This window comes from Grammomys surdaster, unplaced genomic scaffold (genome assembly GCF_004785775.1).
Source record: "Grammomys surdaster isolate TR1022 unplaced genomic scaffold, NIH_TR_1.0 126219, whole genome shotgun sequence".
NCBI lineage: Eukaryota > Metazoa > Chordata > Mammalia > Rodentia > Muridae > Grammomys > Grammomys surdaster.
Genome location: NW_021621022.1, coordinates 4,202,834 through 4,347,012, shown reverse-complemented (window position 1 = coordinate 4,347,012; position 144,179 = coordinate 4,202,834). Strand labels below are relative to the sequence as shown.

General features: G+C 41.7%; 2 protein-coding genes and 1 pseudogene across 2 annotated transcripts in view; 1 reads left to right on the top strand and 2 right to left on the bottom strand.

Moving 5' to 3' along the window:
* The window catches only part of Fbxo16 (F-box protein 16), a 47,830-nt gene extending 9,108 nt beyond the window's left edge, over positions 1-38,722 (bottom strand). The window contains exons 1-7 of the mRNA XM_028758895.1: positions 38,599-38,722; positions 34,521-34,656; positions 24,876-24,911; positions 17,771-17,977; positions 16,369-16,533; positions 12,776-13,005; positions 7,732-7,834 (exon numbers count right to left, since the gene is read on the bottom strand). Of these exons, the coding sequence (XP_028614728.1) occupies positions 7,732-7,834; positions 12,776-13,005; positions 16,369-16,533; positions 17,771-17,977; positions 24,876-24,911; positions 34,521-34,619 (840 nt within the window). The 5' untranslated portion in view covers positions 34,620-34,656; positions 38,599-38,722. The remainder of the gene's footprint in view (positions 1-7,731; positions 7,835-12,775; positions 13,006-16,368; positions 16,534-17,770; positions 17,978-24,875; positions 24,912-34,520; positions 34,657-38,598) is intronic.
* Positions 38,723-42,469: 3,747 nt separating this feature from the next.
* Fzd3 (frizzled class receptor 3) lies at positions 42,470-99,386 on the top strand. The gene is made up of 8 exons (XM_028758823.1): positions 42,470-42,532; positions 51,214-51,736; positions 63,732-63,928; positions 66,177-67,194; positions 89,875-90,023; positions 92,358-92,591; positions 98,260-98,477; positions 99,365-99,386. Exons 2-7 carry the CDS (start codon positions 51,548-51,550, stop codon positions 98,471-98,473), a joined length of 2,001 nt encoding a protein of 666 aa, XP_028614656.1. The 5' UTR covers positions 42,470-42,532; positions 51,214-51,547; the 3' UTR covers positions 98,474-98,477; positions 99,365-99,386.
* LOC114613410 lies at positions 74,312-75,117 on the bottom strand (annotated as a pseudogene).
* Positions 99,387-144,179: the final 44,793 nt, after the last annotated feature.

The following is a 144,179-nucleotide window of genomic DNA, read 5'->3' as shown; positions in this document are numbered from 1 at the left end:
CTTCTGTCTGGTGGGCTGGTCTCTCCGCCAGTTCCTCCTTTGTCTGCTTCTCAGCAGCTGTCCTTCACACCTGCTGTGTGGTCCAGGTATAATTTTTTTTTTTTAACCACTGTGGCTAGTTACAGCAGTTATTATCTGAAATGCTGGGAGGCACAGGTATTTGATTTGGAAACATTTGCATATGGGTGATGAGACACCTTAGTAATGGGCCCTGAGTCTACAGAGGAAATTCATTGATGTTTTGTGTACATCACATACATGTATCCTGAAGGTGAGTGTCTGGGATATTTTCCATGCACTTTACGTTTTCCTGCGAACTGTGTTAGGAGGTCAGGGGTGGAATTTTCCCTGGTGTCACTCGGAAAATGTGATGTTGAGTTTTAGTTGTCAATTTGACACAATCTGAAATCACCTGGAAAAAGAGTCCCAGTGGGAGACTGCCTGCAGACGTGTCTATGTGAGTCTGTCTTTATCGCCTTAATTAATGTGGGAAGACCCAGCCTAAAAAAAACCAGTGGCCAGCACTGGTTTGGGGTTCTGGCCTATATAAATGTAGAGACATGCTGAGCACCAACAAGCACGCATATGTCCATTTTCTCTCTGCTCTTCAGATATAACTATATGCTTCTAGTTTCTGCCCTGACTTTACTGTAATGATGGATTGTAACTCAGGATTTTGAGCCAAATAAACCACTCCTCCCTTAAGGTGCTTAATATCGGGGTATCGTATACAGCCAACAGAAGCAACATGAAAACACAGAGCATTTCAGATTTGGGCTTTTCAGATTAGGGATGTGCCATGCATACTACCATGACTGGCAACTACTGGAGTATGCCCACTTTGAGCTAAGAACTAACTGCCTCACCTCCTCCCAACCCTGTGTCAGTCCTACTAACTCTCCATTTTTCCCAGATGAGGAAATAGCCCCCAGAAAGCTTAAACGCCCTGGGTTAAATTTCCAAGCTACTAAAGTAGTGATACTGGGTATTGAGCCTAGGTTATCTGAGTCCTACTCTGTATTCTTAGACAGCAAAGTAAATAAGAAAGATGGTGTGTAACAGAGGAGAACACAAACACATAATAGGTGCTTGTGATGGCTAGTGCTGGTATCAACTTGATAAGATCTAGAATCAGTTGGGAGTTGGGTCTCTGAGTCTGTCTGTGAGGGATTGTCTTAAGTCAATGTATGTGGAAAGACCCTTCTTGTCTATGGGTGAGATCACTGCAAGCAGGGAATGCAGGACGGTATAGAACGGAGAGGATAAACTGAGTTCTAGTGTGAGCTCATTTGTTCATTGCTCTTTGGGCTTGACTATGAATGTAATGTAATAGGCTGTTTCAAGTCCCTGCTGCCTTGGTTTCCCCACAATGATAAACTATAACGCCAAACTGCTAGCTAAATGAGCTGTTTCCCCATAGGTTGCTTTTGTTAGAGTATTTTATCACAGCATCTGAAAAAGAAACCGAGACGGATATAGGTATCAAGGTGTGTTGTTGCTGCTGTCATAAACTCCTAGGCCTTCGGAACTATTCTGTGGGAGGAATATGGAAGACTTTGAAACTTTGTGCTATAACAACCATTGAGTGCTGTGGTGGTTTGAATAGGTATGGCCCCTAGAGACTCATGTGTTGCTTGGCCCATGGGGAATAGCACTATTAGGAGGTGTGGCCTTGGAGTAGGAGTGGCCTTGTTGGAGGAAGTGTGTCACTGTGGGGGTGGGCTTTGAAGTCTCCTAGTACTCAAACACCAGTGTGGGGTATGAGTCTCCCACTGGCTGCCTTCGGATCAAGATGTAGAACTCTCAGCTACTTCTCCAGGACCATGTCTGCCTGTGTGCCGCTATGCTTCCTGTCATAATGATAGTGGACTGAACCTCTGAAACTGTAAGCCAGCCCTAATTAAATGTTGTCCTTTATGAGAGTTGCCTTGGTCATGGTGTCCCTTCACAGCCCTAACTAAGACAAATGCTGTGAGTCCAGCCAAGATGGACTGTTACCTGGACCTGCAAGCCAAACAAATTCTTTCTTCCTTAAATTGCCTTTATGAGGGTATTTAATCACAACAACAGTGAAAGAAACTTAATTATATCTCACATTTATGTTCTAACACCAGCCCTGCAAGATAAACACCATGATTCCCATTTTTCAGATGGAAAAAATGAGGCTCAGAGAGACTATCTCATGCACAGTCATGCCATTTAGCAAAAGATCTCAATTTTATCTCTATGCATAGCCACGTTCTTTCTGCCTCTTTCCAAAAGACATCTTCAGATGTTTCTTTCATGGAATTAAATTATTTAAAATCTCCCCTGTGGAAATGTGTAGCTTCACATATCCAAACCAAATAAATTTTATAAACAAACGGGGAAAGTTTGCTGGAATTTGAAAGCAGTCATTGACGACTATCAGTGAGGAAACCAGTTTAAATTCTCTTGTGTAACTTCTTTCATCTTAGGGAATCCTGTTTTCCAAAGTTCAAAGAAAAAGACGAGAGAGTAAACAAGAATTACTGGCTTAGAATCTGGATTCTCAAACGGAATGGCTTACCTTTGGTATTCCATCTCATGACAGTTCAGTCACAACCATGGAGCCATGGCCTCCAGGAAAGGAGAACACATGCGTGCACACACTCATTAGGTACCCAGGGGACCCCGTAGAGTCAGGATCCAGCCTGCAATGTGTGTATGCATGTGTATGCATTTGTAGGTGAAAGCCAGATAACTCCTGGTGTGGTTCCTCAGATATAACCTACCTTGTGTTTTGAGTGGGGGTCTCCTACTGGCTGAGGACTTAGCAATTAGGCCAGCCTGGCTAGCTAGTGAGCCTTAGGCATTCTCTCCTCCTTGCCTGTCCAGCACAAGAGCTGCAAACACATGCCACCACTCCTGGTTCTCCCCACGCTCTCTCAGCCCTGTGGGTTCAAGGGATTGAACTGAGGGATGGCCACATTATTGAAAGGCAAGCAGTTTACCAATGAATTATCTTGTAACAATGCCCACCCCTGCCAATGACAACATTGTTAGAGTATATTCACATTTTCATTGTATACACAGGAAGACAGAAGCCTAAAAGATTGACTGTTAGAGTTGAAACTGAACCCTGGCTTCCTCCACTCTTTCTACCACACCGTCCTGGAATCATTTTAGCATACATTTTCTCTCCTCCTATTTGATTTAGCATGGCACAATGAGAATGCTTAAAGAAACATTAAAAAAAAAAAGTCAGGACACTAAGAGTAAAGTGATCCTGGAAAGAGGTGAAGAAGGTAATTGCCTTCTGGAGGCTGGAATTAGCATCGGGTCTTATCTAAGGCAATTAGAGAGAATCAGTGGGTAATTAAAGGCTCAACAGCTTTCTGAAATCCCCAATCCAGACACAACCTGGAAAGCAAGGACTAACTTCCAGGGAAAAGTCCAATGGAGGCAGAGGTGTGTGCGTTCTATACTCCACCTGGTGGGAAGGAAAGGTCAAAATAAGAGGTCAGCTGAGGGTTGGGGGTGCAGCACAGCTGGAGAGCCGGCTTAGTGGTTAAGAGCACTGGCTGCTCTTCAGAGGACCAAGGTTGGAGTCCCAGCCCCACACAGCAGTTAATAATCACCTGCCACTCCAGTTCCAGAGGATCTGACACCCTCTTCTGGCTTCTGTGGCCACTGCATAATGTGGGGCACCAACATACATGCAGGCAAAACACACGGACATCTTAAAATAAATATCCACCCCCATCTTTGTATATATAATGTCATCTGTGAGCCTATGAGTCTAATTTCAGGAAGTCTAACACTCACAAACTGGATTTTTGTATCATCTCAAGAGACTTTTGTTTTCTTGAGCTTTGAGACTTGTAAGCCCTTATTTGTATATATAAAGTGAGTAGAATTTACCACAGATATTTCTCTGGTCTCAAGCACTGTAGATTTAAGCTTCCCCTCCTCTGCATCCTGGTGTCTGCTAACACCAAGCTCTTCCTGCCTCATTCCTTTCTTCAAAGTCACCAAAGCCTCCCTGCAGGGAGACAGACGTCCTTCTCTAAATGGCATTAGAGGTCAGATGTCAAGATGTGGGGGAAAAAAGTGGGGTGTGTGTGTGTGTGTGTGTACGCATGTGTTATTTGATACCAGACTGGAAAAAACCTTTGAAGTTTGAAAACGAGGTCATTGTGATGTTTGCACTTTTCACTTGCTCTATTTGGAATGGGATCCTGTCATAACTAATCGTGGTGGAGATTTCTTCATCTGAATGAAAATGTCCCAGAAAATCTTGGAGAATTCAAAGCATCCCCACCCAGATCTAAGCTTAATTCCCAACTTCTAACAGAAGTTATCAGTCAGCTATATCCCAGGCAGCGCCTGGGGATCTCATGTAGACGAGAGAACACAAGAGAAAGCCAGCTTCCAATGTCTTCATAGCTGTTAAGCAGGAAGCTCACAGTTCCACGTGTAAATTAGAAGTGGGTGCCCTGGGGATGCTTCTCTTTAGACTGAGCCTCATCTCAACTTGCTCTGAGGAGACAGGCAGAAGAGAAGCTGGTCCCCCAGCTGTAGCTGGGACCCTAGAGCAGGAGTATATGTTGTGCTCTCTCCTAGTGGTCTCTGCTTCTTTCTTCCCCAGACGTTTCCATTTAACAACACTTTACCTTCTCCAGCTCTCACGCATCCCCTCCCACAGGACGGGCACAAGTCCCAGATTACTGTAGTCTCAGGCAGTCCTCTGGTTGGGTGATGGAGACGTACTACTTCTATCTGTGTAGATAGCCCTGGCTCCTCCCCAAACCCGTTGCTCTTCCCCTACAAACATGTTGAAAGGATCCTAGAATTTCCCATCAAAGCCCTCCTTGGAATCACTTGGGATGCATTCACATGTCACAATGTTCCCCCTCCTTAGGAGGGATAATGTCTTCAGTGCCTGCTCCCTCCCCTCTCCATGCTTCCCAGCATCTCCTCACTATCACAGGGTCGGGGTGAGGAGGTGGGGCAGGCACAGGGTCTCAGTTAGCTTAGCCTGGCTTTGAACTTGCTATGTATCTTAGGATAAGCTTGAAGTTCTGATCCTCCTACCTCACCTCCCTAGTACTGGGTTTACAGGTATGAGCCACCATGACCAGGTTGTGTAGTGCCGGGGATTGAACCCAGGACTTCATGCATGCTAAGTAATGGCTTTTCCTTTCCCAGGCCTGTAGCCTATAGTGAGAGCAAGCTGTCACTCTGTAGGAAAGGGGTCCTGAACTATGACATTGCAGCCTCAACAGCCAAGCTTGTCGCAGGCCAGCATATCACAAGCATGAGTCAAAGACCACAATATAGTCTGCAGGGTCAGTTAATTATATTCCATGTTCTTTATCAAAACTACCAAATGTATGTAGCAATTATAATTAATGTACTTATAAGACCAAACAAGTAGATACAATAATCATGTGTTTAGTAATTGTTAATTGTCCTCTGTCATTAATTCATCTAGTCTTTCCTCTTAGCCCTAATTAGCACAATCTCTTCATGGTTTTGTATTTATCTACTCATTCATTCATTCTCTATTCATGCATGCATGCATGCATCCATTCATCCATCCATCCATCCATCCATTCATTCATTCATTCATTCATTCATTGACCTATGCTTTTGAGGCAATGTCTTGCAGTTAGTTCTTGCTGGCCTGGAACATGTGCCGATTCTTCTCATGCCTCAGCCTCCCCAATGTTGGGATTACAGGGTGCACGGGCACACCTAGCCACTTTTTTCCTTTGGTATTTTTAGAAAGGGTTTCTTTGTGTAGCCCTGGCTGTTCTGGAACTTGCTCTGTAGACCAGGCTAGTCTTGTATTCACAGAGATCCACCTGCCTCTGCCTCCTGGTGCTGGGATTAGAGGCATGTGCCACCACTGTCCAGCACCTAATCACTTTTTAATGTCTTCATTGGTGGTGGGGGCACAGGATCCCACTAGCCCGGGCTGGCCTTGAACCTGCTATGTAGCCAAGGATAACCTTGAAATTCTGATCCTTCTGCCTCACCTCCTCAGTAGTACTGGGTTTACAGGTATGAGCCACCATGACCAGGTTGTGCAGTGCCGGGGATTGAACCCGGGACTTCATGAATGGTAGGTAAGTACTCCACCCGCTGAGTTATATCTCCAGGCCTCTACTTTTAAATCTTTTAAAAAACTAATTTATTTAGTTTTATTTTATGTACATTGGTGTGAGGATGTCAGATCCCCTGGAACTGGAGTTACAGACAGTTGTGAACCTCTATGTGGGTGCTGTGAATTGAACTCAAGACCTCTGGAGGAGTAGCCAGTGCTCTTAACTGCTAACCCATCTTTCTAGCCCCCCACTTTTGAATTCTAAAGAATACTTTAAGAAAGCTCTGCCAGTGTTTGATGGATGGTTAATGTCAAAAGCCATGGATTGTGTGCTTTTCAAGCTGGAGAAACATTCAATTACATTGATTCTTTCTAAGCACACGTTGCCACCAACCCTTATTATCTTCAGATTCATTCTCTTTCCCTTCCTCTCTCTTCCCTCTCCCTTGCCTCTATCTCTGTCTGTCTGCCTCTCCTTCCCTCTTTTCCCTCGTCGCTTTCTGTCTCCTCTCTCTCTTCTCTCTCTGCCTCCTCCTTTCCCTTCTTCCCTCCCTCCCTCCCTTCCTCCCTCCCTTTCTTCTTCCCCTCCCTTCCCTCTGTTTCTGTCTCTCTGGTAACTGCCACTGCATCTGGCTCAAATTCTAGTGGCAACCAGGTAGAAGGTCTTGCAGTGGCCTGTGTGATAAGATTCATACTGTCTGCTGTTGATGTTGCTTTTCAATTTTGGTTTGCAATCAGCAGGTTCATGGCCAACTTTACTGCTTTGGCCCAAGCTTCACAGACTGTACACACCTACAAGGAGCCTCCCCCGGTGCAGTAGAACTGGTCTTCAACACACAGGGAGGTCTATTTTAGCAAACTCATCTCTCTCTCTCTCTCTCTCTCTCTCTCTCTCTCTCTCTCTCTCTCTCTTTCTCTTCCCCCCCCCCCCCCAATATAACATTTAAAAATACATTTCAGCAGAAAGTAACAGGTTCTCAAGTAGAACTGTGGCAGAGGTTTATTCCCAAGTGGGTACAGATTATCCCCCCAATTGATACCCATTCTCTACTAATTTTCCTGGAGTGTGTCCTCAGTTTTTCTCTCCATTCTTATTACATTATATGTACTTTTAATTCCACCCATATCCTTTTTATTTTGCTCTAAAACCTCTCATAACGTGATAAAAGGGAACCCCTATGGTCCAAATCACATCTGGGAAACTTGGCTACAAATTAACTGTGCTCCCTAGACACAGTTACTGACGTTATTTTGTTGCTGATTACCTGCTTTTTAATTGGAGACAGAAAAAAAAAATTAACCCAGTGTTTTGGAGTCAGTGTATCCATTTATTTGTTCATTCCTTTTTGAGCCTAGGTTGGCTTTGAGCTTGCTATGTAGCCAAAGATGACCTGGAACTTCTAATCCTTCTGCCTCTCTCTCACAAGGGCTGAGATTACAGGCAGCTGCCACCGAGAGTTTTTTTCTGTGCTGAGGATGGAAGCCAGGACTGTATGCTGGCAGTCACTCCAGCAACGAAGCAGCACCTCCAGCCCCAGAGACCAAGGTTTAAACAGCCACTTGATGATTCTGATTTAGCCAACAAATTCAATTTCACAAATAGGATTAGGGATCAGGGTAATTTCCTGATTATGGGAGGAGTGTTTTGTAAGCAGACTTACCAATGACTGTGCTTTCCTGAGCCTGGCTCTGTCTTGAAGCTTATTTTTCTTATCTCGCAACTGCCGCTTGAAGTCTGGGGTCACTTCATTTTTCTTTCTTCTTCTGCAAAATTGTAAAGTGATGGGAACATTATAACAGATCATTTTAAGTCTTTAGCAATCCACCTAGTTATTTTTTTCATTTTGTTGACTCTTGTTGAAGTAGTGATTTAAAGACTGCCTGCATGTCACTGGAAATGAATCAAATGTCCGTCTATAGAGAGCTTGTTCAACTAACCCTGGCATAGTGACACAACAACGGATAGCTATGAGCTGTAAAAGGGAAGGCAGAATGTTTTTATAGACAATGCAGAGTGAGCCTCAGGATACAATGACACATGAAAAAGAAGATCAGGTAAAGAAAGGCAAACATATTATTTGCTGCCATTCATCTCAGGAGACATCTAAAACCATGTCTGTTATTTGCCAATACTTTTTTAAACGTTTTTATTTTATGTGTATGAGTGTTTTGCCTACATGTTTGTATATGCAGTGCCTGTAGGAGCCAGAAGAGGGCGTCAGATCCCCTGGAACTAGAGTTACAGGCTGTTTTGAGCTGCCATGGAGGCGGCTGGAAACTGAACTCAGGTCCTCTGTAGGATAAGTAGTCCCTGTACTTTCTATTTGTTAAATGCTATTATTACTATGGTTTGTACTTTTTAGTTATTACTTGTTTGTTTCTGAGGCACAGTCTTACTATATAACCCTTGCTGGCTGTTCCTGAAATTTGCCATGTAGACCAGGCTAGCCTGAAACTCCTACTGCTCACCCTGTCTCTGCCTCGTACACTTTGGGATCACAGGTATGTACCTCCATGTCCAGCTCTTTGAACTTTTAAAAATGGAAGAACGATACAAAAATTTGAAAAATCATTATCAGCAGGTTGGATTCTCATGTGAATCCATCAGAAACGATCTGGAGTCTTAGGGGCAAAAGAGAGACTCCCCAAAGCATAATCTTCTTATGTATACTTGACTTTAGAACCTTCTAAAATGTTCTCCAGAGTATGAGCTAAGATGAAAGAGAGGGAATAGTAAAAAGCAAATTTAAACAAGTTTCTTCTTGACCATAAAGCTGGTGGCACTACCATACACAAAGCAGACTTTTCTTTTGCTTTTTAACACTATTATTTATCTGAATATTCTTTCTTTGTTTTTTGTTGTTTGTTTATTTGTTTGGGGTCTATTTTCTATAGTTCTGGCTGGCCTGGAACTCACTCTGTAAACAAGGCTGACTTCAAACTCACAGAGATACACTTGGCTCTGACTCTGCCTTTGCCTCTGAGTACTGGGATTAAAGGTGTGCACCACCATGCCCACACTATCTGAATATCTTAGTAGGGCAGCTCCCAAAGATAACAGTACAGACCAGGAAATCTGAAACTATTTCAATAATCCTGTGTGTTAGTATTAACACTTGTTTACTGTCATACATGACTATCATACATGCTAAGAGAAGGCAGAGGCTATCAATCCTCGGTCCAGCCTGCTGCCGAATTCTGTTCATAAAGTCATATCAGAAAACAGTGATTTGTGTGTGTTGTTGAGGCCATCTTTCAGACTATATTCTCAGAGCTGAGTGGTTGTACCACAGAGCATATGTCCTGCAAAGTCTAAAATATCTTCCGTCTGGCCCCTTATAGAATAAGTTTGCCTGAAATAGTGGATCTAGGTAATGCGCTTCCATGGTTACCAACAATACAGAAAGAACCAGGAGTGGAAGTGCAAGTCTCTGTTCATATAACTAGATCCTCTAGTTCTGATGATCAGTGTGGCCAGGGACAGAGGACAGGGGACATGAGAGGATGTACAGTGGCTGGGCACTCCTGTGAGATCATGGCAAATGGCCCGATTCCTACAACAAATTTCGAGAAGGGGGCAGGGGACAAGAAGGAGGAAGAGCAGGTTGTGGTGGGTGGGGGTGGGGGAGTTGTAGGGTGGGGAGGTAACTGAGTGAGGGTTGGGAAGGGGCGGTGAGACACTACAGAAGAGGTGGAGGCTAACTTACAACTCAGAACAAGAATGGACATGTGTGGCGGGCTGCAGTTGGGATGTAAAGTGAATTTTAAAAACGAATTAAGGAAAAGAAAAAAAAAAGAACGGACGGGTGAGTCAAACATAACATTTATTTGACACCTTATCTGGAACCTGATTAAACAAAGCATTCACAAAGAGGTTAAGCATCTGTGTGACCGTCAAGGAACCTTGAACACGGATGAGCCTTAGTTGTATTAAGGAGTTAGTCGTTGCATTAGATGAAGATGGTATCTGTTTATGATTTTTTATAAAGGGTCCTTACCTTTTAAGAATACAGATTAAAGTATATGACATGAAGTAAGTCATATATGAAATAATATGACATTATTTATTTAAAAAATCATTTAGAAGTCTGTCAGTGGTGGCATACACTTTAATCCTAGCGCTCAGGAGGCAGAGGGAGGTGGATCTCTGTGAGTTCCAGGACAGCCTGGGCTACACAGAGAAACCCTGTGTTGAAAATAAACAAACAAAAAAATTAACAACAACAATGATAATTTAGAGGATCCAGACATAGTGATGAATGCTTGTGGTCTCAGCATGGGAAGACTGAGACAGGAGGATTGAGAATCTGAAGCTAGCTTGGACTAACTTCAAATTCTTCTCAATCCTGTCTTAATCATCATCATCAGCAGATATGGGAGGGCCAGAATAGGTAAGGAATACATGACTCTAGATTAGTTGTGGATTAAGAACTATTAACAGTTGATGATAGCCAAAAGGGTTAATTTTGCTATTTTATTCTATCTATCTACCTATCTATCTCATCTATTTGAATATCAGTCATAAAAGCTTTTTATTTAAAAATATTACTAGCCCAAATATTACTTTACTAGCCACTTCACTTTCCAGATGTCTCTCAATTTTAATTGAGGCGTTTCAAGTATAAGAGCTAGAGGAGGGTGGGGATCCCAGCCTTAAGTGGATAGTAATAGCACTTGGCTCTTCTTGGCTTCACTGTATCCTGCACATATATGCGGTTGGGTTCCGTGGTGGAGGTAGTTGTTTGCTTAATTGCAGAAATGACACACTGCTCCTTAACACATCAACACTCGCCTGCTGAGATGAAGACTCTTGTCTGCCCAGTCACACTAGCACCATTATGTCTTAGGAAATAAATATTATTTAATATCTCTTAGTAGACAATCCACATCCAATTCCTGCAGTTGTTCTAAGAATGCCTTTTGTTGTTTCTTTCTCCCTTCCCTCTCTCCCTCCTCCCCCTCTCTTTCTCCAACCTTCTCTCTCTTCCTCTTTCCCCTTCTCTTTTCTCCCTTTCTCTTCTATCCATTCCACTGAGAACTTCTCTAGATTCAAGCTACATTTGGTTATACATCCTAGAACTTTCTCTTACCTCTTCCTTTCCTCAGTATACAGAGTTTTTTTTTTTTTAAAGCCAGCTTTTAAAACATCCCAGAGACCTTAGCACAGGGTAGCTTCTGTTCATAGTTTCCTTACAGTGTCTCTTATTTGTTTCTTTGCTGCTTATACCTTCCACCAGACACATGATTAGTTTCCAGTCAGACTTTGGACAAGATGCTTGTATTTAAAAGTTTTCTATTCTATCAGAATAGTTGGTGATCAGGGTTTTCTGGCTATTAGTGATGGTAACATTAATCACTTAACTAAGGTGGTGACTGTTGGCTTTCTCAACTGTGTTGATACATTTTTTTTTTTAGCCTTTCCAATTACTGTGTAAATCTTACAAATGTTATTTTGTCACCCTGAGAACTTCTAAGTTCCAAATTTTCAGCAGGGCCTGGTACCTTATACCTATAATTCCAGCACTTTGAAGGCTGAAACAAAAGAATGTGTTGTTTGAGGCCAGCCTCCCCTGCATGGTGAGTTTTAGAATAGCCTACTTAGGCTACTGGGTGAGACTGTTTCAAAAAAATGAAACAAGGAAACAAGCAAAAAACAACAAACAAAAGCAAGTTCTTGCTAATTTTTAACTTCTGCCTTCCTCTCTGTTGTATCTCCCAGCCTGTCCTTCTGTTTCTGGCCTGCATGTGATACGTTGTGTGCCCCAGAAAGGCTACCTACACACTATGGACCCGGAGTGCCCATCCTTATCTGCATTCGCTCTATTTCAAATGTAGGACAGGAAGGTATCTTCCAGACCATGTTTAATATGCCTTAAATTGGCTTGTCTCTCTGACTTTGTCACACCATCCAGCTTGGCCACACGTAGGAAACATGAACAGCCACTGAATTATAATTTGATGGAGAGTGTCAATATAGTGAAATTTCAAATGTACAGGAAAGCCAGGCATGGAGGCACATATTTATAATTCCAGCACTCAGGGTTCTGAGGCAGGAGGATCACAGATTCAAGACAAGCCTGGGCTACAAAAGGAGACTCTATCTCCACAAAGCAAGCAGCCTCCAAAAGGCAGGAAAGTTGAGAGAGATTAACAGCACAGAGAGGAACTATACTGTCTCCATTTCATTTTGACAACTGATAGTAATTTACTACATATATCTTAACTTTCTACTTCATTATACTATACTTTTATAAAGTATAGTATACTTTTAAGTATAAGTGTACTTTATAAAAGTATAGTATACTATACACACACAATGATGGGCTGGCCAGATGGCTCAATGGGTAATAGCCCTTGCTAACACGCCTGATGATCTGAATTGGATTCCCTGAGCCCAGGGTGGAAGCAGAGAATTGACTCCTAAATGTTGCCCTCTGACATCCACACACATGTGCCGTGGCATGTGCGCACAGTAGCCACAGTATTTAAAATACTAAGGAGCATATGCTGCTGAGTCATTACAGCTGTAAGAACCAGACAGATGAGGACAAAAAGGACAAACTTGTTAAGAACGGTCAGTCCACATCCACCTATGGAAAAGCTTCTGTAGTTCACAGTGAGTTCTAGGATTACTCCCCCATCTACTCAAGGGTCAGTAAATTATTCTGAAGAACAAATAGGCTGAGGGGGTGTGGAGCTTCTCACCCCAGTCTGAGGAGCTCAGGGTCACAGTTGTCTAGATAATTATAGCGGATGATGTCAGTGGGATGCTTATCTGATGATCTCCAAGGTGGAAGCTCTTTCTCCCCAGGGTTATTCTTCTTTCTTAAAGAGGAGGAGGACCGAAAAGCTAAGGAAGGGGACTGCTTCTCCTCTGGAGAATTGTCAGGAATTGGCTGAACACTGGCAGCTATGAATCCATCCTTTGGAGGTGTCTAGAGGAAGAAAATGAATTACTTTTACTCTCAGAGTACCAGAATAGCAACCCCCATAGACAAAGAGCACAAGAACCTTCACCACCTCCCCAATCCTCCTCATCCTCTCTAGGACAATGCTGATAATGGTGATGAGGACTACAGCCCCTGTCCCAGGAGCACTTGGATGTACATATAAGTTTCTTTGTGTTTTCTTATTTCATCTTCATAGTAATTTGCTTATCATCTACTTATACTGAGTCACATGTAGCCCAGGCTCACCTCAAACTCCCTGTATAGCCTCAAACTCCTAATGTTCCTGCCTCCACCTCCTGAATGCTGGGATTAGAGCCCTAAAACACCATGCCTGGTTTATCTAGTGCTATGGATTAAGTTTAGGACTTTGTGACTGACAGGCAAACGATCTACTGGTTGAGCTGCATCATCAACCTTACTTTGGTTTTGAAAGACAGTTCTCAGGGTTTGACCCAGGCTGGCCTAGAACCAGGTAACCAGGCTGGGTTTGCACTCACCGCAGTCCTTCCCCAGCCTCAGAAGTGCTGGGATTACAAGTGTGAGTGCCACTCCCACCTTCACAGTAAAGACAGCTCATCACTGCTCTATTTTACAGAGGCAGAAACTGAAGCCAGAAGAAACGACTTAAACTGACCCATGACTCAAATCCTAGGTCTTACCCTTAATAGCCTAATACATTCAAGATACACAGAGGTGGACTGTAGCTGTGGCAATTATCCAAAGCCAAGCAACTCCCTGAGAATAATTCTATTTCATTTCCAAAATTAGAAGTCTTTTGTATGCTCAGTTCATAAGGTGTTTTCAGTGTGGGTTTAGCCTAAGGGAAGTGGTACTGGTATGTTGGGAAGCCATTAAGAGCTCAATTTTTGTTCATTAAGAGATTAGGGGAGCTTTGCTTGGTAAATTGGCTTGCTTCAAATGTGAGTTAAAAAAAAATCAAGAATTTTCCCAGTTGGGACTGGAGTATAGCTCTGAGGTAGACTCTTTGCTAGGGTCTTATATTCCAAGCCCAGCACGACCAACAAAAATAAAGAAGAAAGGAAAGAAGGAAGAAAAGAAGGGAAGAAGAAAAGGAAGGAGGGAGGAAGGGAGGGATGGAGGGAGGGAGGGAGGGAGGGATGGAAGAGAACGAAGCAACCCTCCTAGTTCCCCAAGCGTAACAAGGTAGTTATGCATTGTTTGAGACACTCCTTGTTTGTTGAATTCACTTCTACTCCAAGATTATCTCTTAGTAGTGTTTCAAATATAGCATTTATTTGGGTATGTCATGGCTACTAGACTGAATTCTTTGGAACTCTTGGTTAGTATCTTTGTACTCTTAACACCAAGCACATAACAGTGTTTGATAAATATTTACTCAATGAATGGCTATGGCTGTGTCAAGTTTGCTGTCTGCTGCTCTGATAAACTCCATGACCAAAAGCAACTAGGGGAGGGAAGAGTTTATTTCGTCTTACAGGTTACAGTCTATCATCAAGGAAATTCAGGGAAAGAACTTGAAGCAGAAACCATGGAGTAATGCTGCTTGCTAGCTTGCTTCCAGGATCGTGTTCAATTACCTCTCTTATATAGCTCAGGACCACCCTGCCTAGGGTTAGTATTGCCAACAGTGGACTGGCCCTCCTATATCGATTCATAATCAAGACAGATAGATCAACAGGCCAATCACAGGTATGTCAAGTTGACAATCAAGATTACCCATCACTGCAGCCCAATAGCCAACTAAGAAAACATTTAATGTTTGTAAAATTCTGTATGTTATACGGACATTCATTTCTCTTAGCTTATTTAGAAAGAAAACCTTGTCCTTTTGCTGGAGGAGTTCTACTTTAATCCTTGTAATGGTTAAAATTGTCAATTTGACAGGGCCTAGAATCATTTAAGAAACAAACCTCTGGGCACTTCTGTGAGGGAGTTTCCATACTGAGAAGACCCACCCTAATTGGGGCAGCAGCATTCTGTGCACCGAGGTTCCAGAAAGAATTAAAAAGAGACAGTGAACTGAGCACCGACTTTCAATCTTAGCTTCCTGGCTGAGGATGCAATGTGACCAGCCGCCTCACAACCCTTCAGCCATGACTTCCCACCATAATGGACTGTATGTGCCAAAATAAACTGGGAGCCAAAATAAACCTTTCCTACAAGGGAAGTATTTAAGTATAAGTGATCATAACATATAGAAAAATCGGTGATTCTGAAAGGCACAAAATGCTTGGCCTACTAACAAACTGGCAATAATGCAATCCACAACAATGAAGTAGGCAAGTTTTGCTCTTACCATTTGAAATCTTTTGTGCTAGCACTGGAGTTAAACCCTGGGCCGGATGCATGCTAGGAAAGTGCTTACGCTACCTACTGCTAAGCTGTATTTCCAGCCTGAGAGAGGTCTTTCAGGAATTCTGTCATCATGAATGGATGCTGAATTTTGTTAGATGACTTGATTGCATATCTGTATTAAAATGATCTTATATTTCTTCTTTGATTCTGTGAACATTCATATCAAATGATTGTGTGTGTATATTTGTGCATGTGCATACATACAGGTGCACATGTGTTTATGCACACATGTGTGAATATTATTGTGGAGGACAGAGTTAAACTTTGGGGTCAGGGTCTCTCATTGGGACCTCCCATTTGTCTCAGCTAGCTGTTCAGTGAGCCCAAGGGTTCCTCCTCTCTCCACCTCCACAGTACTGGGATTACAATTATGTTACACTGCTTCTGACTTTCTTATATAGCTGCTGAAAATGGAGACTCAGGCCATGATGCTTCCATTAGGCCCTAGTGTGGAACATCCATAACAACTGATAAATAAATTAACAGCCAAGCATAGTTGCACATATCCATAGTAACAGCATCCTTAAATGCTGAGGCAGGAGGCTCTTGGGGTCAAAACCAGTCTAGGCTACACAAGGAGACATTGTCTCAACCAATGAACTAATTAAAATCCACTGACTGACCAACCAATACACTTCAGCTCATCTTATAGAATCATAGCAAATATGAATGTGTCAATTCTAATGGCCCATAAGTGAACATAATGCAGAATTCCCATGTCAGAGCAATAATGGTGTCTGAGGGAGAGGTAAATAAATCAGGGGTGGAGATACAGAGAGAAGCACCCTAAGTCCTCACTTCTAAAGGTATTTGTGATTGGAGGGCATCAGGTGAAAGCTGTTGGTAACATGGCTATCCTGAAGAGATCTGTGAAGCCTTAGAAGAGAAGCTTGAAATCACGGGGTATGTCTTCAGCCCTTCCTCCATTTCAAACTGGATCATGTACTCACAGTTCTAGCATGTGCTACAGACGCCAGTTTCTAAGTGTGCTGTTCTCTGTCTCAAACTTGCCTTGGGTTTGGTGACATGCAGTTCTCTCACCATCTGAATATAGTGCTTTTTCCAGACGCCCTGTTCAAAGGGCGTTGGGGAGAAGCTGATGTACCAGTTAAAGCGCAGGCACTTGAGCATCCAGAGCTGGTCCAGCTCGGCCAAGCTCTTCCAGTACCAGCTCACCTGGGAAAACAAAGCAGCCTACTCAGTTCCCAAACTCATTTCCTCTACTGCTTGAGCTGCTTTGTGGGACCCCAGATAATGTCTGTCATCTATTGTTTTCCTTGAAGGCTCAGCTCAGTAACTTAACACTTCTGACCCTCCTGTGGTGTGCTGGAATTACAGGTACGCCCCACCAAACCTGCTGAACAGGTTTATATCTTAATTTAACTTCAGTATGATTTTTATTATTTTTGAAACATTTATTTATTTTTACTCTTACGTGTATGTATGTGTATTTGCCTGTGTGCATGTATAGGCATACAATCCAGAATATGGAGTCAGATTCCCTGGGGCTAGAATTACAGACAGTTGTGAGATAACACATGGGTGCTGAGAACTGAACCTGGATCCTATGCAAGAGCAACAAGTCCTCTTAACTGCTGAACCATCTCTCCAGCCCCTTACCTTCAGTTTAATACAGTACAAAACTTACTTGTGAGAAATATTAGCCTCTTTTTCCCCCCAACTCCCTGAGAGTCCCTGGCACACTCAGATCTACCTATATTTCTTTCTGTTTTGTTTTTGTTTTTGAGACAAAATTTCACTCTATAGCCCAGGGTATCCCTGAACTAACAATGGTTAGCCTTAGCTATCCAAGTGCTGAGTTCATAGTATGCAGCTCAGTGTAGACACCTTTCATTATCATTCTCTTTGGACATATCTCATAAACACCCTCTTTCGAGCTTTCTATTTACAGGTGCCCTGCACTGAACAGTCTAGGGCAGTGGTTTGCAACGTGTGGGTCATGACCCCTTTGGGAAGTCAAATGACCACTTTCACAGTGGTCACTTAAGATCATCGGAACACACAGGTACTTATATTATGATTCATAACAGTAGTAAACTGAAGTAGCGATGAAAATAATTTTATGGTTGGGGGTCACTACAACATGAGAAATTGTGTTAAAGGGTTGCAGCATTGGGAAGGTTGGGAACCACTGACTGCTGTAGGGTGTTATTGTAGCTGTGTGGGAGGTGGCAATGAGGTCTTGCTGAGGAACCACTTATATGTATGTATATAACTGATAGTAGTTTTTCTTTGATCCTGCAGAGTTAGAAAAAAAAAAGTCAAGAGTCATTCAAACTTTGCAGAATAAATTCTATTACTTGGCTTTATGCACAGGAACGTGGATCTCATCTTTAGGTTATTCCCTTTCCAGAGGCTGTCCTAAGGCTGTCCCAACCAATCTGCAAGTTACCTGTGCACAACGGCAAAGGCTCCGGGGATCCAGGAAGGAAAAGATATAGACAGATAACACCCTTGGAAGCTTGGTAGTAAAATCGAGGGCCTCTGCTGGAATTTTTTCCTGCAGCTTTCGACAACAGAACTTCTGCTGAGACAGGGAGCAGCGCTCTAGCAGGCTTGTAAGAATTCTTCTCCTTTGAGAGTCTGTCCATTTGTCAAACTGAGAAAACAGAACAAGAAAGTCTTATAGGTATTATGATTAATTATAGGGAAGAGAATGGCACAGAAAGAGAGTTTAGCAAACTACTGCTAATGCATAGCATGCATTTGTTTCTGTCTCAGCTCAGTGAATTCCACAGTTCACCACCTATGTCTCCTTTCTCACACTTCTGTGCACATGACCAGACTGCTACTGCAGAAATGCATCTGACCTAGACCTTCAGTGTTTCTGCAATGGTTAGTCAACTCAAGTGTCAACCTGACACAATCTGGACCCTAAGCAGAGTGTCTCCTTGAGGGACTGTCTAGATCAAGTTGGCCTTTGGGAGGACTGTCTTGATTATGTTAATTGATGTGGGATAATCCCGCCTACTATGGGAGGTGCCATTCCCTAGGCAGGAAATCCTGCACTCCCCAAATGCAAAGACAAAGCTGAGCATGAATGTATATTATGCACTTATTTCTCTCTGCTCTCGACTACAGAAATGACTGGCTATTTTAGGTTACTGCTTTGACATCCCTACTTTGGTGGACTATAATTGGAACTGTGGACTGAGGTAAGCCCTTTCTTCCATTAATTGTTTTTTGTTGAGGTATTTTATCACAGTAACAGACATGACACTAGGGAAGTATAATAAATAAATAAATAAATAAATAAATAAATAAATATGTGTAGAACAGAGAGATAGAACTCTATCTTAGATTGCTCTCAGGTACCTTTCTCCTGTCTGACATGGTTCAGAAGCTTGTGTTCAGGAAACAGTACTACCTACAGGACCATCCCCCACAGCCATGCTCACAGGCCAACCTAGTCTCGACAGTTTCTCAATTAAGACCCTCTTCTCAAATGAGTGTAGGTTGTAGCAAGTTGACACGTAAAACTTGCCTTCACAGTAAGTGTGTAAATTTACTTTTGTTGGTACACAGATATGAGAAATACCACTTTAGACTTTGCCCTATCTGGCCCTCATACTCCTTTTCAACTTCAAAAAGAACTTTTCTCTAAATAAATTACATTAAATTACATAGTAATGATTTTAGAACTTGTCTGTAAAAGTCCCACTTTTTTTACTTCCTCCCAAACACTGATTCAGAGATATTAGAACCAGTGTCTCTCAGATTACAGTTTCCCAGACCTCACATAAAATTTGCTTCATGTGCTGAGTTTGGATTGTTTGACAGTAGTAAATACTCAGGGTCTTGCTCTCAATTTTCTACTGTTCGTAATATTCAAAATGTCCTCATTTATACATTAGGGGTCATTATATCTGTACTGTAGGGCTATTGTGTGGGATTACATATATGTGTGTATGTATGTGTATGTATGTATGTGTGTGTAAAAATATAAAGGACAACTATTATTCTAAAATGCCACAGTGATCTTAAAAATAATATGTACATAGTTAAATCAATGTAAAAAAGATACACAAAAAAGCTTTAAAAGCACCAAGCTGTCATGCTTGTGCCTAGGGAAGGATGAGACCAGGTAGACCCACCACATTTCCTTAATGTCACAGAAGAGAATGAGCTCAAATTATAGGGTGACTTAAAATGAATATAAAAGCACATTAGAATCATAAAAACCTATAAAAGAAAACACTAAAACACTCTCTCTGGAGATTAAAAAGATAATTACATGGGCTCTTCATTTGTTTCCCTGATCAAGAAGGTCCAGGATAATTTACACTTGGCTCAGATAGGTGTTTTTGCCTCCGGGATATTCCTTTCTAATTGTGTTTGTTTAAGCTAATAAAAAATGAATTTGCATTCCTTGAACCCCTAACAATTCAAGGTGGGGGGATGACTCAGAATACTGAGCAGCAAGGCAAATGGTCCCTTGGAGTTTAGAAAGTGTTAGGACAAACCAGAGAGCAGATAATCCATGCAGAGTTGACTGTACAGGAATCTAATAATCTCACTTATTTCTTGCATCCATTCTCCAGTAAAACCCTGCAGCACAAAAGTGAGGGACCAGCATGTGAGGCTGGGGAACCATTAGAGTTCTTACAGCCTCCTGTCACATGGTATCGGGGCTTACTCCGGAAGGTCCCTGTTCTGTGGGGTATACTTGGTAACTGAATGCTATTTTTCTGAGTCACCGTAGCTAGGGTAACTGAATGCTATTTTTCAGTGTCACCGATCTCAAGATGAACGGCAAGCACATGGAATGATTAGGGAAGTTTTCCCCGACACATGTGATCCGTGTGTCCAAGGTCGATGCTGGGAATCATCGTGTAGTACATCAAGGCAGGGTCTTGCCAGATGCAGAGGTCACAGCCAGATGTCGTCTTTCTAGCCAGCTTGCTCTGGGGATCCCTGGCTCTTCCTTCAGAGGCTAGATGTACAGACAGGTACCTAACCTACCTGGAATTTATCTGGGCTCTGAGGATCCAAATTCCCATCCCCACACTTATGATGTGAGTACTTAAGCCACTGAGAGAGCCCCTTAGCCCTACAGAGGATTATTTTTTTTAAAGAGAGGGTCTCATTGTATATCTCAGACCACCCTTGAACTCACAATCCTCCTGCCTCAGCTTCTGGAGTGCTATAATTACAAGTGTGTAATAACACACAGTGCACTTCCACACACAACTTCAGTTTCTCATTACTATTTTTGTTTGTTGCTATTCTAAATATTAAACAGAACCACGTGTACATGCATGAACACAAATGAAATTATTTATGGGGCTGGTGTGTTAAGAGCATACTGTTCTTGCAACAGTACTCAGGGGTACTGAGTTTGATTCTTAGTCAGACAGTTCACAACTACCTGTAACTCCAGCTCCAGGGATCTGACACCGTCTTCTGGACTCCCTGGGTACTGGCACTCAAGTGCACATACCCTGCCCCCTCACATATACACATAACTAAAAATACATAGGGCAGAGAGAGAGAGAGAGAGAGAGAGAGAGAGAGAGAGAGAACTCAGTTGGTAAGGTGCTTGCCTTGCAAACAAAAGGATCTGAACTTGGATCCCCAGCAGCATGTAAAACCTGGATGTGCTAACACCACCTGTAATCCTGGGGTTGGAGATGCTGAGACAAGGGAATCCTTGGGCTCACTGGCCAGCCAGCCTAGCTGAATTCAAGAGTTCCAGGTTCAGTAAGAGACTCTGCCTTAAAAGTAAGGTGGAGGGCTAGTAAGATAGCCCAGCAGTTAAAGGAACATGAGGTACCTAAAAATCTGGTGACCTGAGTTTGATCTCCGGAATCTATGCAAAGGTGGAAGGAGAGAACAGTCCACAGAGTTGTCCTCTGACCTCCACAAGAGCATTGTGGCACATGTGCCCTTATACAGGCATCTCACACACACGCAACATGCACACATGCACCTACACACAAAGGGAAAAAAAGTGTACAATGGAATGTGTTTTAGTATACTCAAGAGAGCACAAGCCATCACTACTGTCTAATCTCAGCACATTTTCATCCCCAACCCCCAAAAAAAACCCAACAGAAATGGTACCCTGTTCTCTGAGGGTCCCATAAACCCATTTGCTTCATCCATCATCTGCTAGCTTTCAGAGACTCAGTAACCAAACGTCACAGTCTGTGAGCCAGGAAGCCATCTTACTGCCCATGTGTTTGGGATCCAACCTCACCCTCTCCTCGGATTGTAGGTAAGGCACTCACAGCAGCATCCACTGCAAGTGAACATGTTTTACATTTTTAAATTACCATAAAAATTCCCGTTATTAAAATAGTTGCCATTAAAAATTACCATTAAAATAGCCATTATTAAAGATAAAATGATTTGAGAAAAGGAATACATAAGCATCTCATCCTACCTTAAACTTCTTTGCGGGGGTGGGGGGGGTGGGGGGAGGTGGAAGACTGGGGAGGATTGGTTTAAGAAAACAAGAATCTCAGGAGCTCAGGCTAGCCTGGATCTTGGTATGCAGCCTGAAGCTGGTTTTGATTCTCTTATCTTTGCTTTCCAAGTGGTGGGGTTACAGGCTTTTCGTACCATATCTGGTCTTATACTTTGGCAAAATAAATATTAAAATCACAATGTTAGCCATTTATGTGTAGAGTGGCATTTAAATAAGCTCACATTATAGTACAACCATCACTTAAAGTGTGTCCAGAACTTTCTCAAACCCATCAAACAGTAGCTACCCAACCCCTGGTTCCCTCTATTTCCTATCTTTATGTATTTGCCCATTCTAAGTACCTCATTCATTTATTTATTTTTATTTTATGTATATGAGTACACTGTTGCTGTCTTCAGACACAGCAGGAAAAGGGCATCAGATTCCATTACAGATGGTTGTGAGCCACCATGTGGTTTCTTGGAATTGAACTCAGGACCTCTGGAAGAGCAGTCAGTGTTCTTAGCCACTAAGCCATCTCTCCAGCCCCCATCCTAAGTACCTCATATATAGTGGAGGCTTTGTACCTGGCTTATTTCAATTAGCACATGATACCTTCAAAGTTTGTCCATGTTATAGCACATACCAGAAATACTTTCAGGTTGTTGATGAATAATAACTCCATCCTATAAGCATAGCACATTTTTTTATTCATTTACCTGTGGATGGATATTTGGATTATTTGTGCTTTTGACTATTTTGATTACTGTTGCTATAAACACCAATGTGCAAGTTTTTTGTACAACCATATGTTTTCAGTTCTCTTGAGTGGTGGAAAATAGTTAGTTGAGACTGTAAAGTAATTCAACAAGTAATTCGTTGCCCAGAAACATATAATTTGACATTATCCAGTGATGGATAACGACCTTTGGGACTCTGTCTCCTCGTTAGAGAAATAAATGAGAGAGTTGCCCATTGATGATGAAGGGTAGCTGTATCTTGTTAGGCAAAAGCATGAAGCCATTAGCATTCTCATGTAGAAGTTCAAGAGCATACAGAAGAGCATACCGCTGCCTGGATGCTGAGAGCCCAATGGATGAGCTGCACTGATTACTAAGATACCACCTCTCAGATCCAAACCCATATCTCTATACTCTGTGAGTGCAGGAGGCTGGAACTCTGTAGCCATATTTCTTCTTTGACAGCCAGCTCTCTGCTAAATGCTACCTGTGAAGAGGGAGGCACCAAGGGGAAACTGAGGAAGAAGAGACATTCCTTTCTGTATTTTCCTGCTGTTCATGTCAGAACTACCTTCACCCTGATCCCTGGCTTCAGCTTTTCCCTAAACAACCTAGCATCACCATGCTTCCTTGGATATATCAGACCCAACTGGCTGTGAGATGCTGACTTTACTCTTCAGGGGTGTGGATACTGGCTCGGTTGGAGCTCTTCCTTCCAAAACACAAGGAATGCTGGCATCAGCCCAGTTCTGTCTCCACAGACCCCCACCAATCCCTCCCTGAGTCTTTGTTTTTAATATTTGTTCACCAATCCTTTTGATTAAATTATGGCCATTAAAATAATGGATGAGTTCTGTTTTCCAGGTAGGATCTAAATGGAAATGATCAGTCATGCTTCCCAGGAAAGCACCAACATTGCCTTAGGTACACATTCCATAGGCACCAAGATAATGCTACAGACTGAAAGTTTGTGTTCTGAAGCGTTCACATGCTGAAATCTTTTTTTTTATTCATTCATTAATTAATTCACTCTGTATTCCAAAGCCAGCCCCCCTCTCCTTTCAGTTTCTCCCAACAGTCCCTCCCCACCCCTCTCTCCTGCAAGAAGGGGGAGGCCCCCCTTGGGCAGCCTCCTACCCCACACCCCCCTCACTCTTATCCCTCACTCCTCACCCCAACCCCTAAAACATCAGTCACTGAGGACCAGGCACACCCTCCTGCCACTGAGGCCAGACAAGGTGGCCTAGTCAAGGGAACAGGATCCAAAGGCAGACAACAGGTTCAGGGACAGCCCCTGCTCCAGTTGTTTGGGGACCCACATGAGACCAAGCTGCACATCTGCTACATGTGTGTGGGGAACCCAGGTCTAGCACATGCTCACTCTTCAATTGGTGGTTCAGTTTCTGGGAGACCCCAAGGGTCAGGTTAGTCAACTCTGTTGGTCTCCCTGAGGAGCCCCCATCTTCCTCAGGTCTCTCAATTCTTCCACAAGGCTCCCCTTAACTTCAGCTGGGGGGAACATCTACCCCATAATCCCAGATTTATAAAGCTGAGATAGGAAAATCCCTGAAGGTATATAAGTTTGAAGCCAGACTCGTCTGGCCTACCTAGTGAGTTCCAGGCTAGCCAGGGGCTACAGAGTGAGACCCTTACTCAAATAACAACAATAAGGGCTACAGAAACAATTCAGTGGACCCAGATTTTGTCCCAGCACCTACATGGTGGTTTACAACCATTTATAGCTCCAGTTTCAGAGGATAAAACGCCCTTTTCTGGCTTCCATGGGTATCAAGGCCAGAATGCCCACATGGGGCATATATACACATGCAGACAAAATAAATTTAAACAAAAAGTTAAAAACAACTCAAAATCCTAACCTGCAGAGTGAGGGCAGGGTGGGGAGGTCCAGTGGCAGTGGGGTTGTAGGTACGACCTTGAGAGGTGGAGCCCTCAACAGGATCAGATCAGATCCCAGAGAATCCTTTCCCCTTTCTGCCATTTTAGGAGGCAGCAAGACGGCTGCTCTCTCTCACTAGACACTTAGCACCAGCACCTTGATCTTGAGACTTTCAAACTCCAGAACTAGAAAAAAAAATGAATGAATAGCCACTTGGTCTGATTTTCATGATAATACCTTGGATAGACTAAAACAGATAATATTACCACATTTCAGAAACAGGCATATTTTCTTTTTATTATCTATCTGTCTGTCTGTCTGTCTGTCTGACTATCTATCTATCTATTTATATATCTGGTGATACTGAGCATTGAACCCAAGGCCTTGTGCACTTTAGCCAAGTGCTCTAAGACCCAGATATCCCAAGCCTTATATATTTTAAATGTTTTACCCATTTTCCAAGCAGAGCTCTTCGTTCTTCAAACACCTACAGCAAATAAAAGAAAACAGGGTCATTTGTGCATCGTGGTTCAAGACATCTATTATAAACGTCACTAAAGGGTCAGTGAGTAAGTATTCACTATCTCAACAAGTAGGAAGAGACGTGTTGCATTCCTGAGGGGATTTTATTTATTAAATGACCTTGGGCTCTCTATGTAAGCCAAGGATGACCTTGAACTTCCAATCTTCCTGTCTCTACTCCCAGAGGGCTTGGATGACATGCCTGGTTTATGCTGTGCTGAGGATCAAACCCAGGGCTCTGTGTATCCTGGGCAAGCATTCTACTGCTGAACTACACTACCAGCCCACTTTACTTACCTTTAACCTAGATGAGGTCTCTTTCTCTTTTTAGTTTCTGTATATGTAATAATTCATATAAAAGAAGTAATCTACCCTCTTTTCTTTCTTTCCATCCTCCCTCCTTTTGTTCTTTTTCCTTTTTACTTCTATACAGGGTCTCATACTCCATAGTCCAGGTTGGCCTGGAATTCACTTATGTAGTGAATGTAGCCCAGGCTAGCCCAACAGGCTTGATTTTCCTAACTCTGTCTCCTAAGTGCTGGGGTTACAAGTTTGTACCACCATGATGACTCACTGAGAAATTGCTCTTTAAGAGAAATGAAATATGAGAGAGAAGGAATTGTGAAGAGTAGTCAAGTCTCGATTCGAAAGGTCATAAACTCACACAGGGAAGCAAGAAAATGGAGATCCTGGAAATTTTCAATATTAATCACATAAGAATTTATAAAATACATGAATGAGTGGTTCTCCCCCCACCCCCCCCCGCCCCCCCACCTCCCCAGCCCCCCCCCCCCCTCCACCCCTGTGTGTGTGTGTGTGTGTGTGTGTGTGTGTGTGTGTGTGTACAAGCATGTGTGTGTAGAGGCCAAAGATCAACAATATCAGGTATCCCTAATCTCTCCCCAACTTATTTTTTGAGACAGGGCCTCTCACTGAACCTAGAGCTCACCAATTTGGCTAGACTGGCTGGCCTGGCTGGCCAGAAAGCCCTAGGTATCCCCTTGTCTCCACCTCCCAGACATTGAGATACAGATGCATGCCACAATGTCCAGCTTTTTTGCAGGTTCTGGGCATCGAACTCAGGTCCTCATGCTTGCCAAGCAAGCATTTTACTGAGCGAGTGTCTCTCCATCCCTGCTTTTGCCCTTCAGTGTATACCGATATACATAGTCATCCGTAGACTTACTAATTATAAAATTAGTAATTCCTCTATGTGTACCTCTAGGCTTGCAACTTTGTGTCTGCACAGGTTTGTTTTTATATACTGTTTTGGACAGAAACCATGTCCGCCTCATTTGACACATCCAAGCAGAGTGCCAGTATAGCATATCACAAGTCCCCGAGATAGTGGAATCCGATGGATGTGACTGTGAGAATTGATAGCCTTCTGGGTGTTGCAATACAGTGTGAGGGAATGTATATGTTGGTGTTTCTCTGAGCCCCAGAGCATATGTGGATTTGAGCAAGTGAAGAGAAGACCAGCGTGGGTATATTTGGCAGAGGAAGGGTTATGAAGGGAAGAGGAGAGAATAATGAACATATGTGACTGTCTCTGCAGCGCCAACACAGACACCCTCTGCCGGCTTTCAAATGGGGATCAATGTTTCAGCAGCTCTGCGGGAACAAGAGGCAGCTGGGCGAGGCAGTGCAGACCTTGCACCCTCCTGACTGTGGAGGTTGAGAAGCTGGCTTTGCTCTGCTCATCTTTTCCTTTCTTTCCCAGTTGCTTACACTCTGGTTGCCAAAGGCATATTGAAATGGGGGCTGAAATACTGCCTTCAACAAGTGCCATGAGAAGTCCTCACTCTCCTGTGCGAGGAATCCCATATACCTCGTGCAGGTGCTTTTTGCATATTAAAGAAGAAAACGACTCTTGCATCCTCCCGCCCCACTCTGAGATGTTATGGCCCTATAATAATGGCAACAGATAAACTCAGGACTATACATGCAAATAGAAGAGAAAGTAGAGCACACACCAGAGACAAAACTAAATCTGGATTCAAATGTTTCTGGAGCTCTTTCTCCTCCAATACCTCCTCCCAAGCCAAGCCACCAGTGCCAATGCAATCTGATACCTTAGGGCTCCTCCCCTCCTCCCAAGCCACCAGTGCCAATGCAATCAGGTGCCCAGCACCCCTCCCCTTCTGCTCTACTCAAGCTCCCTGGAGGCTGAAGAGTTCTGAATTTGTTTGTTTTTTACTGTTGTTGTTGTTACTTTTTGAGACAGGATCTCTTTATGTAGCCTTGGCTAACCTGGAACTCCACTCTATAGACCAAGCTGGCCTCAAACTCACAGGGATCTTCTTGCCTCTGACTCCCATGTTCTGGAGTTAGAAACATGTAATGCTATGCTCCATTTAGAGTGTCTGATTTTGCCTCTAATAGTTCTTGTTCATTTTACCTCCCCATATACCCAAGAACCCGTTTCTCTTACATGCTCCTCAGAACCAGCAAGAACCAGTGTCACAGATTCTCTATGACACTGCTAGTCAAGCAATAACAATGAAAAGGTTTCTGAAGTCATAGGAGCTCAGAGATGAAAGAACTCCAAAAGAGGAGCTGGAGAGATGGCCTGGGGTTAAGAGCACTTGGAAACTTACATCAACCTGTAACTCCAACTTCAGACGATCTGATACCCTCTGCTGGACTCTGTAGGTACTGCACTTATGTGAACATACTTATACACACATATACACATAAATAAAAATATTAAAATAAATAAATAAATAAATAAATAAATGATTTTAAAACCCTAAAGAGATTTTTGTTCAACTTCCTTACTTTAGATAGAACATGTGAACTTTCATGAAAGTTACTTTGTCCAGATTTTTAAAAACATAAACAAATCACTGGGTCTAGCTGGACATGGTGGTTGTCTAGGTTAGGGTTTTGCTGCTGTGAACAGACACCTCTTATAAGATGACCAAGACAACTCTTATAAGGGACCACATTTAATTGGATCTGGCTTACAGTTCAGAGGTTTAGTCCATTATCATCATGGCAGGAAGCATGGCAGCATGCAGGCAGATATGGTGCTGGAGAAGGAGCTGAGAGTTCTACATCTTGATCTGAAAGCAGCAAGGAACTTGCTTCTGAAGGGAACCAATAGAGGGACTCTTCCGCACTGGGTGGAGTCTGAGCATAGGATCTCAAAGCCCACCTACACAGTGACACACTATCTCCATCAAGGGCACAGCTCCTAATAGTGTCACTTCCTCTGGGCCAAGGATTCAAACACCTGAGCCTATGGGGGCCAAACCTATTCAAATCACTACCATAGTGCAGGACTGAAGTCCCCATACTTAGGAGGCAGAAGCAGGAAAACATTAAGTTTGAGGCATAAGTGGGCTAACAAAAAGACCAAAGGCCAAGCATGGTGACATACACCTGTACTCCCAACACTTAGAAAGCAGAGGCAGGAGGATCTAAGCAAATGTATCCCCTACTACATAGTAAGTTTAAGGCTAGCCTGGCTTACAGGAGACCCTGTATCAAAAACAAGAACAAACAAAAAAGGAAGAAAGGAAGGGAAGAAGAAAAGAAGAAAAGGAGGAAAAGAGGGACCCTGGTACCAAACTACCTATTCTGCTTAACTCTACCCTGGTCTTTCATTATAATCTTGGTCTTCTCCATCCTGACTGCCTGGAACTTATTGTGTAGCCCAGATGGCCTGGAACTGACACTTCTCCTGCCTCAGCTTCCTGAGTGCTGAGATTATAGGTGAATACCACCAAGCCTGGAGCTCTAAATTCTTAAGGAACTTTTGCCAGTGTCCCCATACTGGCAGTGGGAAGAAGACTGGGTCTTGATGTCATAACTAAGTTTTCAAAAGTAGGTTGAGCTCCATGGGTGTGGCTCATGGTAACAAAGGGCACGGGTGGGAGAGGAGACAGTCCAAAAGAAAAGAAAAAGCCGGGCAGTGGTGGCGCACACCTTTAATCCCAGCACTTGGGAGGCAGAGGCAGGCGGATTTCTGAGTTCGAGGCTAGCCTGGTCTACAGAGTGAGTTCCAGGACAGCCAGGGCTATACAGAGAAACCCTGTCTCGAAAAGCCAAAAAAAAAAAAAAAAAAAAAAAAAAAAAAGGGGGAGAGAGAGAGAAGGGGGGGGAGACAGTCCACAGAAAGGTATCATATCAGGAAAGGAACGAGGTGGGAAGTGGGTTCTTGTCACGCAGCAGGCTAGAGCAAACACAATGTCTGACTAAGTCAGACCTGGTGGTGCAGGCTTGCCATCCCAGCTACTCAGGAGACTGAGGCAGGAGGATCACAAGTTCAAAACCTGTCTATTTATATTTAAATAAATAATTTGGGCCAATCATTTTGCTGTCAGTCCTCAGTCGGATTTGTACTTTTACGGTCCCTGAGTTATGGTGAATTTTCATTCCAAAGACGTGTAATCAGGGTCTTCCTTTTTAAGAAGCTGGAAAGCAGACTAGCTCTTTGAAATGGCGATATTAAAACGGCTCTTCTCTCACAGACGGCTGCAGTCTGTTTATATCACAGTTTACTCACAACCTGCTGCTAAGTCAAAATTCCTTGGTTGTTATTTTAGTCTGTTGACATGGAAATTACATATTTCCTCATGTGACATCATTACAGTGGAGGAGGGAGCTGTCTTGGAAATCCTGAATTATGATCGATGGATGGCAACAGAGGTGCAGTCTCCCAGAACACCCTTTTCTCAGGCATGACGTGGTGCATGATTCCATGCCCCGAAGAAGTGAGGATGTGCACTTTTCATGTTTTAAAATTATATATATTTAAGGTGTGCAACATGATGTTTTGGGATGCATATACAAGAGAGAAATAATCGTTAGAGTCGAGGCAATTATCCTGCCCATCCCTGGCCACAGCTAACTTTGCGTGTAGGGGAACGTGATCCTTCTAATTACAACACTGGCTGGCAACACAGGTATTATTATAACACCCTCCCCTAGGAATCCTCAGTGCCCCAATTACTCTGTAATCTGCTGCATTTGCCTACCTTGATGATGCTTTATTTTTTTTTAAGTTATCTAAATTTGAATTCAGTCTCTCTGCTGAAAACCTGCTGTGAAGTTAAAACCCTGAGTCTCTTATTTTAGGCTGGGTTGGTTATTATGTACTTCACATTTTACTACAGAACAGAGGGAAGACAAAAATTAAAAACAAAATGAAGGACTGGAGACACAGCTCAGCTGGTGGGCTCATTACTTAGCACGTATGATGCCCGGGTTCAACCCCCAGATCCTCATAAATGGGCCTCGAGCCAGGGTCATGCCCGTAGCTCTTGGACTAGGAAGGTAATTTCGGTTATTTGTGGCTACATAATGAGTTCAAGGCCGATTAGGCCTACATGATACCCTGTCCCAAAAGAAGGAATGGGTGCTACGGAGGTGCACAGTAGTTAAGATCATGTGTTGCTCTCAAAGGGAACCCAGGGTTCAGTTCCCAGCATTTAAGTAGGGCAGGGCACAACTGTCTGTCACTCCAGCTCTAGGGAATCTGATAGTCTGATGACATCTTCTGGCTTTCATGAACACTTACTTTACCTATCCCCTGTCTCACACACACATATTAAAAATAAAATAAATATTTTTACAAAGGACTTCACGATGGCAAATATACTTTTTAAAAAAATTCATGTGAATCAAGAAGCCAACTAAATGATATTTTTGCATCTGAGTATTTTCTCTAAAAATTATGATTAGATGTGACAGAAACCATTAAAGAACAAAGATAAGACCATGCCTCATCTGCTATGTTGTATTGATCTTTCTCGAACTGGGGGATGTGTTTAGTACCCATTGAGAGGCAGCTGGTTGACAGCCAGGAGCTCAGTGGAGCTGCCTTGGGCCAAGGTCATGACCCTGGAGGGGAGAGCAGCTGGTCACTGAAGGGTAGTGTCAACTATGGAGGCCAGGCGTCCTTGCTGAGTTGTAAGATGACTCTGAGGAAACCTAACAGCTGGTGCCCTGTGGGGCCAGTGGCGATGTCATGGAGACTGCACTGCAGTCATCCTTGGCCACAAAGCTATATCCTTCCCTTCTGTACTAGAGGAACAAAGCTTACATAGATATACAGTATTTATTAGAATAGCTTATAGGCTGTGGTCTAGCTAGTCCAATCATGGCTATCTAGAAAAGAATCCAGGAGTTGTTCAGTCTGAGAGGCTGGATGTCTGTCTCAGTTGGACTTTAGTACATGTCAGGATCCTGAAGACTCGATATTGCCATGAAGGAACAGACTTGCCATATAGAGCAAGCTTCCTTCTGCTCTGTCCTTTATGTTTATTCTGGCTGCCACCAGAAGGTGTGGCCCAGATTAAAGGTAGATCTTCCCACTTCAAATGATTGAATTAAGAAACAATCCCTCACAGGTGTTCCCAGCCACTTGGGTTTTAGTTAATTCTAGATGTCGTTAAGCTGACAACCAAGGACAGCCATCACACCTTCTCTCCCCTTCTTTAGGGCTAATTCCTACATGCTCATCTTAAAATCTGCCTCTCAAGGCTGGGGATGTACATCAGTGGGAGAACCCTTTGTGCATGCATGCAAAGCCCCATGGTCCATCTCTAGCACTGCCAAATAACACCACCAATAATTAATAAAGGACCATTCTTTATCACCCCACCTACAACAAGCACCCAGGTACCTTGGGGACTATTAAGATAGTTTTTAAAAGATTTTTTTTATTTGAATTATGTTTGTGTGTGGGTATGTGCACATGACTGCTAGCATCCCAAGAAGCCAAAGGTATCAGATCTCCCTGGAACTGCAGGTACAGGAAGTTGTGAGCCACCCCATGTTGGTGCTAGGAATTGAACTATAGTCTCCTGCAATCTCTAATGTGCTCTTAACTGTGGAGTCATCTCCCCAGCCACCAGTTAAAAAAAAAAAAAAATGGGAACAGAGCAGCCTTGGCTGGCCTGGAACTCATTTTGTAGACCAGGCTGACCTTGACATCCTCCTGCCTCTGAGATTTGGGATTAAAGGCATGTGCCACCACGTCTAGCTTAAGATAAATTTTTTTTTCACAATGGCCAAATTGATCAAGACTTTTCTTGGAAATTTTCTGAAAATCGAAACACTCAACAACTTCGTATTTCAACTCAAGTCACTTTCTCACACATGTGCAAAACCTTCACAATTCACTGAGAAACAGATTTCCAAATCTGACACTGAAGTCGGAGGAATAAGCTGTTATATAAACTGTTGGAGAGCTAGAGCGTCACGACAGGTGCTCAATAAATAGTTGTTGTGCTGAAAGAAAAAGATTTCCATACGTTCATTCGGAGGTGAGGCCAGGCTCCATCTGCCTCTGCCTGTCCTTTTGTTCCTGAGGGCTCCTTTCTTCCATCCCTCTCCCCATGTCACTGCTGCATCTTTTTCCTTTATAGCTTCTCCTTACTTTATATTTCAGGATTCAAATATCTTATACACACGCACGCACGCACGCACGCACTCGCCATTTACTCCTATATTACATCAGAGTAGGAGAAAGTTTCTAGTTCTGAGATGAGTCAGGTTTGACTATGAGCTTTGCCACAGGGGAACAATACTTAAAGATTACAGCAATAACAGACCAACTCCAGCCAAGGAAGGAGCTGGAAGGGCCTGTGATGATTTCTATATGCTTGGCCCAGGGAGTGACACTATTAGAGGGTGTGGGTTTGTTAGAGTAGGTGTGGCCTTGTTGGAGTAGGTGTGTCACTGTGGGTGTGGACTTTAAAACCTTCATCCTAGCCGCCTGAAAGCCAGTCTTCCACTAGCAGCCTTCCGATGAAGACGTAGTATTCTTAGCTCCTTCTGTACCACGACTGCCTGGACTCTACCATGCTCCCACCTTGATGGTAATGGACTGAACCTCTGAACCTGTAAGCCAGCCCCAATTAAATGTTGTCCTTTATAAGACTTGCCTTGGTTATGGTGTCTGTACACAGCAGTAAAACCCTAACTAAAACAGGGCCCAAAGATAAAAGTCAACGAATGTCTAAGAAATGGCCCAGTAGGTAACATATTTTTTTGCAAGGACCTCAGTTGCATCCCCCAGAACTCACACTGAAACACCAAGAGTTATGGTGTGTTTAAAATCCCAGTGCTGGAGAATCAGGGACAAGCAGATCCCTCGGGATCACTGGGTAGCCTGCAGCACCTGCTTGGAGAGATGCAAGCTTGTGAGAGACCCTGTCTCAGAAAAACTAAGTAGATCACACCTGAGGAATAAGAGCTGAAGTTGTCCCTGGGCCTCCACACCCATGCATGCACATGTACACTAGCAGTTGCATATATGCAAGTACACACACACACAGAGTCACACACAAAGAACAGTGGGATGACTCGACTTGCGTTCTGGAAGCCACACCCAGACTTGTGTATCCTAAGAGAGTGGGAGGGGAGGAGCATGTCAGTCTTCATGGGCTAAAGCTGAATGGGAAAGCCAGAGACAACAGTGAGAGAGAAAAGGAGACAGGAAGTAGTGGTGCTGCCGAGGGGACAACGAAGTGATTCACAGGTGATGGGCAGGAGCTGTGATGGTGTGGATGTCACCTGACTAGCCTCAACTGCCAGGGAGTAGCAGCTAGGATGAGATCTGGGAGGTTAGCCAGGGGTCAGGGCCTGAAGGGACCTTAAGGATGTATATGTGTGTTGGGGTTGGAATGTGCCCTTTGGAGTCATCCCATTTTCAGCCTCACCTAATAGGATTGGTATTTCAGAAAGATCTTTCTGAAGCCTTAATAGAGCGGGTTAGAGGCAGTGACAAGAACCAGGATGTTACCATACTGTGCCTGGCAAGGGGCGGTGGTGAACCAAGAACATGAAACTGGGCCAGCTAGATCTAAAGAGAAGAGTCACAGACCCAGAGAACACATGGGAGGGACATGGAGGTAAGAGTGTACAGACAGATGTTCCTAACATGGGCCTACATGACAAAGCATCTCATGATGGTACAAAGTGGGGCTTTCCATCTGGAGGAAGATAGTGAGGTCGGTTTTACACAACGAGACTGGTTGTTTCATTGCCAAGTAGGTGTGGTCCTGATGTTGAAGGACTGATCAGAGTTCTGTAGCGCCCAGAAGCAGGAATACAATACCCTAGAGGGCTGCCGTCCACATCCCCCAGCCAGGTGCTTCAATCCTTTATCAGGGTATTTTACATGTGTCTCCCCAGAAGTCAGCTGGGAAGTAGACTGCTTAGGGGAACATCAGTCTCATAAGTACTTGGCTGAAATGTATTCACTAAGTGGCATCAACTTCATTCAGAAACTCAGGGATTTGGGCAGGGTGAGGAAATCCCTCCTGGACATCTTTCCTCCCCTCCCCAAATTTTGGTGGCTCCAAGGAGATCCAGTAAGGATCCAGTGCAGGGAAAAATGACAACTTTTCCCTTGGGCAGGACTCTGACCTATTTTTAGTCTTGTCCACATAGCAAAGATACAAATAAAGTTGTTGTTGTTTTTAAATAAACCTTTTGTTTTGTCTTTTGCTCATCAATTGGGACATCTTAAACAATTCCTGCTCATATTCTGACAATCAGAATTTTATTTTTTTTCCCCCTCATGGACTCAAATGAGAAAGTACCTTTGGCCACTTACCTGGTCATTCAGAAGCTGATGGTTTAGAGGTGTCCAGGTACTCATCTTTGTCTGCATTTTTGGGCCATCGATGCTTTTTGGAGGTGCAAATGCCATCATGCAATGAACTGGTATTTTTCCATAAGAAAGACTACACCTATCAGGAGAAATGAATCAATGAATCTTCTGAGAACTAAATGAAGTTGATGGGTTTTGTTGTTTGTTGTTTGTTTTTGCATGTTGAGAGAAGGTACGGGTGAGCAGACTATTTACTGAGAGCCTTGTTTATGTCAAAGACTTTGTAAGTGTAATCAGTACAATGAGCTGATGATAAGGCTGTGGTTCAGTTCCTTAGATCACTGGAAAAAGCGATGCTCACTGAGGTTACACACCCTGTCCAAGATTATAGTGAGTGAAAGAGGGATCGAACCACGGGATCACAGGGGAAGCTCAGAGGCATCCTTACCTCAGAACATAGTTAACTGGCCAAAAAAAGAAGTGCTTCAAACTGAGGGTCCCAGTGCAACATAACACCCTTTACCCCAACATTTGGGAGGCAGAGGTAGGTGAGTCTCTTTGAATTTAAGGCCATATTGATCTTTGTAGAGATTTCGAGGCCAGCCCTACATAGTAAGATCCTGTCTCAAAACCAACATCTGCTTTTTGTCCTTGCATCATTAACTCACCTCCTCTGGTCTCAGTGTAACAGAGCGGCAGCCTGAGACATACACATGTAGTGGTCAAGGCCATGGCTTTGGAGATGGACAGACAGTTTATTGGGAAGAATTCTGCGGGTTTTGATGATCTGGTACCCAGACTGCCTACTTTTAATCAAGGTAGCTTAATTTCCATAAGAAAATAGTGTGGGTTGGTTGGCTGATTTTCGAGGTGTCCTGTTGCTGCTTTCTGACTTCCTTTAGGGGTCATCAGTAGCCCCCTCATGAGAACAGATGGTGGGTGATTGGATCACATTACAGATGGATCCTTTTCTGCACTAGTCACCTGAGCAGACTGCAATGCTGCCCCTGCTTGTCTGACCCCCAGGAGCCACATGCCCTTTCCTCTTCTGCATCTGTTAGCTAGATATTGTGTCTAGTTTTGCAACTTTTTTTTAACCTTGTGTAGTTTTTTTTAATACTAGTTCTTCTGTTTCTTTTTTGTTAAAAAATTCTTATATTTATTTTGTGTGTGTGTGCGCTTGTTTTGCCTGCATGTATGTATGTGCACCACATGCATGTTTGGTGCCTGATGAGTTCAGAACAGGGCATCAGATCCTCTGGAACTGGAGCTGTAGATGGTTGTGAACCATCATGTGGATGCTAGGAATTGAACCTGGGTCCTCTACAAGAACAACAAGCAACCCGACTTCTGAGCCATCTTTCCATCCCCACTTTGTGGAGTTATTTTAAAAATCCTATGTATGGGTATCTCCAAAATGATGCTTGGAAGATAAAAAGAGGAAAAGTCTTGCCAAAGTGGCTGAAGGGTGGGCGGCCTGAGTAACTAGTAACCTCCTTCAGTCTTTCTTTCTGAGAACTTGTCAGATATAGAATGTCCAAGACCTGTACTTTGGGGGACCATGATGGAATATTTTACAATGGACAGTAGTGTCAGTGCCTGCCCTCAGTGTTTCTACCCTCCCTCCTCTCTGAAGATGGGTTTGCACAGACAAGTAGAACTGTGGCTGAGACGACTCTATACACGAACAATGTTGAGAAATGTTCAATACCTTCCCAAAGCCCTTGTATGAAGGGGCTCAGATTAGCCATTGGGCCTTTCTCAGTCCCTAATGTCTATCTAAGTCACTACATTCACTACATTTTTAGCTAGGTTACGAAAGGCACAGGAAATGGTTGCATTGTAGCATCATTAACCAGCAGCCAGAAATACACACATGTGAGCAGCCAAACTACGGATATAAAGTAATGCCACCAAGTTCATATCTGTCTGGGCAAAATTGTATAATGCTTGGTTTTTTTTTATTTTTTTATTTTTATTTTGAAACAGGGACTTACTGTAGTCCAGGCTGCCCTCAAACTCCAAGATTCTACCACCTCAATCTTCCCAGTGCTGTGATGACTGAAGTTTGTCACCATGCCCAGCCCCCTTCTTCTTTTAAGGCAATAGCTAGTTTAAAAATCATAAAGCCTCTGGGATAAAATCTATGCATCTCTTCCTAGAAAAATACACAGGAAGCTAAAATTCTGCTTCCCCCAGGTTAAAATCTCTGTGTTAAGCCGAGAAGCTCCCTTGCTTCCCAGTGTGTGAGGAAAGCCATTTGATGTGTTCTAGGTGCCATTTCTGAACGAAGCTAAAGCAGCTTTTCTCAAAGACACCCTGAGGGTCTGCACAGGCTGTTTTCTTCCTCCTGGCTCCTTGGGCCTGAAAACCACTTGAGATTAGGTTTTCTTCAAAGCAGCTGCGGTTTCCAGGAGGTGGGCTTAGCCAGGAGGCACCGTTCTTGGTGACACTCATAAAAAAGCATGCCAGTGGGGATGTCTTACCTGTCTTTTATAATTATCCTTTTTTGATTTTCCCCTCCTCCCTCAATCCCAGACGATGAACAGGATACATAGTTTGTATGCATACACAAGTTCACAAATAGACCACTGTCTACTTTTCAAAACACAGAAGTTTTTGCACAACACACACAAGAAATAATTTTACCTTATCTACCAAGACAAGGAAGACTGTCTTATCCTAGTCCACAGATACAAGTTGCAGGTACTTATGACTACCTTTCCTTGTAATGGCTGCCTGTCATTATGTTTCATGTTCCTTGGGCTAAAACTGTAGAAAGAAAACCCAGGGTCCTCACCTCCTACATATGGCTCCAGGTTCACGTTCAATAGCCAAGCAGGGGTCCTAGTCTCACATGTCTGGCCTTCTAAATCTTCTGAGCCGTTTTTCACACCATCCCCACTACACAATAATTTTACTAAGGATCTATCCCAGACAGGCCTCAAACCTGCTTATGTAGTCACGGAAGGCCTTAAACTCCTGATCTTCTCGCCTGCATCTCACAAGTTCTAGACTGCAGGTGTTTGTCACACACCTGATTTATACAGTGTTGGGTTCGGGCTTCATGCATGCTGGACAAGCATTCTACCAAGTATTGATATTCGAAGCCCTAAGGTTCGTTTTGTTCTATCTTGATTTTGTTTTTGTTTTGAGACAGAGTCTGCCTCATATCCCCGGTTGGCCTGGAACTTGCTATGTAGACCAGGCTGGCTTTAAACTAACAAAGATCCACCTGCCTCTCCCAGTGTCAACCTGACACTCCCAAATGTTTTTTGTTGTTGTTGTTGTTGTTTATTTGTTTTTAAATGACCAGTCAGTGAAGTCACTTTTCAACTCAAAAACCTTCTCATCTCACTAATGACTGGAATTCCAATTCCTCAATTCGAAGTATGGGTCAACTCAATGTAACTATTTCAGTCTGCCCCCTGCCCCTTTTCCTGTACTCTGTCCAGATCCACTGACAGCCTGACCACTGTAAGGATGCTGGCACAAGACCCTGCTGCTTTGGGGCTCGTGTATTGTCACTGCTCATCTAAATTCAAATCACAGTTGTACATAATAGATACTCAATAAATGTTATTCAATGGAAGGAAAAAAATGTTTTGGTGGAGCACGGGGAGGGGGAATTCGAGGATTAAATCTTGTGTGATTGCATGCATAAACTCAGAACATGATGATCCTGGCACAGAGGAAATACTCAAGCGTTGTCGGAGTTTTATTTGGAGGTTACAACGAAGACTAGGATTGAGTTTCTTTGCTAACACACAATTCACCCGCAGTACACTGTAATATCACCAGACAAAGAGAATCTCACACAATATCAGAAATAGAGGGTGGATAGGTTTAAATACGAATTCACCCTATATTCAAACAGCTAAAACCTAAATAAGCACTGTAATTCATGGTTTTCAAAGCTACTGCTTGACCTTTGCGTAATTGTTGGTTGTTAATTTCAGAGGTGTGAAGCAGCCATTGAAACTGCAGCACACTTTAATCCCCAGGGGCCCCCAGCAAGCTTTTGGGAAGCTGGGAGCTCTCTCAGAATCTCCATGTTTTTCCTGCTCTACCGACTGCTCACCTCAGCAGCTGGCCTCCTTCTTCATGCCTCTGGTTCTGGGGTTGCTATCGTTGCACTAGGACAGCTTTCTTTGACTCCTTTCAACCCCCACCTCACCGCTTCCAGCAGTCCAATCGCCATCCATAAATCCTGTCGCTGGCATCCGGGGTCTCTTAGGTAACAATGTGTGGTCTTTTGATTGGTCAGGGCATCCGAGGAAGGCTGGCTCCAAAAATTGGGCACAGAGATAAAAGGAGAAAGTGTGGCGGTCGAGTGAGTGGGAGGCGCTGTAGCATCTTGGTAGAATGCTCGGAGGAAGCTGTATTCAATCCTGAGACCAGCAGCCTTGAAAAATCTTCCTTCAAGACTCGCTGCGTTTGTGTTCCATAACAGCTCTTCGCGACCGAGCATGCCCAGTTATGTTGCTCTGGTCACTCGGGAGCTCCAAAATGCAAACTCCGTTGTGCCAGGTTTTAAGACTGCCCAGACCGGTGGAAGAGGGTTGGAGGACATAAAAATTGGCTACCAGTTGGATGGGGAAAAAAAAGCACCTGCAGAGGGAGAGGGAGGTCGTGGGGGAACTGCCCCAAGCCGAGTGACAGATACGCCAGGGAACCAGCAGATGGCACGCCCTTGTAAGAATAACTGAATTTACATTTTAAGATCCAGTCACATTTAATTAGCTAAATATATTGAGCACTCACCTTGTAGTGAGAACCAGAGAGTGCAAGGATTAAAAAAGAAAGAAAAAAGAAATCTGGAGGCGGGCATGGCGGCTCAGACCTGCAGTCCTAGCACTCTAAGAGGGTCAGGGTTCCTAGGAAAGCTTTGGCTAAAAAGGGAGTTGGAGACTAGCTTGAACTCCAAAACCCTGTCTAAAACATAAGAGGAATCTAACGAGAGAAACTGAACATTGTAATGTGCAAATAACCAATGTAAAGCCCAGGGTTCTAGTAGCTGTGATAGCAAGTTCTGGAAAATTCCAAGAAGTTCAAAATCCCATGCCTGCATCCACAGTGCAAAGCAATTTTGATAAGAAGCAGCAAACCAAAACTTAACCCCAGAACCTAAAACAAAAACAACTTTCCTAACTATCTTTACTTAATAAAATAACAGACACCTCCGACTTAAGCAGTCCCTCAGATCCTACATGTTTCATCATTTTTAATTTTTTAATAGTGTAGTTTTAAATTTAGGTTTATTTACATGTGTGTACCTATGTCTGAGTGTTGGCCTGTGTGTACCATGTGTAGAGGAGGTCAGAAAACAACTTTCAGGAACTGATTTTCTGGATCATGTAGGTCCAGGGCTCCAACTCAGGTGATAAGGCTTTCGACCAAATTCCTTTACCTATGAAACATCTTGCCAGCCTTATGTTTCATAGTTTTTAAATAGGCAGTATTTGCATATCTCCCATTTGAATGAAAAGGGGACAGTGGATTTCATGGAGGTTGGCGATTTTCCTAAGTTAACAATGGATCAGTGAGTGGCCAAGCTGAAATGAGAACCTAGGTTGTCTGGATTCCAACTTAGTGTTTTTTTCCAAATGACCGGCTTGTATGTAAATGAATAAACAAAACCTTTGGAGATGTGAGGGGGTGGCCTGGGGGAGGCAGGTAAAGATGTCATACTAAATTACCATGCATTACCAGTTAACATTTATGGTTTCAAAAAACGGGTTCATCCAGAAAGGGACCAGTTTTAACAATGCCTAGGTAGCTGAGTCTCCCTGTGAAGTGCCCGCTTGTTAAAAGCTTTCTATTAGTGGTTACAACATGGAAGGAAAGGGAGATGGGACATAGAAAGCATCTGGAGTTATCCCTGTGGGATTTGGATGTTTCCATTCCTATAGAAGATCTCTTTCTCGTCTCTTAACAGTACCTTCTGGGACTCCTCATGTCCTCTAGTTCCTCCAACTGACTGCTCCCCCAAAGGGGAATGAGTCACCCCATTCCCACTGTGTTCCTTGTGAGTCACCCTATTCCCACTGTATTCCTAGGGAACATGCACACATAGCCCAGTGTCTTGTGATATTTTGACATTACTTCTGTGTGGAACATATCACACATAAAGAAAAGCTTACAGACTTTTATAACTTATATCTCCACAGATGTTCCACCACCATATGTGCGCGCTCTCTCTCTCTCTCTCTCTCTTTTCCCCCCTGTATGTGTTTACCAGACATGTAGTAGCCCTTTCTGCACACAGATCCCATTGTCTTCTATGTCTAGAAAACCATTTGTGCTCAGCCTTCTTGTTCCTTTGTTTCGTTAGATATATGTTCACTCTTACAAGTGATTTATTCTTGCTAGTTTTTAAAGATGTGCCATGACTGACATATAGTGGTTTCCTTTTATTTGTAATTGTGTCTGTGTCACTCCCATCTGCTGATGTGAGCAGGGGCGCGGCCTGTGTCTGTTTTTATAGCATGAGGTGCACACTGAATAAGCAGGCTCCTGGCAAGCACGTTTCCAGTGCTTTAGTTATGGGGATCAAGCAGTACATAAAGCTATCACGAAGTTTCTCCTCTGCCTCATACACCACCTGCCTCTTTATCTACTTCCGTCAAGAGACACCACTGGGTCCCTGGGACATGTTTGACTTGCCTGGAATGGCCCTAAGAATCAATATTATTGTCCTAAAAATGTTGCTGCACAAGTGTCAATAAAGAAAATGGAAATTGTTGTTTCAGATTTTATTTATTGTTCTGGTCTATCAATTCGATATGAGGCTGATCCGAGCTCTCTCTCTCTCTCTCTCTCTCTCTCTCTCTCTCTCTCTCTCTCTCTCTCTCTCTCTCTGCACTTACAGGCCAGAGGTCAACCACAGGTGTGTTAGTCATTCTCACTGGCCTGGGGATCCATCGAATGGACTAGACCGAGTGACTAGCTAGCCCCAGGAATCTCCCTAGCTCCGTCTCACCAGCACTGGGATCATAAGTGCCTGCTATTAGGACTAATTTTTTTTGTGGGATCTGGGGCTGTAACTCAGGTTCTTCTGCTTGTATAAAAAGGACTTTACCAACAGAACTGTATCTCCAGCCCATGTATTATATCTTAGCCATTTATAAAAATAAGGGTCAGTAGTGTTAAGTACACTCACTTGCAACAGGGCCAATGTTGCTGTAAGTCCTACCAAGAGAACCAAATGATGCTATGGACTCTAAAGTGGAGGATGGACAAAAAGAAAGATAGGTAAAACGCTGTAGCAAAGAGAAATGCAATCACGATCAATTGAATCCAGACTCTTCCATTAAAATGCTGTGTGACTTTTAAGTAAGACATCCAACCTTTCTGAGCGTTCTTCTCCCCTGTTGGGGGAAAAATTTGTGTTTAGATGACCTCTTTCAGCTCCTCAAGTCGTGCATATAGCAAAGGGGCTAGGGGATCTTCTAAGAAGATGAGGCATGCAGCCAGTGAGCATAAGCTCCGTCTGTTTATTGTAAGGTCTCGGTGGAGAGGACGCAAAGCGTGCACCTGCTTCGCCGGTCAGAGTGCACCGTTGCAACCTGTGCGCGGCACTACCCTCCACCGTGGGTCCCCGAGGTCCGAGGTTGGCACACTGGCTCTCAGAGCAGGTGTTGGTGGATCCACACTGAGAGCTTGGCTCGGAGGGCTTTGCAAGGAGGACCCGGTATATGTCAGATGAATGCCTCCAGCGCTGGGAAACACTTAGCCGACGCGCGCGGCTGCTCAAGGCGTCACTATCACCTAGGATGCCAGGCTGAGAACAACGAAGCGGGTCAGCGCTGCACAACCAGGATCAGGCTAGGCGGCTGGGCGCAGCGCGCATGCGTGGCACGTGCGCGCGCACCTTCCTCCTCGGGCCGCGCGCCCCGACGCTCGCGAAGGCTCGGCGCGCCGGCTGTCCTCGGCCGCTCTGGGGACCTGAGGGACGCGCGGCCGCCTGCGGGGCCAGCGGTGCTGCTCGGGAGAGCCCGGAGGCCGGCGGTGAGGTGAGTCCTGCGGCCGACGTTTCCTCTGGGGCCGGGAGGGCGGGAGAGCAGAGCGTGTGGAGAGTGCCGAGGCGCCTGCCCCAGCCCGGCCGCCCCTCGTCAGGCGGCGCTCGTTGCTCGCGTCGCGGCCGAACAAAAGCCCGAGGCCGGCGCTGCCGAGGCGGGCGCGGAGCTGCGGCTGGCTAGCGGCCGGGCCTGAGTGGGGTCGGAGTGGGCGGCGCGGAGTTCGGGGCCGCGGCCGCGCTGAGCGAGGATGCCCCGGGAAAGCGGCGGGGCCAGTACGTCCCGCCCGCGCCGGGCAACCTGTGCGAGTGTGGACGCGGCGGGTCCCCGCGCCGGTCGCCTGCGGGGAGCGAGGCCGGCCCCAGCCGGTTTCTGCGTTCGGCGCCGCGGGGGCGTGGGCGGGAGGACGATGCGCCCGGCTCGGGCGCCGCTGCTTCCCTGCAGCCCCCGGCCGACCCCTGCCACCCAACGCCCAAAAGTTGTCCCTTGCTGTCCATCAGTTTGCAAAGTCGAAGGCTCCCAGCGCTGCGAGCTCCCCAGTTACCCCCGCAGTGGGGACTCGGGGTCGGCGATTTGCCCTGGAATGCGACGGTGAATTTATAGCCTCTGGAATAAAGGCACCGAGATGCAAGTAACGTTAAGGTTGTAAACATCCCCTAGGCTTTTCACATCTTGGGACTCTTGGAGGTAGGGACTTCCTCAAGGGAAGAGAAGAGGTTTTTCATTTTGCTTTTCTCCTCCCTTTCCTATTCTTTCCCTTTTGTGGGTAGAAAAAGAACAAAAGCGCATGCCATTAATTAAGCAGAAGAGACTTAAAGTTGAAAAACACCACGACTCGAGAGGTCTGGGTTTCGCCCAATGTAATGGAAAAAAAAAACAATTTTAACCTCCCTTCTGAATTTCTCAGGGTGCTGAACAGACGCACCAGTTCTAAATCTCACGGTAGAAAAGTCCTTCAGTACATCCGGAATGTTTGTTGATAGGAATTGGGTTACTTTGCAAAGCCAGTACATGAGAGCAAGGAAACAAAGACCAGCCGGGCTTAAGGATGCTACCTCCCTCCTCAGCCTGCTCTGGTCCTAGGTGGTCGGCTAGTGGCATAAGGGTCTAGAAGAGGACTGGATAAATCCTGAGTTGTGTATTAAGAAGCGAGTACTCAAGTCGTGCATGATGATGCCTCATGCCTGTAATTTGAATAATCGGGAGCTAAAGCAGGAGAATCACAGGAAGTTATAGTCCAGAATAGTCTGTGTAGTGGACCCCTTTATCAAAAAGAAAGACGGGGAGATCCTCGAGATGATAAGGCTTTACATTCTATCTTTACCTTAAACAAATTAGTGTTCCCCACCCTCTGAGAAACAATACATTTACTTGAACCACAGCATAAAGAAAAGATTCAGGGTTAAGGAGCCAGCGAAAGAAGTGTAAATATTTGGAAGCATAAAACCAAGATAAACTATAACCCAGTTGCAGCTCTTACCATGCTGCCCTATACTTAGTAAAGCACTGTGTAGTATTGATCTATCTGTCCCCCACATACTTTGAAGCTGTTAGGAAAATAGGCATACTTTTTAAAATAAGGTCTAGAATTCTATTTCGTCTTTTCTATTTTTTTCCTGTCATTTAGTAATAATGTGTATTTCATCGCCCAAAAAGCTAATAAAGTTCCATTAATGAAAAAAAAAAGTAACCATGGCCTCCTCATCCCTTTTATTCTTTTCTCACATTTCTTTGAACTTTATTTTCTGTTTTTTTTTTAATTCCATGCTTGAGATATTTGAAGTAGAAAGGGTTGAGAGGAATTTAATAGTGAAGTGTATAATAAGTCTTTGTATAATACAGCATGAAACGCCTAGGAAGAAGAGAGAAGGGAGTTTTGCTTACAAGAGATTGTTTCCCTGCTTGACCTCTGGGGGTTGGGAATCTACCCAACTTATGTTTCCTATTAGTTTGTTAGTAAAACTCTACAATGTTTTTTATGTAAAACTTCTGAGTGTGAAATAAGTTGTGGTGGCACACGCCTTTTATCCCAGCACTTGAAGGAGGATCTCTGTGAGCTCTAGGCTGGCCTGGTTTATATAGCAAGTTCCAGGACTGCCAGGACTACATAGAGAAACTTTTTCTCAAAAAAACAAAACAAAACAAACAAACAAACAAACAAAAAAACAACCAAAGAAAGCCTTCTGAGCGTATTAGTATATTGATTGTTCTTAGGAGGCAGGTGGTAGGCAACAGTTTTTAGCACATCATTATCTTCTTTCAGTTAAGATCAGGGCAGAGAGATAAAGTAAGGTTCCTAGGAAAGAAAATGAGAGTGTTCAGTGGTGGTACTTGTAAGGCTGGGAATAGCAGCTCTTCATTGGCTCACAGAGACTTTTAGCTGTTTTTTCAGAAATGGCCTCCCTCTCTGATTTCTGGTTTATCATTCTGGGAACCACCAGCTTCAGTGCATCCAGGGAATGCACTGTAAATGAAGCTTTTGAAGACTAACTGAGGGAGTGAGCTTCACACATTCCAGTCTCCCTCATTATGTCTCACCAAAACAGTACTTTAGTCAAAGCACACAGCGCATATGGTCTTGTTAAGGGAAAACATGAGGGCTTGCTATTTCCTCATAAAAGTTCAGTTTTCTGACCATCTTGATTTATTTTATTTACTCTTTTGCCGGCCTCTATTTAGGACTGGGGATACAGCCCAGCTGGTAGAGTGCTTACCTGGCACCCACAAGACTGAGTCTAGTCCCATGTACAGCAAACAAAACCAACCAGAATCTATCTTTGAATTTTCAGTCTTATGTACAGGTTAATTTTGAAAGATTGCTTGCTTTTCTTAGTTTCAGAGCTTAGTAGTTTGTCAGTCTGATTGAAATTTGGTTCCTATCATTCCTTTTAAATTCTGAATCTACTACTATTTGGTTTATTTCTTTAAACAATACCACTCAGCACAATGAAAGATTAGATGATTGTAATTAGTAAATGTCAAAGTTAAATTTAAAAATTAGAAAGGTGATGGGCACTAAGGCATATACCTGTAATTTCATTTTGAGAGAGGCAGGAGGCTCTGGAGTCAGATGATAACCTTAGCTACAAGAGATGCTGTCTTACTCCTTGCCTCAGGCAAAAATTAGATTGTTATAGTAAAATAGACCAGAAAAGAATTACTCTGATATTAATACAAATATAGATTCTATGAATTAAATATGATGTTATATAAACTTTTTTTGAAATAGCTAAGAGACAGTTTGTGGGAATGAGTTGTTTTTTTTTTTTTTCTTTAACTGTAAGATATAGAGGGCTGAGGAGGTGGCTTCCTTGATGAAGTGTTTGTTGTGTGTGAATGAGGGCCTGAGTTTGGATTCTCTACAGCCATGTAAAAAGCCTTATGTGGCAGTAGGTGCTTGTAACCCAGTGTTGGCCAGAATGGAAACAGAAAGATCCTTCTTCTGATCTAGCCAGTTGGTTAGCTCCAGTGAGAAACCTTGTTTCAAAAAAAGAAAGAAAGAAAGAAAGAGGCGTAAAGCACTAGAGGACAATACCTGGCACATGCAGGCACACATATGAGTACAGACAAACATAGACCCCCCCCCCCCAGTAAGAAATGGAAAATAACAGGCTAAATACTGACTAGGCTTTAGGAAAAGGGAAGTGATACTGGAATAGGTTGTAGGAATATTTTTATAATAAGACAGTGGTTTCGTTCAGAGAGACTTACTTAAAGCAACCCATTGCTAGTCCTTTGCTATGCATTCTTGAAGAATGTATCTGAAAGATGGGACCATCCTGGCTTTTCATGCTGTAGCTAGTGTATGTAGCATTACAACTTACAGATGAAATTTCTGAACTGCCTGTATTTACAGGGTGTCAAAATTAAATGAAAACTAAGAATAGTGAGATGGGCCCTGTGTGTGGAGAAAGTGATAGAAAGGTATTTATTTATGAGCATAGTCTTTTGTTGCCATTTTTTTCTTGATAAGCCCCTTGTGACACACTTTCCCATGGTTGCATCTGGGATCCGCCTGCTTTTTCCACCTGAGTTGTTTGGATCTGGCTTTGTTAGCCAGCCTGGGAAGACAGCCTTTCAACATTTCATTCATCTTTTTCTTGCTGTTGTTCAGATCATGGGCTCAGCTAAGTTAATTTTAAAGGCCTTTACTTTTTCTCATCAAATGGACAATAATTGGAAAAATACCAGATTCCTGATGATCTACATTCATAAAACTAAAAATGAGTACATTTCAAGTATTTCCCATGCCCGTCCTAGTATAGGAACTCAAACCAGGGCTTCACACAGGCTAAGAAAGCACTTTTACACCAAGCTGTGTCTCTAGCCCTAGTCTAGAATGTTACCAAGCACTAACAATCAATTTTCCAAATATTTTATATTGCTCTGTGAAGAGGTGAAAGTGCTTCTTAACACACAGTGCATGAACTGTCATAGCATTCATTTCACTCTGGTGCCCAGAACTGCCTACTCCTTGTGTTAGCTCAATGGGCTTCTTTATTCTGTTGGAATTCTACAGAGTCTTGCCAAAAAAAAAAAAAAAAAAAAAAGAAAGAAAGAAAAGAAAAGAAAAAAGGTATAATAATCAAAACATTGCCTCAAACAACCTTAACCTTTATTTAATGGGTTGCTATATTTTATCTTTTTGAGTCCAGAATTACCTATTTCCTATCTTTTCTACCTGAGTTATTTGGATCTGGCTTTGTTAGCCAGCCTGGGAAGATGGCCTTTCAACATTTCATTCATCTTTATATTAGAGCTTTTCCATGGATGAGCCTTCCTTGAGAAAAATGGCACATTCTCCCGATTCTGATTAGAACCAGGTATTTCAGGGACTATAGAGATGGTTAATCAGTAAATATGCAAATGAAGCCTGATCCTTGGTACATACATTAAAAAGATGCCCTGTGTAGAAGGTGCATATGTCTGATTCCAGCTTCAGAGACAGGTGGATTGTTGAGACTGGCTCACCAGACAGCCTAGCTGGCCCTTGGTAAGAGACTTGATCATCTCAGCAAAATAATGTGGATGCTTCTGAGAAAGACACCTGAGCCTACACCTTATCCCTACATGCATATGTGTATATATGTACATATGTATAGGTAACTGACTGCTCAAATGTGATGTAGAATGTGTACAAGATGATTTAAAACACATATACCATTTTTGGGCTGATGGGTAACCTGAATTTTTCAGTGTTAAAAAAAGTCAAGTTTTGCCAGGTATTGTGTGCATGCCTTTAATCCCAGCACTCAGGAGGCAGAGGCAGGAGGATCTCTGAGAATATGAGACCAGCCTGGTCTACAAAGCAAGTTCCAGGACAGCCAAGACTGTTACACAGAGAAACCCTATCTCAAAAAACAAACACCACTACCAACAACAAAAAAGTCATTTTGTTTGGTGTTTTATTTTTGTGTGTACTTGTGTGTGTATGAGACAACATGCATGTGGAGACCAGAGGATAATTTTTGTGAGTTACTCCTCTCTGTCCTGTGGCTTCTGGGAATTGAACTCCTGTCAACCATGCAAGTACTTTTACCTGATGGGCTGGCTGGCTGGCCTGAAAAATCTATTTGAATCATACTAAATTATCACTCCTCTGCTTTTCTTACTACCTGCACTAATACAAGTAGTATATCCCTTAGCTTGTTGCTTTAATTACCAGCCAATAAACTGTTCAGCTAGCATTTATTCTTGTCTTCCATTCAGCACACATTTGTAGATTTGAAGTTACATCCCTTATACACATAGTAATATAAAATCAGGTCTTTCATAAAATTCCATAAGGCACTTAAATTATTTTTAAATAATTGGAATGTCCTTCCTCTTTTAGAGATGGTCATATTTTGTAGCCCAAACTATTCTTCATTTGTAATCCTTTGCTGAGTTCTGGGATTATAGGTGTGTACCATGACATCAAGCTAAAATAGCTGGGTTTTTTTGCTTATAGGCTTTTCTGACAGAAGTTAGTTATATATGCATACTGTTTCTTAACTCCCTTAACTCTTTGCATTAGGTTGTGTGTGGTGACACATAATCGCAGTCCTTGGGAAGCACAGGCAGGTGGATCTCTGTGAGTTCAAGCTTGGCTAGGGCCAAGTAGTGAGACCTTACCTTAAAAAAATAAGTGTGTGCAAGTGTGTAAATGTAATGTATGACAGTTAGGACAACTTTGAATGCCAGTTTTTACCTTCCATCAAAAGACTGAAAGTCTTTTACTTACTGCCGTATATGCCAGGCTGGTTGGCTCTCGGGCTTCCAGGGATTCTCCTGTATGTGCTCCCCTCTGCCTGTTGGCATGCTAGGATTACAGATATGTGTTACTGTATCTGGCGTTATGTAGGTTCTGGAAATTTGAACTCAGTGCTTCATGGTTAACACCACAAGCGCTTTACCTACCGAGCATTTTTCTAGCCCTAATTTTTTTTTGCTTATTAATGTTGTTATGTTAATAAATACAATCCGTGAGCATCTTTTGGAAGGGAGAAGCAGTGTCAGGGATTGAACGTGGGTCTTTTTGGTGATGAGTGCACAGGATCACTGTGTGTGCTCTTAGTCATGTTTGTCTGTTTAGTGTCTTTATAGTCCATCATGTGGTATACCACATTAGCCAAACTACTATTGGTAATCTTTTTGGTTATTTTCAGGTTTTTTTTTTTTTAGTTGTTATAAATTACTTATGCTAATATTTCAGTTGTATACTACATGCACTTGTATCCTTCAGGATTAAATTATGAATAGGTTTGCTGGATCAAGTTGTGCCCACTTGAAATCTTTTGGTATAAAAAGTCATTAAAAATTATTTACCATATGCCTGCAGTCCCTAAAGAAGCCAGAAGACGGTATTGAATCTCTTGGAATTGGAGTTACAGATGGTTGTGAGCCACCTGCAGCCAAGGAATTGGACAGAGGCTCTCTGGATGAACGTTATGTGTTCTTAACCACTGAGCCATCTCTCCAGCCCAATAAGTAGCCATTTAAGAAAAAAAAGTATCAATTAGTTTAAATTCTTATCTAAAGTATTTTGAAATGCTGAATATAATTTCTTCCTTACATTCTATTCCATACTTTGTTCTGTCATTGTTATTTTTGTACATCGGATTGGCAGAAGTATTATGTTTGCTCTTTTTATTTGAAGTTTTTTATTTGTGAAGTTAAACATCACTTCATATGTTTATTGGCTATATGTGTATTTCTTTTGTTCTTTGATACTTTTTCTAGTATTCTTTTTTAATTATTATATTTTATATGTATGAGTGATTGCATGATGTCTATGTACTATGTGCATATCTGGGGCCCTCGGAAGAGGGCATTGGATCCCCTGGAACTGGGGTTATGGATAGTTGTGAACTACCATGTGGGTGCTGGAAAACAAAACTGAATCCTCTGCAAGAGCAACAAGTGCTCTTAAGCCCTTAGCTATCTCTTTAGCCCTACTAGTTATTTTTATATCCCTCTACTTCTTAATGTCATGTAGATTATTATATATAGATATACTTTTTCTGTTTTAGCATAGCATTTCTCAAGACCTGACTTACAAGACATTTGTACTTAGGACCATCCTTAGGAGTTATTTCTTAGGTAGTGGTCCTTAGGCAATGGCTCTCTCTTCAGGGGAGTTAGGCAGGTTAGAGGAAGTTACCACTAACTTGGAATCATTCCTAGCCCTACTCTGTCTTGTCTACATAGCTAGGCCTTGTGGTGACCCTTTGTTGGTCATGTGTTTGATTGAGATTCCAGGGGAATGAATATGGCATTACATTTTTGTGTTATCTAAAATGATGCATCATTGGCAAAACTGGCTGGTAATACTTCTAGAACCTTCTATTTGTTAGTTCAGTTGATATTGGTTGATAGAGGTGGCCTTGTCAACTGCAATTCAGTGCCCCAAACACCTAATGTGTAATGCTACTTTTTTTCCGATGCATTATTTCATAATCTACTTGTAGATTCTCCTGTTCGAGAAGTGATGTGTAAATAATTTTCAGGAAAGAAAAATATGGGTTAAGTGGCAGTGTTTACAATGTAGCATTAATAAGAAGTTTTAATCTTGTCCCAGAGCTTTCACAGCTGCTTTCTATCAAGTCAGTTAATACAAAAATGTACTGCCAATGACCAGAACACACTGCCAATGACCAAAACATGTAAAAAAAAAAATTGAAATTCCATAGTCTATTTTAAAACAGGTATCATTTAAACACAGTTTGGGACATATCTTGTGACAGAATTCTCTACCATTTGTTATATATGTAACTTGGAATATAAAAATATAATTATAGGGCTGGAGAGATGGCTCCGTGGTTAAGAGCACTAACTGCTCTTCCAGAGGTCCTGAGTTCAATTCCCAGCAACCACATGGTGGCTCACAATCATCTGTAATGGGATCAGATGCCCTCTTCTGGTGTGTCTGAGGATAGCTACAGTGTACTCATATAAATAAAATAAATAAATCTTTATATATATTATATAATTATAAATGTTAAATATTATTTAAGGACTATTTTGAGTATGTGAATATATACATATATATCATACATGATAAAATAGAAAAACTGTTACTTTGTGAATACCCTTTTATTTTCTCTATTAAATTTGTATGATATCTTATCAGATATTTTAATGTTAAGTCTGCAGTATTTTGAGAAGTCATTAACTTTCCCATTTTCAATATTTTTCAGATATTTCCGCAAGAAAGAAATCACTCTCCTCCTAAGATGGAATCTGTGATTTGGGAATGTGGTTGATCAACCTGATAAGCTGGCCAGATGTGCCCTATGTAATAAAATGAAAAGAAGATACAAGATGATGTCATTTTCCCATATTGTGAAACCAAAAACAAATGCCCTTTGTGAGACCAGGTTAACAGTGCTTTGACAGTACAGGGAGTTTTTAACTGAGGAGCCTAACAGATACAGAAGGGGTACTTTCAAGCTGAGACCTGCAGGCGTAGACTGATCTAAAACACATCTTGAGTAGATCTGATTATCCGAGCCTCATTCTGATCGAGGAAGAATGGCTGTGAGCTGGATTATCTTTTATCTTTGGCTCTTGACTGTGTTTCTGGGGCAGATAGGTGGGCACAGTTTGTTTTCTTGTGAACCTATAACCTTGAGGATGTGCCAAGATTTGCCTTACAATACTACCTTCATGCCTAATCTTCTGAACCATTATGACCAACAGACTGCAGCTTTAGCAATGGAGGTAAGACACTCCAGAAAGTAACCTGTGCTGCCCAGATGACTCACCTAATGTGTTTCATAGAAGCAATAGGAGATAGTGCTGTTTTTAACTTTAATCTTATACATTTGAAAATTTATATAGTTTGGCTCATACTAAAATGGATTGAAGAATTTGTGTTTAAAGAGATTCTACTCTTCAATTTATGTTTAGACATGTTTTTATAAAGAATTCGAAATACTAAAACATGGATGATGATACCTCTTCAGAGATTACATCTGTTATTTAACTAATAAATAACTTTATATAGATAGCAGAGTATAATAATATTGCATAACATTTAGTAGCTAAGTATGAAATATTATGTCATTTGTTTTGTTTTGTTTTGTTTTGTTTTTCAAGACAGGTTTTCTTTGTGTAGGCACTGGCTGTCCTGGAACTCACTTTGTAGACCAAGCTAGCCTTGAATTCAGTTCAGCCTGCCTCTGCCTACCCAGTGCTGGGATTAAAAGTGTATGTTACCACTACCCAATATAATGTAATGTTTTTAAGGCTGAATTTTTTTGTTCTTTAGGTTTACAGTATTTCCTCCACCTATTTCTTAACATCCAAGATGATTTCCTGGTCATGTTAAGTTCACATCAATTTAAGAGTAACTTTTAAGCAATGAGAAAGGCTTTGTTATGCTAATTCTGTTACTGATGGTTCAGAATTCTACGTAAGTTTGTTGCCTTACTTGCAGGTACTTACTCTTCAGGTACTTCTTAATTTTGCTTCAGAAACTATATCCTATTAGTGAATATGGTAAAAGTGTATGTAATAGTCTTAGATTTGAGGACAAAGATCTATTTACTAGATAGAAATGGTGAGACAGTAAAAGTCTAATGAAGAATATGGGCTTAGGAGCTAGGCAGCCTAGTGTTTGAACTTAAGCAGTGTCACTGTGGCAATTTCTGTGAACCTTACCAACCTAGTTCCTTTGATTTTAGTAACACCAGTAGCGTGCTGCTGCTGCTGGTGGTGGTGGTGATGGTGGTGGTGGTGGTGGTATAAGCCAGTATTTGCAAGATGGAGACAGGAGGATCAGGAGTTCATGACAGTTCTTTTCTACAGGGTGAAGTAGAGGCCAGTCTGGGCTGTGTATAACCCTGCCTCAAAAGCCAATAAAATAAAGTTAGTAATAATTATACAAGATTTCATAGTACAAAATTAAAATATGCCTATAGGGTATTTAGTACACACTAAATACTCTCTAAGTGATGGTTTTTGCTATTTAGGCAATGTCTCACTATATAGCCCTGGCTGGAATGCTTCCTGAGTTCTGGGATTAAAGACGTGTGCCACCACACCCTGGCTATCTATATTCTTATGTTAGCATGACCATGTAATATAATTTGGACAATGTCTTATATTTTTATCAGTTTGACAGTGTTTCAGAGCCTACATTTGGAATTCTTCATTTTACAGTAAAACACATATTCACTGCTTCAAAGTCTTATATAAATCTGGTGAAATTTGTAGAAAGATCATTATTCATAGTATCTCAAAATATGGCAGGGATGATAAATTATCCAAATATTTGATGATGCTAAAGAGATTGAACAAAACATTTTCTGCTCTTTTTATGACTATAAAAGGTCTAACTAATAAAGAGAAATATTTGTCCTCAACCATCAGACTAAGATTTATATGGAAGGGGTATTATCTGATGTCCATAAGTTGGCTCCTGGCGTGATAGTTGTAGTAGTCTTTGCTATGTGCTGAAGATTGAATTAGAAATACCCTCATATCTAGTATCACTGCTAAGTCACAATTTCCTTGGAAACAAGTGATAAGGATGCCTGTGCTAACTTAGGTTCTGCTTTGACTCTGTCATGCATAGGTGTAAGACTTTGGACAAATTGCCTATCATTCCTACATCTTGTTTTCATAACTTATTTTAGGCAACAAAAATGAAAAAAGCCTAGATATGCTTGTGAGGATTAAATGAGAGATTTGTAAGTAGCTGTAAAATGCATGGTGTACAAATTTTAATTTTGTTCCTGATCCTGTTTCTACTTGTCAGAGTTGCTAGTAAGGTGATGGACTTGCTTCATTATACTTGGGTTCATGGGACATTCAGAATGATGGCATGATTTTCTGCCTTCTCAAATTTGCCCAAGTAACCCATATAGTTTGTCAGCGGGTTTGCCTCTGAATTTCTGATAGCATAGGAAGTCTGTAAGTGGGAAGTAGTTTCTAAGAGAAGGCTTCAAAGATTAGACGAAACCCTGGAGAAGTGTATTTTATGGCTGTCATAGCAGGACTGGGTTGCCACTGACAGAATTGTCAGATACAGTTTGAAAGTGTGAGTTTCATGCAATAGCAAAAGACTTGAAAATTAGCAGACATTGCAATGCTTACAGCTGTCTCTCAGCTCAGTAATTCTGTTTTAAAAAACATTGTTTTCCCTGGTACTGGGGATCAAACCAGCACTGGTTTGTTGTTGTTGTTGTTGTTTTGGGTTGTGTGGGGGATAATTTTTTGAGACAGAGTTTCTCTGTGTGGCTGAACCAAGGTCTTAAGCTGCTAGAAGACTGTATCAACTATTTAATGTGTTGAGTCTCTGCTGAACTGCTTTCTGCCGTGGCTGCAGTTTCAGATTCCAGGTAACACAAGGATTCCTAATTTCTCTCCTCGCTCGTGAGCACGTGCCTGCCTGCCTTTCTTCTTACTCTTAAAAAAATTATCATAGCTGCACTACTCCAATGGCTATGATGTCTCTGGTGTTTATGGCTACATTGGGTTGGACATTGGGTTGGACAATTCCCGTTTCTTCACTCAGTGCTTACTGATGAACATGGGGGATTTTTTTCTGTTCTTTGCTCTTACAACAAGTGCCACACATGTGTTTTCATACTTCTGCTGATACAGTTTTGAAATGAAATTCAGATATTCAAAGAAAATGTTTTCATTGATAGTTTTAAATTCTTTTTTTTAAAGATTTATTTATTTATAATATATGAGTACACTGTAGCTGTCTTCAGACACACCAGAAGAGGGCATCAGATCTCATTACAGATGGTTGTGAGCCACCATGTTTGCTGGGATTTGAACTCAGAACCTCTGGAAGAGCAGTCAGTGCTCTTAACCACTGAGCCATCTCTCCAGCTCAGTTTTAAATTCTTTTTTTTTTTTTTTTTTTCGAGACAGGGTTTCTCTGTATAGCCCTGGCCGTCCTGGAACTCACTCTGTAGACCAGGCTGGCCTCGAACTCAGAAATCCGCCTGCCTCTGCCTCCCAAGTGCTGGGATTAAAGGCGTGCGCCACCACTGCCCGGCAGTTTTAAATTCTTAATAGAAGTTAACAGTAATTTTTTTTGTCCCTGGTAGCAGTGCATGAGAGAACCTGTTTCTTACCATTAGTAGAATCTGCTCTTTATATTAAACTGTCACTGACAGAAACCTACAGAAATAAAATAAGGATGAAGAGGTTTATTTTGGCTCACAGTGTAGGAACTTGTACTGCATTGTGGGGGGTGGTGTAGCGGAGTGGCTCAGTTCATAGTAGATGTTTGTGGTCCTGTTGCTCACATTGCAGTGGACCCACAAGAAGAGAGAACACTTGAGCCAGCAGCTGAGTTTAACCCTCAAATGGACACTCTAGTAGATCTACTTCCACCAGGCAAGCCCCACCTCCTAAAGCCTTCCAAAAGAGTCATACCTGCTGGGACCAACTGTTCAAAACAGGAGCCTTTCGGAACATTCAGAGTCAAGCCATCGTATTCAGTAGTAAACCACTCTTGTAGCTGGAAAATAGCATCTCATTGATCTTAAGCACTTCCTTTACAGAGACAGAAATTACATCATATGCAAAAGTAATTAAGTAAAGATTAATTATACTGTAATGAAGAGGGAAGAGTAAGAAGTTTGGAGTACGGTAATTCAAGCCCCAAGTTTTGTTACTTAAAAAGAGTGAAGCTGGGACTAAGTGTCTTACACTACCATCATTAGGTTATATTGGTTACAATGATCAAACAAAATATGAAAGTTACATTATAAAATAGCAGTGCCAGTCCTTGCCCAGAGGATCTAATTTGAAGCATCATAGACATTTGTAAATGGCTTCTACTTTAATAGTCATTCTTAGTGGTTTTCAAAAGCCAATCACCACATTTGCAGTTGCTTAACCTTATCAAGTCATGGTAAACACCATATCTGCCTGGAAGGCTCTGTCAGTATCTGGGTGATAGCATACTTTTTTTTCAAGGCTTGACTTGGGTCTGATTTTGATTTCTTTGTGGAACCTAGGAAGACCAAAGTTTGTGCCTTTACCAACATACTTAGCAGTATGCTTTGTTTACCCCTGTTGTGTGCGCTCGTGTGCGTGTGCGTGCATGTGTGTGTGTGTGGGGGGTTGTTATTACAATATTTATTTTTTGTTCCACTTCTGGAATTTGGAAGCTTGTCCTTTGTATACCTAGTACTTAACTCAGAGCCTTACATATAATATTTACTAATAAGTAAGTGTTTGAATTGAACTATAAGTTCCTTAGTAATGGTAGTAAAAGTAATTATGTTTTGCTGCTATACCTAAATCTTACTCTCTTGGGGTTGAAAATAGTTTGGTGGGATAGTGATACTGATCATAGTTCCAAAGCTACCACCTGCCTGTGAACACTAGTGTGATACTTCTCTGTCTGTCTGCCTTTTCTTTTTCTTTTGGTTATCGCTGAAAGTGATTAGAAACTTTCAATGTATATGTTTGCATTTTATAAATAATGTAACTAGTAAAAGAATGACGCAACATAACTTTCCTTTCTCTAGGATCTTGTTTTGCTTCTGCTTCAGTGTACCTTTGCTTGTCCAAATTCTGTTGTTCTTGATCTGTTGTTAAGTTTAAGAAAAAAATGCACAGGGTGTGTGGCTTAACCAAATCATTTGTGTTACTGTGCTGGTTAGTTTTATGTCAACATGATGCAAGCTATAGTCGTCTACCTCAGTTGAGAAAATGCCTCCATGAGATTGGCCCGTAAGTACATTGGTCTGTAGAACATTTCTTAGTGATTGATGCAGAAGGGTGCAGCCCATTGTGAGTGGTGCCATCCCTGACTGTGGTGCTATGTTCTATAAAAAAGCAGGCTGAGTAAGGCTATAGCAAATAGGCCAATAAGCAGCACCCCTCCATGGCCTCTATCTCAGCTCCTGCCTCCAGATTCCTGCCCTATTTGGGTTCCTGTCCTGACTTCCTCCAATGAACAGTGATATGGATGGAGGCTTAAGCCAAATAATCCTTTCCTTCCCACATTGCTTTGGCCGTGGTGTTTGATTACAGCAATAGTAACCCTAACTAGTCTTTCGAGACAGGGTTCCTCTGTGTAGTCCTGGCTGTCCTGGAACTCACTCTGTAGACCAGGCTGGCCTCAAACTCAGAAATCCACCTGCCTCTGCCTCCCAAGTGCTGGGATTAAAGGTGTAAGCCACCACTGCCTGGCTCAAGGAACCTTCTTATACATACAGATAGTAGAGAATTATTTGCAGTTATTTCTGGTTTTAGGAACAAAAATAATGGCTTTTGAAATTTTGAATGTACCCCAGTGTAACAATACCGATCCATATTTGTGGATAGGCTTTTTAAGAAAGAAAAATTCTCCTCTTTAAGCTCATATTTTTAACTGCTAGAATATACTGTATTTACTTATTATCTTTTGTTTAGGTTCATTTTTTTTCCTTTTTTGGGACAGGGTTTCTCTGTGCAGCTCTGGCTGACCTGGAACAAGATGTATAGAACAGGCTGGTGTCAAACTCAGAGACCCACTTGCCTCCACTTCCAGAGTGCTAGGAGTATAGGTTAATGTTTATGGGAAGATTTTTTTTTTTCTAAGCAAACAATAGTGTAGTGAAACGACTCTGTATTTAATTTTGCAGTGCTGGATATCAAACCTAGGGCCTCGTGTATGGACCTACATCCCTTTCCCTAATAGATATGGCGTTAGAAGCCAGTTTTGTGACTAGGGTAAACCAAACAAAATTAAAAAGCTTCTAAACTAAAAAAAAAAAAAACCACACACACAGAGAGTAGAGAATTGTTCGCAGTTGTTTCTGATTTTAGGAATAAAAATAACAAGTTTTTGAAAATTTGAATTGGTTTTCTTATAAATTAGATTAAAAGACTCTTTTGAAATTCTTTCTTTAAATCAGATTATTAAGTGGAGTAGGATTTACCCTATAGACTACCATGATGCATTTTTGAAAATTAAGGTTTAAAGGGGAAAAAGAGTACCAAATAAAAATGTGGGGTTTTTTGGGTTTGTTGGGTTTTTTTGTTTTGTTTTTTGCTTTTTTGGGTTTGGTTTTATTTTTGGTTTTGGTTTTTTGGGTTTTGGTTTTTGGTTTAGTGTAGAGACAAAAAAACAGTTCTTTAAAGTTTTGGACCTTACATCATCAGAAATTTTATTGTTTTAGAAAGGGAGATTGGATTTGGGTTTTTGTTTTGCTTTGTTTTGTTTTGATATTTAGCGTCTTATAATTTTACTTACATAAAATTATTTTTATAAAGTTGTTTGGAATAACTTCTTATTCCAACTGGATCTAAAGTAGCTAAGAATAGGAGTTTTGAATTTTCAAGGCTGTTCTACATTGGTTCACATTTAGTGAGTTTAGTCATGCTCTTCCAAACCTTAGTGTGGCACAGTTTCCATAGTTACCAGGCCCTTTGTATAGTGACAAAAGTTGGAATTCTGATTCTTCTGAGTCAGATTTTGGCCTTTGACACTGTCCCCTTTTCACACCCTTGCTAAGCTTGGACTGTGGCTATGCTTGAGGACTTGTCAGTTATCAGGTTGCTATGGTAACGAATGGAAATTTGAGAGTAGAAAGAATGGGAGCACAAAGGCTTGGTTGATTTGAATTTAAACAAAGAAAGTAAGGTTCCATGCAGTGCACCTTTGTTGTAGAAATCAGAAATCTAGTTTTAGAAAGTTACTTTCCAGTTTGTAAACTTTCTATACTCTGGTCTTGATTTTGGGGATAAAAACATCACTGCTTAGAGAAATGCTCAGGAAGAATCATTAGAATTCAATCAGCCATGTTCCTTTCTTTTTCATAGATTGTGAGTACTGTTCCTTATGTTATATGTGTATTTTCAACCTAAGTATCAAGGCCACATCATTTAATTTTTATTTTGCTGTGGTTAGAAATTATTAAGACCAAGATGATTTGCTTATTTTAAAAGTATTAGTACTTAGTTTTTCATAACAGCTTTATTGAATTGTACCATATATAGTAAACTATACTTATTTAAAGTTTTCCCTTTGATAAGTTTTTAACAGCTTCTCTTCACCATCACCATTATCAAAATAGAACGTTTCTGCCACATGAGAAGCCTTCTTATATCCTTTGTAGTCCACCGTCTCTGCTCGTGCTTCCAGCCATCTCAGATGTGCTCTCTGTCCTTAGGGATTAGTGTACATGCTAGTGTTATATTGGCATGGGCTCATACATGAGCTACTTTTTTAGATTTCATTTTTAGTTATGTGTGTATCTTAGTGTGGGCTTATGTGGATGAGTCCAGTGTCCATGGAGGCAAGAAATAGTCGTCAGCTCTCCAGGTGGTTGGGAGCTGCCTGATGTGGGTGATGGAAGATGAACTCTGTCCTCTGCAACAGCAGTTTGTGCTCTTACCTGCTGAGCCATTGGTCCAGGCCCACAGCATCTACCTTTTTATATCTGGTTTCTGTCACCTATCATTATGATTTTGTGCTTACCTACTTTGTTTGACATTTAAAAAAAAACTCCAGTTGAGTTTTCCCATTTGACAGTTGAGAACAGGGAACAAAATCACCCTGCTATAGCCCTACTATACATGAAATTATTCCCTATTTTATTTATAAGTATTAGTTATGTTCTACATGTGTTAAGACCATTTTATAAAAGGGGAAACTAAAACAGAAGTTAAGTGAAACAAATTGGGTAAGTACAAGGGATCTTCATAAAAATGTCAAAGTTTGCCTGACATTTAGCTTCGTGTTTATAGTTGGATGACCTTGGGCGAGTTAGCATTTTATGTCTGCTGTATGAAATTATTCAATTTGAAGTACTTTAAGCCCTACTGTGCTCATACATGTCAACCAAAATGTAGCTCAGGGTATTTCTAGTTCAGTGAAAACACACAAAATGGTTATTAAAATAAATTTTATAACTTAAGATGGTGCTCACAGGTGAAGATTTTGATAACATTAACAAAGATACCTCATTATCAGGCAGTTTACAGTTTGCGTATTACTGCACATATATGTGTATGTCACATGTACATATATCAGCATGTGAATGTAATTCTTTAATTTTTTTCTTTTTCTTTTTTTTTTTTTTTGAAACAGTCACACTGTAGTTCGGGCTGACTTGTACTTTGCTGTTGTAGATCAGTCTGGCCTTGAACTCATGGAGATTGGCATGCCTCTGCCTCCCAAGTGCTGTTAACTTTGTCTTTAGCTTTTAAACAAGTGTAGGCTCATTAGGAAGTTAGAAATTTGCAAGAATAGGACATAGGGATTACATGTCTCTTCCCTATTTCCTGTTCTAATCTTACTATTTTATAAAATTTTGATATCTAGTTAACATTGAAAGATGTAGGCATTTTCCAGGCTTTTCCTATTACAAGTAAAACTCAGCATAAACATTTGTGACAAATTTTTCTGTGGACCCAATTTTTCATTTCTTTGGGATAAATGACCAGGAATGTGATTGCAGTGTCGGGTAGTAAATATGTTTGGGTTTTAAGAAACCATAGTGGTTGCATCATTTTACATTCCTATACCTATAGGATATAGTGTATCTATTTTTCTCACATTATTGCCACCATTGGTATTACCATTGTTTCTGTCTTTAGCAATGCAGGTATATATGTAGTACTAGTTCATGTGCATTTTATTTGTCAAAATAACTGTTCAAGCTTTATGGGTATTTTAAGTTAGATTTTCTTCTTTGTTAAAAACTTTTCAATTAGCTATAAAGTAGCAGGTTTTATTGTTTTTGCTGAACCTCCTCTTTCCCTCCCCATATCCTTCTGTACTTCCCCCCATGCACCTTTCCACGTTCATGACTCATGTATTCTGTTACCTACCCCAACTTCTTTGTTTTTGTTTTTCAAGACAGGGTTTCTCTGTGTAGTCCTGGCTGTCCTGGAACTCATTCTGTAGACCAGGCTGACCTCGAACTCAGAAATCCACCTGCCTCTGCCTAACCCAAGTGCTGAGATTAAAGGCGTGTGCCACCACTGCCCGGCTCTCCCCCAACTTCTTACAATCACTTTTCCCCCTCTACATCGTATTGTGGGGTCTTGAGTTAAACAGCTGCTGCTGCTGCCTCCTCCTCCTCCTTCTCCTCCTCCTCCTCCTCCTCCTCCTCCTCTTCCTCCTTTTCCTTCTCTTCCTTCTCCTACTCCTCCTTCTTCATCATCATCATCATCATAATTATTAATGTGTATGTGGAGGGGTGTGCCACAGTTTGATTGTGAAGATTAAAGAACAATGTATGGGAGTCAGTTCTTGTTGATGTGGGGTGGATTCTGGGGATTCTAGCTCAGGTTAGCAGGCTTGTTCAGGTTGCCAGTGCCTTTATGTGCTCAGCCATCTTGTTAACCCCTGAGTTATTTATATATTCCAGATACAAATCCCTTCTAACTATTATCCCAGCACCTGGTAAACTGAGATAGGATTGTGTTCTGGCCAGCTCGGACTGTGTGGCAAGATTCTATCTAAAAAATAGCCCAACTAAAACAAACCAAAACCTTTTGTACTGTATAAGATTACAAAAAATATATCCTAGTTTGAAGTTTGTCTTTCCATCTTTTTAGCAGAGCCTTTAGAACAGGAATTTTCTATTGTCTTTTTGGTTGTGATACTAGCATTTAATGGCTGAGCCATCACTCCACCTCAGGAATTTCCTATTTTATTGAAGTCCAATTTCCCCCTTCCCCCAACACACATATGGATGTTTTGAGTTTCATTTCTAAGACCTCTTCACCTTGTCCTAGTTCTGAAAGATATTAGCATTTTCTTTCTCTGTCTCCCTCTCCCTCCCTTCCTTTCTCCCTCCACTCTTAATGTTATGTAGTTATAATTTTAGTTAATACTGGCTCAATATTTAGACCTGTCATATTTATTTGACCAGGTTTTGTGTGTGTGTGTGTTCTTTTGTTTTTTTGAGGCAGGATTTTTCTGTACAGCGATGGCTGTTCTGGAACTCACTCTGTAGACCAGACTGCCCTCGAACTGAGAGCTCCACCTGCCTCTGCCTCCCAAGTGCTGGGATTAAAGGCATGCACCACCACTGCCCAGCTCTAGTTTTGTTTTACTGTGTCTGTATATGCAGGTACATATGTCCTATAGCACAGGTGTGGCAATCAGAGGACAACTTTTATCATGTTGAGACAGGGTCTCTCTTGTTGATCTGCTTCTGTGTTGTGGACTCCAGGCTAGCTGGCTCTTGAACTTCCAGGTGGTTCTCCTGCTTTTCTCTCTATCTCTCTGTAGGAATGCTGAGATTCCAGATAGCATGCCACAGTATCTAGCTTTTTATGTGCTTCTGGATAGCCACCTTAGGTTGTCAGGCTTGTGTAGCTAGCACTTTTTACTTTCTGATCTTTGCTTGTTTTTATATGCACATGCACTCACTTGTCTGTTTGTAAGAGAGTTTGTGTACAGGCTTTGCCATTGTCTTTTTTTTAAATCATGTTTTCCATTGTTTTATGTCTTACTCTGAAATTGATAAATTTTGAGGTAATTTTTTATATAAGACATGACTAGTTTTTCATGAGTAGTTCTCCAGCAGCTTAAGTAGGTAACTTAAAACTTCTCTTTTAAGTTTTTCTTCATGGAAACTATCATACTTAGAAGGGATTGTTGATTGTTATATGTTATTGTGTATACTTTACAGTTAGTTTCTTTGCCATTGATTTAACTGACTTTCAGTTTCCTGATATAGAGAAACAAATTCATTCTTTTTGTTTTGTTTTGTTTTTTGTTTTTTTCGAGACAGGGTTTCTCTGTGTAGTCCTGGATGTCCTGGAACTCACTCTGTAGACCAGGCTGGCCTCGAACTCAGAAATCCACCTGCCTCTGCCTTCCAAGTGCTGGGCAAATTCATTCTTATTCAGTAGATAAATCCAGTGGTTAGAGTATAACCAGTTCACAATCAGCTGTAGCTCAATTAATTTTAAAAACAACTGGAAAAATTCTCAATAGAAATACAGATGTACTTTTGGCGGGGACATTTAATCTATTCCTCTAGTTACAGTAGCTTTCCTAGCCTAGTTTTATATTTGGGACCATAAGTTTTCTTTTATCAAGGTAGTATAAAATTGTAGCATTAGCTATATTTACAATGTTTGATTTCAGTTTAAAGAATTATTTAGAAATTTCAGTTATTTATGTTTAAAAAAATGTAAACCAGTCAGCAAAAGGTAAGAGATGTTTTCTCTACCAGAACACCCTTTACTGTGTACAATTTCTGGATGCAACTGTTGAGAGGCCTTTCCTACCCCAACCCTTTACACTGTAACTACCTGTCTTCTTCCTTCTCACCTTCCCAGAACCACTTTCTGCTACTAATTCATTCTTTTTGATGGGTGTTAATTGGAGAAAACAAAGAAATTGAAATACATAAAAGAAAGTTAAAACCCTTATAGTCTCACCTCTAAACTGTAATAAAACTGTAATCATTCTTGAACTTTAAAGCATTTCTTATATAATTTTTCTTTTTCCTATATTAAATAAGCTTTATTATTAGTAATTTCTAGCCTGCTTTATTAATATCACCTGTAACACTTAGATATATATAAGGATTTATCAATTCTGTCATAGTTCTTGGATTTAACCAAAATAAGCCCTTGAGAAATAGCTCAGAGAACATTTTATTTTTTAAAAAAAACTTAGAAATATTAATATTCTTGAAAAATTTTAAAAATGAATTAAAAAGAAACAAGATATTAACAAATTTATGTAAAGCTTTTATCTAATTATTCAGTTTTAATTTTTTCCTAGCCATTCCACCCTGTGGTGAACCTGGATTGTTCTCGGGATTTTCGACCATTTCTTTGTGCACTCTATGCCCCTATCTGTATGGAATATGGACGTGTCACCCTTCCCTGCCGTAGGCTGTGTCAGCGTGCCTATAGCGAGTGTTCAAAGCTCATGGAGATGTTTGGTGTCCCTTGGTCTGAAGATATGGAGTGCAGTAGGTATGGATCATATTTTTATGCTTATGCGTGTCTTTAATTAATTAATTAATTTATTTATTTTTGGTTTTTGAGACAAGGTTTCTCTGTGTAGTCCTGGCTGTCCTGGAACTCACTCTGTAGACCAGGCTGGCCTCGAACTCAGAAATCCGCCTGCCTCTGCCTCCCAAGTGCTGGGATTAAAGGCGTGCACCACCACCGCCCGGCTTTTTTGTTTGTTTGTTTGTTTGTTTTGTTTTGTTTTTTTGTCTTGTTTTGTTTTTTGTCTTTAATTTATTTTAAAGAGCAGGGTATTTGTTTTTTTTTTTTAATGTGTGGGTGTTTATACAAATACTGATTTGCAGTATGCAGTATTTGTATTGTAAAACAGTTCTCAAAACAGTTTAGCACTATTTCATGATCTCATTTTTTTTGTGGAAAAAAATGAGCACTGTTTCATGATCTCATTTTTTTTTGTAGAAATTTGGAAGAATTAAAATGAAAGGATCAAGATACATCTGTGAAGAAATTTATAGGAATTAAGAATTACATAAACAAAATCTTTGGTTGATACTTTTTTTCTACTTTTAAAATACTTTTCTGGGCTGGAGAGATGGCTCAGTGGTTAAGAGCACTGACTGCTCTTCCAGAGGTCCTGAGTTCAATTCCCAGCAACCACATGGTGGCTCACAACCATCTGTAATGGGATCTGATGCCCTCTTCTGGTGTCTGAAGACAGCTGCAGTGTACTCACATACATAAAATAAATAAATAAATCTTTAAAAAAAAAATACTTTTCTGTTTTTAGAAGTAATGCCATTCATGGAAAATTACCAAATATAGAGAAGAAAATAATTACTCATAACTATCATTTTAGAAGCTTATATGCATTTGATACAGATGTGTTGATATCTAAGGCTGTTGTGTTGGCTTTGTGGTTTTGTTTTTTCATTTTTTTTCTATCACATTACTTAGTGTAAGCTTTGTTGCCTGTCACTTGAAATGATATTTTTGTTGATAATCTCAGTTCATTCTTTTAAGATCCTGGCATTTATTTAAACTTGTATCTGATTTAGAATCTAATTTAAACCTTAGAGTATCCTATCTAAGCTGCTGTGTTACACTGTTTCAGACCAGTGGATCTTGTTTCCTTCTTGCATCCTCTTCCTGAGTGTCCCTTGTGTTAGGTCCCTTACAGGGTTCATATCTTGCTTTCCTTTATACTTTCCCTGGAATCTCACAAACAAGAATCAGCAAAATAAGAAAATTGAAATAGTTACTATCTGATTATAATGAAATAAAGCTAGAAATCAACACCTAGAGAAACTACAAAATACATAGGCTCCTGTAGATTAAACAACACACTAGAGAATGATGAGTGGATCATTGAAGAAATCAAGAAGGAAATTTTTTTAATGCCCTGAGCCAAATGGAAATGAAAATACAGCAGACCAGAATCTATGGGATATAATGAAAGCAGTCCTAAGGAGGACATGTGTAGCTTTCTGAAGTAAGATTTGTGGTGACAAGTACATAGAGTTTTCTTTTTAAAAAATCCTTAATTTTGCACATAGTCATGTTTAGGAATAACTGAATTTAAGGGTAGAGTGTGTTGATGAGGAGTTGTCAGGATGATAGGAAAAAGTGAGATGATATTAAAGAACTGAGATGCCCTTTAGTTACCCAGGAAGATAAACAAAAAATTGGGCTGGGGTGTCACTTAAGTGGTTGAGTGCTTGCTTGGCATTCATAAATGCCCAGATTCTAAACCCAGCATTGCTTCCCCATAGATAATAGAGAGTGTACATGAAATTTAAAAGTCATGTGTGAGGTTGTTTATTAATGATCTAGCTCACAGCACCGTGGACATTTAAGGTAGCCTTAAAGGAAGATTTTTAAATCTTAGGTTTGAGCTTTTAGTTGTTATTCTTTTGGTACAATATAATTGCACGTACACATGCACACATATTTCACATTTGGAAACGATAAAGATTGTACTAAATACACATTCCATGTATATGTTATTTATTATTAGTGGCTGGATTGACTGTTTTAGTGGAGTGCTGATTTTGAAGGTAAAACAAATTTAATTTTAAGACTAATGTAATTTAAAACGTTTGAAGCTCCCCAGAATATGCCATTTTCTTTATTTCTATTTATCCTAAATTACACGAATAGATGAAGTCATAGGTGCTAAATTTAGAAATTGAAATTGTTAAGTGACAACAGATTTCCCTGGAAGTAAATATATTTCTCATCTTTTGATTTTTAGGTTTCCAGATTGTGATGAGCCTTATCCCCGACTTGTGGATTTGAATTTAGTTGGAGAGCCAACTGAAGGAGCCCCAGTTGCAGTGCAGAGAGATTATGGTTTTTGGTGTCCCCGAGAATTGAAAATTGATCCTGATCTTGGCTATTCATTTCTGCACGTGCGAGATTGTTCACCACCATGTCCCAATATGTACTTCAGGAGAGAAGAACTGTCATTTGCTCGCTATTTCATAGGCCTGATTTCAATCATTTGCCTCTCTGCCACATTGTTTACTTTTTTAACCTTTCTAATTGACGTCACGAGATTCCGTTACCCTGAAAGGCCTATCATATTTTATGCAGTATGCTATATGATGGTGTCATTAATTTTCTTCATTGGGTTTTTGCTCGAGGACCGAGTAGCCTGCAATGCATCTAGCCCTGCACAGTATAAGGCTTCCACAGTGACACAAGGATCTCACAATAAGGCCTGTACCATGCTCTTTATGGTACTTTATTTTTTCACTATGGCTGGCAGTGTATGGTGGGTAATTCTTACCATCACATGGTTTTTAGCAGCTGTGCCAAAGTGGGGCAGTGAAGCTATTGAGAAGAAAGCATTGCTGTTTCATGCCAGTGCCTGGGGCATCCCTGGAACTCTAACTATCATCCTTTTAGCGATGAATAAAATTGAAGGTGACAATATTAGTGGCGTTTGTTTTGTCGGCCTCTACGACGTTGATGCGTTAAGATATTTCGTTCTTGCTCCCCTCTGCCTATATGTGGTAGTTGGGGTTTCTCTCCTCTTAGCCGGCATTATATCCCTAAACAGAGTTCGGATTGAGATCCCATTAGAAAAGGAAAACCAAGATAAGTTAGTGAAGTTCATGATCCGGATCGGTGTTTTCAGCATTCTCTACCTTGTACCACTCTTGGTTGTAATTGGATGTTACTTTTATGAGCAAGCTTACCGCGGCATCTGGGAAACAACATGGATACAGGAACGCTGCAGAGAATATCACATTCCATGTCCATACCAGGTAAGGGAACCCTTGTTACAATTCTCAGAATGTGCAGGAGTGAAAAGAGGGTTACTATAAATAGAAGATCTTATCTATTGTTTTTCTAAATCTTTATGAACATTAAGCCTACACATTGATATTTTAAAGTGAAGTAAGTATATCAGTAAGTATATAATACACATATTTGTATAGACATTCATTTTAAAAGACGATGTACATTACTTTACTAGGAACTTAAAGCAATTTATTTCCATTACCACAAAAAATTTATTGATTCTTTGAAAGTCAGACTTTATAGGGGAGAAAACTGTTTCAACTCTGGGGTAAGGGTCTTCTATGGAAATTTTACTGGTGGTCAGATTATTAATTGTTTGAACAGTTTTACAGTTTTATGTAATTTAATTACATAAACCCTCTTGGCATTATTTTCTTGTTTGAATACTGAATATTTTGTGATGTACCTTTTAGTTTGAAGAGTCACAGAATCAGAATTTTTGATCTAGAAAGAAGTGGATTCTGTATATACTATAAATCTTTATACATGTCGATTTTGTTTGAATATTTGAAATACTGAGTGACTCGCCATGCTTAGTGTGTGACCAGCTGGTAGTTAGTCCTAGGAGAACAGCTCGGAGGATCCCATCCTCTAGATGATACCTGATCTTCTTCCTTTTAAAAGATTTTTCTCTTAATTTGTTAAGGTTTGTATATTTAATTTTATGTGTATGAGTGTTTTGCCAGCATATACATATATGCACCATATGTTTGCCTAGTACCAGTGGAATTCATAAAAGGGAGTTAGATCCCCTGGAACTGAAGTTATAGGTGGTTATGAGCCATCATGTAGGTGCTAGAATCCAAACCCATATCCTCTCCAAGAGCAGTAAGTGCTTTAATTGCTGAGTGGTCTCTCAGCCCCTCACAAGGAGTTTTCTCAAGAGAATGTTCTGATATTGCATCTATTCCCTATCTTTTAAGTACACCAGTCATTTAAGTACTCCTGGCATTTCTCAGACCTCTAAATACTATTAAAGGTACTTGCATCTTAGACTAAAGGGCGATGTTCATGGATCTTTCTTCCTACTAGACAGTGAACTCTTTGAGAGCAAGAACTTTTTTCTTTTATTGAAACTAGAATCTATTCTCATACAGTATACCCTGATTATAGTTTTCTCTCCCTAAGAGATAACAATCAAACATGACAAAATAAAATATAAAATGAAGTAAAACCCATCAAATCGAATTTGGACATGACAGTCCAATAGGAGGAAGAGTCCCAAGAGTGGGCACAAGAGTCAAAGACTCAGTCGTTTTCACACTAAGGAATCCCCTGAAAATAGCAAGCTAATAGCTATAATGTACATGCAGAGGACCTGTTAGACTAATGAAGGCCTTGTGCTTGCTGCTTCAGTCTGTGTGTGTGTGCTCATATGCACCTTGTTTAATTGATTCAGAGATCCTTGTTCTGGTTTCCTCCATCACCTCTGACTCTTGCAATCTTTCCACCTTTTTCGTGGGATTCCCTGGGCTTGTGGGAAGTGGAGAGGGGGATTTGATGGAAACTTCCAGTTTAGACTTTCTGCATGATGTCTGGCTGTGGGTCTCTGCGCTGTTCTTAACTACTGCCAATGGAAGCCTCTCTGATGATGATAAGGCACTGATCTATGAGTATAGCTGAATATCATTAGAAATCATCTTTTTTTTTTTTTTTTAAAGACCAGTAGTGTTTGGTTTTACCATGTCTCTGAGCTATCTAGTCTTTGGTTCTTGGCTATCTAAGCAGTGTTTGGGTATGGGCTCTTTCTCACGGAGTGGGCTTTAAGTCAGATCAGATACTGGTTGGCTACACCCACAAGTTTTATGGCTGAGTTAGTGTCCACGTTTCTCTTTCAGTGCTGCAAAGTACCTTCCCGCACCAGAGATGAGAACATAAGGGTAGAAGTTCCATATAGGCACCAGCTCAGTTTATTCATGTTCAGTGAGTTGTGTGCACGTTGTCCTCAGCAAGTGGAACCGTGCTGTCAGTTTGTGGAGAGTCATCCTTCATCTCAACAGAACCTGGGTTGTTTGGGATTTTTCAGGCACCCCTTTGGCCAACTCAATTGAATGCAACCCTGTCCCACTACTGGAAGCTTTGCCTGGCTACAAGAGATGGCCAGTTGAGACTCTATATGCCCTATTACTAGGAGTCCCCATTAGGATGTCCTTTCATAGATTTCAGGAAGTTTTCACTGAACTACGTTTCACACTATCTATCCCCCAAATGCCTCCCAATTCCAGCTGTGTCTCCTAGTATTCTCACACCTCCACCCCATCTCCCACCACACCTGACCCCCAACAATCTCATCCTCGTACCCTCCAAGTCCACTTGTAAAAATCTATTTCTCCCTCCCAGGGAGATTCATGCAACCCCTCCAGACCTCTCCTTGTTATCTATCCTCTCTGGCCTTTGGATTACTTATAGCTTAGTTGTCATTTACTTAATGGCCAATATCTACTTATAAGTGAGTACTTGTCATATTTATCTTTCTGAGTCTGAGTTAACTTCATTCAGGATGATATTTTTCTAGTTCCATCCATTTGCCTGCAAATTTCTTTTTTTTTTTTAAATAGTTATACTCCATTGTATAAATGCACCATATTTTCTTTATCCATTTATCTGTTTAGAGACATCTAAATTATTTCTAGTTTCTGGCTATTATAAATAAAGCTGCTATGAACATAGTTGAACAAGTATCCTTGTGATAGAATGAAGTGTCCTTTGGGTGTGTGTCCAAGAGTGGTATGGTATAGCTGGGTCTTGAGGTAGATCGATTCTGAGGAATTAACTGGTTTCCATAGTAGCTGGACAAGTTTGCATCCTACCAGTAATGGAGGAGTGCTTCCCTTGTTCCTCACCCCCTCACCCTCACCAGCAGAGGCTGTCACTTGAGGGTTTTTTTTTTTAAGGTTTATTTATTTATTTTTATGTATATCAGTACACTGTTGCTGTCTTCAGACACACCAGACAAGGGCATCAGATCCCATTATAGATGGTTGTGAGCCACCATATAGTTGCTGGAAATTGAACTCAGGACCTCAGGAAGAGCAGTCGTTGCTCTTAACCCTTTAGCCATCTCTCCAGCCCTTGAGTTTTTGACGTTAGCCATTCTGACAGGTGTAAGATGGAATCTCAGAGTCGTTTTTATTTGCATTTTCCTGATGGGTAAGGTTGTTGAGCATTTCTTTAAGTGTTTCTCACCCATTTGAGAGTTCTCCATTGAGAATTCTGTTTAGATTTGTACCTCATTTTTTAAAGAGAATTATTTATTCTATGTATAGTAGTTCACGGTAGCTGTCTTTTAGACACACCAGCAGAGGACATCAGATCCCATTATAGATGGTTGTGAGCTACCATGTGGTTGCTGGGAATTGAACTCAGGACCTCTAGGAAAGCAGTCAGTGTTCTTAACCATTGAGCCACCTCTCCAGCCCTGTACCTCATTTTTGTTTGTTTGGTTTGGTTTGGTTTTTCTTTTCTTTTTAATTATCTTTAATCTTTTTTACAGTCCAGTCATTATCCCCCTCCTGGTGTACCCTCTCACAGTTCTTCATCTCATTCCTCCTCCCCGGGGGCCACCCCCGACTCCCCCGACCTCCAGTGGGATGTCCCCACCCTACCCCAATCTGCCAGGCCTCCCCACTCCCTGGGGTCTCAAGTCTTTCAAGGGTTCAGGGCATCTTCTCTCACTGAGGCTAGACCAGGCAGTCCTCTGCTGTATATGTGTCGGGGGCCTCGGACCAGCTAGTACATGCTGCCTGCCTGGTGGCTCAGTGTCTGAAAGAGCTCGGGGGTCCAGGTTAGTTGAGACTACTGGTCTTCCTTTGGGGTCACCTTCCTCCTCAAGTTCTTCTAGCTTTTCCCTAATTCAACCGCATGCGTCCTCAACTTCAGTCCATTGGTTGGGTGTAAGTATCTGCATCTGTCTCAGTCAGCTGCTTGTTGGGCCTCTTGGAGGACAGCCACGCTCCTATCTGTCACACAGTAGCATCAGTAATAGTGTCTGGCCTTGGAGCCTCCCTTTGAGATGGATCCCAAGTTGGGCCAGCCACTGGACCGCCTTTCCCTCAGTCTCTTCTTTATATTTGTCCTTGCAGTTCTATTAGATAGGAACAATTCTGGGTCAGAGTTTCTGACTGGGGTGATGACCCCCCCCCCATCCCTCCACTTGATGCCCTGTCTTTCTACTGGAGGTAGGCTCTACAAGTTCCCTCTCCCCACTGTTGGGCATTTCATGTAAGGTCCCTCCCTTTGAGTCCTGAGAGTCTCTCATCTCCCAGGTCTCTCGTACATTCTAGAGGGTCCCCCCATACCTCCTTCCAAGGTTGCATATTTCTAATCTTTCTGCTGGCCCCCAGGGCTTCTCTCCTGTCCCTCCCCCCACACACTACCTAATTATGTTCCCCTTCCCCCCTCCCCTTTCCCACCCAGGTTCCTCCCTTCCTCTCTCTCCTGTGATTGCTTTCTTCTCCCATCCAAGTGGGACTGAAGCATCTTCACTTGGGCCCTTTGGCTTGTCCTTCTTGAGTTCTGTGGATTGTATCCTGGGTATTCTGTGTTTTTTTGGCTGATATCTACTTATTAGTGAGTACATACCATGCATGTCCTTGTGGGTCTGAATTACCTCACTCAGGATGATATTTTCTAGTTCTATCCATTTGCCTGCAAAACTTAGAATGCCCTTGTTCCCTAATAGCTGAGTAGTATTTCATTGTGTAAATGAACCACATTTTCTATATCCATTCTTCCTTCCGTTATGGGACATCTGGGTTGTTTCCAGTTCTTTCATTGTTCTTATTTATTTGTACTATTCTTTTATTGTTTTAGCTATCCTATGTTTTTTTGTTTTGTTTCGTTTTTTCAAGATCTGTAAAGAATTATGTTGGAATCTTGATGGGTATTGCATTGAATCTGTAGATTGCTTTTGGTAGGATGGCCATTTCTACTATGCCAGTCCTACCAATCCATGAGCATGGGAGATTTTTTTTTCATCTTCTAATATCTTCAAGTTCTTTCTTCAACAACTTGAAGTTTTTAATATAAGCATTACACTTGTTTGTTTAGAGCTACTCCAAGATATTTGATACAATTTATGGCTATAGTGAAGGGTGTTGTTTCTCTGATTTTTTTCTCAGTCTACTTGTCATTTGTATATAAAAAGGTGATTGATTGATTGATTGATTGATTGATTTTAGTTAATCTTGTATCTAGCCATCTTGCTGCTGAAAGTGTTCATCAGCTATACAATTTCCCTGGTAGAAATTGTAAGTTCACTTGAGGTGATAGTATACTATAATATCACCTGCAAATATCAATACCTTGACTTCTTTCTTCTTAATTTCTATTCCCTTCATCTCCTTCAGTTATCTTACTGCTTTACCTAAAAATTCAAGTACTATATTAAATAGATATGGAGAAAATGGACACCCTTATCTTGTTTCTGATTTTAGTGGAATTGCTTTGGAATTTCTCTCCATTTAAGTTGATGTTGCCTAAGGGCTTGCTGTAAACTGCCTTTACTGTGTTGAATATGTCCCTTGTGTCTCTAATCTCTTCAGGACTTTTATCATGAAGAGGTGTTGGATTTTGTCAAGGACCTTTTCTGTATCTAATGAGATCTGTCAGGTCTCTGAACACTATTAAAATGTTTACATCTCATGCTAAAGGGCTGTGTTCATGTATCGTTTCTTCCTATCAGTGAACTCTGAGAGCATATTCTGTAAATTAGTGAATGATAGCAGTAAGGATGTAGGTACAGAGATGGAGAAGAAAGGCCATCTTAAAGAAATAGCAACAGTGCTAGGGTGTGGGTCAGTCACTGCCGACAGTAGATGCTGAGAATGATAGCGTCCCTGCTCTGATATAGTAAAAGACTGCCTTTCAGCCAAACATTATTTCTCTACTAGCACTAACATGACATATAATTGAATCATAGGTAATATATACAGGGAAGCAGTTAATATGATTCAGCTACCTCTTTCTTTTACTTTCAGGTCTGAAGATTGTATTAAGACGTTTTAGTAAGCAAGTCTGGTAGGAAAATCAATAGATGTTCAATTATTATTTTCCTCTGGCCTATAAATTATTAGTTTTAAAGATAGTAGTTATTATTTCTTACAAAGATAAAAGCATTATTTGTATAGACTATACCACAAAGCAAAGGAGAAACTGTCATATATGACCTCATCATATATGACCACTGACTGTGATAACATCATAGCTATGTCCCCAGCACTGTTGTTACCATTTCTTTAAAATGACATTTATTCTTCATCCATAACCCACATTCTTTGTAACATCCTGTCCTGGTCTCTACAGGTTATTTATCAAAATCTGCAATTGTTGCATTGTAGGATTCTTTTGAATCTTCAACTCGAGTGGCTATTTTAATTTATATTCAGACATTTGTTTCCCTTTTATGGGTATCAGGCATGAAATTTTTTGCCAGCCTTTAAAGTACTATCCCAGTGCTATAGTGTACATCCCTGTATTAATGATAAGGTATTTCTATGTGCCTATTGGACTTGTGGCTTCTCCCCTGTGATTTGCCTATTTGTTACCTTTGGTCAGTGCTTTCATGGATTGCCATTTTCCAGTTATTTGCATCACAAGCATCTTCAGGCTTTTGTGATTTGGAATTTTTGTTTGTTTAGGGTTTTTTGTTTTTAAGAAGTTTTAATGTAAGTCGAATCTGATCTTTTCATAGATTTTCTAAAACTTTTTTTTCTATACACACAATTTTGTTGTTTTGCTTTTTTTGTTTCGGGGGTTTTTTGGTCTTGGGGTTTTTATTTTGTTTGTTTGTTTTTGTTTTTTTCAAGACAGGATTTCTCTATGTAGCCCTGGCTGTCCTGGAACTCATTCTGTAGACCAGGCTGGCCTCAAACTCAGAGAAATCTGCCTGCCTCTGCCTCTCTGCCTCTCTCTGCCTCTCTCTGCCCCTCTCTGCCCCTCTCTGCCCCTCTCTGCCCCTCTCTGCCCCTCTCTGCCTCTGCCTCTGCCTCGAGTGTAGGGATTAAAGGCATGTGCCACCACTGCCTGGCTCATAAATGTTTTATTAATACAGCATATGCAAACTATAAAAGAGTAAAATGCTTAAGTATCTGCATCATAACAAACAGGTGACAATTCAGTATCCAGGGTGGAGAGAACACTAGAAGGAGGCTGCAGCAGATTGATTCCCATGGGGAGAAGGCATCTTCATAGGGGAGGAAGCTCAGGATCCAGGTTCTACACCTTCTCAGGCCTGCTCTCTCTTGTTTACTATCATGAGAGGTACTTCATCTGAGGGGAAGGGTGCAATCTGCTGTTCCTCAGGTAGGTCAAAACTCAAAAGTCTAGAGTAGAGGTTCTCAACTTTTCTAATGTTGTGACCATTTAATATAGTTCCTCATGTTGTGGTGACCTCCAACCATAAAATTATTTTAGTTGTTACTTCATAACTGAAATTTTGCTACTGTTATGAGTCATAATGTAATATCTGATCAGCAAGATATCTAATTTGTGACTCCTGTGAAAGGGTTGTTTGACCCCCAGAGGGGTTTGCAACCCACAGGTTAAGAGGATACAGGGGAAGAATTTTTCTATTTCTAGGTAGCTGTTATCAGAAGCAGGAATAGAACTTTGTGCTTTAACAATTTTCTCAGTTATCTCACAGTGGAAGTTGGTTGGTTTTGTTTGAGGGGTCTGTTAGTCTTCGCTGACTTTTCTGTAGCTCTCTTCAGCCTTTCTGCCAATGTCAGATAAGGCTGGTAGACCGCTGAACACATTGCCAGCTTGTGGTTTTAAAACCTGCTATTTCCCATCTGAGGTTTTGATACCAGACTCTAACCTCAACTCATTCTTAGCCAGATGTTTCCAGATTCTCCATTATCCTTATCAACAGAGACCAAAGTAGCCATCCTGGATTACTGTAAGACTTCTCCATGTTTTCTAAAACTCCATGGAGACGTTTTGCACATTCACATCTCATGGTTACAAACACTCGTATGCATACATTTAAATTTTTTCTCTGTTATTTAATTTTTCTTCCATATTGATATTAACCATTCTCTTCAAATAATAGTACAGTCTAATGAATTCCTTTATGATTTTATAGTTTTTTTTAAAAGATTTGTTTATTTTATGTATATGAGTACACCGTTGCTCTCTTCAGACACACCAGAAAAGGGCATCAGATCCCATTACAGATGGCTGTGAGCCACCATGTGGTTGCTGGGAATTGAACTCAGGACCTCTGGAAGAGTAGTCAGTGCTCTTAACCGCTGAGCCATCTCTCCAGCCTGATTTTATAGTTTTTAATCGCCCTTGAGTAAATGGCTGTTGAATTGAACCTGACATATTTAAGAGGATGAAGTACTGTAAAGAATTCACCAGGTCTGTTGACTTGATGGTGGGTAAAAGCCAATGATGACATTTGGTATGCACAGTAACCTCATAAAGTATGTACTATGGCTTCACTCTAAAGCACTTCAAGTTATGGCTTACACCGTCACATTAGCTAACGTGACCTATTCAAACTACATTTCAGTGACTACTACAAGGCTGACCACACGTGAGTGTAAAAATTCATATTATGATCCTCAGCCTTTTACTTTTCTCTTTTTAAGACAGTGTTTTATGTGGGCCATGTTTGCCTTAAACTCATTCTGTAGCCAGGAAGGACCAAGTTTATAAAGTGTTAGGGATAGAATGCAGGGCTTTGGGCTTGCTAGAGGAGTGAAGGGACAAGAGATCCTCTACCAGTTGAGCAAACTGGAATCCCATTTAAGTATCTTTAAGTGTGTCATTCCAAGTACCTTCACAATTAGCAACCCTCCCTAGCACTTTTTTTTTTCAAAAGAAATGTTTTCATTTTCTCAATCTGAGGCTAAACATTTAACAGTGACCCCACCCTTACCCACCACAATCTCTGGCACTCACAATTCGACTTCCTCTCTGTGACTACTCTAGTACCTGATATAAGTGGAATCACAGAACATTTGTTGCACTTTATGGCTTTTAACAACCAAATATTCGAATATTAATATACATTCAGAATTTCATTTTAGAGGGATCTTGAACACCAGTAATATTGTATTCTCATTTTGAAGTAATATTGAGCATTTCTAAAGGAACATTCAGAAAGCGATAATTTCTAATGGGAAGTTTTAAAGTGTTTTATGCAGTAATGGGGTAGCTGCCTCAGGTAACATAGAAAGACTAAATAGCATTTGTATGTGTTTGACTAAAAATACTGACATTACAAGCCAGGTAGGGCAGCTCACACCTGTAATCTAAGCACTAGCGTTTATAGACAGCCTGGTCTACATAGTGAGACCATAAATAACAAACAATGCACAACAAGTAAGAAAAAAAGATATCTGGCTTCTAAAAAAAAAAAGTAAAGTTGGCCTCAAATCTAATCAGTTTGTGAGGTAATTTATCACATAGTTTAAAATTCCAATTGCTTTTAATGCAAATCACATGTACATAAGCTTATAATTTGAATAAAATGAACTAAATATAAGTTAGTTTAAAAATCTTTGAAATGAATGTTCTTCCTGAAAATGTAATTTCGCTGCCTACACTTGTACCAACCTGTTTTTTTTTTTTTCAAGAATGTTCATTTATTTTTTAAAATGTATTCAGTCACACTGTAAAAAGTATTATTTATGGCTAAGGATATGTCTCAGTTGTTAGAGTGTCTAGGAAGCACAAAGCCCTAGGTTCCATCCTGAACAGCATGTAAACCCACTGTGAGTAGTGTGTGTATGTGTGATCCCAGTACTCTGAAAGTAGAAGCAGGAGGATCAGAAGTTCAAGGTCATTCTTGACTGTATAGAGAGTTCAAGACTTAAGTTGGGCTATGTGGGATACTGTCTCCAAAAATTAAAAAAGGGTATTTAGACCTAAATTTACTCAGTAATACTTATTTCTCAATTGAAAAAGAGTAAAAGGGCTAAAGGCACGGCTTGGTGGTTAAGAGTGTGTACTGTTCCTGTGGAGAACCTTAGTTCAATTTCTAGCACCCACACTATTGCCCTCCAGGAATATCTGACTCCTCTGCCCTCTATGGGGAATGCACATAATTTTAAAAATATCTTTTAAAGCAATGACATTTACTTCTGGGGTAGGTGTCATGTTGGTAATTTCCTAGATACTTGGGTATTTTTTCTATGTTTGCTGTTTGTTTTTTCCTTAAATAATTCCTTTTATTTATTTAGTGTGTCTTAAGAGATTTGAAGCATTTTATAAAAGTTTTATTTCTTAAAAGTTCATAATCCACCGGGCAGTGGTGGTGCACGCCTTTAATCCCACCACTTGGGAAGCAGAGGCAGGAGGATTTCTGAGTTCGAGGCCAGCCTGGTCAACGGAGTGAGTTCCAGGACAGCCAGGGCTACACGGAGAAACCCTGTCTCGAAAAACCAAAAAAAAAAAAAAAAAAAAAAAAATTTCATAATCCTAGAATAAATTTTTGAGTGTAACCTGGGTCAGATGAAACAGATTGAATTCATAACAACTATTTACCATTTACTCATATAAAGAAGTAATATGTTACCTTTTAAGTGCTATGAAGACTAAACAAGATAAATTTTAATCTCTTACCTGAGTGTCTTTTATAGAGTATAATTTCACTGTTAGGATAAGTATATCTTCTTGTGTTCTGTGCTGTAATCAGATTTTCTTGCAAACTTTAATTTTCAAGAGCATATGTTTATTTTTTTTCATTTTTTTTCATGGCTTTGATTCGTCTAACCAAAGAGTGCTGCATGTCCCAGGGAGTCTGACACTGGGGCTTTTGTTTCGGTCATAGAAAGTATGTTGCCATAGTATAAGCAGCTTACTTCAGGCTATTGAGTTCACATTAGAACCATTTGCACAATCTAAAAAGATACATTTTTATAGAACAACAAACATCATTTACTCTTCCAGACACACAAGATGAGCCATCTGTTGTTTATCTAGTCTTGATTCAGAAAAGTATAAAAATAGAATGGCATTAAATCTAATTTGTTGTGATTTTAGCTTCATTTCCCAATAGGAGTTTTCCCTTTGCCAGGCAGCTTCAAAGGAATCAGCCCTACTTAGGAAAGGACTATGAGAGAATGGGATTTCTCTTCTTACACCATGGAAGACAGTGAAGGTTCCATCCTGTAAATACATAGTTCATCTCATGTTTTGGTGGATGTATCTATTAGACTTTAAAGAGGAAAATGTCTTACTTGTAATTCTAAGTTCAATAAGTTTATTCTCAAAATGTTTTAGTTTCTGTTAAAGAAGAAAAGAGTGAAGATAAAAGCTGCTGCTGTCATGGCCTCCATGGCACAAACAGCTTAAGCTTTGAGCTCAGTTACGTAGCACTACAGATAGGTATGGTGTATAAACTTTGTACTTTTTGTTTGGGTTAAGACAGGAAGCAAGGCTAGATCTCACTCTTCGTGTGTAGCTAAGGTTGGCCTAAAACTCCTGATCTCTGTCTCTGTCTCCCAAGTGCTTGGGTTATAGGCCTGTGCTGCCATGCTTGGTGGTTTACTTTTTTTCAAAGTAGTTATCATGATCTACAAAAACGGTACTGTAGCCTTTTTATGAAGGGTTAAATGTAAATATGGGGGCTTTGGTGGCTAAGTGCTTAGCTCTTGGTGTCTGCAAATACAGTCATAAGCAAGGAGGCAAATGTTGCAAGAAAGTTTTACTTACTGAAAAATGGCTTAACCTACTACAGGCTATAATTCACCAGCCCCTACTCAACATCAAGAATTATTCCATATAACCTTGGATATTGTGTTTGGAACTCCTAACAGCAGTTGGTACTTATCAAGTAAGTTGTCAGATTTGCAGTCTTACTACTTTGATCATCCTTTTATTTCATAATGGAACTAAGATATTTAGTATATTTAAATATTGCTATGTCACTGCACTAAATAAATAGACTGACTTACATATCACTGTAAGACATGTCAGTAAAGTTTATTCCTAGCAGTCTTGAAAGTTTCACTGTACCAATTAAGGAAGTAAACTTTGGTAGTTTATGCTAATATAAAATCAGCAATACAGTTTAATGATTGTAGCTGCCAAGGTGTGTGTGTGTGTGTGTGTGTGTGTGTGTGTGTGTGTTCATGTGAGGGATGCACATATGTTTTCCAGTATGTGCTCATGCATGTGGAGGCCAGAGGACAACCTCTGGTGTTGGCTGACTGACAATGGAGCCCAAGGATAGTTTTACAAAATAAAGAAACTAAATGTGAAACACAGTTTAAACAAACTCATGCAGTAAGTGACAGAGTTTAGATGTGAACTGCCTGATTTCAGAGCTTGCAGTCTTAATATTTTGTGCCTTTTTCTATGCAAGAACACTTGTACTTAGAGGGTGTTTTTCTGCTTTTGACAGTATCACTCAGAAGCGGAGTCTTTAGATCAGTCACTTGCTTATCATTTCTTTAGCTCTAATTTGCTTGCTTGATTATTTGTTTGTTTGTTTGAGACAATATCTCATGTAGCCCATACTGGCCTCAAATATACTATGTGGTAGAGAATGACCTTAAATTTATGATTGTCCTGCCTCTGCCTCCTAAGTGCTAATATTAAGATGTATGCTAGCTATCACACCCAGTTTATGTGCTTCTGGGGTTCAAACCCAGATGCTACATGCTGGGCAAGCACTCTACCAAGTGAGCTACATCCCAGCCTGAGCTTGGAATATCTTACAAGATAGCCAAAGTTCTTCTAACATGTAAAATTAAATGAGTCTAGAAGTTGCTTTACTATAAACTGCAACTTATTTTTCCCTTTTAAAAAATTCACTAATTCAAAATTATTACATATTAAATATATTAAATGTAATATTAGTAAATATAAATTAATAAATAATATTGAATGAATATGTTATTAAGTAGAGTATTATTAAAATGATTAGACTTCTACTCTTCTGGCATGTTGGTAAGATACAGCCACTGTCTTTAAGGAGCTCATAGCCCAGTGGAGGGAAGTAACTGTTAGTTGGGTAATGCCAAAATTAAAGCAGAATAATGTGGGAGTTCTTCTTGTCTTTAATTCCTTAAATAATGCGCCTTTTGGTCAGGCAGTAGTGGTTCACGCTTTAATCCCAGCACTTGGGAGGCAGAGGCAGGTGGATCTCTGAGTTGGAGGCCAGCCTGGTCTACAGACTAGGACAGAGAAATCCTGTCTGAAAACAAAACAAAACCAAAAAACCACATTTTTAAACCACCAGAAAAAAATGTGAACAACAACAAACAGACCTGAAAGCACCTAGTAAAAACAGCTTAAAATAAAAAACAAAACAAAGTTTAAGTGTACTAAGATTGTATTCATCTTTCTAGCTCTTTATAGCTAGATTAAAATATCTCTGAGTAAGAAAACCTTACACCAGTTCCTGAAGTTTAGAAGTTCAGACTTCCAGACAAGTGTTTTATAAACCCTACCTTAAAACAGCATTTAAGGGGCTGGAGAAATGGTTCGGGAGAGGACTCAGGTTCAGTTCCCAGCACCCACATTACGGCTCACGGCTGATAGGACTGTTTGTTTGTTTTTAAATCATGAAACTGTCAACAGTTTGGGGGAAGTTTTAAGATGTAATTTATAATCCTGCTCTGTCCTTGCTGTTGTGTACTTGTGCAAGGCTGAGGAGGATGTTAAGGGTTTATTTCAGTGCTTGGAAAGGAAGAGTCCTTGGTTTGTTTATTGTTCTGTAAAAACAAACTAATTCTCCCTTTCTGGTTATCTTTTAGTCTGCATTTGAAAAAGACAAAACCTTGCAAAATAATTTACTTTCTGTGTGATTTGCTTTAGAAAGAAAAACAGTAGTTCTTTTCTTAATCTATAAGAGAAATGACACTCCGCCTGTGCGAGCATGAGGGACATCATTTCTTATGCTCACCAAGAGTAAGAGCGTTCTGTAGAGTTTTTAATTGTTTCCCACTTACTGCATCTATTATTGTGTGATCTGTATGGGCAGTGTTTGTTTTTCTACTTTCTAGCTATTCTTTGCTGTAAGAGACAGTAACATCAATGATGGTCAACACCGGTCATGTAGAATTGGATGAAAGTTCAGGATGTTGCCCTTTGCTTAATCAAATATAACTTCTTCCTAATGCCAGCAAGGCAAAGGGTGATAGAGTTGAGATAACTTCATTGTTTTTATTCTCATTTTTGAGCTCTTAGGTAAAGTTAGCTTTTGGCAGTTTTCTATGGGGTTAGCTAGATAACAGGTGTAGTCTATATTCTATATGCATGACAAATCTGTCAGGTGGTGAAACACTGGGATAATGTCTGAGCATTTGCACTCTGCTGAGCATTTCATTCTGAATCAGATGGCAAGTTCTTCTCTCCCTTGTCTCTGCCTTCTGATCTCTTACTTGAGAAGTTAGAGGCTGGAATAATAAGATTTATTTTTTAATCATTAATTTTCACTTTTTACTTACTTAAAGGTTGACAGTGAATAGTTACACAGCAGTCATTGTAAAGTCATTGGAACCCAAGTTGTAGAACTTCATTACAATTGGCCACATTGCCTGCTCTTATTTTGTATGAAGTAATTATTTTAAGATGACAGTTTCTTGTTTAGAAATTCAAAGATTATTTATAAAATGTTTGAAAAGTGAATTTATATTGATTTCCTTCTTTTCAGTGATTGAAGGAAAATCTGGAGCTTGAAATCCTACTTTATTATACATTTTCCACAGTGGCACAAATAAATTGATGGTTCAAGGATGGGAGGATAAAGATTTAGAGGAGAGAGGCCGGGCGGTGGTGGCGCACGCCTTTAATCCCAGCACTCGGGAGGCAGAGGCAGGCGGATTTCTGAGTTCGAGGCCAGCCTGGTCTACAGAGTGAGTTCCAGGACAGCCAGGACTATACAGAGAAACCCTGTCTCAAAAAACCAAAAAAAAAAAAAAAAAAAGATTTAGAGGAGAGGAGAAACAAAACTATGAAAGAGTGAGCTGCTAACAGCTCTTTACTTGCCCAGCCTTGGCTGCTTTAATTTAAAGCCATTGCTTTCCTGAAGGGAACAAATTACAGTTTCTAAGCCATGCCTGATGTGCATTTCCTGACTACAACCCTGCTCCACTGCTCTGTACTGCTTCCTTAGTCAGACATGACGAGTTCTCAGCAAACCTTGCACCCCTCTGTTCCATGGCCAGCTTGTCTCTCTGTGCTACATTATCTTAATTACTATTGCATTGTAATAGGCTTTTATGTCAATAGGGCAAGTAATTGACTTTTCAAAGTGTAATAAAAGTAAAGGCCGATAAAGCAGCATAATGTAATTAAGAAGTGTATAAAAGTTGTAACTAGAAGCTACTATTCAAGAACTGGTGGCTGTGGGTGTGGCCCAATAGTAGAGCATTTGTCTGAACATACAGAAGGCCCTGGGTTCTAGCCTCAGCTCCCAAGAAAACGACAAAGGAATCTCCCACCCCTTGTTACTTGTATGACAGGCTGCCTAAACCTGATTAACAGCTTATTTTCATATGGCTTTACATGATTATAGGCTTGATATACGTCAGTGATTTGTGATTAGCTTATTTAAAAAAATAAAAGCTAATTCAACACAGTATGAACCTTCATTACAAAAATACAGATTTTTCTTGGTAAGGAAAAAGAGCTAAGACCTGATTCAAAGCCAAAGCCTCAACAGTGTAGGCCACCAAGTAATGTGATTATACCTTAGGCAGTTTCGTTTTTATTCAAGTCTTTCCCTCCTTAATATGAGTATTTTTTTTTCCATTTACTTAAAAATAATTTAAACCTCGGGGCTTTGTTAGGTTATGAATCTAAATAAGAAAACTAAGATATAGGTGAATGTTTTTCATATGATGCTTAAATAAAGCCATGTAGCAGTACTATTGGCTAAAATTAGAGTGATTGTGGAGACACTATTTAGAAGATAATACATATTGTTTGTTTATAGCTAGCCAGGCTATTGCACAAAAAGAAAAAAGGTTTTTATCATCACAATAGAAACACAACCAAGACAGATGGTATTTTATAACATGAGAAAGATCTTTTTATAAAAGAGAAGATCTTTTATAAAAGTTTTTCAGGAACTTTTATAAAAGAAAAAAAAAAGTGCTTCTCATTTGTCCCCTTTACTATTTAAGGATTGACTTATTTTTCACATTTTTTTTTAAGATTTGGTTCATTATAAGGCTGTTTTAAATAAAACTGAACTTATATTCCTTTTATTTAAATAACACTTATTTGATGGGTTTTGCCCTGTATACCGTGTTTATATGCTACCTACCTTTAGTATTTTCGTGCTCTCTACAATGTATAACCAGATAACGCACTCTCTAGCTCTCTTTCTCAGTCATAGAAGGGAAGCTTCCTTTTTTTTACAGAATCACTTGACCATTCCCTCTGTGTCTTAAACTTCGGCTCCAACACTCCTACATATTTCTAAGTCACTGTCTTGCTTTTTAAACCCTTGTCATCCATAGGTGCTGATTTGTTGCCCCTGGAATTTTTGCACTTAACTGGAATCTTGTGGTACAAACTGTTAAGTGCTCTGTTCCTGCTCTCCTTCTTATCTTCCTGTGCTGCCTGTGTGACTGAAGACTTGGTGGTTGCTTTGGGTGTTGCTGATTTTGTTTTTAGTACTCCTTCCCTTTAATTCAAGCATTTATGATATGTGAGCAATGTTGATTCATAAGAGACTTGCTATACAGCATATGACACTAGAGGAAAGAACTTGGAAACAGGATTTCCTGCCTGTGCTGTTTCTCCCCTCCTTTCTGGATAGTCTTAGCTCCCATGTTTTAGCATGTATATAAGCTCCAGAATGTCCATTTGCTTGATATTTCCAAGCTCAATTTAAAGCTCCTAATATATCTCCTAAAACCTGATTCCTGGATCTCACCCCCAGTTTCTCCCATTCACTGAATGGTATTTGCATCCCTTGTTGCTCAGACTCTTAATTTGGAGCCATCTTTGTGCTCTGTCTCCTCTCACACTTTGCATTTAACCCATTAGCTTTGTACAGCCTCCGCTTCTTCACTACTTGCACAGTGGTCTCCTGTTCACACTCATACCCTTTTACAGGAAACATAAATGAATGTGGTTGCCCCTTGGGACAAAACCCTTCAATGGATTCCGGTTGTTCTGGATTCTTACCATTGCCCGCAGGACCAGACCCATTTGGTTCCGGCTCCTTCCTGACTGTTTCTCCTGCCAGTCTCCTCCTGGAAGAATGCTCAGCTCTAGCTTTACTAGCCACTTTGGTTTTCTTCAAAAATAGCAGATTTTCTTAAGATTATCTTTATCAGTGTTTCTGTTTGAAATGCTTATGCTCCAAAATATACCTACAACTCACATTTATGTCTGTTTGTGGAGAGACCTTGACCACTCTGATCTCGAATCTAATCCCTATTTCACATCCTAGTGATCCTCTTCTCTTTGCCCCTGACCTTGCTTTAGTCCTGACGTTTCCTCATTTCTTGTGTAGTAGCAAGAATCTACCCTGCCTCTCCCTAGACTGGAAACTGAACAAGGACACAGAATTTTCTGACTCATCTACTGTGAGACATAATAGCACTCAAAATTTGAATGACTAAAAGTGCAAATAAACAGAACCTTCAGACGGATCACTTTGCGTCTCTGTACTTTGATTCCATATGTATAAAATGAAGGGCTGACACAAAGTCCATAAGCATTTCAACTTCAGATGATTATTCCCTATAGTTACAAGTTCAAGGCATTTAACTTTTCAAATGATTTTTTGAAGACACATTGCTCAGGCCAGTACTTTACAGGCACAACACTCAAGGAACTATGAGATCTCTGATGCTTCTGTTTTCTTTTTCTGGACTTCTTGTTTACAACTTTCCCAGCTCTATTTTCTAAAGTTACTATCCATCGTCTACTTCTTTGTATTTATTATTTTAATTTCTTCATTATTATTATTTATGTGTATGAGTGTTTTGCTGTATGTATGTATGTATGTATGTATGTATGTATAGTGTCCAAGGAGGCCAGAAAAGGGCATCTGATCCCCAAGAACTGGAGTCATAGATTGTTGCAGTTCACCATGTTGGTGCTAGGAATCTAACTAGGTCCTTTGGAAAAACAGCTAGTGCTCTTAGCTTCTGAGGTATCTCTCTAGCCCCTCTTTGTATTGCAGAATTAAATTGCCTCTCTACATTTAAAATATTTTTTTCTAATCAGTCCTCATTTGACATCCATTGGATATAAGCAGATGTGATTTGAAGCATATTTCTTAGCTGCTTCATTCTTGCTCTGTAGGGATTCCTCTTCCCAACTCTCTCTCCAGATACATACAACCCTGGTTAATACACATATTAATTGGTTTGATGGATTTTTAAATCATGGAGAAGAAAACAAAATATGTAAAATTTAGTCTCTCATTTTACTGCAAAGTTTTTCCAGCCAGGATGTGGTGGTACACACCTGTAGTCTTGGTGCTTGGGAAGTTGAGACAGGAGAAACAATAGCTCAAGACCAAGCACACATAGCAGCTCACCCTGTAGTATGCACCTCAGTAGCAGCGAAGGAGAGGACAGCCACAAGTTCAAGACCAACTTGGGCTTCAGAGTGAAACCTTGTCTTAAAAGCCAGAATCAGTGGAGCCAGAGTGCAGGAGAATTAATATGTGCTGGTTCAAGGACAGCCCGTATTAAAAGACATTGTTTCAGAACAGAAAAATAAAAAAACTTCTGAGCTGAATAGGCTCATAGACTATATAGGACAATGCCTAAATGTGCCCTAACCAGCTTTGGACTCAAAAAAAGAGAGAGGTAGAGAGGTAAACAGCTTGCTTACTCCAGGACTTCTCAGAAACTTGAACAAACCAATGTATAATCCTTCAAGAGATGATTGTAGTATCTATGATTTATCTCACTACAGAGTATCTTTTTTAAGCTTCATTTTTATGTATGTCTGAGTGAGTATTTGCCACATGTGTGGGTGCTTGAGGAGACCAGGAGAGGGTTTCAGAGCTTCTGGAGCTGGCAATACAGGTGTTTATGAGACTCCTCATTATAGGTACAAGGAGCTGAAGTCAGCAAGTGCTCTTAAATGCTAGCCATCTCTCCAGCCTCACACAAGAGACAGCAGTGCTCCATGAAACGTATCTTTGAACATTTACTAGGTAAAGCATTGTTGTAATTATATATGAATCACTTTTTATGAAATATACATTTGTTCCTTAGTATTTTAAGAAAGTCTTCCTTTAAAAAAAATATGTTCTGGGGCTGTAGAGACAGCTCTTGCTCAGAGCACTTGCTGCCTGTGTGGGAACCAAGCATGCAAATGGCATACAGATGTACATGCAGACAAAACACTCATACACATAAAATAAGTAGATATTTTTTAAAATGTATGTTGAAGCTGGGCATGGAGATACACATCTTGAATCCCAGCAGAAGTGGTGGATCTCTGAGTTTGGGTACATTCAGAGCTACACAGAGAAAGTCTCAAAACAGACAAACAAGCTTGAATGAGAGGTTGATGGCTCAGGTCTTTAATCTGAACACCTGGGAGGCTAACAAGACTTCAAGTTAAAGGCCAGCCTGGGCTACACAATAGGCTGGACAGGATGGACCAGAATAAGATCCTCAGAAATAAAAGTACTGTACCATATCAGAGAATGAATATTAGATTATGTAGGGAGATATGTGTAAATCTGGTGTGTGTATAAATGCATTCTATAAATTTCAGGTATTCATTCATTTACAAAACTACTGTTTTCTATCTAGTTGATTTTTTTGTATCTTTATATCTTTAAAAATTTATGATATAAAATATACACTACAGACTACCTATCAATGTAATTATTATAGAACATATAGAACATATATTGATGTGTGCATGACCAAATGTACATTTTATTTTATTATTTTTTTTTTGCATTTCATTAGAACATCTTAAAGGTTTTTCTGATTAAATACTTTGTCAATTTTAAATATACAAGTAACAATTTTACACTTAAAATTTTAAAAATATTGACCCAGGCATAGCGACATATGATTTTATTTTTTAAAGATTTATTTATTTTATGTATTTGAGTACACCATAGATAGCTGTCTTCAGACACACCGGATCCCATTACAGATGGATGTGAGCCACCATGTGGTTGCTGGGAATTGAACTCAGGACCTCTGAAAGAGCAGTCGGTGCTCTTAACCACTGAGCCATCTCTCCAGCCCGCGACATATGATTTTAATTCTAGTTCTTGGGAGGCAAACATAGGCAGATCTCTGTGAATTCAAGGCTAGACAAGGCTACATAGCAAGACTTTGTCTTTAAAAAAGCCCCCAAATTTAAAAAAACAACAACAAACAAACTAAACTGTGTTCAGAGGAAAAGCTTCTCTTCATCAGTATAACTGTGATTTACATTCTACATACTTTTCTAGACACTTTGATCCTATGTTTGCTAATGTTCAGAGATGCCTACCCCCGAGACCCTGTCTGCAGTCAATGAAGCATACCTCTTGTGCTTATCAAAGCCTTTGCTTTGAGTTAGATAGTCCTTGACTTGGTTTTGATTAATAGACTTCAACAAAGGTGATTGATTCTACATGAACCTGAGGTACTTATATGGAAAAAAGGATCTTGTTCCAGATTTGCCAAGTAAAATTGTAGAATGCCTGCCTCAAAGAAAGGTCAGGAGGATAAGAGAGAAGGCAAGACTGCACTCTTGGGATGAGTATAAAAATTTTAATAGGGACTGTGTAGATAAGCAGTGATGTTAGTGGGGCTGAGTAGGCAGATGTCCTCATTTTAGGAGGTAAGTGTTGGTATGTTAAGTATGACCCTGGCAGGAAGCTGAGTGGGATCACATGGAAACCTAGAAAAGCATCCAACAGTCTTAACCATCAAAACATGGAGTCCTTCCCAAGTAACATATATGCTGATAGACTGATATTGATGGGCCCTATTAGCTACTTAAAAAATAAGCATGTTTAAGATTCTTCAAGATAAAAACAATGTTTATAAAAATGATAGTAATCAGGATAAACAGTTGAATATCAAGAACTGATTAAGCATAAAAGAAGTTAAATATAAAGATACAGAGATTAATCAGCAGATGACAGTAAAGCCTAAAGTCAACATGGATGAAGAAAGAATTAATTATTCAAGTAAGAAATGGTTCTGAAGAGTTTGCCGTGAGTACAGAAAAGAGAAAAGTCTTGAAAACTATGTAGTGATACAGTTGGACATTAGGAAAGATGGAGAGCCTCAGTTTGGGAGGTGGCTGTGAGAGTGAGTAAGTGATGGCCTAAAGGCTAAGAATGGCTTCCAACTTGGCAGAATTACAGATGTGGTTAAAGCTAGGCCATGGTGGTGCACACCTTGCTCCCAGCACTTGGGAGGCAGAAACAGGTAGATCTCTGAGTTCAAGGCCAGTGTAGTCTATAGAGTGAGTTCCAGGACACATATGCTTCAACGAGAAACTTTGTCAAGAAAAACCAACCAACCAACCAAACAAACAAACAAAAACTGGTTGAAATTACAATCAGAATACTAGTGATAAGTAAAAGTTGACCACAGTAGAAATATTGAGTGGAAAGTTAAAGAGACCGGAGCCGGAAGTCTGTAGAGGAAGGGAGGGGCTTCCCTCCCACAGCGGCAGTGGGAACTACACACAATGGACTTTAAGATGCTAACAGATGTTAACATCCCTGTGCTGTGTGTCCATTCAAGATTAAGGAAAGATATGCTTTAAGACAAAAGTTTGGTATACTGTACCCAAGAAGGGATCCAAAGAGCATCATGTCAGCAGGAAAGGAGGCATCCATAGTTTTGGGCACAGTTAGTGATGATAAAATATTTTTGTGAAAGTTACTCTGAATACTTTGAAAAATACGAAAAAGATAGCTACAGAAGGGAGCACTATTTTGTGGAGGGGATGGTGGCACTGAATAATTTTGATTAATTTCTTCATAATAAAACCAAGCATAAGTAGCCAGGCATGGTGGTTCGCTCCCTTAATCCCAGCACTCAGGAGGCAGGTGAATCTCTGTAGATTTGAGGCCTGGTCTAAGTATAGAGTTCTGCATACTTAAAGGGGTATGCAGTGAAACGCTATCAAAAATACATATGATTTATTGAGTATCATGCATGTGTTGAACACTGCTTAAGGCCCTGGGTATAAAACGTTTGGAGGACAAGGGAACTTCTATCTTTACATTTTAGTAATATGACTACACATTGCTTTTAAAAGGTACAGCAAGCCCAAGCAAGCCCAAACATAGGACTTGGGTTGGAGGGAGTCTATGAAGAGGGGTTGAGGAATCCTTGAAAACATGTTGATGTGAGTAAGAAAATAGCTAATAATGGACAGCGTTAGACAAAATATTAGGTGAAAGAGCATTCGCAAAGTAAGACAAATGGTAGTGCATCTTCTCTCCCCAGCTGAATGCAAAATTGACAGTTGACAGGATAAGAATAGGCAGGTTCACAATTGCGTGTCTAGTGTATCTCTGAAAAACTGAAAGGGAGACAAAAAATTAGTTAAGAATGTAAGGTTTAGGGTTAGAGAGATTCTTTTGAAGATCCAAGAAAATTATTTTTAGAACTTCGTAAATGAAGATACCATATTTGTAACATAATTTCGCTGTTGTCTTTTGTGTTTATAATTTCTATAATTGCCTTTAATAGATGCAAATAGTTAGGATGGTTTTCTTTACCTCCCTGCAGGTTACTCAGATGAGTCGTCCAGACCTGATTCTCTTTCTGATGAAGTATCTCATGGCTCTCATAGTTGGGATTCCCTCTATTTTTTGGGTTGGAAGCAAAAAGACATGCTTTGAATGGGCCAGTTTTTTCCATGGGCGAAGAAAAAAAGAGTAAGTTAATGAGTTCTCTAGTATTAACAGCCCCCCTCCCTCCTGTGTGTGTGTGTGTGTGTGTGTGTGTGTGTGTGTGTACATGCATGAGCGCATTGAACTTGAGAAGTATTCTCAAAAAATTGTAACTTTATCAGCAGTGACTAGTAGCATTGGCGCAGTAGCATAATTTAGAACAGTTCACTGGACACAGTGGTTCATGCCTGTAACCCTTACTATTGACTAGACTGAGGCTAGACTGGGCAACATAGGAAGATTCCATCTTTAAAAAAATAAAAACAACTGGAAATCTCATCCTGAGAAGATGATTGAGTAGAGGCACACAAGTGCGTCAGTATTCAAATCCTTTAGATTGGAATTGTGGAGCATTCAAAATATAATTTTCTTGAAACTAGAAACAAGTGGATGCTTTTTCTCTTCATATTTATCTGGCCTTCCTGACTGAAGGCTGGTGTGTATTCTCACCTTTTTTCGGATGAGAAAACCAAGAGCAGCATGCCATGCCACGCTGTTCAGTGTAAGAGGAACTTCAGCTTCTGTCAGAGGTTCCCATTGCTCTTCCAGGTCTGTCAGACATGTGAAGAGATAGAGTAACACACCATTCTGATTCAGTGCACGTTCAAATTTGATAACCTTGGTTATTTTTTGGTTGGTTGGTTGGTTGGTTGGCTAGTTGGTTTTTTTCCTTTTGTTTTGTTTTGAGACAAGGTTTCTTTGTATAGCCTTGGCTGTCCTGAAACTAGCTTTCCTTCTTTTATCTAATTGTAGTCTGAAGCTATTGAAAGATTAGTTAAGGGTGATCATCGTATATAGTATCATATTCCTGATTTTTAATGAAAGTATTTGTAATTAATTAATTTGGGCAGTGGTGGCACACACCTTTAATCCCAGCACCTGAGAGGCAGAGTCAGGCGGATCTCCAAGTTTGACGTCAGCTTGGTCTACAGAGTGAATTCCAGGAGCCAGGCAGGGCTACAAAGAAACCCTGTTTCAAAAAAAATCAAATAAATAAATAAAAGATATTTCTAGTGGTTATTGGTGTTTCATTAAATATTTTTGCTGCTTTTGGAGTTGACATGTTTTCTCTCTGTAATAAGTTACTCCTCATCTGTTTGGTGTTCTATTATAACTTTAAATATCAAGATTAACATTACATGGACTAAAGAAGAATCTACACTCATCAGGTATCAGTTTCCAGTCTTTCAACCCAGTACTGAAAACAGCAAGAACTGTAGCAATGCTGCTGATTTGAGAACTTACACAAACTTTCTCAAATACTTTTTCAGTATATGATCCAGTCTATAAATGTTGGTGTTGTTTTAATTAAGTCATTTAATTTTACCTTTGGCTGATTCTCACAGACACTTTACAGTGATTTAATTTGATTTTTTGTTAATTCAATTATTGCTTTGTTCAACGTCATGCACGTCTATCTATTCTGTAATGTTTCTTTCATAGCATTTAAAAATCTTTTTTTTGTTTTTTGAGACAGGGTTTCTCTTGTGTAGCCTTGGCTGTCCTGGAACTCACTCTGTAGACCAGGCTGCCCTCCATCTCAGAGATCAGCCTGCCTCTGCCTCCTGAGCACTGGATTAAAGGCATGAACCACCATTGCTTGGCCACTTTTAAAAACTTTTTCCTCTGTAATTTGTCCCTTTAAATTGTCTAGGACTTCATTGAATATTTGCTTAATTTAATTTTTCATATTACTTTGTTCTAAGGTTGACCACTCGTGACTGACTGTTCTAGTACTAGGCAGCTGTTTCTGCCACAGAATCAAGATGGAGTCTTAAAAATGCTTTTGCAAGTTAAAAGTTTACTCAGTTATCATGAGCCCTTATTACTTCCACAAAGCACAAAAAAAAAAGACTTTTTTCTATCTTATAATTATTTTAAAAAATATTTTGGGGACCTGAAAGATCACAAGTGTCTTTATCTGAAAGGACCTTTTAGAAACAATGAACTTACCAGCTTTTTTTTTTTTCATAGATAAAACAAAGGAAAGCCAAGGATAGCGATTTGCTGAGACTGTGTGCTCACAGAATTGCAACTACTATTTTGAGTTTTATTTAGATGGATGTGAAGATGACCATGAACTGATCCTTCTGTCTCAACATCCCAGATGCTAGGATTACTGGCCTCAAACCTAGTTTTTGACAAAGATTTTTGTTATATTTTATCCTCTGCCAAAAATGTTACCTCAAATTGGTCCCAATGACTTAATTTGGGGAGCAGTTAACTTCAAGAGCAGTATCAACTAGTATCAGCAGCAGTAGTGTTTGTTGTCTATAGGAATGTTAGTTTGTATCCTAAACTTCTTGTTGTATTGTCTAGGATAGTGAACGAGAGCCGGCAGGTGCTCCAGGAACCTGACTTTGCGCAGTCCCTCCTGAGGGATCCAAATACTCCAATTATAAGAAAATCAAGAGGAACTTCCACTCAAGGGACATCCACACATGCTTCTTCAACTCAGCTGGCCATGGTGGATGATCAAAGAAGCAAAGCAGGGAGTGTCCACAGCAAAGTGAGCAGCTACCATGGCAGCCTCCACCGGTCACGTGATGGCAGGTAAGTTCTGGGAGCAACCTATTCATGTATTCAGTTAGGAACACACAGATTAAGAGACAGAAGCCAATTCTGAAGTAGAAGTGGAGCATTATTAAACTTTTTAAATTTGGGTATAGTTCCAGATTATGGGATTTAAAGCCAAAGGACTTTGGGGTTTAAACCTGATGCAAAAGCAGTCTGATGTTACTGTAGGACACTGAGTGGAGATAAGAGAAGGCAGACTGCTCAGTTTAGAAAGATGCATTTAATTGGGCAGTCATGGTATACACCTTTAATCCCAGTTATTGGGAGGCAGAGGTAGGTGGATCTCTCTTGAGTTCGAGGCCAGCCTGGTCTACAGAGTTCCAGGACAACCAGGGCTACACAGAGAAACAAAAAAACAAAACAGACGAACAAAAAAACAAAGAGGGGGGAGGAAGAAGAAAATTAATTAATTTAGCCAACATTTCCTATACTAGTACTGTGTGAGCCTCTGAGAATAGAGAGATTATGAGCTTTCCACTTCATAGGTTCCCAATCTAGAAAGATGGTGTATTCAATGTTATGGTTAAGAGTGTGGATCTGGGGAGCTATGGAGATGGTTTAGCGATTGAAATTACTTGCTGTTCTTCCGTAGGACCTGAGTTCAGTTCCCAGCACCCACATCTGGTGACTCAAAACCATCTGCAACTCCGGCTCCAGAGGATCCAACACCTCTGGCCTTTATAGCAACCTGCATGCATGTGCATGTACCCTGATGCAGACACACACTTACACGTAATTAAAAAGAGCAAAAGTAAATCTTGAAAAAAAAATCTAGAATGCAAAGCTTAGTTTCCTTAGCTATAAAAGAGAAATATTAGTAGTAGCCACCCATTTAGTAATGTCACAAACGCTCAACGAGATAAAGTGCATAGTCACTAAAAACAGCCTGTTTCAGTGTTAGACCATAGTTCAGTTATTAATGTTAATAAGTACATGAAGTAAAATATATCTCAGGGCTGCAAACATGTTTAGGAGCCATATAGTAAATACTTTAGGCTTTCTAGTTAAAGTGACAACCACTGCTCAGTCTTGCTGTGGCAGTCAGTATGCAGTCAGACAAGAAGCATCTCAGTAACCTATTTATAAAACCAGGAGGTAGCAAATGTGTCCATTAAACCGTCAGCCCCTGCTATTTGGTGAGGATACTTGGGTTTAAACCCAGGACTTTGAGCATACTACATTCTAGCATCCCAGGACCCAACCCATGTTTATTAGGAATAGTAGAAGCAGACTAGGAGTGATTCTTTCTGGTATCATGGAGAACATCTCAGAAGATGATTCACAGAGAATGCTTGATAGAAGCCTGTCTGTGGGTTTCTCATTAAATTTGACTTGGGATACTAGAGCTAGGAACTTTTAGGAGGTAGCTCATTAAGTCATTTGAGAGAGAATAAGAGTTTATCAGAGAGTAGAGAAGCAGTGGGAAGAGCTGAACAGCTGACTTGAAAGGCATATTTTTAAGAAAACTAACATAAATATTGGAAGGATGGAGAGGAGATTAGAGGAACATTGCTGGGGAGTATTACATTATTCCAGCCCCTGTGGACATCATTATGGAGGTCCCTCAGAATACTAAAAATAGAACTGCTTTATGACTCACCTATAAGACTCCTGAGAAGCTAGCCAAAGGAATCTAAGTCAGCATGGCGCAGACAACCCTTTACCCATGCTTACTGCACCACTGCTCAGAATAGTCAGTGTGTAGAATCAGCTTAGATTTTCATCAACAGATGAATGAATAAACAAAATGTTGTGCACATGCACAGTGAGGTTTTATTTAGCCATAAAGAACAATAAAATAATTCTTTGAAGGAAATTGAGTGGAACTGGAGATCATCATTTTAAATGAAATAAGCTAGATACTGAAAAACACCTCTTTCTCCATCTTACGGAGAACCTGAATTGTGTATGTGTGTATGGGCACAGATGTGTACAAGATGCTTTAGGATCTCAGGGAAGAGCACCATCTACCTCATCACAGACAGTCAGAAACAGCTTTACAACTGATGGCACTTGTACTTCAAATAGAGGTCAGAGAAGATACTCAGGAATGAAGGGCAGAGCAAGAACAGGCAGGCAAGTTTTAGTGTCTGGGTTACCCAGAGCATGGTGTGTGCTGGGACTTTTAGGAGACAAAACCATGGTGGTTTTCTCTGACAGTGAAAGGATATTACAGGACTTGGAGTACTAGAATAATACAGTCTGACTTGAATTTTAGAACCATCCCTCAAATAGGATGACAAAGGAAAGTATAATGAAACCATCCATCAATTTGTGGTCTTAATTTTTAAGATACTGATAAGGAGGTAAGGGATCTGATATCCCTTGAAATGTACTTCATCCAAAAACTCTTAGCAATGATATTGAAGTCCTCATCTATCCTTTTCAGTGATGAGCAGACATTATCACAGTAATACTTCTATGTATGGCATTCTGTACATAAATACATAGAAGAGCAAGGTTTGAATTTCTGTGTTCTAGGAGCACAGAACCTTATAGAAAAAGTCTAGTACGTACATATGAATCAGAATGATGTGGATGTAGTCTGTTGACGGCATCCTGTACCCAGGTGAGTGAATACGCATCCATGGGACTCTGTTCCATGCACAGAACTGTAGGCAGGTGTAAGAGGTTTCAAGATAACATTGAAACTGGACGTCTGCACAATGATTTTCACAATCCAAAAGGACATCTAATGAGGACTTATGCTCCAGTCAGGCTTTAACTGCATGTTGGTGCTGTCTTTTGGCCATTGTAGTATCTCAAGCTATCCTGGCCATAGGTCACAGATTCCCAGTACTCACTTTGATTCACTACTTGGATAATTATTGATCTGTGTACTACATACACCTACATGTAAACACCACTTCAAAGAACAAGTAATTGGTAGGTAGATGAGAGGATGAGTAGAAAACTAAGTGGGAATGTGACTAGGTTGATATGTAAGTGACCTGCAAGGGAAAGCATTGGAGTGAATAACAACACACTGAACGGTGTTTGATTTAGTTATTTAGATGAATGATAGCAGATAGTGAAGAGAATCAAAATGGAATGCATCACTTTTTGACTGATTCTGGAATGCCCATTCTATAGTGTTAAGGTTTGGTCTATTGCTATGTATTGTAATGCTAAATTTTATACCTAAAGGTCTAGGCCTACGAGTGACTTTTTATGTTTATAAGCTTTTGTTGTGCAAGCCTTGTTCTTTGATGTAAAATTATTGGTTAAATAAAATTGGCTATAGCCAATTATTGGAGGTATTAGAGGTAGATGGGTTTGGGGGGGGTCATGTTTTGAGACAGGGTCTCCCTCTGTTAGCCTTGGTAGGCTTTGAACTTGTAGAGATCTGCCTGCCTTTGCCTCCTCCTGTATGCTGAAACACAGAGCATGTGCCATCATGCCTGGTCCCTAGGATAGACTTTTAAGACTGTTTTCAAAGGACTTCTCAGTTTTAAACTCTGTAATGAAATGAAAATGTCCACTGACAAGCACTTCGGTAGCTAGATGGCCACCTCAGCAGTGTTCATGAATCTTTCTTTTAGAGCTTTTAATTTTACAAATGATTCACCTTAATCATGGCATATAATGATTTATTTTGATGACTATTAAAAACGGAATGAGTTGGGCATGGTGGCACACACCTTTAAATCCAGCTCTCAGGAAGCTTAGGTAGGAGGATGTCTGCAAATTCACAGCCAGCCTGGTCTACATGGTGAGCTCCAGAACAGCTAGGAATATTTAGAGATCTTGCCTTGGAAAGAAGGAATGAAAAAGGGAGCGAGGCTGGGGCTCGTTACTCCATGGAGGCTCCCTTGCCCAATATGCCTAAGGTCTTATTTTAATTCCCAATTCTATAAGCAAAACATACAGACAAAAGCCAAAATAGTTTGCTATGTTCTGAGTTTTTTTTTTCTTTCTTCTGCAGTGCTCTGGATGAAACCCATGAACACACGTAGCCATAGGCCAGCATTGTATAAGCACACTGTATGCATTCCTTGTCCTCAGTGTTGAGACAGGGTCTCGTACGTTGCTAGGCTGGCCTGACAAGCTTTCCTGGCCCTGATTACTTTTAGAAACATTGCCTAAAACATTATGTCTATGCAGGGCTCGCAGCCCAGGGCGTCTTACCCCCGTGCTAGAAACAGAAGCAGCATGTTCATTAAAGTCATCAAGGCTACTCAGTTCTCTTTTACTTTTATTATTCTAAATTATGTTTTCCAAAAGAGTATGTGTATGAACAAAAATATTTTAGAAAAAATTCTCAAGGTTCTAAAGATTAAAAGATAAATATGGGACTGAAGAGATGGCTTAGTGGTTAAGAGCACTGGCTGCTCTTCCAGAGGTCCTGAGTTCAGTTCCCAGCAACCACATGGTGGCTCACAACCATCTGTAATGGGATCTGTTGCCTTCTTCTGGTGTGTCTGAAGACAGCTACAGTGTACTCCTATACATAAAATAAATCTTAAAAAAAAAAGATAAAGTATGGTACTTATCCTGGAAGAACTCACTATTAAGCCAGAAAGATTGATAAATACCACGTGAGCTTTGTAAGCAGACCAATAAAAAAAAGTAATTGGTTTTCATAAGTGTGACTGGCCTAGAACTAATAATTCTTTATTCCAGTGTCAGAGGTTTGATGATGATGATGCCGATGATGATGATGAATACTTCCTGCATGTATGCCTGCAGGCCAGAAGAGAGTGCACCAGATCTCATTATAGATGGTTATGAGCCATCATGTGGTTGCTGGGAATTGAACTTAGGACCTCTGGAAGAACAGCCAGTGGAAATGTTCTTAACCTCTGAGCCACCTCTCTAGCCTATCAGGTTTTTTCAATTCTTGCCTCTGATGTGGCTCAGTGAATCAGGATTTCAACAAAAGAAAATTTGAACAGCCATGTTGTGTTTCTGGATAGGAAGGCTACCTGTAATAAGCTGTGTAGCCCAGCTGATGTGTGCAGAGCCCAGCTAGAAGTACACATAACCAGCTGATGGGAGAATTGATTACAGAGTATCAGGATGCAACTTCCAAGTAGATGTAACTTCTATAAATTAGTATGGTCACAGTTTTAAGCCTGAGGGAAATAATTAAGATCATTTACAGATGACTGATTGAACTATTAACTAGCCCAACTAGATGATATGGGAACAGATGTCATCAATGAGTGGCAGTTCAATCACTGATATTTAGCTTACCTTTAATTTCCCCTCTGGTTTCATGTGTTCCTTCTTCCAACCCAAGTCTTTTAGTAAAACTGACATTTGCACTGCTGCTGACTTTACCTCGCCTTGTAGAGTCTGAAGGCAGTGCCTCACTCCCTTTCCTCATCTCTCTGAGCCCAGTGTTTTTGAAATGTACTTGAGTAATGAAAGTATCCATACTTAACATAGCTCCAAGCCTTTTGCCCTTTTGCAGGGAATAGGACCTTCATCCTGGACCTAAGTGGATTATCTCTTTTTGTTAGCCTCATTGGATAATTCTGCAGCGCAATGGAATTACTCTAAATAATCGTGTCAGCTATTGCCTTCTCACTGTTGATTTGCTGAGCGCTTCAGTTAGTTACTAAGGCATTTTAATGAAAATTATTAGTCCTGTTTTCTGGTGTGTTCTGTTATCCACTTCAAAACCACCTCTCTTGTGCAGGTACACTCCCTGCAGTTACCGAGGAATGGAGGAGAGACTACCTCACGGCAGCATGTCACGGCTGACAGATCACTCCAGGCACAGTAGTTCTCATCGGCTCAACGAGCAGTCCCGACACAGCAGCATCCGAGACCTCAGTAACAACCCCATGACTCACATTACACATGGCACCAGCATGAACCGTGTTATTGAAGAGGATGGAACCAGTGCTTAGTCTTGTGTAAGGTGAAATGTGTGCTGTGGAAAGAAGGTTTTAGTTTTTGCCTTTGCATGGCTGGCTGCTGTAACTCGCTGTCAACTCTGCTTTCTCAGGCAGAGTGTGCCACTGGGAAAGTAGATCTTTGCCCTTTGTATCACATCAACCTTGGGATGTGAACACATCCAAAACACTAAGAATCATGTCATCACAAAAGTAATTCTTTCTAGGCTGTGACGAGATGACTGTCTGGTAAGCATTTTTATAAACCCGCTTATTTTATATCTAGAAAAATCCTCTATGTGTGGTGGCTTTGTAGTGAATTTTCATATAATATGAACTAGTTGTGAAATGACATTCTGGTAGCTCTGTTAATAAAACAAAGTTTCAGAATTAAAGAAAATTTCTATGCAAGGTTTATTTCTCAGATGAATACTAGGACTTTGTAGGTTTATTTCCACAGAGTGAAAAAAGGAACTGTTTTTAAACTGTAGAAGACTTTGATAAGCCAGCAAGGGTATTTTAGCTAATAGGATAACAGCGCCCCAGAAGATCTGGTTGGCCTGTGGGAGGTTCTCTCAAAGTGTGTCAATCTTACCCCAAGATATGCAGGCTGTGGATGAGCACTGGAGTAAGGGCAGAGATGAGCATTTCCCCTGTAATTGGGTTGGTTTTTGTTTTGTAAATATTACTTTTATGGGCTATGCTTTTATAATATTCATATGCATGATAGAAACATTTTAATTTGTGGCCATTTTCCCCAGGAAATAGTAGACAATTTCATGTTCATATATGTTCTGTGGAGGCATGCAGTAAGATAAGCATCACACATTATAAGGGGTTTTAGTGGTAAACAAATTACAAATGGCAAAATATTTTCTGTGTATTCATTGTTGTATTTTTCTACAGTGAGATGTGATCTTGCCAAAGCCATCAGACCTTGGTACCCAGACCCTCCTATAGTGAGCTGATTGTCTGCACCGAATTCCTCTGTAGCCAGTTGGCTACAGCTTTTGCCCCACATCCCTGTTTTCTGAATTACTGTGGTTTACAGCTGAAATATATAGATATATATTCTAAGTCCAAAATGGTGATTGATTTGGGTTCTTAAAAATCGTTTTAACTAAGTGGAGCATGGTTACTCTTTCTGTGAATACCATTTAATCTTAAAAATATAAAGTAAAAACCTCTTGACATTTTGTCTTGCAAAGCTTAAATGATTTAGGATATGAACTGTGAACTTTATGTGTATGAAATTGATCAGAAAAAAAAATTCTTGAAAATGCTAATATGTTATTCAGAAAGCATAAGTGATGTTTGCCCCTGATTGCAGGTATGAATCACTCTGGAAACTATAGCCAACATCTTTCTGTCAGGTTTGAGTTGATGCTTTAAAAACAAACAGCTTTCCAGGTGATTGTTAGTGTAGCCAGGTTTGAAGCCATTCTTTTAAGCTTGCTTTCTCCTAAGGATGGGCTGATGGCATCACATTCGACCATGGGAAGATGGAGCCAAACTCAGTGATACACTTACATTATTTCCTGATATGCAGTTGTTTCTTACTCTGTTATAATCCACTGTAAAATGCAGAATTCTCAGCTCTCATCTCTAGAGAGTCTTACTCAATAAATCAAAGGCAGTAGGATTTCACAAATCTGTATTTCTAAAAATACCACAGGAGAGTCTTAGCAGGTTATCCAAGAATCACACTCAGAAAAAAAAAAAAAAATACCCTAGACTCTGGAGAGGTCTGGCATTGCCATATGCTAGTTTTTAACTTAGAACAAGTCAGCCTCCTTGAGCCTAGCTCCTCTTGTTTAAAGATGAAGATTGAAAATGAATATCTCCTCTACCTACCTCACAAAGTTGTCAAATTGATATCAAATAAAATCAACAGTCTGGAAGCTCTTTGAAACTGTGAAGTGTTGTGAAATGTGCAGGATTAAGATTCTTGAGGACTAAAGAGCTTTATTGGAGGTCTACTGCAGTACATTTCTTGACACATGTTTAATTTATATGTCTGCTTCTCTCGCCCTTTAAAACTAAGAGTGCCCATGTGACAGAAGAGCCAGTTTCCTGGTAGTCATGATTTGTTTGTGTCATGTTGCTTCTTCGAAGTATGTATCGGTAGAGATTACCCATTCTTCGTAAGACACATTTGAGCATTTGGCCCCAAATATTTTCTCTTTCCTCTGTCCTCCTATCTTTCTCCTTGGAACTGGAGTTACCACTTGGAGAGGCCCATAGACAAGTTATGAGATATAACTTGTCTATAAACAAATCAATAACTCATGAAGCTTCTGTCTGAGAAGCTCCTAGAACAGCATGAGCAAACCAAAACAAACATCCACAAACAAAAATAGAAGTTTTGATAGGAGTACCAGTTTGAGCTCAAAGAGGTTGTCATCTGCCACCATCTGCATTACTACCGGTTGCCAAGTGTTAATTGGTCGTCTTTTAAAGTGGGCCCAGTGTAGAGAGTGAAGTGAACATTGCCATGAAAGTCTCACCTTTGTGCTTGCAGAGTTTATGTGTGTCATTGCATCTCCTCTTGCTTCAGCCACTGGTGATGTGTATATGAATGATGTTGGCCTTACAGTCACCTTCACCATGTACCATCGTGCATTTGTTCTGTGCAGTCTGTACAGTATTGTTTGGTTTAAGTAACACTGTTCAATTTGGACCATGGGCCAAGTTTTAAGTATGCCAGGTTTTAAGAATCTTTTTTTTTGAAGAGACCATTGAAGAACTACAGCAGAACAGTTGATTCCAAATCTTAACCTGTTTAACTTGTCTTGAACAAGTCTGGACAGTTTTCTTACCATATAGGTTACTTTAATTTCTGTTGTGATTGGCATATGTTAACACTTGGTGTTTTCTTTGTTCAATTGACAACCAAGAAAATGATAGTGCCCTCTAAAATGTTAATATATTACCAAAAGGGTTTTGAAAAGAACTTTGATTTTACCAATATGGTTTTATTCAATAATTAGGCAAAAGATCCTAGGCAGGATTAAGCTCAAAAGAGTAATTTGTTTCAGAGAGCAGTTGACGAATAACAATTAGCACAGGGCTTAGCACCAGAGTAAGCTTTCCAGTAAATGTTTAGCAAACAACTAACTCAACTTAGACCATGAAAATTGTATGTATATATATATTTGTGAATTTGTTACAAATCTGTGTAAAGTAAGAATCCTTTTCAGTTTCACACAAACACAAGAGATAGGAGGTTTATAGAACCTAGGTTTAGAAGTAAACTCATGGTTCTTTTAAGCTGCTTTTATTCCTTTTTGTGATCAGCTAAGATGAGAAAAGCTTGGGGTCTTAGAAATGGTTCAGTGTACTTGCTGCTCTTCCAAAGGACCCAAGTTCAGTTTCTTGCAACCTGTTCTCACAGTGCCTAGAGCACTGTGTAGCTCTAGCCCTGGGGATCTAACATTCTCTTCTGGCCTCCTAACACCAACACACTTGTAACACACAAATACAAAAGGTTTATTTAATTCAACTATGTATAATGTATATACATTTACATAAACTTGATTACTGTATATGGGAATGCATTGGGATTTCTTCCTAGTTTTTCTTCCATTTCATTTTGTGTTGTTCCAGTCACATGAGTATTGGGAGAGGCATAGGAAGAGTAGACATCCTTCCTCATTCACCAGACTGTAATTGCTTTCTGTAATCTAATTCTAATCCTATGTATCTTCAGTAATTATACTGATACAGAATAATGCTTATCTTTCAAGATCCAAATCTGGGAAGAGAAAAAACAATATTAAAAGTCTGTTCAGACCATCATTTTAGTAGATATAGGTGTTTAGTTAACTGGTAATTGTTAGCACATATTAGTATGTTTATTCCTGTGTTCTCTAATTAGAAAATCTGGCTTTAAAGATTTTTTTTAAAGCTTCCTCTAATATTTTGGTCAAAGGTAGAGCAAATACAAAATCCAGTAAGTTCAATCTATTTAAATATGTTGAATGATATTTTATCTTTATCTTTTTACCCAAATATCTTGCCCTTTTCATGGATTTTTTTTGGGGGGATGGTAGAATTATTTATAATTGACTCTAGTTTTATTAGCACCACTTCCCATGATTAAAAATGTTTTCTACTTTCTAATAATTCAAAAGTTTAAAATTTGCCAGATTTAATGACACACATCTTTTAATCTTAGCACTCAAGAGGCTGAGGCAGAAGGATCTCTTGTGAGGTCAACCTGGTCTACATAGTAAGTTCCAGGGCAGTTAGAAAGACCTTGTCTCAAAAAATAAAGTTTAACAAATCTTAAGGTAAAGATAATTAAAAATAAGTCATTTTATTTATGAATATTCAGTGTTCTATTATTCTGGTCATTACCACTATTGAATTAGTATTTTTAATTTTTTCAAGCTTGTAACTTTATTATTTTATTAGTAGTTTTGTGGCCTTAAGCTTTTTGGTATATAATCAGGCTTGCTCAAATTTGCAGAGTTGCAGATGTTTCTTTGTTTTATGCTGACTGGCTTTTTAAAATTTAGAACTCAATGGGTTTGTTCTGGCCAGGTTTTAATTAATAACTAGTAAGAATGCATTGTGTTATTTTAAAAAATATCCAAGGATTTTTGAGTCAGGAAAGCTAATATCTAATTTTGCCTCTCCTTTCATTGAGCTCCATTAACCTCAGACAGAGCATTTTTGTTTGCAGTTGAAAGGAACTCAGGGATTAGATTAGGAGTCTAAAATTCCACCAGACTCTAATTTGTTTTTCCCTTGACCATTTTATAGTCATTGCTGAGAGCTCACTTATATTCTCTTCCCATAAACTCTGCTTGCTCAGCTTGCTCAGCTTGCTCAGCTAAGGCAACTGCACTCCAGGACCCCAGTGTTAGAAAAGTAGTTTGCCAGTGAGCTACATTTCTAACCCCCTCACAGAACACCTCAGGCTGATCTCAGAGGCTTAGGTATATATCCCAGGTTGGCTTTGAACTCATGGTTCTCTCACCTTCGCCAGGCAAGTGCTGGGATTTTGGATGTGCCACCATGCCCTAACTTAAGCGATTTTTTTTTGCTTTTGTTTTTGTTTTTGTTTTTGTTTTTCGAGACAGGGTTTTTCTGTGTAGCCCTGGATATCCTGGAGCTCACTCTGTAGACCATGCTAGCCTCGAACTCAGAAATCCGCCTGTCTCTGCCTCCCAAGTGCTGCTTAAGCGATTTTTAAAAGAGGAAAAATATAGATAATAAAAGTAAAAGATGGTATAAGTACCAGACATGATTTTTAATGAAAAAAATTAATCATAAGTTGATAAAAGAAATGCCATGATATTTTTGATATTTGTTCTCTTAATTATGAATATAGATTTTTTTTAGTCAAGTCCTCATACCAAATGTATTCTGTAGAGCTGTAGTATAGCTCACTGGGAGAGTACCTCCCTAGCATGTGTTCAAAATAAAATTAGTGAACAGATCGGTGACAGCACTGGTCCCTTTGCTAATTAAAAGGCTGTCAGGTTTTACCAGCTTTCACATGGTTATAAATCCATGACTATCATTATTAACACTATTGTTTTTTATTACTCTACTACTACTACTTTGATTTTTCAAGACGGGGTTTCTCTGTGTAGCCCTGACTGTCTTGGAACTTGTTTTGTAGACCAGATTGACCTTGAACTCAGAGTTCTGGTTGCCACTGTCTCCCAAGTGACAGGCTTAAAGGTATGCGCCACCACTGCCCAGATTGATTATAAAATCTAAAAGAACTTAGAGAAATGGAATAGAACTCTTTAACTGCCTCCTCGAATTCATTGGATTTTGTAGTTGCAGATTGGCACAGAAAAGTGATGACCTATTTTAAGATATTAGCAGGATTAATATTTAGCTTAGCAATAGATGGCCATGGGTTCGGTCCCAGCATTGAAAATAAGACTCATAAAATATTGTTAGAGATAAATGTGACTTGCTATTGTTAATTTGTCCTGGCTTTGCAGAAAATATTACCATAAGTTTTCTTAATTCTCTGATAGGGCCAGTGAGATGACTCAGCAGGTACAGGCGCTTGCTGCCAAGCCGGATAATGTTGATTTCTATCCTAGAGATCCATATGGTGGAGAAAGAAAACAGACTCCCACAAATTGTCCTCTGACCTCCACATGTGGGTTGTAGTGTGCATGTGCTTGTAGACACACATGCACACACGTAAACACAATAAATACAATAAAAATTTTTAAGTATTCTTTAATAAAACAGATTCCAGTAGCTTTATCCTTTCAACAGAATTCTCTTTTAAATTAATGGTGCTTTCTGTGAATTGGATCAAGGAAATCTCACTTGCTATCTTCTGATTTTATGTGTATGGATATTCTGCCTGGATCTGTGTCTGTATACCATTTGAATGCCTGGCACTGAGGGATTCCCCGAAATTGAGGTTATAGAGGGTTGCAAGCTACTATGTAGGTGCTGGAATCTAACCCCAATACTCTGAAAGATCTCCTAACCACTCCAGCCCACCCAGATGGAAGATTGATTTCTTTGCTCTGACTGTCTACATCCGTTCATATGTCTTGAAAGAACTGTAGTCTGACAGTGTACAATTGTCCGAAGTCTGATGAGTACATAACATTAGACAGTAGGTATAGGCTGGTGTACGGGTTCCTAGTGTAATTTTTTTTTCTAACTATGTCAGCTTTGTTGCCCCTCCCTCCCTGTTAGGTTCTGGTGAACAAACCTAAGTTCTTGCATATGCTAGGCAGCCATTCTACCACTGAGCTATATATACCTATTAGATTTCCTTAGCTTCATTTAATTCCTTGTCTTAGGTCTCTCACTGGTTTTCAGTAACTAAATTAGATGCTCAGTCTCTCAGAGATTCCTATGGACATATGCTGCATAATGACATTTTAGTCATTTTTAGTTAGGAAACACATGGCAGCCTAAGGCAGGAGGATCGTAAGTTTAAGACCTGTTTCAGACCTCCTGTCCATACAGCAGTAGTCCCATAGGGTCATATCACTTAGTAACGTCATAGGCATGTGATTTGGCCAGTGCATGTTCTGTGCAAAGTGACCCAGTTGCTTAGCAACATATTCCTCAAATGTACCCTGCCATTAACACAATTTTTTTAAGTTGTCTCTAAAAACAGCACATATATTTTCAGTTTTCTGGCTTTTTGAGTCCTTGTTGTTGCTACATTGAATATGACGTCCAGTTTCAGTGAATATTTGGGGATTGATAATGAGAAGCTCTGTAAGAATAACCAGGAAACCTAGAGTGGTAGTTTATAGTTATCCATCTTGTGTTTTTCTGTTTGTCTAGCTATCCTTCCACCATCAGTTTTGAAAAGCTGGCACATCTCTTCCCTTGTCCCTGTCTCAGATCATTTCCCCAGAACTAATCTTGTCAGCTGAAGCATTTACAGTGAAATCATTTTTTAAAAGAAATCAGCACAGTAGGTTTTTACATTGAGCTGAGATGACTGTGCCTTGAAAATAATTTAAGTGTGATATTGTTTAACTCGTAAAACAGATTCCCTAGCATGGAGATGGTTGTTTGAGCTAAGTGTGGGGACTCACACTGGAATCCTAGTCTCTAAGAAGCTAAGACAAAGGATTATACATTTAAGGCCATCTTGTGCTGCATGGTATATAATTATAGGCCAACCTGAGCTGCATAGTGAGACTGTGTCAAAAACCAAGTAGAGGGAGAAGGAGAAAGCTGTTCAGACTCTGGACGTTCTCCTGCCCATGGATATTATTTCTTGTATATCTTAGCCATGAATTAGAATAAATCTGAATTTTCTTATCATTTATCTTTATAGTATTCCAACCTCCCCAGAACCATCCAGCTTCTCATGGTTTGTGTTTGTTTTATTATTTTCCCTGGTACTAGGGCCTTGCCTGCTACCAGGGCCTTGCATACTAGGCAAGTGCTTCAGCTCACCAGACCATGGTCTTTTCTATCAGGTATCAAGGCCTTGAACTTGATGTGTTGTCCAGGCTAGCCTTGGAGCTTACAATCTTCCTGCATGGGCCTCCCTAGTACCAAGGTTGCAGACATGAGCTTCCCATGTGCTTAACATCAACTTATATTTTTTCCTTCCCTCCTTTCATTCCTAATTGTGTGTGTGTGTGTGTGTGTGTGTGTGTGTGTGTGTGTGTGTGTGTCTGTATCCGTCCGTCCATCCATCCATCTGTGACTAATGGTGGAACCAGGCCTTTCTTCTATTATCCAAACCTTCTGCCACTGAACCGTATCTCCAGTCCTTTAACACCAACTTCAAACAGCTTTTCTGCTTTTATTTTCAGTTTCTAGATTTTTGTTTTTTTGAGTTTTACTTGGTCACTGAAGTTTAAACTTTTGTTTCATCATGATAAAGTACACTGTTGTCACCTCACCTTCTCCCCCCTCCCCTTCCAGAGTACAGTTCACTGACTGCTTCAAGCATTATGCTGGCTTATTTTGTTTGTAGGAACTATTATAAAAACTAATTCTTCAAAATTAAAATTTTAAATTAGGAAGCATTGTTTTCAAGGCCAGCATGATAGATACATGTCTATAATCCCAGCATTTTGGAGGCAAGGCTAACTGAGGCCAGAGGATTGCCAGGAATTAACGGCCAGCCTGAGCTACATAACAAGACCCTGTTTCCAAAATTGTAAAGAAAATACTTTTTTAATATATTAATCTGATAGTTTGGAGGAGTATTTATATGAACATGTATTTATGATTAATAGTCATTTCATTGTCTATAATAGAGAACATCTAAATCTGATATTTATTTAATGAGCTGACTCTTACTTTCTTGTCTCAGCAAACAACTCTGTGTTGTTCAGTGATTTGTCTGACAGTTGAGCTCTAGAGTCTCCCAGTCTGAGTAGTTGGAAAATACTCCTCTAAGCGTGTGAAATGGCTGTCCTGAGGGGAAATAACCACATGTTAGCAACTTAGGATGTTTTAGAAGAGATGATAACTTTTTTTTTTTTTTTTTTTGGTTTTTGAGACAGGGTTTCTCTGTGTAACCCGGGCTGTCCTGGAACTCACTCTGTAGACCAGGCTGGCCTCGAACTCAGAAATCCGCCTGCCTCTGCCTCCCAAGTGCTGGGATTAAAGGCGTGCGCCACCACCGCCCGGCCGAGATGATAACTTTTTACCTCCACTCTTCTCAGGCTATCAGAAGAGACTACATAAACTCTTAGGTCATCTCAAAAGCTTCTGCTCTGTATTGTTGCTGAATTCCTGCGTTTAAAGACATCTTATCAATTTGAAGTAAATGCCTTTGATAATACTTGTTACATAAGCTCTTCGCTAAGTCTGTGTTTGATTTTCAAGCTTTTATAAGCTGACATCCTGTCACAGTGTCAAGGGAATAATTGGTAAATACCATTTAGAGGTAGAATAATCCCCCAGTGTGATAGGTACTCCATTTCTGCTAACTACAAAGTTTTATCCTCCAAAATAAATGAATACAGTGTTATACAGTCAACACATTTTCTATAAGCTTTCATCTAAAGATTTTCTTTCTTTATACTTATATTTCTGGTTATGGGAACAAAGGTATAAAAATATAAACACAGAGATAAGAATATGAAACTCCTGTCCAGGAAATCCCCAGTTTTATGGTCCAAAAAGGTATAAACTAGGTTGTTTCAAACTCAGACTAAATTGCCCCCATATTGTTGTAATTAAGGTAGTTGCTTGAAACCATTACTCAGTACCCATTGCACTCTTGGAGTTATTCTGGGTGTCTTGGATTTCAATGCATTCTTGTATTAGACAAAGGTACTTTGATTTCAGTAGAGACTTGGTACGTTTCTTCCTCAGTGATGCCCTCAGAGAGCCCCAATTTAGCTGATCTGATTCCCAAATGCTCAACCTGAAACTTTTCTAGTTTCTACTTGTTCTAGCTGCTCTGATCAGTATGTCCAAAGTATGACCCACTTCAAGTGTTAGGAAGAAACAAATTCAGAAAATTCATATTAAATTGTCAGTGACTATAATCTTATTATCTAGCTGAAAGAGAACCAAACACATAAACGTTGACAGCTCTGCTCAATGACAGGAAATTTACAGGTGAATACTGTCCATGCTTGCTCAAAAAACACTTTCCCCATTTTCTGTTGACAATTTTTCAAGGACTATTGAGGTAGGAAAACTCCTTTTTCACTATTCTGAAACTTATTTTTAAATAATTGGTACTTAGCAATTTAGTTTTTAAAACACTATTCTGAATTAAATTGCTAAGGTGACTAAATTCTAAAACTAACCTTGTTTTATCATACAGACATCTAGTTAGAAAGTGTTTGTGGTGAAGACTTGTATCTTGTGGCATTAGTTCTTCATGTTTCTTATCCATATGTCGGCTAAAGCAGTTCATTTCCAGATGAGTGGAAAGTTGCTGTTGTTGGGATCTGTGTAGGGTGAGCACACCCAGTCAGAGCATGGGCTGTACTGTCATGGTAGCTGGGTGTGCTCTGCACTCTGCTGTTGTAGATTTATTTTGTTTACAGTAGACTGATGTCAGTTTTGTAAATGTTTTTCTTAGCACTTTAACTGTGAGTGTAAAAACTGATTTTAAATGTAGTGGTTGTATATTTTGGTTATAAATTGGAAATTTTTAATAAAACTAAATAACTTGTTCTCTTGTCTGTCAGTATATTATTGAACATAATTTCCTATGTCGTCATCCAGACTTAGTGTAACACATTACACTACTTCTTTACAAGTTCAGTTTCAGTGCCTGGAGAGCTGGCTCAGTGGATAAGAGCACCGGCTGCTCTTCCAGAAGACCCAGGTGCAGTTCCTAGCACCTACATGGCAGCTCACAATCATCTGTAACTCCAGTTTCAGAAAATCCAACATTCTCTTCTGGCCTCAGCAGACACCAAGTACTCATGTGGTATACAGGCTTATGTGCAGGCAGAACACCCATACACATAAAATTATATTTAATTTAACTTTAGAAAATAAGTTTCTTTTTTTTCAGTATTTTATGTATAATTGCATAAGAAGCATTAACCTGGGATTTAGAAATATATAAATACACACTGCCTGTTGAGAGAATGATCTATGATAACCATTCAGTTTTGAATGAGTGAATTACCTAACAAAAGTAAGAGAACAGTAGTGAGCAGACAGACATGAGTGTGGAAGCTTATAGCATCCGTCAGAAATGATGGTGGAGGTCCAGCTTCGTCACACAGGGGTCCCCAGTTAAGAGATTTCCAGGCAGGGATGTCTATCACAGCAGCACAAAATAGTTCACCAGTGCAACTTACACTATCCTCTATATTATATTCTCTCTCTTCTTAGGTGAATTTGTTTTCAAACACAGGAAGGCAGTTAGAAGACAGTTAGAAGTCATAAAATCCAGTCCCAGCATTCGGGAGTCAGAGGTGGATAAATCTCTGTAAGTTTTTTTGCCAGCCTGGTCTACATAATTCCAGGCCTTCTAAGGCTACACCATACTCATCTTGACAAGAAATCATAGGATCTGTACACACTTCAGGAACACATACTAAAATTGGAATAATAAAAGAGATTAGCATGGCTCCTGCCCAACAGTAACTAGTAAGTTCTGTTTCAAAAAGGAAATCCTAAAGTTTCTCAAGACCTTTTACTAGCCATGGATTAGATGATATCAGTAGCTAACTGCCCACTGCTCTCTGCAAGGCCCTTGGTTTTGTTTTGGGAATGAAAGGCTTCCTGAAAGTTGAGTGTGAAATGTCCCTTTGCCATTGGTGCTGTTTGACAGAAACAGTAATTCTTTCCTAGGAAGGCTTCCTGAATAATTTCCCCCAGTTTGTGCAAGCAAGACACGCACTATTCTCCCAGCAGCATCCTGAGAGGCTTCAGTTGTCCTTTCCAAAATGCCTCAGTATGAATATCCACAGAAGAGCCACCCATCTCCAGATGCCTTGAAGCCCTGAGAGGTTGTACACTGTGTTCTTTCCATTGCCCTTTAATTCTACGTTTACCCTGCAACTTCCCAGCAATTGAGGGATCTAACCATCCACACAATGAAATATGTAAGTGTACATATTCTTCAATTGTTGAAATTCTGTATTTCTAACAGGCACCACTTGACTCCTGGTATGTGCCACGCTTGTAACTGAGTAGTCATTAATATCCCATCAGTTCACTTCTAAACAAACAAAAATATCTAAGATGGAAAAAATAGACTGAATCATGTTTGCTGAATTTAAAGTGTTCAGATTCAAGGGGAAGTGGGAAGGTTTGGGTTTGGAATGTGTTTTGTGTTGTTGGCTGGTTGTCTAGTGCTGGTCACTATCGGTTGAGAGTTAGTTATAATGCATGTGCTAGAGCATACAGAGGCATGTACCCAAGTTTCTTCTTTCCAAAATGAAAGTATTAGGCTGAGCCAATGGCTTTTAGCTACGGGATCCTTTCTTCAAATAATAATAGTTTTTAAAATTACTAAATTTAGGGGCTAGAGAAATGGCTCAAGGGTTAAGAACATGTACTGTTTCCCAGAAGGTTCAGTGCCTACACCAGGCAACTCACAACTACTTGTAACTCAAGCTCCCAGCATTAAACACTCATCTCCTGGCCTCTGCTCTGAGGGTGGCACATAACGTATCCCCTCCCTCCCTCCCTCCCTCCCTCCCTCCCTTCCTCCCTCCCTCCCTCCCTCCCTCCCTCTTTCTTTCTCTCATAAAATTTTTAAAAATTACTACATCCAGCCAGTTATGGTCATACATATCTGTTGGAGGCCAGCCTGGGTGGCATACATAGCAAGACACTATCCAAAAATACTCAGTTGTTTGCACCTTGGCTGTGATGGTACTCACTCAGATCTATATATGAGATCAAGTATAGATAAGTGTAAACACATGAATGAGTAGTTCTATAAGGAAGAAATCTGAGTAAGACAGATTGTAGCTATCAAACCAGCTTTCTGGGTTTGATATTGTATTGTTTACAAAAAAAATAAACAAAAATATAAACCACATTGCCACTGGGAAAAACTAGGTGTAGGTGTTTTTCAAGTTGCATTTAAATTACTACAATCTCAAAATTAATATACTTCAGTAACTTTTTTTAGAGTGTCTTGTTATGTGCCCTATACTGGCCTCAAATTCTAGATTCTCTTGAGTCACCTACATACTGAAATTACAGACATGAATCACCATATCTGGCTTTGTAAAATGTTTAAGTACTAAGTTAAGGGATCTCTAGTTGTTTCCTAAAATCCTCTTGCTTATGCTTCATTCATTTGCTCTTCCTTCAGTTGCTTTAAAGAATATATCAGCAGTTGTTATATAGAGGTTTGTCATATTCTTGTTTGACCCTCTTAATTTAATATTCTTAAGAGAGAATTAGACTCTGCTAAAACATTTATGTAAAGAAAGTAGTCCTCTGCTAGTTTCCAGCCTCTCAGAAGCAGCGGCTCAGAATTCAGACTGCACAGCAATGGCTACTCTAGCGCACACACACACACACACACACACACTCTCTCTCTCTCTCTCTCTCTCTCTCCCCCCTCCCTCAAAGGTTCCTGGTCCATAGTCCCAGGACCTGTAAACAGTCCACCTCATCTGGCAAAGAGATGTTCTGGTTTGCTTGTCTGTTGCTGTGGTGGATGCCATAACCAAGTAGCTTGAGGAGGAAAGTGTTACAGTCTGTCATAAGGGAAATCAGGGCAGGAAATTGACCCACAAACTATGGAGGAATGCTGCTTACTGGCTTGCTCCCAGGCTCACATTCAGCAACCTTTTCTTAAGCAGCCTAGGCCCACCTGCCTCAGGATAATACCTCCCAAAGGGCTGGGTCCTCATACATCCGTTAGCAGTAAAAACAAATTCCCCACAGACATGTCCATAGCAATGTTGAGGTTTCTCCTGCCTAGGTCCATCACATTGAAAATCAAGATTAACCCTCATAGGGTCTTTGCAAATATGACTGGGAAACTGTCCTGGGTTATCAATGGGATACCAGTCTAAGCAGCATGATTTGGTAAAAATCACCGAATGTTCTTAGCCTTGATGTAAAGATTAAGAAAGATGCCATATTGCAAGGGCTTACTCTACTGTCTCTGACTTTAAAGATGGAAGAAGGGTGCCACAATGGATGCCCTGGGTGCTCTGGAAACAGCTTTCAGTGACAGTCAACAAGAATGAGGAAGAATGTAACCCCACCCTAGTCTCAAGAATGGAACTGCTGCCACCTCACTTAGCGCCCCCAAGACCTTCAACTTCAGAGCTACAGAACTATACAACAGCTAATGTGTGTTGTTGAACCCCTGTGGTGGGGATGATTTGTCAGGACAACAAGAGAAAATATACCTGACTTCTGCAAACTGTAGACTGTTCAATGAATGAGTAATGAGAAGTGGCCCAAGGAATCCATTAAGAATGGAACACTTCATAAAGCTGGCCAGTTGCAATGATGCTAGCAGTTGACAGGATAGATTCAGCAAGAACAACTGGTCTCCTGTGCCTTTCATCGGGGAACTCCACCATTTCTAGATGAGTTTTCTTTCCATTATGTTCATATATTGAAACTTCTGTTCTTCATACTCTTCTCCTCCAAAACTACTCCATTTCTGTTCATCTAGTCAAGCATATGTCTTCATCAGCCCTGCATTGCCACCAGCAAATCCAGCCATGTGGGAAGGAAAGGCCTTAGGAAAATACTGAGACTTTCAGAAGGGAGCACAGCTCTGATGCCTGGTCTCTGTGTGCTCCCAGGAAGTAGTCGCAAAAGAGAATTATATGTAAAGCCATTTATTTTTTTAGAAAAACAAACCCCCCAAAGTCAGACACTTAAAAGTGTTTTTGAAATATTGGGACACAGGAAGCTCTTGGCTAAGGTCTATAATGAGCCACCGTCATCTCCTCAACTGGAGACTTAATGCTGAATCCTTTCCATGTCTTTGTAGAGTGCTCAAGTCTAACATCAGATGGGTCTCTCGGGCATTTTCAGCCCCCAAATACTAATTAGATAAACTGCTATGTAGTAAATACCCTAGAAATAGCCAAACACTGTACATGAGATGATCAACCAATCATATGTATTTTAGGAATTTTTTGATAGCAGACTTGTTAGAAAATTGTTTGCTAAATATGGGAAATAAATGCATGTGCTAAGTCTGGAGGCAGCTTCTGCTTTCCCATATGTCCAGAAGGAGAGAAGTTGTTCTCTGACAACAGATTGGACACAGTTGAGCCATTTAAAGGAACTGTTGGTGATGCATGTCCCCGCCAGCTATCTGTCCGAATGAGCCTTTGTCATAATGACAAGGCCAAGTCCCGGGGGAAGATGAGCATTTCTGAAAATCCCCAAGGCCACATACATGGCTGTAGGAAATTGCTTCCTTCCTGGGGCCGTGGATAGAGTGTTAAAGTTAATTAACAAATCCAGAGGTACTCAAGAGAGCGAGCTAAATCCTTTCATCTGAAAGCTCTTCCTTCTCCTCCTGCTCATTGACAGTTGTTTCACAGAAATAAGATGTAATCAAGTAGGAGTCTGCTTTAGCTGACATTGTTTTGGGTTCCTTCAGAGTGAAGGATCATATTTATATTTTTTCTTGTCTATAGATGAGTTATTTTGGGAAATATTTCAAGTCTCTATGACCATTCAGTAATATATATTCATTCATTCATCTATTCATCCATTCATTCATTCATCCACCTACTCTATACTCTAGGCAGTAAAACTGGTTAGAAAAAGAAAATGATAGTTTCTACTCTTGCAAAGCTACATTGTAATGAGTAAGCTTCCAACACTTAGTACTGTACACTGCTTTTCCCAAAGTATGGTGGGAGGGCAAATGTGGAAGAAGATAATTCTCCCATAAGGAATGAATGTACCAAGAATGTTATAGAATATAAATGATGAGAGATTAAGTCAGCAACTATTTAATGATTAAATATTAGTTGCTGGGACTGTGGTGTCTTAGTTGACTCCTGTTGCTATAACAGAACGCTTGAGGCTGGATGATTTATTTTTTTTAAAGATTTATTTATTTTATTGATGAGTACACTGTAGCTGTCTTCAGACACACCAGAAGAGGGCATCCAATCTCATTACAGATGGTTGTGAGCCACCATGTGGTTGCTGGGATTTGAACTCAGGACCTCTGGAAGAGCAGTCAGTGCTCTTAACCGCTGAGCCATCTCTCCAGCCCCGAGGCTGGATGATTTATAAAGAGGCTTACATGGGATACAGTTCTAGAAGCTGAAAGTCCAAAACTGGGTGGCTGCATGTGCCTGGCTCTTAGATGGTGACCCAGTGTTGCTCCATCTATGGAAGTAAAGCAGAAGAGCAAGTGGACACATGCAAAGAAATCTCTTTTTGATACTAATTTTATGTGTATGCCTACATGCATGTTAAGTATACCATGCGTGTGCCTGGTGCCCACAGAGGTAGGAAGCCTCTGAGGACCTCAAAAGTAGAGTTACAGCTGCTATGTGCATGCTAGGAATCCAGTCAGGGGCCAGTGGAAGAGTAATCACTCAATGGAAGAGTGCTCTCACTCACCGAGCCACCTCTCCAGGTCCCAACGAAGAAATCATGTCTGCGTGCATGTCTCTCTGTGTGTGTGTGTGTGTGTGTGTGTGTGTGTGTGTGTGTGTGTGTTCCCTATGCCTTCTACCTGCAGGGTCTCTCTTGTTTCTGTCATTCTTTGGCACCTTGGGAGTACTGGGATTGCAGATATACTACACTGTATCCAGCTTTTCATGTGGGCTTTGGGGATCAGACTCAGGTCGTCGGGCTCGCTCAGCAAAGGCCCTGCCCACTGAGCCATCTCTCCAGCCACCACATAATCTTTTCACATTGCATGCAGGCCTTATAGGGAACGTGCAGAACACGAGAGGGAGGAAGGAAAGGAGGCATAGCAGAGCCAGTTAAATCACAAAGGAACAGCAGTTCCACCGAAGGCTCATTTCTCCACAGCAACGGAAGACAGGAAAATATCTTCTTCATTTACTGAGCAGAAAAATACACTGTAAAAGAGATTAGTAAACAGCTAAAGTGTCTCTTAATGAGTGACAAAGTCTGGGTCTGAATATTCAAGGACTGTGGCTACCTACCCCAGATCTCCCCCTCGCCTATTCTTTTTATTCAAGTAGAAGAATATAGCTGTACAGATCCCACTGTTAGCATAACAAGAAGACAAACACATGACAGAAGAGAACAGTATTTTATAGAAGATATTTCTGTCTTCTACACTCTGCAAAGCCAAATGGTGCAAAGGAGTCAAGGGTGGTGAACTGGGGCCTTGAAAACCTAAGAGAATGAGATGGCCCACAGCAGATGGAAAGAATGAGATGGCCCACAGCAGATGGAAAGAATGAGATGGCCCACAACAGATGGAGAAGGCTCCGGACAGAGGGAGGTCAGTGCCACATTCCATCCTGTCTGACCTCTAAGTGGCAGGTAGATCCCGGTCTGAGTGTTCAAGGAGGGAGAGCAGAGCTACACCAGTGTGGGCCACATGTACGCACAGATGATACTTAATACCCAGTAGCATCACATAAAAAGGAAGAAGAGGAGTCCAGAAACTCATTCCTGGACACTCCAACAGTGGGGAGTTGGGAGGATGAGGAGAGTGGTCATCCACCTGTGTGTGTGTGTGGGGGGGGGGGAATGAATGACAGCCTCGTCACACAGCATGGGACATGACTCCATGACTCCTGTGACTCCCGCTGCTGTGATTCCCACTGCCAGCCAATGTGCTGAGGGCTTTATGTCCACCCAACTCTGAATAGAGTTAGCAGGGAAGAAAATGTGCACAGGTTGGCACTAAGAGACCCTGAGATTTTTCAGTAAAGGAAAGGCAATAAATAGATGAAGAGAAATTATTATTACATTTATTTATTTATTTATTTATTTATTTATTTATTTATTTGGTTGTGAGTGGATATGCATAGGCCCCAGTGTGCATGTGGGGGTCAGAGTACAGCTTATGGGTCCCTGAGTTCAAACTCAGATCATCAGGGTTGGCATCAAGCAGCCTGACATTTATTTATATATTCATTCATTCATTTGAAACAAGAAATGAATAAGATCTCTATTCGTTTCTCTGTATGGCCCTGGCTGTCCTGAAACTTACTGTGTAGACCAGGCTGACCTCAAACTCAGAGACTCACCTCCCTCTGCCTTCCAAGTGCTGAGATTAAAGCCATGTGCCAGTCCACCCAGCTTGTCACTTTTTTTAAATATGGGGAAATAGTGTGTTTGTATTCTGATGAGAATGAGCTGATAGAGGGAAGAATGCTGTCGCAGTATCCTGAGCTGGTCCCAGTACACAAGCACAGGGACTGCTCCTCCACCATGACAGGACATGGGGACACTACACAGGAGGGGTGAGGGTGGGAGCTGGGGGAATTTCCTGGCAGTTTTCAAAGGGAAGCAGGAAGGCAGGTCATAAGGAATGGGTCTGCGGAGAAGAGGCTGGCATCTAAGGAGACAGGAGAATGTGTGAAGTCATCACCCTAGAGAACGGGAGAGAAGAACCTACCGGGAACACGCAGTTCGCTTGCCAGGCAGTATTAAAGCCCCAGCAGAAGCAAGGGTGGGGCTCCTCTGCCTGCTGGAGACAGGCGCCCAGGCTTCTGAGCTGCTTTGGAGTTTAGCCAGTTTGGGAGAGCTGGTGATTATGTGTCTTTCCGTGGAAGGGTTGTTTGAAGACAAGGATCTCATGTAACTCAGTCTGGCTTCAAACTCAACATGTAGCCAAGGGTGCCCTTGAACTTCCAGTCCTCCTCCTGCCTCCACTTTCCATGTGCTGGGATTCTTATAGTCAATTTTAAGATGTAATTTGATGGAATGGTGTGTTTTAAAGATTGATTAGTTCATTTACCTTCAAAATACCATTCAAACTTAAATGTACAAATAACTTTTTTTGCTAGTGATACTCATTTAGTACCCAGTCACCCCATCCTCCCCCCCACCTACCCCCGGCATGATCAGCAGCTCTTCAATGGCCTCCTGTAGTTGAAGTTTAGAATCCACGCACCTCTGGATATGCCTGTGACAGTGTTTCCAGGAGGTTTCACTGAGGGGGAAAGACCACGTAGTGGGCTGGGACCCAAGGCTGGATAAAAAGGAGAAATAGAGTTGAGCACGAGCATCCATCTGTCTCTGCTCCCTGACTGTAGACACCATGCCACCAGCTGCCCCAAGATCCTACCACCATCTCTTCCCTACCACGATGAGCTGTAACCTGAACTGGTGAGCCAACATAAACTCGCTGCGGCCGTCAGTGTCTACTGTGAGCTTGGCTTGAAAAGACAGAACCTGAGTTGAGGAATGTCCTCCATCAGATTGGCCCTTTGGGGCATGTCTGTAGGCATGACTGACCACTGATATAAGAGGGCCCAGCCCACTGTGGTTGGTACCACCTCTGAGCAGGTGTGCCTGGGATCTATATGAAAGCTGACTGAGTAGGATTAGGGGAGCAAGCCAGTTAGCAGCATTCCTCTATGGTCTCTGCTTCAGTTCCTGCCTCAAGACCATGCCCTGGTTTCCCTGGATGACAGGCTATAAAGTGTAAGGTGAAGTAAACCCTTTACTCCCCTAAGTTGAGTTTGATCACTGATTACAAACTGGAACACCTTCCTTCCTGACATCCCAAGAATTCCCATGCTGCTGACTCTGCCCTTGTCTTTTGACAATGCTGGGACTGTCTTAACTTAGTCATGATCCACTCACTGTCTTTAGGCTCTGGTTTCCCTGGCCTGGTAACTTGTAACAAGCTGTTGTCCTTGGGAGAGTTTACAACAGTTTTGTAAAGTGTGCTGTGTAGACTGGGGACAGAGGTCAGTAAAGGGGACAGACACTCTTGGGTTTTATTTTAACTGGGATCATTTCTAGAGATGATGGGTCCTGGATCCAAATGTGAGACAGACCTTTCAAGACAGAGCAAAGGAGACAGACATTGAAGATGAGGCTGTCAGTGTACATCCTGAAGAGCGGAGGTCGCGGGTAAGAGCCGGTTTGTATAAAAAGCAGAACCAGGTGCTAAGTCTCCTGAGCAAAGAAGGGTGGCTGAGCAGTGAGGAATATGGATGCAGCAAGAGGGGGAGAAAATGTGCAAGAACAGTGTGGGCCTGTGCGCTCGGAGGCTTAGATGCTCAGGAATTTATTTCATTAAATTTTTCAGTATTCGAGAGACCAACGCATTAAAATCCTTCTATTATGCAAGAGGTGCGGGTAAAGTGCCCCTTTCTACTTAAGAAGTGCCCTTTTCTCCTCTTCTCCATTAGCGCATATGCATGAACTGACTCACAGAACACCGTCTGCGTTTCTTAGTGGGTGAGGAAGAGACGGGGCATTTTGTAAGGCAGATGAACACATTTTATAGCCTGGGAGCTTGAAACTAGGCAATGTCTCGATAAGGTGCTTAGTCTACCTGAGTTTGAGACTAGAGAATCCTCAACTAAGTACAGACTCTGAGCGGGAGTCTGCCCTCTCGCCCATCCCGCTTCAGTTTGGTTTCCCGTGGTACTAGCTCCAGTCACTCAGTTCTCAGGCTATAAACACTTGTATTGTTCCCTTCCTTTGCCCTAGCCTTCTCACAGCAAAAGAAACGACTGACGCAGCTGCAGCACCCATGTCAACGTCTAAAAGACCCAAAGAGTGGCAAAGTCCTTATGCCGTTGAATCCAGGTGCAGGAGCTATGTCCAGTGACACGACAGCAGAGGGGTGGACCTCCTGCTCCTGAACTAACTTCAGGAACAGAAGAGAGTTGAGGCATTTCAGATAGAGCATAGGAATCGTGAGGGATAGCGAAGGGCTGGAGGGACTTCTGTGTCTTCTCTGTGATTGGCAGTCATAACCAGGAACTAGGACCACTTTCTGCAGCCATCATGCTCTAGTCGTGGCTGCAGGTAAGTATCTTTAGCCTTGGAACAGGGAGTAGAGAAGTTAGGTCAAGTTCACATTATATTATAGGTCCGGGGGGAGGGGGAGCATTTCTAGACTGTCAATGTATCTGCATGTGGATTTGAGTAAATTCTGCCCTAGTGGTTAAGACAGACCCAAGCTGCAGACAGGAGCCACGCATTTTCATCCCAGTCCAGTCACCCATTGGATATCTGCAGGTTCAATGAGGAGTTAGTGTTTTCAGCAAAAGCAGCCTCGAGGATCTTAGAGAGTAACGCAGGCAAACGTGATCATAACCACATGTCAGATGTGCCACCGCAGCAAAGCCAGGGGGAGACCAAGTATTGCCCGAGCGATATAGCTAAGTCAACTGTGAGCCAGTGACACTAGAGGGTGTGTTTACATTCTTCATAGAATACTTACTTAGAGATCATCTGACTTGGGGGGCAGGCCAAGTTTGTGAGGAGCAAGACAGGAAATATTCTAAGCTACATAGTAAAAGCAAATGCTCACTATTGGGATAGCTCACACATTGTATCAACTGGCTAGGAAGGTGTGTCTCCTCCGACTCCCCTCCCCCCCATTCTTAATTGTTAATTGCTGAGTGTGTGCTGGGGCTGGAGGTCCAGGCTAGCTGGATATGTAAATGTCAATTCTTCACCTGCCCCAAAAGAAAGGCAACCTGCCTGGCATAGGGGAGGCCCTCAAAGGCAAAAGGCAACACCTTTTGTTATGGGATGAGTAAGGGGCGTGGCTCTTTTGCATAATAAAGAGCTGGTGGCTGGAGCGGGGGCAGACTTACCAAGCAGAAAGATGGAGGCAGAGGGATAGAAGCAGAACAGGAGCAGGGTAGGGAGGTAGAGCAGAGAGAGAGCTGTGTGGAGAGACAGACACAGTGGCCAGGAAGTTAGTGGAGGGACTGCCCCAGCAAACAGGCCAACAGCGTTATACTATACAGATGTCATGTGTCTTTATTATTAAACCACAAAAGGAACTTCCAAAACCCTTGCAGTGTCTCACAGCTCAACTCTGCCTTGTAGCCCACAAGATACCCATACATATTTCATTTATATTAATACATAACAAATGGGAAGGGCTAGAACCAATAAAACTTTATTTAAAAAACAAGCAATGGGCCAGATTTAGTTTCAGGACTCTAGTGCATGCGTGCACACTACACACACACACACACACACACACACACACACCAGTCCATCAACAGATGATAGAACTGGGGCTTGTAGGTCAAAAGAAAATAAAAGTAGAGAAGCACCTGCCCTGTGTCTCAGAGAAACACTCCTTTCACTAAAACAGACTCTCCCATTTTGCCTACCTAAAAACCACCTGGAGTGAAGGTGTTAAGAGAAAGTCAGGTTGGAGACTCTTGGTTCAGGTCATCTAAAGTGAGAACTGGGATTCTAAATGTGCGCCTGAGTCTGCTGTCTGTGTCCCAAGGATCACCCTTCGCCAAGCGCCATGTGTTCTTAAATTTTCCAGGCAACAAATGAACCCTGTTTCGCAGCTGGACAGATAAGCAGGTGCTAGGAAACTTCCCAGATTCATTTTCTTGTCTTCTTTGTTCCAGAAACCCTCAGAGGGCATCAGCTTGCCTGTACATGGTGGGCTAGCAGAAAGTATGCAGGCACCTGCAGCGGGCTCATGGGTGGGGCCTGCTAATGAGCAGCTCTTGCTGACTGACTAGAGGGGAGGTGTTCCTTCCAGGCCCCTGGCCGGGAGCCTTCAATTTAGGCTTGTTAGAAGCCAGTGCCACGGGCTTCAGGTTCACCCCAATAGATAAAGGCACCACAGCTACAGCCCAGGGCACGAATCTCTTTGGAAAGGGTCAGGTCAGCTGGAAGGAAGCTTGTTACTTGGCACAGAACTTTCACACTTGAACTGTTCCTTTCTGCTTAATTAGTTAGTCCTGCCCAGCCCACCTTGGTCTCCTGAATGTGGACATTGTCTGTTCTAAGTCATCCAAAGCGAGGCCTCTGTTCTCTGAGGAAGCCTGTTCCCCACCTCCAGATTCTTAAGAAATATAACCCCTCAGAAAACAACACGGATTTAAGAAACATTAGGAGCCCTGGTTCCTGTAAAGGGGCCAGCCTAATCCCAAAACTCCATTCCTTACATGAGCCTGGCTTCAGACCCAACAGTATCCTTTGCTTATAGCTCTTTATCTCACACAAAAACCCTCAGCTGAACCCCGGAGTCATGTTTATTCTGTTAAAGAGCTAAAGTCAGGAAACTTAGGCGGGGAATGCATACAAGAAGCCCCACTGCAACTGCCAGCTACACACACAGCTTGTAGAAGGTAGAAACAAGAGGATCCCAGGTCATTCTTGGCTGGCACTGAGTTCAAGTCCAGCCTAGGTTTCACGAGAACTGTCCCATAACCAAACTAACACAGTGGAATTTAACACTGAAATGCCTTCCTGGGCTGTCAGCTCTCACTCCCAGGGAAGGGAGGAGGCCTACTGAGGTCCAGCCTACATGCTCTGAGTGATAGCTACTCTCTAGTCATAAACGCACACTGCAGTGACACGCAGTAAAAGGTTCCTTCCGTTCCTGTAGCGTACAAGCACTGTACTGATGGCGGCCCCTCCTGTCATCACTCTGTGATGGGGAAGTCTGTTGCTCCTGAACAACTTCTGAGCCAACAGTATATTCATTAAAAAGGTCCGTTTTCATCTATTTGAGTCTCTTCGTTGTACAAATGAAAACTAAGGGTTTTGCAAGGCTAGGGCAGGGTAGTATACCCGGTAGACTCTAAGAAAACAGGCATCTATACCCACAGTTCTATCAGTATGTGTGACGAGAGAGGGGACAGGCTAGAGCAATGGAAAGGCATGGAGGGACTTTCCGCCTTCTGTTTAGCCCAGGATTGCCCTTAGATGGACCTTGGGGATGGGGGTGGGTGGAGACGGCTGTGACCCTTCTCCGCTGCTTGCTGTCTTCCTTTGTGGGTCTTTCTGTTGTCCCTCCACCCCAAGCCTCATTGTCTCTTCCCGGCTTTGTAGTGCTGTTTGGATTGGTGGTCCACTCGAGTATAGGAACACATCGATTATGTGGGTGAAGACCCACCGCTTCTCAGATCCCTGCAAAAGAGAAACGGTGAAGGGCCACTGCTCTCGGCTTTGCCTGCCTTTGGTTGGGTTCTGACCCCTTGCCTGCTTACAACGCTTTCCTTCTCTCCCTTTCTCTTCTTCCACGCCTTCGCTTTTCAAAACTCCCATCTTTGGCTTTCTGCCCCATGTTCTACTCCTTTTCTCTGTGGTCAATTAGTCACAATGTGAAGCCGAATATTAATAACTGTTACATGTTGGATGAGTTACATGAGTATTCAGTAAACAAAGCTTCTAATTTGCAAGGCTACTTAGTTGGATTCGTGATGTGAGGAAATTTGCACAAAAAATACTTGTAGCTGAACAATGAGGCTGTTATTGCATTGTGTGCTTTCCCTAAACAATTCTCCATAGGTAGCCATACTTCTTGTCTCTGACAAATGTACTTTTTCCCTCTCCTGCTGTAAGTGGTAACGGCCCAAAGGCTGGTCTAGTTAAGCATCTGGAGCATAAGCGCCCCCTTGTGACACATCTTTATATTGCATGCTGGTCGGATGAGGTAGAAAGGCAAGAATGCTGCTGGAAACAGACTCAGCAGGTTGCTGGGCTGTCAGGTGGCTGCCTAGACAACAAGGAAGGACTCACAGGCTCCCAAGCAACTGTATACGCTCATCTTTGGTGTTCTCGAGCAAGGATTCCAACCCCCTACCTTCTCTGGTGTTTTATTGTGTTAATATTCCAGTGTGCTGTGTTACCTTTTGGTGTCAAACCTCTTGGCATTTACTGGCACAATGCTACCATTGTGGGATTTAGAAAATCTGAACATTTACATATTAAATTGTTCTTAGAGGGCTGGAGACCACTTTAAATTTCAAATGGACAAAGAGGGCAGGAAGTCACATCTCAGGATTCTGAGATGCTAGAACGGAGAAAGGAAGGAAAGCTTACTGATAAGAATGTCTTAGAGGAGGGTGGTTGTGCTGCGACTGGCTGTGACTGTTGGACTCTCCACTGTGACAACAGTGAAGAAGGTGCTGGAGATGCAGCCCAGTGAAGAGCACTTGCACGAGGCTGTGGCTTCAAGCCTCAGCACCACAGTCAAAACCCCAAATACATCAGAAGTAAAGAGGATACAAACAACCAGGAAAGAAGGATCTGTAATGGAGTCAGCAACATGACCTCAGTGCCTAGGAAAGCAAGCACCAAGAAGGCTCAAGCAAAGCCATCAGATTTGAAGTGGATCCAGATGTTCAGAAGGGGATTTCCCGTTTTCCCGACATTCCCACAGAATTGGAAATGGCCTTCTCAGCACCTTGATGGTTTTAAGTGTTTATGATTTTTAACATCAAGTGCATTGAACTTACATTTCACTGTTTAAGTTAATACATTCAGAAGTTTCCGAAGTTAGTATCATCTTCTGAGTAGTACCTCAGATGCTCAGGGCGGGTTGATTCACGTGATCCACACGGGGCTGTGGTTAGCTCTGGGATGGTCTATCTCGATAGGACTGAGAAGAGCCTAGCAGATTAGCAAGCATGCTTTGGAGTGTCTGTGGGGGTGCTTCCAGGAAGATTAATGAGGAGGTGCATGCTCTGAATGTGGGTCACACCATCAATAGGCTGAGGACCCACATGGAATAAAGGGTAACGAGGAACTTGGTATCACAAGCATTGTCTCTCTTCCTCTCTCTCCCTCCCTCTCCTCCTCTCCCTCTTCCATCTCTCCCCTTCGTAAGTACCCAGTTTTTGCTGGGCACACGTTCCCTGCCACGAAGTTCTGCTTTACAACCGGTCCAAATACAACTGTCAAGTACATTTTGGCCAAAATAAACTTTTTCTTATTGGTCTGTTGTTCTCCCATGTATGAGTCACAGCAAGGAAAAAAGTCTGATGAAGAAGGCCTCCATTTCACAGATGGGAAAATAGAGAAAGACTTGGTATGTTTTCCAAGGTTATACTCTCACTTAGTTACTTTCTTATTCATGTAACAAAGTACCCGCAAAGGCAACGTAAGGAAGGAAGGGTTTATTTGGACTCTCTGCTTGAAGGTATAGTCCGTCATAGCAGGACAGTCAAGGCACTGGGAGTGTGAAGTGGCAGCTCACACCGCATCCACAGTCAGGAAGCAGAGAGAGATGAGTGTGGTGACTCAGCTCGATGTCCCCTTTGTATCCAGTCTAGGACCCCAACGCACAGGATGGCTGAGCCCACATACGTGGTGGGGTTTCTGCTTGATGAAACCGTTCAAGCAATGAACTCATGGAAACACCTGAAAATATCACGTTCACGGTGAAGACCATCCATCACACAGCTAGCTTGGGCAGACTAAGCATTTACTCTGTGCAATCTGGGTTTAGAATGTATACTCTTAAACACTGTGTCGCCCTGAACCTTCCCTAACTAAAAATACCAACATCGCAGTATTACAGACAGTAAAGTCTAAGGACTGTTGTCAGCAACTCAAGGGAGCTCTCGAGGGAGGAGGATGCTTTTTTCTTGCATCATTTATCCTTTTTCTTAAACATCCATTTAAAATATTTAAAAAATATTTGTCAAGTATAGGAATTTTCTTAAATCAAATGAAACATACTTATGATCCAAATCAAAAGTACAATCCTGTCTTGGTTGATTTCTTAACCTCAGACACGCCCATGCTTTGTTTTCGGCAGCCCCTCACATGCACACAGTGCACTGTGGCCTTCCTTGGACCTATTCATCTCAGTGTCTTCTGTGTCAGCCTTACTTTCCTTTAAAAAGTCAGCCAAAGTTACCCAAGGAAAAGTCCTGTCTGTCTGTCTGTCTCTCTCTCTCTCTCTCTCTGTATGTGTGTGTGTGTGTGTGTGTGTGTGTGAGAGAGAGAGAGAGAGAGAGAGAGAGAGAGAGAGAGACAGAGAGACAGAGAGACAGAGAGACAGAAGCCAGAGCCTTGTTCAAGCTGGACCACTGAGCTACACTCTCAGCCCACCTTTAAAAACTAAACCAATGTTGCTTGTATTGTTTCCAGATCTGCCTCCAATGCCGGGCTTGGGTGTTGGCAGTTCTTCAAAAAGTTCAAATCCTTCCCTGAATTCACTTAGCAACCGCTCCTTAGTCCAATCACACGAGGTTATTAGAAGGGGAAAGCCTCTCACTTCTATCACCCTGGGGAGATTTCACATATTGCTTCCTCTTCTCAACTGCTGCCAGGAACAAGGCTTTGTGGCATCCAAAGTCCCTGTGTCAATACAAATCTAAAATGCAGACAGCTTGGGGATACGCTCAAAGTGGCTTCTGGCTTGAACTTAATGTTACACAACCTTTTCTCTCTAATATTTCCAGAGTGAATTGCTGAGCCTGGAGAGTACAGCCTTGCTTGCTTGCTCTTCTGGGTTGGACAAAAGAGTTACTGTCTTGGAGCAAAACAGCTGTAATCACCCCCGAAAACCCTCAGGAGAAGAAGCCCATTAATATTGTCTCATGGCAGAGCAGTGTGGTGTTTGAATGAGAATGGCCCAATGGCCCCCACAAGCTTATATATATTTGAAGATTGGAGGTGTGGCCTTGGAGGTGCGTTCCTGGGGGTGAGCTTTGGGATTTCAAAAGCTCATACCATTCTGATTGGCATTCTCTCTCTCTCTCTCTCTCTCTCTCTCTCTCTCTTTCTCTCTCTCCTCCCTCATTCCCTCCCTCCCTCCCTCTCTCCCTCCCTCCTTCCCTTCCTCCCCCCTCCCTTTCTGCCTCCCTCCTCTCTCTCTGCCTCCTGCTTGTTGGTCAGATGTGAGCTCTCAGCTACTGCTCCAGCACCATGCCTGCCTGCCTACCACCACACTTGTTATCATGATGGCCATGGACTCACCTTCTGAAACTGTAAGCAAGCCCCCAGGTAAATGCTTCCTTTTATAAGTTACTTTGGTTATGGTGTCTCTTCACAGCAATAGAATTAGCTAAGACAAGTGGGGAAAGGGGCAGAGAAGGCTCATGAGACTCTTACAAGGCATCTATGTTTTTGGACAACTGTGTTTCTTGTCCAGTATCACTTCTCTTGCATCTCCATATTCTCAGAAGTTTGCAGTTCTCTCTTGCCGACAGAAACTTGACACTTGTGTGGTAGGTGAGCCAGGCTCCAGGGACTGTCCTCTAGGCATCATGTGATACCTCTTTTCTTCTTCTGGGTTTATAATTTATTGCTCAAATGGAATATTGCATGATGAATGGACATTAGCTTCTCTGGGCATGGGACTTGACAGGCAAGGTCTGGTATTTTACAGTCCGTTTGTGTTGCTCTCATGGCTGGAGTGTATTTAAACCTGAATTTGAAGTATAAGACCACTGAATAATAAGTATTATTAAAGTAATAGTCTCCATATGTGGCTAGTACATAATTCATTCTATCTAGGATAGTGTGGATTGAAAAGTCTTTTAATACTAGTGAATGAGAATTAGACATCAGTTTCTGAATCTGCTGTGACTTCTATCTCTGTCCAAGTTCTACAACCAGCTTTGAAACCCAGTACAAGCTAAGCCCACCAGAAGATGCCACTTCCCCCACCCACACTTCTCTCTTCCTTCCTTCCTTCCTTCCTTCCTTCCTTCCTTCCTTCCTTCCTCCCTCCCTCCCTCCCTCCCTCTCTCCCTTTCTTCTTTCCTTCCTTCCTTCCTTCTTTGAGACAGGTTCCTCTGTATACCTCTAGCTGTCCTATAACCAGATCTGTAGATCAGCATGGCTTCAAACTCAGAGACCTATCTGCCTCTGCCTCCCAAGTGCTGGGACAAAAGGCGTGTGCCACCACCGCCCAGCTCCATCCATGCTTATTAAGATATAAACAACGTGACATTTGGGGTGTATCCAAACGCTCCTGCATCAGAACAGCTGCGAGTACTGCCACTGACCTACAAGATGCAGAGTTACAGCGACACCAGCTGGGAGGAGCCAAGTGACCCTACCCATATTGGGGATGGATATCTTAGTTGCAGCCTGAGCTGTCTGGCAGAAGTAAGTCCCCAAGCCACCCTTGTGAGGGCAGAGGGGGATGAAGTGGGTGACAATGGAAAGGAACCAACATGCCCTGTACTCTTAAACACGTGAGGCCTCACACCAAGGCAAGCCTGTATGCTGGATAGGATGGGCCTCAGTATGAAGCACCAGAAACAGAATTCAGTGAGTTGTATAAATTGCCCAGTGAGTTTTAAAATGTGGACTTTGCAAGTGACCCAGCTATAGAATGAAAGGCTGAATGAAAGGCTGACCTGGCTGTCGTCAATCTCTCAGGAGTGCTGCAACCTTGTTGGAAAGACAATGAAGTAGAGGCCGTTCCCTCCCAAGACTTCTCTTACAGAGAGCAGGGTGAGTGGCCAGGGGCAGGGGCAGGGGTGGGATCTAAAGCCCTGGCTTGGAGGTGACTGGGAAGGGGCTGACCAATGTGGGATTTGGACTGATGGATGGAGAACTGGATCCTTCTGGACCACTGGAAAGGCTAGGCGGTTGCTAAGTACCACAGGGTCCTCTTTTCTTCTACTTGCAGCCCTCCTTCCTCCACTCCAGGTAACGTCTGGCCTCCCTGCCAAACATTGAGCAGATAGTTAAACACCATTGGCTTGAGGGAGAGGGGACACATCACCCTCTCAGGCTCCATCAGCATCTCTCAGAGACACATCTGCTCTCAGTAATATACTTGCCCTGGCTGGCCAGGTACCTTCCCCAGCCCAGTTCACCAGGGGGTGCCTACCCTCTCTGTGTGAGCTTCACATCTGCCCTTCGGCCTCCCTACCTCCAAGCATTTTGCAAGTGACTGTCCAAATGGAAGTCGTTTCCAGATTTCATGGGACCTTGTCTTTGAGTAAATCTTTTCAGAGCTCAATATCACTGGTACTGTAAATTATTTTCCTGGGGAGAAAACAACAAACCAGCCAAACCCTGCAAAGTCAACTGGCGTTGACTTTTAAAAAAACTTTTACAGTGACAACTACATAGTTTAAAATTTAATTTTCTGTATCATTCCATGGGACATGAGCCTATGTTGAGGTGTGTTGCAAAACAAAATGAAGCATTTCCCCAGTCTCTCTCTCTATAGTGAATCAATGCAAAATGCTGTAGAAAATAGTGACATCTTCCTTCAGGACAAGCCTAGAGGAAGGAAGGGGTGGGAGACTGGGTTAGAGGGAGTCACAGAGAGTTGGAGAGACAGGATGGGGAGATATAAGAGAGTGAAGTGGATATGGAGAATCGCCTGAAGAAAATGTTCCTGTAGCACCAACCTGAGATGAATGTGAGTGTGCAGAGAAACTAGTGTTCTGTCCTTGTCCCAAGGTGAGCCTTGTCTCCTGTGTTTACAGCCAAGGACACTGCAGAAGGCAGGGGCAGATGCCTCTTCTCCCAAGGTGCAGGGTGACTCCGCCTGCCAGACTGTCAGATTGTTCTGTACATTTCCAGCTGTCCTGAGTTCATGGGACCACTAACATGCAGTTTGGAGGATGCTGTGTCAGAAGCACAGATGGACGAGTCTGTGTCTTTCCACAATGTCAGAGTTGTTTAATAACACTGAGTTCACAAGCTACCTGAGTCCATTTGGCTCCAGTTTGCCAAGAAGTTTCAATTTCCCTTGATAGTTGGCTATTGGCCACCACAGGTCCTTTTTTATTCCAGTCTTAATTACTAATATGAACTCTCACACACCATATGGTAATTAATCTATAAATACAAATATATGTAGGTCACAGAGGATCAAAGGGGCTGCAGCAGACTTTGGGGAGTTCAAAGAGGCCTCACTGAAGGCGGAAGGTGACTAACACAGACACAGTCACTGTAATATTTAGATGAGATATTATGAGTGGGGCTGGAGAGATGGCTCAGCAGTTAAGTGTCCTGGATGCTCTTCCAGGAGGCTCTGGTTCAACTCCCAGAACCCACCACAGCCATCTGTAACTGCAATCCCAGAGGATCTGATGCCCTCTCGTGCCTTCTGTGGGCATTCATACAGTACACCATAAACATATAATACAAATAAATAAAATTTCTCCAGAACAGAACTGATGAGTCACAAGGTTGAGCCAGGCCTCTGGGTTGAGTTGAATTGGAGAGGTGAGGTCAAAGACCCGATAGACCTACACGGATACATGGATGAATGAATGCATAGACATCTGAGTAGCCACATCAGCAGTGGGGACCAAATTAGGCGAAGCTCCAGGGACAGTCCTCTGACACTGAGTGCTCAGATGACAGTTTGCTGGGGACTGTGGCTAACCTTTCTCAATGTGTACAGTAAGTTCTTGGGACTGTTTTTCTGATATGTTTTTAATATACCCATGTTGTAGCAATGTCCTCTGAGCCAAACTGCCACCATCTTCAGGAATTTAGCTGGGCCTGTTCACCAAAGATCATCTGAGCGGGGCTTATTGACTATTGGCCTTCCCTTTTGGAAGGAGGGAGCAGGGAGGGTAATGGGACCCTCCCCTGAGTGTCCTCTCTCCCTACTAGCTATATGCAATTCTGCCCTAACTGCAGGCAGCCTGGGGGAGGGAGGACTCTGGGAAGGGTTAAAGGATATCGATGAAGAAGGGTGGGCGAGGACTTCCAGCTACACATTGGCATGCTGGCTGCAGACTATCCAGTGTGGCTGCCTTAGGGTCACCCATGCTCTTAGCTATGGCCCCCTATCCGCTTCTTTGTAGTTCTAATAAACCCACTGGGTCCCCAGAGTGAACTGTACTTTGTTACAGGAGGAGGTAGATGTTTACCTCCCCCAGGATGAAAGGGTTTTAGTGGTAACCTATGTGTTCTACTGTCCCTATCTTCTCCAGTCTTCTTGCTAATCTTGCAGAGGACCCAGGTTCAGTTCCTACCATCTACCACTGTGGCTCACAACTATTTGTAACTCCAGTTCCAGGGATCTGGAAATCTCTTCTGATATCCATGGGCATATCCAAGCACATAGCAGATATGTATATATATATACCCATCTAGGCAATTAATGAGTTCCAGGTTCAGTGAGAGACCCTGTCTCTCTCTTTTTCCTATCCTTCTTCTCTCCATCCCTTTACTTAGTCAGACAGGCCAGCTCACACTGCCTTGAACTTATTATATAGCTAAAATGACCTTGAACTTCTGGTTTCTGTACCTCCACACCTAGGCATTGGGATTATACGGATGTACTATTGCATCCAGTTAACAGGGACCAAACCCAGGCTTCACGCATGCTAGGGAGGTAGCAACTGAGCTATCCCTCCAAGCCTGCTATAAGCATTTCAATTAGCAAAATGTCACGAAAGGACATCAATGAAGCCATGCATGGTGGCATATACCTATGATCCCAGCACATGAGAAGTAGAGGCAGGAGGGTCAGGAATTTATGACCAGTCTGAGCTACACAGTGAGTACAAGACTAGCCTGGGCTACATAAGACACTGGAAAGAACTGATCTGTGTGATAGAGAACTCTAGTCCTATATTCTGGATTTTCTATGTTTTATTTATTTATTTGTTTGTTTGTTTGTTTATAAGAGGGGCTCATGTAACCCACTTGGCCTATGTGGCTGAGGACTACCATTAAGCTCTGATCCTCCTGCCCCTGTCTCCCAAGGGCTAGGTTATTACGCAGTGCTGGGATTCAAACCCTGGGCTTTGTGCATGCCAGGCGACTACCAACTGAGCCACATCCCCAGCCCTTTTCTTTATCTTTTCTCTCTTCCTCCTTTGACTCCTCCTCCTCCTCTTCTTTTTGTTTTGTTTTCTAAACGACAGTTTTGAATTCTACTGTAATAGAATGCTTTTCACCTCCAGGGGAAGACAGGAGAATGACCTTGCAGACTGGAGTGTCCTGCCTTAAGGGACTTTATCCTGACACCGTCCTCAAGGCAAAGTAAAGGTCAGAGAAGAAAGGACATGGCCATGGCTTCTTTGTCCACAGCTCTTTCCTTTCTGGAAAATATTTCTCATTTTTTAAATCCTTTTGCTTTGATTTGGGGTGAAGGGGAGGGTCAAAGGGGACTTGAATTAACTACAGAGCCCATCCTGTTAACTGCCATCCCCTTCCCCAGCAGCCACTGTAGAATTCCTCTGGCTCTGTAATAGAAGCAGAGGCTGGGTGTCCCTTTGCTGTTAGCTTTGCTGAGAGCGCAGGGTGAGAGGCTTGTTACTGATGGATGCTTGCCCACCTAGATCCTCAAGTCCACCTTAATGGTGAAAAAAAAACACAGCCCCAGATTCAGGGTAGCATGGCTGTTTCAATCAAAACCCACCTGAGTGCAAATGATCTGGGGACTCTGATTCATTACCATACTTCTTGGTTGCGTGTGTGCATGTTTGTGTGTGTGTGTGTGTGTGTGTGTGTGCATACATGCATGAGGAGATCAATCTCACTTTTTGAAATAAGGTCTCTCCACGTCATCCTGGCCACTGGGAAAGCTGAGGTTGGTGTTGAATTCGAGGTAGTCCCAGGATCCTGCCTCTGCTTCCCAAGTGAAGGAGGATTGTACAGACACACCACACCTCAGGCTTCTCTTAGTATTCTTGACTAATTATCAGTGTAGATAAAATGTATTATCTTATTCATCTTGTTAATTTTATGACAGGTCCAACCTAAATTTTAAGAAATGGATTTATTTTTAGCTGACATATGGTAGCTGCCTTGTACACACACATGGAGTGCAGGGTTGGCTTTTTAGTACATGTATCCAGTGCATAAAGACCTGGTTAGCGTAGCTATCAAGCTGTTTTCAGTGCTGGGGCAAGGATTCAGAACTTGATCCAGGCTAGAGATGTGCTTTACCACTGAATGAGTTATCACTTCTTTGTCAACATGGATTTTTAGGGAAAAGATCATGAATTGGACAATGGAGAGATGACTCTGAGGTTAAGGGCATAGACTGCTCTCACAGAGGACCCAGGTTCAGTTGCCAGCACCCAGGTTGAGTGGTTTACACATCAACACGAGGACTCATAACCGTTGGTAACTCCAGTTCCCAGCGGTTCAGTGACCTTCTGTCGGGTTCCACAAACGTAAACGTTTATGTGTGGTTCACAGTCATGACCTGTTGGAGGATGGTTACATGAGTTGGTGGGAATGGGGTTAGTTTTGTTTGGATTTTTGAGACAGGATCTTGATATTTAACCCAGACTAGCCTCGAATTAGCCTTCTCCTGGCCTCTAGGGCACTGGAGACATACATACGTCTGTGTATGTCTAGTACACAGACATACGTGCAGGTAAAAAACATCTACCCACAAAATAATAAACTAAAATAAATTTTTAAAAATTGTTAGTTTGGAAATATAATTACTCTTGCAAAAAGCAGCACGGGGGCTGGAGAGATGGCTCAGTGGTTAAGAGCACTGACTGCTCCTCCAGAGTTCCTGAGTTCAATTCCCAGCAACCACATGGTAGCTCACAGCCATTTGTCACTCCAGTTCCAGGGGGATCCAACACTTTCTTCTGACCTCCTAAGAGCACCAGACATGCATGTGCTACACATATATACATGCAGGCAAAACATATACACATAAAATAAAAAGCAATTTAGTAAGCTATTTCCGGCCATCTAGTCTTGAATGTAAATCGGTATGGATGATTCCTTCAGGACACAGGTAAAGGTGTGCGTGATGGTAAGGGAGGGGCTGTGAGACTGGGAGTCAGTAGGTCAAGCCGAGTGACAGCAGCCACACAACAGAAGGGAGAGGGAGACAGGTGGAAAAGCCAAAATGTCTGCAGTGCAGATACTGCCTGAATGCTTGAGAGCTTCCTCCCTGGATAAGCAGGCTGGCCTCACACTTGTGATCCTCCTCTGTCAGCATCCCACATGCTGGGATTACAGACGTGTAACTTGGTGGTCAGCAGACAACTTTCCTCCCTAGGTAAATTCAGTTAGCACTTGGGCGCTGAGTGTGAACTTGGATACTGGAGGGCGACCCAGGAATGCATGGGGGCACTGTCTGAAAGACAGAGTCTTGTGTGACTAGGTTGTGTTCAAACTTAGTCTAGCTGGAGATCATTTTGAACATCTGATCCTCCTGCCTCCACCGTTTCAGGGCCAGGATACAGGTATATACCACCATGCCTAGTTTATGAGGTGCTGGGGATCAAACCCAGAGCTTTGTGCATATTGGGCAAACACTTCATTAACTTCAGGGCTATATCCCTGACCCCCAGAAACTAACTTTTGACTTCTGCTTGGGAATGGTCTATGATCAGGGTCATAGGGGAACTTGTGAGCCTACAAACTGAATGTCATCACCCAGACAAAGTGACAAAATCCAGTTCAGGGCCTTGGGACGGGGAAAGGAAATCAAAGAAGGCTTTCAAGTGACTGCTCTTGGGGGCAGACTCACAGCGACAAGCTGGTTCTGACCAGATTCAGGTTAGGTCATGGCATTTCTCTGCGCTCAATGGGGTCCTTGTTGGAATTCTATAGTCTATTTATGTTCCTGCGAAGCATGACATGGAATCGCGTGCTGGCATCTCACTGTCTCATCTTTTGTGGCTGTGAGGAGGGGGGTGTTCACACGAGGTGGGGGTGCGCCTATGTGTGGGCGTCAGCTGTCTGCCTCTGTGACTTGTGCATACATAGATCATTTCTCACTGAACCCCAAGCTTGCCAGTTTGGCTAGACTACCTGGCCTTCGAGCCTCCAGGATGTCCTGCTCTGCCCTTCAGTGCTGGTGTAACTGGCATGTTTGGCTATGCTCAGGTGTGTGTGTGTGTGATACTGAGGATTTGAGCTCAGGTCATCTTGCCTTCATGTCACACTCAATGAGGCATCTCATCAGCCCTCATTTCATCTTTCTTTCAAAGATTTATTTATTTATTTATTTATTTATTTATTTATTATTTATGAGTACACTGCAGCTGTCTTCAGACACACCAGAAGAGGGCACCGGATCCCATTACAGATGGTTGTGAGCCACCATGTGGTTGCTGGGATTTGAACTCAGGACCTCTGGAAGTGCAGTCAGTGCTCTTAACCACTGAGCCATCTCTCCAGCCCCCTCATTTATTATCATTATTATTATTATTATTATTACTCAATGCAGTGATTTAACAGCTTTGGCAGAGTTCTGCTGAGTCTCTCATCTACCCGCCGATCTGTCTCCCAGCCTTCTCAACTCTTTCCTATCAACCGGCCCCACAGCCAGCTGTGCACCGTGTTGCCTTCTGAGACCGGTCCCATGGGCACATATACTTGTGTATCAAGTGTAGATTGTGCTGAATGCCACTTTCTGTCACTTCCCAGCTACTGGGGCCTCCGAATCAGTGGCTTCAGGGTCTGCTACCATCCGTCTGTCTTTCTGCTGTCATAAGACAGCCATGAAGCCTGCAGAACAGAGAGCAGCATGAAATCCCACGGGCTCAGTCTGGAGGTGTAGGCTGGGACTCCTATTTTACCACGTTCTGTTTACTATGTATGAAGATTTCTTTTTCTTGAGAGTGAGTCACATGGTGTAGCACTAGCTGGTCTGGAGCTCACTATATAGATCAGGCTGGCCTCAAATTCACAAAGATCTGCCTGCCTCTACCTCTTGAGTGCTGGGATTTAAAAGCATGTAACACCATACCTGGCTACTTATGACGGTTTTTTTTTCAATATTTTGTTTCCTTCCTTCTTTCTTTCTCTATTCTTCTCTCCCCTCTTTCTTCATCTCCATCTTTCCTTCCTCTCTTTGTTTCTTTTCTTTCCTTTTGGCAGGATCTCACATAAGTCAAGACAAGTCTGGAACCCCTGATCTTCCTACCTCTGCCTCCCAAGTGCCGAGATTTCAGGTGTGCAGCATACTGAGCTGTTCTGAAAGACACGTAGAAGTCATCCAGGCCCACAGTGCTGTATCTCAAGATTCCTGGCATTGGTATCCAAATGGGGAAGCGAGTTCCAAGTGTGGGATGGGGTGGGGTGGGGCAGGGTGGGAGAAGGGCAGCACAGCAAACACAGCTGGAGAACCCAGTGGGCATCAGATCACCCAGGAAAGGTTTCAAGCAGAAAGAAACATCTCAGGATCACATCTGTGGGGGGAAAAATCACGCATGCATGTGACAGATGCACACTTGCACTTGAGACAAGTCTAACTTTTGTTCTAGGGTTCTAGATCTTGTGACCTGGGTAGTACAAGTACCATCTGCTGTAAAGGAGCTCATGTGAGTGCTCTTGGGTCCAGGTGGAGAAACGGGAGAAAGGCACAAGGTGACCATGAGCTCAGTGATGACAGTCACCTGTGTGAACACTGAGCATGCTACCCTGACCACCTGTGTTCCTAGCACTTTCTCCTCAGGGATTGGGCCCTATTAAGGGAAGCTGAAGGAGAGTGTTGCCCTCAATCTGGGAAAGTCTAAATTATCTCACTATTGATTCCACTTGGCCAGCAGTGTAAGTTCTAGAGTGAGCTGTGAGCGAAAGCACTGCCTCCTGGTAGCTGCTCTCAGGCTACTTTCAGAGCCCCCCCCCATCCTGCTGTCCTGTGTCTCACTGAGACCTGTCTCTCACTGGCTGCCCACCGTCCACTGCTCCCCAACAGCACTGCTGCCCATTTGAACTCTGTGCCTAAGTCACAAGAGCAGTGACTTCTGCTTTTGACTTCAGGGCTCCCAAATGTGGCCGGTGCTTAGAGGATCACTGGTAAGTCAATTACTCTGTCTCGGTGGTGTGTTGAAGTCCCCGAAACTGCTCTGTGTCCTCTTGGGGGTAGGCTGAAATCAACCAGGAATGTTTATGTCATAGATTTCCACGCACACTGCAAACTAGAGCTTCTACATGCTGGGTTTTGGATTCTCCCAGATTCTGACAAGAACACACAGCTCTGGCATGCTTCACAAGGCTTTGTTTTTTGGAGTCAGTCCACAGCTTCTTCCAGTGGTGTGGTTTGTATAGTCAGGCTACCTGAGAGACAGGGCTCAGCTGTGGAAGAAATTTTGTACCTGTGAGGCATCTTCCCCAGCCTGAGGACTTTGCTCGAACCATCACCCCTGGACTTGGAATTCTTCAGTAGAAGGCCTTACCATATTCTCTCTGTCCAAGACCCTGAGGTTCAAATACAAGAAATGGGCCCTTCCCTCAGACCAGGCATTTGGACAGTGTCCAGGCACATCGAATACACCCCATGCAGGTTTCCCAAGTCTCTAGGACTAGCTTAGCTCATCCACAGTGCCAAGCTCATCTTGAAAGGCAAGAGAGGTGTTAGGGACAAGAAGAGGAGAGTAACAAGTTTGGTCTTACTGTGCTTAAGTTGTATTAATATTATATGTATAATACATACATAATATTATATATATACATATATATGCATATAATATTATAGTATTTTTGTCATCCATTAGTTTTTCCATAGGAATTTTCTAAGTTTATGCTGTGAATTTCCAGTGTATAGTCCCAGTTTTGGGTTGAGTCTTCATTCTCCCATGCTGTGTTGAAGTTCCACACCCCAATACCACAGAGGGACTCTGATTTTAAGTTGGGTCATTGTAGACACAGTTTGTTCAGGATGAGAGTATGTTGGAGCAGAGCAAGCCCCTTACCAAAGATGACTGGTCCTATAAGCAGGGATGCAGACATGCCAGTGGGAAACACTGTAACCACGAAGACACTGTAAGCCCAGGAAGAGGGGCAGGCACAGATTCCTCCCTCTCAGCTTTCAGCACTGGAACCCACTTTGCTGGGGTGAGTCCTCACAGATGGCTGGCTTCTGGAGTGTGCTCCTGTCTGAGCTCTTTGAGAAGCCTACCAAACCAACACACTCCCAAAGAAATAGTTCCCTTCTGGTACCCTGGCATGATTTGCAGACAAGCTAATTGTTACAGTTCTCTAAGACCTCAGAAACATTTTTGTGTGTTGATATCTTTTAAAAATCACTTAGATGAGCTGGGCCTGGTGGTGCACGCCTTTGATCCCAGCACTTAGAGGCAGAGGCAGGCAGAGCTCAAAGCCACCTGGTCTACATAGTGAGTTCTAGGATAGCCAAGGCTACCCAGAGAGACCAACAAACAACAAGATCCCACTGTATGGGGAAACTGAAATCTTACTGTGCTGCAGGAAATCAGAACTAGTTTCAACATCTTAGAAACATTTAGAAGTTATTTAATAAACATTAAAGACTGGATGGATATGGCACCATGCTCCTGGTATCCCAGGACTTTGAAAGACTGAGACAGAGGATGGTTCAAGACTAGCTTAGGGTATGTTAAGAGACCCCCATCTCAAAAGGCCAGGAAAAAGAAAGAAAGAAAGAAAGAAAGAAAGAAAGAAAGAAAGAAAGAAAGAAAGGGAGAAAGGGAGAAAGAAAGGGAGAAAGAAAGTGAAAGAAATGCAAGGCATATTAAACATCTGTCTTGGGTGTTTTTAATTTTTTGTGCCCACAATAGCATTTCATTACTGTCTAGGACTGCTGATGTTGTTTCTTTGTCATCTTGACAGGATTTTTCGTTTTCAATTGTTTTTCCCTGGTTTCAAGTAGATTTTCTATTGTAGGTGTTTTAGTTTGCGTTTGAGTTTCTCTATGGGAAGGGGCTCCAGCTGTTTTACAGGTTTCCATTTTATTTTGGTATTTTAATGAACTGGCAACCAGCTTGGCCCCCAGGGTCCGAGCCCGCAGCCACACTCCGGCTGCTGTTACAAAAGCGCCCGCCAGGAGTCAGCACAGGCCCAACCTTGGCCTGAGTGTCCCACAATGCACCGGGCTCCAAGCAAGCTGGGCGGGCCACTCTTGAGCTGCTGGTGCGCCTGTGCCGCAGAACCTCAAACGGTGGGGCGGGGCATCCCCATCATGGGTGCGGCCTGGACGTTTGGGCGGTGCCTATATGTATGGGGCGTGGTCTATTGCGAGGGTTTGGGCTAGTTTGAGAGGTGGGACCTGGCTATGGGGGCGGGACCTGGACTTCGGGGCGGGCTCAGATGATAAAGGCATGGAGGGGCGTGGTCTGTCCGTCGGGGGCGGGGCCGGGCCGAGTGTTCTGCGAACGTGGAGATCCGCGGGTGTTGCAGACCTTGGCTCCTGGTGCTGTAGCCAGGTAGGGGAACTGGAGGCTCGTCCCTTGAGGGCGGGAAGTCCTGGAGTGGTGTGGGCGTGACCGCGGGATCTGTGGAAAAGCTTTGCCTGTATCCCTGGCACTGAATTTCCAAGGTCTCGGGACACTGACTCGGGGGCATCTGGAATCCGTTGTAGTGTTTTGTTCCGCTTCAAGCTGTCCCTCTCGTGGGAATGGATGTGACTCTCGGGCGCAGGTGGCTGGTGGGAAATCAGAATCGTGGATTCGAGGGCGCGCACTGCAGGCAGGGGTGAGTGGCAACTGCCACTCCTCTCAGGAGGTGCTGTCCCTTGAGCTGAGCCGGTGAGGCCCTGATGTTCCAGAAGTCCAACTAAATGCCACTCAGGACGGCCCCCGGGGCTCCTTGGTGCCACACCCAGCTCCTCATCGATCGGAGCGTCTTAGTTTGCGAGTTCATAGTTAGAACTTTGCAAAAAGTACGGTTCTGTAGCTAGGAAGCACTGACATGCCTGGTGGCTTGGGCTTGCGCGTGTCTGTCCCCTCAGCCTGTTTCTGCTTCTCGTGGAGTTCTGTCCTTTAAGTCTCATTTCTGGTTACCCTGTTTCCTTGGGAATGTCACAGCCTGGAGGCTTCAGGTCGTAATGCCCAACAAGGTTTTCTCCTCAAATCCCCGACCCCAATCATATTTTATTTTTTTCCTTTTAGATTTATGTGTATGAGTGTACATGTATGTACGTTTATTGCATGTGTGCCTGGAGGCCAGAAGAGGGAATCGGATCCCCAGAACTAGAGTTAGAGATGGTAGTGAGCCACCGTGGGCATGCTAGGAACTTCTAGAACTCCGGTCCTCTGTGAAAATAAAAAGTGCTCTTAACCCCCAACTCATCTCTCCAGCTTCATAAATCGTATTTGAAAGGCTTATTTCAACCTGTTATATATCCATTTTCATAAGCCAGTTGGTTTGCTTTTACTTAAACTCCCAAGAAATTTCTTATTGCTTAGTAATGTTTTTAATTAGAAAAACTATAGCGAAAAGATGATAATCCAGGTGAACACAATCCTAACCAGCAAATGAGTCTTTGGGTGGGAGGCTGTGGATGGTAAATCGGGCAAGCTTGGTTCTCAGAAGGTTGAAGTATGAAAACCATCTTTACTGCGTCTTCCAAATCTAAAATGTAGATAATGTACACACATTCCTTTTTTGGTTGCTAGAATTCTTGACTTGATAATCAAAACAAAAAAATCTTTTTAAAAACTATTTCTGTTTTTTTGAGAGGGTGTCTCTCTATGTAATCTTAGTTGTCCAGTAACTCACTATATAGACAGCCTGGCCTCAAACTCAGAGATCCACCTGCCTCTGCCTCCCAAGTGCTGGATTTAAAAGTGTGGGTGTTACCGTGCTCAGCCCCTCCCCCATAATGCTTTTAAACGGTTACTGAATTACCTCTATTCAAGGAGAGGAGGTGACTAACAGTTTGGGTTCTAAATCTTTGTCAAGCAGGAACCTACCTTAATGGTTATTCTGAATGACTTCATTATCTGGGGGTTATTCTGGCCTGTTTTGTAATGGCAGAACACCACCCTAGTTATCCGTACACAGATTCTGTTTAGTAGACATCCTAGAGTGCTAGGGTTGGAAATGCAGAGATAATTTAAACTTTGGCTTTGGAAGGTAACTTAGGAAGGTAAATCAACCCAGACAATCTGGTACTATAGCATATATTTGCCGGGGTGATGGGCGATGTGGTGATGGGCCAGTTCATGGTGCCAGGACTTTATGTCCAGTCTGTCGGTTGCTGGGGAAAGACTTCTGGAAAAGCTGGCACCTGACATAAGTATAAAGGGTGCCTGGGAAGAGGGGCCAAGCAATAACAAAATCACAGCGGGCAAGAAGGAAATTCGAGAACCCAGAAAGATGAGGAGTAAGATAGATACCGGGCTGAGTGATCTGAGCCAATCCCAGAGGATAAATACTGCATGTCTCTACTCGAGCAAGGTCCTTAGAGTAAATAGGTTGATGGAGATAGAAGACTGAATGCTGGTTGCCAGGAGCTGTGGGAGAAGAAATACAGAGTTAGTGTCCAATGGATGAGGACTTGAGGAGATGAAGTCCTAGAAAAGCAAGTGATGGTTGAACAGCAGAGGGAACATACCAGGGTGGGAGAGCTGCATCCTTAAACTGGTTAACCTCAGGGCTGGGGAGATGGCTCACTGGTAAGCATGACAGTCTGAGTTCAAAACCCCACATCCGCCGAAAAAGCTGTGCGTGGCTATGTAGTGTCTGTAACCCAGTGCTTGGGAGGCGGGACGGGTTGCTGGAGTTTGCTAGTTACTAACCTAGTTCTAGGTTCAGTGAGAGGCTGTGTCTTGAGGAGCAGTGACAGAGCAGGACTCCCAGCATCCTCCTCTGAACACATGTCTACCACATACATGTCTACCACATACATGTATGTGGTTAATCTCTTTTTCACTATCAACATGAAGAATCTCCTCCTGCCAACTTCTAGCCATAAAGAAGCCCAGAAACAGAGTCAAGTACCCATGTTGTGATGGTTTTAATATGCCTGCCATATGGGAAGTGGTACGATTAGGAGGTATGACCTTGTTAGAGTAGGTGTGGCCTTACTGGAGGAAGTGTGTCACTGTGGGGGTGGTTTTTGAGACTTCCTATGCTCAGGCTCCCACCCAATGTGGAAGAGACCCTCCTCCTGGCTGCCTATAGTCTCTTCCTGGTTGCCTTCCAATCAAGATGTAGAACTCTTGTCTCCTCAAGCACCAAGTCTGCCTGAGAGCTGCAATGCTTCCCGCCATGATGATAATGGACTGAACCTCTGAAACTGTAAACCAGCCTGTCTTAGTTAGGGTTTTACTGCTATGAACACATACCATGACCAAGGCAAGTCTTATTATAAAGCACAACATTTAATTAGGGCTGGTTTACAGGTTCAGAGATTCAGTCCATTATCATCAAGGTGGGAACATGGCAGCATCCAGGCAGGCATGGTGCAAGAGGATCTGAGAGTTCTACATCTCTTCATCTGAAGGCTGTTACTGATGTGCTTATAAAAAGATAAAGAAATAACGAGTATGTTCTGTGGGTGTGTGGAGAGGTATGGGGGAAGGGGATGCCTCAGTGGGCCCATGCCAAGGCATCTCTTTCCCCTGAGGGACCAGTCACACACTGGTATAGCATAGAATAGAGTTTATTCAGGGGGAGGGGAGCCAGGAGTAGAGGCACAGAGAGGCACAGAGAGGCACAGAGAGGCACAAAGAGAGAAGGGAGGGGAAGGGAAAGGAGGGGAGGGGAGGGGAGGGGACAGGAGAGGAGAGGAGAGGAGAGAAGTAGAGGCTGGCCATGAGCACTTGGGGGCGGGGGCGAGGGGACAGAGGGATCAAGAGGGCAAGAGCAAGAGATCAAGAGAGATGCAAGAAAGAGAGGAGGGGGCAAGCAGCCCCTTTTATAGAAGGCCAGGACTACCTGGCTGTTGCTAGGTAACTGTGTGGGTGGAGTTTAGACAGAATGCTAACGTTCCCCCATATTGGTTTAATTAAAAAAGAAAAATTAGAAAGAGGTGATGGTAAAGCAGGAATAAGGTCATTGTAATATCTGGCTACTTCCTGCTGTCATTGGGGGCGACGTGTCTCTAGGGAACCTAGAAGGATGGGTATGGGGGATGTTTGTCCAGTCTTAAGAGAGTTGGCTGTTTCCTACTGTCCAGGGTCTATGGAGCCATCAGAAGGAACAGGTCCAGTAGAAGCATCTCTGTGTGTGACAGGAGATAGAGCATCTGGAGGTTGCTTCTCTGGAGCTGTTCTGGATGTGCCTGGACTTGACAAGATATAGGGAATAAGATTAAGTATGTTTTGGAGAAAGAAAAAATTTTTCTTAAGATGTACATTTGAAACCCAGAGTGATCCCACCCTTTGGAATAGGTAGTAAATGGGAACATTAGGCAGATGTGCTTATCTGAATGGAGTTTATTTGGTCCATGAGAGGTAGATCTGAGTGGGTTTCCTGTAGCTTATAAGTTTACAAAAGGTATAACAGCATGAGTTAACTGCATGAGTTAACAAAATGAAGAGTCTTTAAGACGAGCCTTTGTTGGATCGTATAGTGGAATGTTTTATTAGAGGCAAGTTTATAGGAACTCAGATCATTTAGGACAGTGGCATAGCAAGAAGAGGAAATATAAAGCATTTAATCAGTGGAAACTGAGTTTGGGTAATGAGGTAACAGATTACATCTGTGAAAGCTTAGCTGTCAATGTAGTCAGAAGTCTGAGAAAGAGTAAACAACAATCTACCAGTTATATATTAATTTAAAAAAATGGCTGGGCAGTGGTGGCGCATGCCTTTAATCCCAGCACTTGGGAGGCAGAGGCAGGCGGATTTCTGAGTTCGAGGCCAGCCTGGTCTACAGAGTGAGTTCCAGGACAGCCGGGGCTACACAGAGAAACCCTGTCTCGAAAAACCAAAAAAAAAAAAAAAAAAAAAAGACAGAGTCCACTAGCCAACAGTTCCCTGGCCAAGAATTACGTCTGCTCTTAAGAGAATTGTGACCTTTATTTTATTGGTATAGATGAGAGAGAGGGGGGGGGAGAATATGTGTGTGTGAGGTGAGAAAGAGAGACAGCAGGGTTTCTCACTAGCCTCGGCCTGGGGAGGGGGGTTGTGTCTACTGAAGCACCCCAAGAATCACCCCAAGAATCCCTTTGTTTCCACCTTCCTAACATGTGGAAGGTCATGCACTTGCCACAACCCTTGGCTTTTTTATGTGGGTTCTAGGAATTGAACTTGGGTCCTTATGCTTGAAAGGCAAGCACCATACTGACTGAACCATCTTCCCAGCACCTAAATGTATATAGATGTGTTGTTTCCCTTTAGCCTACTGTCTTTGCTTTCTTTCTCTCTTTGCCAGGCTGGTCTGGAACTTGCTATGTAGCTCAAGCTGTCTTCACACAGCAGTGTTCCTGCGTCAGCTTTGTGCTGTGAGCCGCCATAACCAGTCAGTCCAGTGTCTCTCACCAGCTGCTCCGTCAGGTTATTTTGTGATGCCTTCCAGTGGCTCGTCTCCATCAGCTTGGCAGTTTACAGCAAACTGAGAATTAAGTCAGCAGACTTTAAAGCAGGGCTTCTGGGTGCTGTCCTTTTTCTATCATGTAGATCGTGGTAAAACTGAAATGATTTCTGTTACCCAGAACAGGCACATAGCCTGTTCTAGCTGGTTCTTTCTCGTTCTGTTCTCCACAGCAGTTTTTGCAAATGGCCTCCCATGCTCTCCTCACTAATCAAGGCTGTCAAACAGTTCCACTGCCATGCCCCCCCACTGATTAACTTCACGTGTGCCCTGTTCTTTTTTTTTTTCTTATGTATTGTGTATACCACATTCTGCCTACATGTATGCCTGCAGGCCAGAAGAGGGCACCAGATCTCATTATAGATAGTTATGAGCCACCATGTGGTTGCTGGGAATAGAACTCAGGACCTCTGGGAGAGCAGCCAGCTCCTATGTGCCCTGTTCTTTTCCTGCTCCTTTCTAGTTTGGGGTGTCTAGCCCTTGAATCAGAACCATGGTTTTGTTTTTGTTTTTGTACTTCTCTGAAAGTAGGATCTTATTACATAGGCTGAATCCTCTTGCCTCCATTTCCTGAGGGATGGGCTTACAGATGTGTGTTACCAGGTGGGGTAACTTGTCCTCTGACCTCCACATCTGTCTTATTAGCCTTTGTCCACGCTCCCATCTCGCCATCAAAACCACCTTTCCCAACACCCTCCTCTCCACACCCCAGCCTTGCCTTCAGACTTGCCTGTGCTTGCTCACCCCCTCCCACCCCTCATCTCTTCTTGCTTTCTTCCCACCTCGCTGCTGCAGTCGTCTTCACAGAAGTCACCCGTGC

Excerpts from the sequence above, each read along its gene's own strand:
- Fzd3 (XM_028758823.1), top strand. The coding sequence starts at position 51,548 with ATGGCTGTGAGCTGGATTATCTTTTATCTTTGGCTCTTGACTGTGTTT. Across the intron at positions 63,929-66,176 it reads GAAGATATGGAGTGCAGTAG|GTTTCCAGATTGTGATGAGC; the intron begins GTATGGATCATA and ends TTTGATTTTTAG. Across the intron at positions 90,024-92,357 it reads CATGGGCGAAGAAAAAAAGA|GATAGTGAACGAGAGCCGGC; the intron begins GTAAGTTAATGA and ends TGTATTGTCTAG.